Here is a 144,179-nt window from a genome sequence, read left to right on the forward strand (position 1 = left end):
GATTCTAGATAGAATCTGCTTATTGTTTTAAGGAAAATTTCATTTATTTCTATGCTCTCTAATGTTTTTAATAGGAATGATAGGAATGACTGTTGTATTTTATCAAAAGCTTTTTTCAGCATCTATTGAGATAATCATATGATTTCTGTTAGGTTTGCTATTGATAAAGTTAAATATATTAACTGTTTCTTAATATTGAACCAACCCTGCATTTCCAGGATAAATTCCTGCTTGGTCATAATGCATTGTCCTAGTGATTATTTGCTGTAATCACTTTGCTAAGATTTTCTTTAAGATTTTTGCATCCACAGTTATTGGGGAAATTGGTCTATAATTTTCTTTCTCTGTTTTGAGCTTTCCTGGTTTTGGTATCAGTACCATATTGGGATCATAGAAGGAATTTTATTTTAGTCTATCTTTATTAAATGTGAATTTTTTTTTTTTTGCTTTATGATCTGAAAATGATGCCTTTAAGATTTCTGCCTTTCTGTACTTGATTAGTAGGTTTCTTTTAATTTATTTTTTCACTTTTTTTCATACATATGCACATGTATATGTTTAAGTTACAAAATTTCCTTTCACCCTCCCTTCCCAACTCTCTCCCCTCAGTGGCAGTCAGGTTAGCATTGTACATACATATTTTTGATAAACATGATTACAGATTATTCCTTTTCAGTATAAAGAATTAGGATTAATGGAAAGAGATACATAAGAGATAATTTTTATAAAATATTCATCGGATTCTGAAGGGTGGTTGTTATTTTGTTTTGTTTTGCTTTTCTTCCTTGGATTGGGATAACATTGTCCATAGCAGGTCTAAAATGGTTGTCCTAGCTCTCTGAAGTGCTGAGAGTAGCTGCTGTCATCTCACAATGCTGTTGATAATGTGCACATTGTTCTCTTGGTTCTGCTCCCTTAATTCAGCATCAAATCTTGTAAGTCATTCCATGCTTCTCTAGAGTCTAACAATTTATAGTTTTTTTTCAAATAATAATATTCCGTAGTATTCATGTTCCATAACTTGTTTAGCCATTCCCCGATTAATGGGCATACCTTCAATTTCCACTTCTTTGCCACTACAAAAAGAGGTGCTATGAATAACTCCACCAGCAATGCATCAATGTCCCAATCCTCCCACAACCTTTCCAAAAGTGATCATTTTTCCTTTTTTCTCACCTTGGCCATTCTATGAGGGATTATTAGATTTTTAATTCCCTAATATATGGTCAATTTTTGTGTGTCATGTACTTCAGAGTAGGAGGTTCATTACTTTCTATACCCATTCAGTTTTCTCCAGAGGTCTACCATATCTATCTTTTCTAACATTCTATTCTCTTCCTTAAATTCCTTCTTGTTTATTTTACAGTTAGATTTATCTAATTCTGAGAGACAGAGGTTGAGGACCCACACCAGTATAGCTGTGGTGTCTTTGGCTTCTTGTAACTCATGTAGCTTCTCTTCTACAAATGTTGATGGTATCTTACTTGGTGCATATATGCTTAGTATAGAAATTACTTCATTATCTATGTCCTTTTAGGACAATGTAGTTTCCTTCCTTGTCCCTTATAATGAGATCTATTTTTAATTTTGCTTTGGCTTTGATAAGGTTTTCTCATCCTCCCTTCTTTACTTCAGCTAAAGCATAATATATTTTGCTCAATCCTTTGTCCTTTGTTCTATGTGTATTTCTCTGTTTCAAATGCATTTCTTGTAAACAGCACATTGTTAGGATTCTGGTTTTTAATACACTCTGCTATCTGCTTTCAGTTTTATGGGAGAGTTCATTCTGTTCACATTCACAGTTATAATTATTCACTCTTAATTACCCTCCTGCCCATCTCTAATGTATTTGGATCTTTTCTCCTTTCACCTTTTCCATCCTCACCAGTGGCTTGCTTCTGAATACCCCCAATCTCAATCTGCCTCATTTCTATCAGTCCCTGTCGCCTTTCTTTCCTATTTCCCTTTGGTCTCCTTCCTTCCCTCTTTACTGTCACTCCCTCCAATCCTCCCCTTACCTTTCCTCTCCTAATGCCAAGAAAGTAAGATAAATTTCTTAGCCCAAATAAATGTATGAGATTTCCCTCTTTGATTCCAAATCTGAAGAGAATAAGATTCAAACAATTCTCACCCTCTCCAGCCTTTCCCTCCTTGGAATAGTTCCTTTGTACTTCTTCATAATTATTAAGAGGTGGGATTTGAAGTCAGGTTCTCTTAACTCCAGGGTCAGTGCTCTCTAAACTAAATCCACCTCCATTCACCTCCCCTTTTCTCCCAGTTCATTTCAATCTTATTTTTAATGTCTTAATTTTAAAAATCAGCCCATTAAAATCAGCTTAAGTACATACTTTCATTGTTTTCAAGAGTTTTAAGAATCTTCCTCCCATGAAAGGATCTTACCAGTTTAATCTTATTGAATAACAGTTGTTTTGTTTCCCTATTTACTTTTTTATGTATCTCTTGAGTCCCCTGTTTGAAGACCAAGTTTTCTTAGCTCCAATCTTTTCATCAGGGGAAGTTGAAGTGATCTCTTTCATTAAATGTCCATCTTTTCCCTTGAGAGTATATGTGCAGTCTTTCCGGGCAAGTGATTATAGATTCTAAACCATGCTCTTTCACTCTACAGATTATCATATTCCAGGCCCTTTAATCCTTTAATGTTTGTGTTGCTAGGTCCTGTGTAAGCCTGATTGTGATTCCTTGGTATTTTAATTGCTTCTTTCTGACTGTCTCCAGGATTTTCTGCTTCATTGGATAAATTGGGAATTTTATTATAATATTCCTTGATATTTTCATTTTGGGATCCCTTTGAGGAGTTGATGGGTGAATTCTTTCAATGACTAGTTGGACCTCAGAATCTAGAAAATCAAGGTAATTTTTTAATGACTTCTTGAAAATGTTATTCAGGGTTGTTTTTTTCTTATCTTTCATGTCATCCAAAAATTATTTTTTGAAAATTCCTCCTTCATTCTTTTTTTAAAAACATTAATCTTTTTCCAATTTTTAATTCATTTTTCCAACTACATGCAAAGTTAATAATCAATCATTTTTGCCAGGTTTTGATTCGCACATTTTTTCTCCCTGTATCTCTTCCCTCTCCCAACAGAAAGCAATCTAATATAAATTATACATATATATATATATAAAATCATGCTAAACATAGATGCATATTAATCATGTTATCAATGAAGAGTCAAAGCAAAATAGGAAAAAAAGCATTATAAAAGAAAAATACACAAGACAACTTTTAAAACTTGAAGATAGCAATCTTTGATCTACATTTAAACTCCATAGTTCCTTCTCAGGATAAAGATGGCATTTCCCACCACAAGCCTTTGATTATTGTACTGCTGAAATTTACAAGTCCATCATAGTTGATCATCAGCCAGTGTTTCTATCAGTGTGGTTCATTGTTCCTCTGGTTCTGCTTACTTCACTCAGTATTAGTTCAAACACATCTTTCCAGGCTACATTGAAGTCCTGTCTTTCATCATTTCTTATAGGAAAAATATTGTTTCATCACATTCTTATACTTTGTTCAGCCATTCCTCAAGTGATGTGCTTCCCTTCAAGTTCCAGTTTTTTGACATGAAAAGAGCTGCTATAAATGTATTTATCCATGTGGGATTATCCTTTTTTTGTGATCTCTTTGGGATACAGATCTAATAGAGGTTTTGCTGGCTCAAACTATATGGCCAGGTTTATTGCTCTTTGGGTATAATTTTAATTTTTTTAGAATGTTGGAACATGACATTAGTATCCCAGTTTTCCCTCATCCCATCCAACATTGATCATTTTCTTTGTCAACTATATCGGTCAATCTGGTAGACATGAGTTGATACCTCAAGATAGTCCAATAATTCTTCAATTATCTCTCCTGGATCTCTTTTCCAGCTCAGTTGTTTTTCAGTGTTATATATCATATTTATTCTACTTTTTTAAAAATTGTTATTAATGGCTTCTTGATGTCTCATGGAAGCATTAGCTTCAATTTGTCTGAGCATATTTGTCAAGGAATTATTTTCTCCAGTTACCTTTTGTATCTCCTCTCCAACCTTATCCATTTTTTTACATTTTCACAATTGTATTTTACAAGATTTGTCATTGGTTAAGTTTTGTGTTTTCTTTTGAAATTTGTTGAAATTCTCTTGCATTTCTTTTCCTAAATTTTCTATTTTATTTTTTAAATTTATTTTTGTGCTTTTCCAAGGAGTCTCATGAAGCTTGAGATCAATTCATATTCTTCTCTGTATCTTAACGTACAGTACTTTTTCTGCCATACCCTTTTGAGATGCTGTTTTACCCCTTTTATCTCTCAGATAACTTTTTTTATAGACTCTATTTTTCTGACTTTTATTACTTATTTTGAGTTTTGATACTGGGCACTATCACAAGGTTTTCATGTTGGGGGAAAAGTTAGTTCAGAGAACTTCAGTACTGAGAACTCTAGAAGCCTCTCACTGACTTGGGACTCTCTGCTTTGAGAACTCCAAGGGGTTGCTCACTGGGCTATCTGAACTAGATTGCTGACTAGATTGTGCCTTCTCAGTTAGTCCATCTAATCCAGTCATGCTGACTGAATGAAGATCCAGGACAATTGTGTTGGAATTCTCCTACCTATATACTGTGCTATTGACTTGCCAAGCCCAGACACCAGGGACTTTCACTGGAGATCTCTCCTGCAGCTGAAAACTTCCAGTTGCTTTCAGTCCCACTCCATCTTGTGCTCCTTCCCTGAGTACACTCATGCCTTCCTAGAAACTGATCTTGCTGTAAGATGGAAAAACTGCTCTTTTGTGGATTCTATCACTCCAAAATCCATTTAGATACTTGATTAACATTGATTCTGAAGGAAACTCTGGAGAGTTTAAGAAAGTTCTTGGCTTCTGTCCTCTATCTTTTCTCTGCCCCTCCCCATCCTAGCTTTTAAGGAATTATAATCTTAAATTACCTTTTGTATCTTCTTTCCCATTTGAACAATTCTAATTTTAAAGGAGTTGTTTTCTTTAATCAATTTTGGGCTCCTTTTCCAATCTTTTGACTCTTTACCCCAAAAATTCTATTGCATATCTCTCATTTCATTTCTTAATTATTCTTCTATCTCTCTTATTTGATGTTTAAAATCATTTTTGAACTCTTCAAACTTTTTCGTGATTGTGACCAATTCATATTTCCATTTGATTCTTTACATGTAGGTATTTTGTCATTGTCTTTTTCTGAGTTGTCTTTGAATGCACCCTATCACCTTTGTAGTTATCTTTGGTCAGGGCACTTGTTTATTTATTTTGCATTCTAAAAGTTGAGCTCTACTCCTGGTATATAAGGGCAACTATTCCAAGCTTCTGTCACTTGAAGCCTGAGATATGGTTAACAGGATTCTTTGCCAGGGCCTCTGGGGCTTATGTCTTGTCTACTGTATTGGATGGCCAGGGCTAGTCATGACTACTGGGCTCTGGATTCCAATGCTGTGCTGATTCTGGATGCCTCCCAACTTGCCTTCTGTGCCAATGGCCACTGATTCAGACCTCAAGATATGTGATGATCTGTACTGTGTCTAAGAACCTCTTGTTGGCTTGCCAGGACAAGACCCATGCTGGACTGGACTCCCCCATTTATCCAAGAAAGACAGATAGACTTTTCCAGAAGTCCTTCTAAATTATCTTGGGCTAGAAAATTTCATCATTCTGTCTTTTTAATGGATTCTGTCACTCCAAAATTCTTTTAAAGTTTTGATTTAACATTGTTTTTGAGTGATACTGAGCAAAGCTGAGACAACTCCAAGCTTTTCTCTGCCATCTTGGCTTGGACCTTTGTTCTTTACTATTCTTCGTATTTCTCTTGTGTATTCACTATATTGTAAGCAGAATCCTAGATATCTTTGTTTTTAACTCCATTTTTGATTATGAACTCATTGTATATTGTGAATGTCATTAGGCATTATTCACAAAGTGGACAGATGCTTATTAAATATTTATTGATTAAAATTGTAGATAGAAAAATAGACAATAAAGGTCTAATCCACATTGGAGATAGTACTTAACCTGGGAGAAACCTTTGTTCTATAATAATCTTACAGGGGCGGCTAGGTGGTGCAGTGGATAGAGCACCAGCCTTGGAGTCAGGAGTACCTGGGTTCAAATCCAACCTCAGACACTTAATAATTACCTAGCCCTGTGGCCTTGGGCAAGCCACTTAGCCCCATTGCCTTGAAAAATCTCAAAAAAATCTATAATAATTTTACAGTGACAAATGTGATTGAATTCATTCCAGTGATCTTTGATTTGGCATCTAGGATCTAACACTGAAAATTGGTAGGCAGATGAGCTATCAAAGGGAACTATCAAAGGGAAGACTGCCTATTAGCAACACACTCCAAAGACATATTAAAGGTAGGTATTCTATTCAACTTCAAGTCTTCTTCACATATAGTAAGTGCCATTCAAATACTAAAATAAGCAACTCTATATACAAAATATCAAAGTTCTTCTTGCCTACAGAATTCATAAGCATAGTCAATGAATAAAAGTGTAAAACAAAGCAAAACAAAAAAAGGAATGTGTACACATTTGTGTAATTCATCTCCTACATAAACCATCCAATTTACATATATATATATATGTATATATACATACATACATACATATAAATATGCGTGGGTATGCATACACATAATGTTTGTATGCATGCATGTATGTATGTGTATACATGTAAATGCCTGACAATACATAGGTACATTATGACCCCAAATTCTTAAACATTTGACCTTGCTCAATTGTGAAGAACAGTAGATTTTAAAATTAGGTTTAGTAGAAACCAAAATTTTCAAGAATACAGTTTAATTGTATGCTAGGCCAAGGAAAATGTTTGGCAAATTAACATCTAGATGACCTGGTTGAAACTGTCTTCCTTTGCAGAATAGGGGTTTAATTTCAAGCAAATTTAACTGTGTGATTGAGTGGCAATTAAGAATAGTAGAATCTACTAGTCTTGGGTTAAAATAATTTGTAAGGCTTAATTAATTGCAACACAACTGAGAGCCCTGTCAAATTGGCAAGCAAGTTCATTGATCTTATATTTCAGCTGAGCTGAAGTGAGAGACTGACAAAACAATTTGTAGCCTCTGACAGAGAGACAGCTAGAGATAAGTAACGCCTCTGAAGGAAGAGGACAGGATATAGTACAATAAAAGATAAAACTCAGCATGCACTTTCAAAGAAATATTGTATCTACATATCACCAAAGACAAGCCCGCAGAAGTCAATTTATCCTCCTCATGTATAGTGCATAAGATATTTCTTGGTAATACCTTCTACCCTTTGATGTAGACTGTGCATATGATCAATAGGTCAGAATTCATGGGAAACACATGTTATCTCACACATGCATGTGGAATATTTCCACCCAGCATAAGTAGGGACAATTGGTTTGAGCATACTTTGTTCCTTATTCAAATCCTGAATTCCAAACTGTCATTTCATTTCTCAGTGTTATATAATTAGGTTGTTGCCTTCTTTTCTTTATTGCAAGTTCATCAACAAGGCCACAAATGAACTACTAGTTTCCAAATCCAACAAAAACAACTCCAAAAGAATTCCAGTTGTCTTTCTCTTGGATTTCTTTGTTGCATGTAATGCAATGATTCTTCTTCCTCCATCTCAAATCATATTTTCCATATTTCTTTTTCTGCTTTCTTTTTCTTCTCTTTTTAAGATTGGACTACATTTGGGAAATAGGAGCTAAACTGAATATTCCAAATCACTTCATGGTTCCGGGAAAGACATAAAACCTTCTATTTTTCCCTTTGTGTTCAGCCTTGGATTCCCAAAACACCCTAGAGAGAAGGAAAGAAGGTATTGTTGATAAAACAATTAGTACAATGTTTGGCACAAAGTAAGCAATTTAAAATGTTCCTTCTTTCTCAGGTCCTTCAGGAGAGCACATTTCTGAATTTTGCTTTCACAGGTCTTTTTTTTTTATACTTATATCTTCTGTAAGACTTTTTCCCCTTCATTCTTTTGTTACCTATCTGTTCTCTCTCTCAGTTCATTCCATCTGCCTAGGAACTTTCCCCAATGGTGTCCTTGCTTCTTCTATTTTTAGTCTTGTCTTTAATCTCTTTTCTTTAGTGAGGTCTTCCATTTCCCTAGCCATCCTTACCACACCTGTACAAATAACTAAGTCACATATATACATCTATCTGTCTTTTTCTCCCTGTGTATCTATCTCTATGTATCTGTATCAAAAATTTCCCTTGAAATGTAGTTATCCATCCTCAACTGACTGTTGAACTTTTCCTCTTAGATATTACATGGATACCTCAAATTCAATATGATCAAAGCTGAACTCATTATCTTTCCTCCAAAAACAAAGCAAAACAAAATTTTATTTTCCTTATTTTCTTTGATAGTAGCAGAACCCTTGCAAGATATATCTTCAAAGTTCCCTTGTCTCTCACATCGTCATCTAATCCCCTTCTACTATTTAGCATACTGCAAGGCATATAATAGGGGCTCAAAAATATAGCAGTGTATCTAGGTTACACAGTAGAAAGGGTGCCAAGCCTGGGATCAGAAATCCCTAAATTCAAATCTAAAGATGCCATAGGAAAGTTACTTAATCTCATTTTGCCTCAGTTTCCTACTCTGTAAAATGAGGATAGAACCCCTCCCCGGATGAAATGAAATGTTAATTACAAAGCACCTAGCATGTTACTTGGGCATAGTAAACACTGTGTAAATCTTAGCTATTAGTATTTTATTATTTACCAAACTCTGTTGTTTCCTTCACCAAAATTTCTCTCAAATCTGTCCCCTCCATTTTACTCTTGCTCCTACCCCATTAGGTCAGAACTTTAACACTCTCACCAGAGCAATTTTAACAGTTTCCTAAATGGTGTGCTTGCCTACAAATTCTTCTCTTCAATCTATCCTTCACAAAAACCTGCCAGTCCAATCTCCCCAATACACATCTGAACTTGTCATTTCCTGCAGAATAATTTTAAGTTGCTCCTTATTGTCAATAACAATAGCTCTCAAGAATTCTGGTCCATTTACACTCTTAAAATTATTAATACCCCCAAAGATTGCTTATAACTGTTACATCTATGGGAATTTGTCATATTAGAGATTAAAATATTTTTTAAAAAACATAACATAACAGTAAATGCACTAGATAACATGAAAACTATATTTTCATGAAAAATAATTGCTTTCCTGTACAAAAATAGTGATAATAGAGTGTTTTTAAATATATTTTTGCAAACTTCTTTTTTTTGCAAGGCAAATGGGGTTAAGTGGCTTGCCCAAGGCCACACAGCTAGGTAATTATTAAGTGTCTGAGACCGGATTTGAACCCAGGTACTCCTGACTCTAAGGCCGGTGCTTTATCCACTGCGTCACCTAACTGCCCCTACAAACTTCTTTAATGTATGCTTTAAGAAATGACATTTAGGTTCTTATATCTGCTTCTGTATTCAACTTATTGCATTATACTTCCTTAGCCTACCATTTAAGATTTTCTATATGCTATTCCAAATATTCCTATTAATCTTTATTTCAAGCAACTTCCTCTTATTTGCTTTACATATTTAGCCAAACTGGACCATCCCTGATTTTCCCACCTCTTTATCAGGGAGAAATATTCTATATTCTACAGACTGTGACTTCCTTATTGCTTCACATCTTTTCCTGATGAGCTGCTTCTTTCCAGATTCAACATATGACGATCATTTCCTTTGTAAATATTTAAAGTATTTTGTCTGATTTCTCTGGTTTCAAGGAATTCCTTACTGGCTATTAAACACACACACACACACACACACATGTGTGTGTGTGTGTGTGTGTATATGTATATATGTGTATATATATATATATATATATATATATATATATATATATATATATGTGTATATATGTAATTTTCTGCGTAAAATACCCAAATAAGATCTCTTTGGGGAAGGGGGAAATGGCCTTATGAGGGAAGGAGTTGTCTTGAGTCAACTACTGGTGGGACTGGTGTGTGTGTGTGTGTGGGGGGCAAATAAACCTCTCCTTCAAAAATCTAAACAACTTATGTGAATATTATGCATGGATGGGAGCAGGAGCCAGGGGAGAAGAAAAGAGAGGGTAGAGGTGTATTTGTTTCCCTCATATTAGGTGTAAATTTGCCTCCTTACAACTTTTTCCCACTTGTTTCTGGTTAAACTTTCAAAAAAAAAACAAGAATAGATTAATATTTATTTCATACCAATTCTTCACACATTGAAGACAGTTATGATATAGCTACTCCCTTAGCCTTTCCTTCAGCCAGATAATTATTCCCAAATACATCAATCAGTCATCAGATGACATTTTTTACTTTAGTGGTAGCCCTTTTTCAAATGACCCCCAATTTATCAAGGTCTGTTTTAAACTCTGGCATCAAAACTACTGAAGTAGAAAATGTTTCTCCCATTTTAAATATCCTAGGGTAAAATCCCATTTACATTTCTTTTAGTTGCACATTTCTTAGTTTGATTTGTCACACTATGGTATAATTTTATTATTGTTGCTGCTGTTCCCATAGCTTCTAAGTAGAGTTAAAAATAAAATAGAAAAGATAGTAACAAGCAAGTTGGACATTTTTAAAAAATATGAGATGTTAAATGTTAACTGACACTGTAGAAGTTCTTCCAGAATTGTCCTTTGAAGAAAGATGTTTATTCTTGCTCATTGTACAAAAATTCAGGAAATCTATATTCTAGTCCTATATGGGTTCTTGAAGATGTCTTCTGTATTTCCAAATATTTTAATGTGCAAAGGTACATAGGTTCATATAGTTAGAGCAGGAAGGGAATTTAGAGGTCAATTAGTCCAACCCTTTCTTTTTCTTTAGAGACACAGATAGATTAAATTACTTGTGAATGTTTGAAAGGGGAGGGAAAGATGGAAGAAAAGTAAGAGGGAGAGAGGAAGAGATAAATGGAGAAAATGAAGGTGTGAGGGGAGGGGGAGGGTTTTATGTAGTGTCTCCTGTATACAAAAGACTAAGGACGTAAACAGGAAATAGAGTATATATAAATCTAAATTCTTTGATGTGAAATCAAATAGTTTTCCATGGAACCATGCTGCTTCTCCTAAGGGAATTACACCAAAGTGTTTATATTTTCATCTATGGATAATCTTTATTGTGTGAGATAATTAGCTAAAAAATATAAAAAAAAAAGATTTCAAGTACATCATGACAATTTTGGCTTATGAGTTGTAAATTAGTCATTTAAAGCTGCATAGTCAGAATACCAAACAGGGCATGTGGAATATTGTGAAAATTTAACCTGAGAGATAACATAGGTTAGTTCATTAAAAGTCAAAGTAGCAAGGGTACAATTAGAAACCAAATGACTATTCTAAACTCACCTCCATCCATCTCTTTCAGTTTCCCATCCTTATAATATCTGAAGGACAGCTTTACATTGAAGTGGAAGCCAAGATTTTAATTTGGCTTTCCAAAGAGTAATGAACTACTTTTTTCAAAAAATAATTTTCTACTTGGGTATATTTTTCTCCCTATTGAAGGAGGAGACAAAATCAGGGTGGTGGGGAATAGTTTAATGGTGCAGAACTTTCTGAATGTTTTGCAAGCAAATTCTGTTTCAATACAAACTTCCATTCATTTAAATAAATAAGGATTAATGATATCATTAAAATATCTGTCATTTCTCAAAATTGGGATTGTGGCATTTTCTAATTTCTGGCAAACTTTTTCACATTCACATAAGTTTTTTATTGTACAGATAAGTTAATGTTGAAAGGATAAAACTTGGTGAAATATAATGTTTAACTATATCATGGAAATTTTTATGATAGCATGGATATCATATTTTTTAAATTTCATTTTATTAACCATTTTAAACATGTGAACTTGTTGATAAAGGAAATTTAATTAATTTCATTTGAAGATATTTATTAAGCTCTAATTGTTAAGACTTTTTTCTTTTTAAATTTGCCACTCTATCAAATTTTTTCTGAATAACTATCTTTCTGCAACTTTTTAGTTTTGCTCTTGGAAACTAAGCAGTATACTGAATATAGATTCACATAGTCTTGGTTCAAAGCATGACTCTGCAATTGTATGAACTTAGGCAAGTCATTTATTGTCTTTGGAAATGAGTTTCCTCATTGTAAAATTCATTGAACTGAATGAGCTATAAAGCAATGGTTTTACACTGGAATAAGTTTAATACCTGGTTTATATCATAATCCTTTAAATATGTTAATACATTTGGATTGTTCCTCTCTCTTTTCTTTCATCTGTGCCCCTTACTGATTGTTCTTTTCATCAGAGAAAACATCCAAGTCATTTCAACAGTCCTCATATATATTGTTTCAGATCCTTCATCACTTGATGACTTCCTTCTACATGTTTTCCCATTTATTACTTTCTTCTCTGAACTGCAGCACCCAGAACAGAAAACACTAATCAATAGTGATATCTGCACAGATCTCTCTCTCTCTCTCTCTCTCTCTCTCTCTCTCTCTCTCTCTCTCTCTCTCTCTCTCTCTCTCTGTCCGTCTCTGTCTCTAGCTCTCTAGTTCTTTAGTTCTTTGTGTGTGTGTGTCTCTCTCTCCCTTTCTCCCTCCCTCCCAACCTCCCTCCCTTTCTCCCTCCCTCCCTCCCTCTATTTCTCTCAGTAGACCATCTCTTTCTCAATGGTATCTGCAATCATGTGCCCTTTTGTGACTCTGATGTCATATAAAATGATATTAAGTCAAAGTTACAAGATATATCAATGATATTGATTGATACTACTAAAGTATAGCTACTTTTTTCACAAAGCAAACTACACACAAGTCGCATAAATCATACTTCCCTCATCCATAGGAGTATTTCAAATCTGGATTCTACTCTTATGTATACTACATACTATCTGTGTGACCATGAATAAATAATCAATTTGAGGCTTTAATTTTTGTCATCTTTAAAGGGAGATTAATTCTAACACCATACGATGATTTCTAAGGTCTTTTCTAGCTTCTAATATCATGAATTTAAGATCAATTCCCTCTTTGAATACTGTATACTCTAATTGAATATATGAGTCATAGGAGAAACAAGGAAACCCTTTTCAATCATGGACATCCTTATGTGTTTTTATATACATACATATACTACATACCTACATACTTGAAGTGAGAAAAAACTCAAGATTTCTTTAAAACTTCTACCCAGTGAGTTTAATTCTTATTTCTTGACAAATAAGTCTACTCTTGTACCTGATAGTTCTGAAAATATTAAAAGATATCTTTTATTTATTTATTTAACATTCTTGTCATTACGATAAATTTTTGTTTTGGCAATTTAGTCATGTCTAATTCTTTGAGATACCATTTGGTGTTTTCTTGAATATGTGCCTGAGACTGGATTTGAACTCAGGTTCTCCTGACTCCAAATACTGGCACTTTAAACACTATACCACCTAATTATACCAATCTGACTCTGTTGTTGTTTTTAATGTTATTCAATCATATAATGGATTTTAATGGGGACAAATTTAAAAGTACAAATGCAGCTTTAGAAAGATAATTGCCCAAGAATATTATGGAGAATGCAGTTTGCTAGCACTTCATTTTAAAAAACCTAGAATTTCTTATTGATAATAAATATAGCATTATTCCAACAGCATACTACAACTACTTGAAAAGTTAAGAAATCCTAAGCTTACTTTACCAACAATATAATGACTGAGTCATTGCATTCAAGACCTTAATAAAGCTCACCACCAGCAATCTTCTTCAATCTTATAATCAGGTCTCTCTGTGTTTAATTGCTCATTCCTGCTGACATTCATCAATCTTGCTAATATTTCTCCATTTTTTTTCTACTGGCAATTTTTAGGAATTTTGAAAAACTTTGTTGAAATCATGGTATACCATGACTGGAATCCCCATAGTCTAACTTATGTGGGAGAAATTGGTGTTGCCATCATAAAGATGAGAGCTCTTGAAGGTGAATAGCTCACAGTGGCCATGGAGGTCATAAAACTGGGGATTTTATTTTACCAATCTGCAAAGTTCACAGATTAAACATTGTTTTTTTCTTGGAGAGACATTCAGTGTCTTCTAAGCAGTTTGAGGACAGAGACTGCCTGAGGGTAAGGGGGAAAGGAAAAACAGACATAAGAGCTGACTGGCTTAGACACTAGTGAGTTCTGCCACATGGAGTAGCCTAGGCTAGGAGCACGTGGTTCTAACTTAGTGGGAGAAATTGGTCATCCTTCAAAGAAGAGAGGAAAGAAAGAAAAGAAGGTCTAGTCCAGAGACTTTACTTAAATGCATTTTCATAGTGAGTTGGACAAGAGAGGCTCTTGGCAAGTGGTTTTTAAAGTTACTTCAGTTATTCCCATGGTATTCCCAGGTATGCCATGGGTCAGATCTCTAAAGAATGACTCAGATGGTACATATTGCGCATGGATTGTGTTCTACCCTTTAGTCTTTCCTGTCCCACAGAGTATGACCTTTGAGTCTAATATAATTCTTTCCTGTACTTTGCATCTATAAAACCCTAATAGCCTGATTAAAAAAATAATGAGTATACTCTAAAACAGTCCATTTTGGTGAACCTATGTTGGTTTCTAGTTATCACTTATATCTTCTCTATCTGCACAGAAAACATTTGTTTTAAAATTTTATAAATGTTTTGTGAAATGCAGACAAGCATACTAACATGGTCAATTTCTCTTAGAATAAAATAAAACAACAAAACAGGACATAACCTATTTACAGGATTTTTCTGATTATCTTTATAATTTCTCAAACATTCTGGACATTGGATCAAAATTTTAACTTCCTTTAGTTTCCTAGAGCATAATTTTCCTTGACCTTTTTTAACATAGATAATAATACTAAATAAAAAGAGCTGAAATTATGCATTACAAGCTATAAAATTTGGCCTTTACTTCAATACCTGTGTGGTCAGTTCTGTAGTCCAGCAGCATTTGTTATAGGCGATCATATTATTAAACTTTTTCCTATCTCTATCTATCATTCTCTATCTCTGAAAAGAAGTAGAAAGATGGGGAAAGAGAAAAGGATACATGAGGGGGATAAAGAAATGTATATGTATGGGCATATTTGTTTTCTGATCAAACACACACATATATATTTATAATTATTCATGCCTTCATTCAAAAGTTTCAAATTTCAACATTTATATAAATAAAAATGTTATAATAATGTGTATTGGATTCTAATTAGGTTTCTTAAAGTAATTATTATTTAAAAAATGTTTTGAGGTTCAAGAAAGAAAGAGTAAAATATCCATTCATAATTACCTAAATTCCTTACCCTCTCCAGAATAGCTGCAGAATGGCAAGAAATTTAAGAAAAGAATGGACTCAAGTCAGGGCATTTTATTTTTTTAGATGATATTTTATTTTATTTTTACCTTCTTTCATGTAAAAATTAATTTTAAAATTATTTTTTAAATTTTTTAGTTCTAAATTCTCTTCCTTCCTTTCATGTCTTTTCCTCCCCTCCCCTCCTCTTCCCTTACCAAGATGGTAAGCAATTTTATATAGATTTTAATAAATGTCATGCAAAACATTTCCATATTAGTCATGTTAGGAAAGAAAACAGAACAAATAAATTGATGATTAAACAATGAATGAATGAAAGAGTAAATGAAAAAGCAAAAAACAAAAAGTATACTTCAAACTTCATTCATATTCCAGCTATTCCTCTTAAGGTGGACAGCATTGTTCAATATTAATTTTTTAGAATTATTTTGGATCATTTTATTGCTGAAAATATAAAAATAATTCACAGTTTGATAATCATACAGTTTTACTGTTACAATGTACAATGTTATCTTGATTCTTCTCCTTTCATTTCGCATCAGTATTAACAACTCAGCATTTCTTATAACACAGTATTCCATATACCACAACTAGTTCAGTCATTCTCCAATTGATCGAAATCCTCTCAATCTCCTCTTTGCCACCACTCAAAAAAACGCTGCTACATATAATTTTTTTTCCTTTCAAAAATTAGACTTAGGGGGCAACCAGGTGGTACAGTAGATAGAGCACTGACCCTGGAGTCATGAGTACATTAGTTCAAATCCGGCCTGAGACACTTAATAATTACATAGTTGTGTGGCCTTGGGCAAGCCACTTAACCCCATTTGCCTTGCAAAAACCCAAAAATAATTAGACTTAGGAATACAGACTTAGGAGTGGAATAGCTGGGTCCAAGAGCATACACAATTTGGACATAATTCTAAATTGCTTTCCAGAATAGTTGGATTTATAACTCTTGCAATAGAGCATTATTATTCAATTTTCTCACATCCTCTCCAAAATATATCATTTTCCTTTTCTGTCATATTATTCAGTCTGGTAGATGGGAGGTGTTATCTTAGAGTAGTTTTAATTTGCATTTCCTTATTCAGTAGTGATTTAGAGATTTTTTTTAATATGACTATAGATAACTTTGATTTCTTTGAAAATTTCCTTGCTTCTTGACAACCTATCCTTTGGGAGATGATTTGTATTCTTGTAATTTTGACTCAGTTCTCTATATATTTAAGAACTAAACTTTATATGAAATACTTGCTATGAAAACCTCTCCAGTTTCTGCTCTCCTTCTGTTGTTGTTTGCATTAGTTTAATTTATCCAAAACGTTTTTTAGTTTAATATTATCAAAATATCAATTTTACATCTCATAATACTATTTATTTCCTCTCTCTTCTCTTATCCAAAAATCTGACAGGCAAACTATTTTATGCTTCTCTAATTTGCTCATGATACCATACTTTATAATGTAGGTCAAGTACACATTTTGACATTATTTTGGTATATGTTGTGAAATATTGGTCTATACATTGTTTCTGTAAAACAGTTTCCAGTTTTTCCAGCATTTTTTGATGAATAGAGTTCTTATCCAAATGCTTAGGTTTTTCTGTTCATCAAACAGGATATTACTATAGTCATTTATTGTGTATATTTTACATTTCTACCTATTCCACTGAATGAATGTGCATTTTCAAGCAAGCAATTATGAATATATTTTTTATTAATTTCCTGCATCTACTTTAGATGACATCAACCAAACCTGAAAACTTCAGAATTCAGGAATTCTTGAATAAATTTATACTTTGGTAAAGATTACCTAGATAAAATTTAAAACTCAATTTAATGAAATGATCCAGTTGAATTCCTACCAGAATAATAATTCTTACTCAAAAATGTTAATGCCACTCTTCTACTCAAAAATCTTCTGGGATTCCCAATTGTTTCCTATACTTATTTGTGCAACTTGTGAGTTCCTCCAAAATCTTAAAACATAACTACTCCTAGCCAGCATTGGGGTTATTCCCCTTAATCTATACTTCCAATAATATTTCATATCAATGATTTCTAAGTGTTTTTTTATGTCATACAGCATAATACATAGGGGGATGACCTTGGAATTAAGAAGACCTTGATTCAGATTCTGCCTCTTACATATTAACTCTGTGATTCCTGTCAAATCACTTAATCCCAGAGTCAACAGCCATTTCTCTAACACTTGCAGAGAAACTGCTGAAATTTAAATTAATGAAGTCTTTATCAGCAGATCACTTAATTGATGAAATCAAAACTCTCTTAAAAACAAACAAAAAAAACTCAAAACAAAACCCAAATCACTCTATACTATCCTAGAACTTTATTCTGCACCCCTAACTCTAACTTATGTTTTTCAACTTTGTACCACTGAGGGCACTTTTCCTATGTCCTTGAGTGACTTTTCTCTTTCTATCAAGCCCTTATCTATACCTGAAACCATAGTTCAAATTCCAATCTAGTCTTCAAACTGACTTAGTTTCCCTATTGGGGACCTACAGATGTCATATAGCTCTTTCCTTTTTTCTAATTCACTTAACATGTAATGGTGTGCATTACAGCTCTTTAGGATAATACTCTTTCCTTCAATTATCCAATAAGCTTCACTGAGGGCAGTGACTATGCCTTTTTAAAATTACATATATATATATATGTATATATATATGTATATATATATATATATATATACATATATATATATATATGCAAGCATTGAATTGGTTATCATACCCTGCAGATGAACTTAATATCTGTTTTGAGAATGAATAAATTGCATAATTAATTATTATCATTTAACATAGAGAGAAAAATAGTTATTATTGCTTCACCTAGAGAAGAAAAACTTTGTTTCTTTGAGGAAAGAAAAAGAGGTTATTTATTCTTTGCTGATCTACCTCTTTTCAACTCTGCTAATTTAAAAATACTTTCATTTCCCTTTTAGATTTTTACTGTTCTGTGCCTCAACCCACCTTTCACATCATCTGCCTGGAGAGATCTTGAGAAACTATAAAAGACTCCTTGGGCTGAGATGAATATCCCCACCTCTGGGTAGTGGGATGTTATATAATCATGACTATAAATCAGAGAATGTGTTGTTAACATGAAGGAGGGGAAAATATGAAAAGAGGACATGTATGCAAATCTACCCCCCCAGACTCTAGAATATCCCTATGAGATTGAAAAGAAAAATATAAGTTTGAGATTCCTTATAATGCCAGAAAGTGGGAAAGTCACTGGCAAGACTTGAAACTGCAAAGGGGATTCTTATCACTTGTTTTTTTCCTTTCTACTATTCCCAAGTGATTCATAGAGTGACAGACTTGAATGTTTTTCATTCTGCTTTTGATCTGCTTGAGCAAAGTTTTGCTTTCAGAAAGTCTACCCTTTTTCATCCATCTTAGTAGTGGAGTTGCAATTCCCAGACTAAAAGGGAAATCTAAAAAACAAAGCTTCCCTGAGACTGTTCAGGATCTGGCAATGAGCTTAAACTAGAATTCTCTTCTAATTTAGGGGTAATTTCTTATCCAAATTAGGTTTATACTAACAGGATGGAATAAAGCCCATCTGACAAGGAATATCAATTGAAATCAAAATAAGACCTTAATTTGAAGTCTTCTTTTTCTACTAAACTATGTGACTTTATGATGTTTCTTTTGGCCTCAGTTTCTTTATTTAAAAAATAAAATGCTTGAATTAATTAACCTTATAGTATCTTCTAGCTCCTTTCCTTCTAGTTCAGCCCACTCCAACTTTCCAGCAACAGATTCTAAATTTCTGTTCATATTTTTGAGCACTAGGTTTTCCTCCTGCACATCTTGATCCAGGAGTTCAAGGAGAGCCACCCTTTACTCCTTGTTACCAGTTTCATATTCACTGTACTGCCATTACTTGGCAAAATCTTCTACTTTAAAGTTCACTCTATCAAGATACATCACCATCTCCAGATCTTTAAACCACTATTTGTTAACTTCTAGTTCCATCTCTTATATTTTTCAAGAATTCTAGTACCTGATTCAGTATCTCTCTCTTCAGCCCCATCCCAGAAAAAATGCTAAGTGATTTATAAATTTAGATGGAGGACTTCTGAGGTCAAGCCAAGATGGTGGTGTGAAGCTAGCATGCTTCAGAGCTTTTCCCTAGACTACACTCAATGAAGCCTCTACACAGACATTAAAGTTACAGATCCCATTATCAAAAAAAAAAAAAGACAAGATTGAAACAAATGTTCAACTGCAGACATTGTGGAATCTCTTCAGTAAAGGTCAGTCTCTTAGGGGGAAAAGTGGAATAAATTCCAGCTAGGCAGGAAAGTTAGAAAGTCGGCAGTAGGCTTTTAGCCACAGTGCAATCCAGATCCTGACAGCTTGATAACAGCATAGGTCCCAGCAGCTATATAGCAAATCAGAAGGGAGGGTCCCAATCCCAAAGAAAGTCTGAACCCTGTGAACATTGGGCCAAAAGACAAGAGTGGGTTGGGAGCAAAACAGTACATAGGCAGAGCCTGGACATAAAGGAGGAAATAAATGCCTGTAAAGGCAATGCCTGGGTTGCATAGGGAGCATTTTGAACAATGATAAGCTAGGGATCAAACACCAGCCCAAGTATAAAAAGTTTGGATCTATATTCCCTATACCCCAGATGTAGAAATCAAACAATCAAAATTATTAAAAAAAACTAAAAGAGAGTTAACCATAGAAAGCTACTATGCAGAGAAAGATGATAACTGCCACCTCAGAAGAAGAAAGCAATGAAAAATAACTTTTCTGGCAAGTCTCAAAAGAGTCTATGAATTGAACACAAATCCATGATCCTTTGGCTCATCAGGATTGTCTGTCCACTTGAAAAGGAGGTAATGTGTAAAGTGATCATAATTTGATGTGATTCATGAGTCTTGAGAAGTTTATTTCTAATGAGAAAGAAGAGGGGAGGGTACTTAGTGATGATGAGGCAATGCAGATTTTCAATCAAACTATCAAACAACCTTTGATTGATGGTACTTTGATAGAAGTACTATCAGATCAGAAAAATGAAGTATAATTTGATAAAAAAGTAATGTAAGTACAAGACAAGGTTAAACAATAAAAACATAAAAAGATGGAAAAAACTAGTCAGTGGATAAATAACTTTGTCAAGAGGTACAAAGACCTATCACAGTAGAGGAAAAGAAGGAAAGGTGTGAACACTGAATAAATTTTAGTCAATTAATTTGTTCCTGGGAGGGAATGAGATACATTTCCACTTAGGTTTAAAAATCCATTGTAACTCTATAGAGAAGTGTGGGGGAAGAAAAGGTAATGAGGGATTGATGAAAGGGAAGCCAAAGGTATAAGTGAAAATAAACTGAAAGAAAAGTTAAAGGGGACAGGGAGTAAAACTTTGTTGAGGAGGAATAAGAGGAATAGAAAGAGAAAAGTATAAATGGGAAAAGATAGCATAGAGCAAATACTGAATTAGTAATCTTAATTGTTATTGTGAATGGGATGAATTCTTTCATAAAACAGAATGGATTAAAAACCAGTATCCTACAATATGTTCTTTACAAGAAACACATTGAAACAGAGAGATATAAATAGGGTAAAGGTAAAAGGGTGGAGTAAAATATATTATGCGTCAGTTGAAGTAAAAAAAAATAACTCAGGGATAGTAATCTTGATCTTAGACAAAGCAAAAGCAAAATTAAATATGATTAAAAGGGATGAGAAAAAAATTACATCTTCTTAAAAGCACCATGGGAATGAAGTTAACATAGTGATATAGCATCCAAATTCTTAGAGGAGAAGCTGAATAAATTACAAGAAGACCAACAAAGCAAAACTTTAGTAGTTGATTCACTCTCTCAGAACTAGATAAATCTAACCACAAAGTAATCAAGAAGGAAGTTAAGAAGGTAAATAAAATCTTAAAAAACTTAGATATTGATAGACCTCTTGAGAAAACTTAATGGGGATAACAAATAAGATTCTTTGTTTTTTTGCACCTATACCAAAAAATGACCATGTACTATGGCATACAAACCTTACAATCAATGCAGAAGGGCAGAAATAATAAATGCATCCATTTCAGATCATGATGTGATAAAAATTACATGTAACAAAGGAATTTGGAAAGACAAATCAAAAATTAACTGGAAATTAAATTAAGTTTTTAAAGAATGAGTAGATCAAACAACAAATCATAGAAATAATCAATCATTTTATCCAAGAAAATGATAACAATGAGATATCATATCAAAATTTTGTGATGTGCCAAAGCAGTTTTTTAGGGACAATTTTACAACTCTAAGTGCTTATGCGAAGAAAATAGAAAAAGAGAAGAATAATTAATTGAGTATGCAACTAAAAAAGGTAGAAAAATAACAAATTAAAGATCCTCAATTAGATACCAAGTTAGAAATTATGAAAATCAAGGGAAAGATGAATAAAACTAAAATCAAGAGATCCATTGACATAATAAATAAAACCAAGAGTTGATTTTATGACAAAATCAATAAAATAAATTTTTGCTTGATATGATTAAAAAAAGAAAGAAGAAAACCAAATTTCCATATCGGAAATGAAAAGAATGAATGAACCATCAATGAGGAGGAGATTAAAGAAATAATTCAGAGCTATTTTACTGACCAGTATGCCAATAAATATGATAACCTGAGTGAAATAAATGAATATTTACAAAAACACACACTGCTCACATTAACAAAAAAAGAAAGAAAATAACCAAGAAACCCCATTTCTGAATAAGAAATGCTCTATCTGTCAAACCTTTGGAAAGGGGAGAAATTTATGACTAAGTGAGAAATAGAGTATCTTATGAATTGAGTAGATGATTTTGATTGTATTTAATTAAAAAGTTTTTAGGAAAACAGAAAGATGGGAAACAATTTTCACACTTAGGGGTTCTGATAAATGTTTCATTTCTAAACTATATAGAGAATCGCATCAAATGTATTTATTTATTTAGATATTTTAGGATTTTGCAAGGGAAATGGGGTCAAGTGGCTTGCCCAAGGCCACACAGCTAGGTAATTATCAAGTATCTGAGCTTTATCCACTGCACCACCTAGCTGCCCCCTGCATCAAATTTATAAGGTACAAGTCATTCCCCAAATGACAAATAGGCAAAGGATATGAATAGATATTTTTCAAGTGGAGAAACTGAAGTTATATATAATCATATAAAAAAGTTCTAAGTCATTAATGATTAGAGAAATGAAAAAATAACACACACAGCTATGAGGTTCCACCTCATATTTATCAGATTGGTTAAGATAACAAAAAGTCAAAATGATCAATGTTGGAGAGGGTGTGGGATGATTGAGGCATTAATGCATTGTTGGTGAATTAACCCAACCATTCTGGACAGCAATATGGAACTATGCCTGAAGAGCATTACAATTGATCATACCCTTTAACCCAGTAAATACCAATCCTGGTCTATATCCAGAAGAAATCATAAAAATCCTTTTAAAAGGGGGAAATATGAATAGTTATTTAAAATTATTGTTCAAAGTAATCTGATGATTTGCCTTAACTCTGTGTTCATTTGCTCTTGTATCTCCCCAGTTCAGGAACTTGATTGAGTTCTTCAATCTTAAAGTATTATTAAGCATTCAGGTTATGGAGTAAGTAGACAATCAAACTAGCTAGGCTTAGATAAACTAGTTATGGCATGCTGTTGGGAAAATATTTAAATTTGGGGTTTCTAAATTAATGATTGTTAGCATAAGGAATAGAGATGTTTATTAGGGATGAATAAGTTGCCCTGGGTTATATGAAGGAGAAACTAAAGAAACAGAACATTTTAGGTGCCTCTCCTGATTTAAATGTATTCTCTCCTATTATCTTCTTCATGATATCTTTCTCTTCCTTTTGTCACAGCAATAATACTATCTTTGTACTGGAAGTCTTACTTTATCCTCTTAAATATATCCTCTCTCTTTCTCTGAAAAACCTTATAATTCATCACTTTCAATCAGTTTTGGATTAAAGAGATTTGATTTGCATAGTTTTCTAAAGGGCCATATTGTCTGTTCTAATGGAATACAAACTTCTTTGGATAAGAATTCTTGCTTTCATTATTTTTATTTGATTCTTTGTGTCTTTGTTTTTTTCCTTCCTCCTCCTTTCTCCATCCTTCCACCTTCCTCCTACCTCCTTCTTTCTTTATTTCTTTAACACAGGTGAGAGATGAAAATTGAGCAGAACCAGAAGATTTTGCACAGACAAAACCACTGTAACCAAGATCAAAAGAAATATAGTAAATTGGGAAACAATTTTTATAACAAATATTTCTGACAAAGGACTCGTTTCTAAAATATACAGAGAACTGAGTCTATTTAAAAAAAGCCATTTCCCCAATTGACAAATGGTCAAAGCATATGCAAAGGCAATTTGCAGATGAGGAAATCAAAGCTATCCATAGTCATATGAAAAATTGCTCTAAATCACTAATTATTAGAGAAATGCAAATTATAGCATTTCTGAGGTACCACTCCACATCTCTCAGACTGGCCAATATGACCAGAAAGGACAATGATCAATGTTGGAAGGGATGTGGGAAATCTTTGATATTAATACATCATTGGTGGAGTTGTGAACTCATCCAAAATTTCTGGAGAGCTATTTGGAATTATGCCCAAAGGTTAATAAAAATTTGCATACCCAATACCACTACTGGATCTATACCCTAAAGAGATAATGAAAAAGTATAAAAACTTCACTTGTGCAAAAATATTCATAGTACCCCTGTGTATGCTAGCAAAGAATTGGAAATTGAGTGGATATATATATATATATATATATATATATATATATATACATATATATATATGTATACACACACACATATATATATACAGATATAGATATACATATATATACATATATATATATATATATATATATATATATAAATTGGGGAATAGCTGAACAAACTGTGGTACATATTTGTTATGGAGCACTATTGTTCTATTAGAAATCAGGAGGGATGGGAATTCAGGGAAGCCTGGAGGAATTTGCATAAACTGATGCTAAGTGAGATGAACAGAACTAGAAAAACATTGTATACCCTAACAGCAACATGCGAGTGATGATCAAACTTGATGGACTCTCTCATTCCATCAGTGCAACAATCAGGGACAATTTGAGGCTGTCTGCAATGGAAAATACCATCTGTATCCAGAGAAAGAACTGTGGAATCTGAACAAAGATCAAGGACTACTACCTTTAACTTATAAAAAAAAAAATAAACCTGATATCTTATTGTCTGATCTTGCTATCTATTATACTTTATGTTTCTTCCTTAAGCATATGATTTCTCTCTCATCACATTCAGTTTGGATCAACGTGTACCATGGAAATAATGTAAAGTTTAACAGACTGTCTTCTGTGTGTGTGTGTGTGTGGGGGGGGGATTGTAAAATTCAAAATAAATAAATAAATTAAAGAATCCTTCCCCGTCAAAAAAAAATAGTGTGACCTGACCCTGAAGAATGAAAAAATGGAAGGGGGAACTTTTTGTCGGAGAAATGCTTTAGAAAACTTTTAAGTGCTATATAAATATCATAATTATTGTTGCAATTTTTCTGCCTGTTACTTGCAATGTCACCAGAGTGGAAAGGTTCAATGTGGTCAAAGTTCTTACACCTATGTAGTTGAGCCATTCATATTAAACTTAGAAACCAAAAGTATTTAGAGTTGAAGTAATTCGAAATGGTCACATAAATATTATATAAGCCAGAGCTTGATGCCCAACATTTCTGAACCCAAGGTTAGTCTTCTATTCATTACACTCATTTTCCTTATTGTTAAATTTATTTTTTGTTGGAATTTCCTACTTGTTACTGTGTGACTTCATGATAGAAGGAATCATTGGGTTGATACAGAAATGATTCTACTTCAACAAAACTGTAAAATATACATTATGCATGTACAAGTCATGATACTAGAGGTAGGAATATCTAGGGGGAAAAGTGACATCATCTACTATAGAGAAATAATATATAGTGACCAATAAGATGTGCCCATGAAAGGAAGAAATTGAATTATTTTATTTTTGAACAGGAATCTTGGAATTGATAGAATTGTGGATATGAAAGAAAGAGATAAGACATTTTATCTGGGTTCACCTGAGGAGTTAATGGTAAAGTTGGGCCCAGTCTTAAGGTTTCCTTACATCTAAAACAGGTATATTCCTTTCCTGTCATTCCTTTATATTCAAGGAAAAGTATGTAAGATATTTTAAAGTATACCAAAGACTCCCAATTTTTCAGTAGCATTGGTTTTTATTAATTGGCGATATATGTCTGCTGCCAATTATATACATATATATGATACTTAGGTTCCTAAGTTGTAGCTGATTTTTATTAACCCACTTTCATGTCCGATTTCATAAATCTTTGAAAAATCACCCTTTGATGCATTTTCAATTAAATTCATTTAAAATGCTCATTCAAACAAGGCTGCTTTCCTTTGTCCTACTCTCCTTGATCAACTTGACTGATCCAAGAGAGGTAATTAGGTTTCTGAATAATTTGATTGATGTGATGCATATTTTGTAGTAATAAACCATTCATATGCTCTGTATACATTCAGAATATTCTTTTGAATAGTGAATTTTGAAAGTTATTTGTTATTATTTCCTTCGACCTATTTTTTCTTTTCCTTTACTTATCCCTAAAATAAATTGACATTAATAACAGAACTCACAAATATTTCCAATATCTTTGTGTACTAGAGAAAATGCATCCACAGAAGTAGCTGATAAAAAAATTGCTCTCATTTCCTCTTACAATATAGACAATAGGATTTACTTATCTTCTTAATGATACATTTTAAAGTTCATTGTTTCATTTATGTCATTACAATAATTTTAAGATATTAGAATGGGAAACTAGGGAAAAAACAAAACTTAAAAATCATTTAGTCCACTCCCATGATTTTATGAATGAGGAAATTATGACTGAGTAGGAATTATTTTCTCAATGTCACACAAGTAGCAGTTATCAGAGTAAGAATAAAAAAAAGTTACTCTTCCTTTAAATAAGTTTATTCCATTTTTCCATATTGCCTTTTGGTCTGACAGATACTGAGACAATGTGATGTATAAAATGGTAATAAAAAGAGTCTAAATAAAAATTAAACTCTTGTATAATATAGATGAGGAAACTGTGGCCCAAAATGTGAGTTAAGGGGTCCATCCAATCTCTTGGAGATAATATGAAAAACAGATAAAACCTGAATTGGGGTCTCCTGATTCAAAACCCAGTTACTTTTTCATTGTATTATATCATCTTTATAATTTCACATTTTTATCTGTAGAGAAACAAAGACACACACATACACAAATAATTTGAATGTGGACACAGTAAACCAGTAGAGAACTGGACCCATAAATGATGTTTTTTGATTTCCAATTCAGAGATACTTCCCCTACACTAAATCCCTTTCCTTTTGAGATAATTTCCTTCCTTCTTTCCATCCTAAAATATTAAAAAAGACAAAGACTAGATTCATATTTACCCATGCAAATAATGCAATTATTTGATTATGTTTTCAATTAGTTCAGCTAAAATTCTATGTGTGAAGACAGAGTATCTATCTGAAAAAATATATGATTTTATAAATTAACTTTATTGATGTGTATTGGTGGTGACCTAAGTATCCTTTTCATTGACCAGTATAGCATGTGTCTCTTGTAGCATCCTTTAAAATTGCAGGAGCCAATGAGGTATGGATTTCTGGCTGTAGAAGTAAAGATAAATGATAGGTCAAGAAAATGTATAGTATTGCATTCACTTGTTACTTATACAATTTTGAAAATAACAAGGAAAAGTTTCTTTGGATAATGCCCCTATGTGGCAAATGCCAATTAAGTATAGTGAATATTAATCTTCTTTGATTGCATATTAAGAATCAGTGGTCTACATTGAAATAGATTATAACATTGGACATAAAAGGCAATATCATAAGTCAATTAGGAGAACAAGGAATAGTTTACTTATCAGATTGATGGAAAGGGGAGTAGTTAATGACCAAAGAAGATATAATAAATAAATAATAATAAAAATAATAAAAAAACAAACTGGATAATTTTGATTACATTAAGTTAAATAATTTTTTGCCAAACAAAATCTCTGCAACCAAGATTAAAAGGAATATAGTAAATTGGAAAATAATTTTTACAACTAGTGTTTCTGATAAAGGACTAATTTGTAAAATATAGAGAACTGTGTCAAATTAAAAAAAGCAAATTCTCCAATTGATAAATGGTCAAAAGATATGGAAAGGCAATTATCAGATGAAGAAATCAAAGCAGTTTATAGTGATATGAAAAATTGCTCTTACACTATTGATTAGAGAAATGCAAATTAAAAAATCTTCAAGGTATCACATCACACCTATTAGATTGGCCAAAAAGCCTAGAGAGGAAAAAATGCTCAATGTTATAGAGCATGTGGAAAAACTAGGATATTAATGTAACATTGGTGGAATTGCGAGCTGATCCAAACCTTCTGGGGAGCAAGTTGGAATTATTCCCATAGGCCAATAAAATTGTGCATATCCTTTGATCCAGTAATACCACTACTGGGCTTTTACACTGAAGAGATCATGAAAAAAGGTAAAAATCCCACATGTACAAAAATATTCTATCAGTTCTTTTTGTAGTGACTAAGAATTGGAAATTGAGGGGATGTCCTTCACCTGGGGAATGACTGAACAGAATGTGATAAAGATATAGATATAAAGATGCATATATATCAATATACGTATATTATATAAAAATATTTGATGAAACAATATTAGTCTCTAAGAAACCACATGGGATGGGACTTCAGAAGAACCTGGAAAGGAATGCATGAAATGAAGTGGAGTGAAATGAACAAAAACAGAAGAACATTATATACACTAACAAGATGGGTTGGTGATCAACTAAGATAGACTTGTTTCATTTCCGGAGTACAACAATCAAGGATAATTTTAAAATATGTGAAGAAAAATACCATCCATATTCAGAGAAGGAACTGTGGAGTTTAAATGAAGACCAATGCTTATCTTCAATTTTTTAAAAGTTGTCTTATGTAATTTGTCATTTTTCCTGTTTTTTTTCTTCCTATTTAATTTGATTCTTCTCTCATATAATGATCAATATGGTTCTAAAAATTAAAATAGATAATAAAAAGTGTGATGCCTTAGTCAGTCTATTAAAGATAAAACTAGCTTTTTTCCTACTTTGTAACTTTTTCAAAAATTTTTCCTTCAGTATCAAACTTCTAAGAGAGTAACAACTTTTTAAAGAAAGATTTTATTTATTTTGAGTTTTACAAAGTTCCCCTACTCTTGATCCCCTCACCCCCACCCTCCACATAAGGCAGTCTGTTAGTCTTTAGGTGAGCAACAATTTTTTCAAGATCATTCTCAGGATAATTACCAGCAGATTGATTGAACTGTCCAAAGACTGGGGTTCTAACCTCCCACATTAATGAATGTTCATCATACTTAGGCTAAGATGAGAAACTGTCCAGTATATACTTCCCATAGAGATAATGCTTATCTATGTCTAAAGGTATTGAAAGAGTTCCTATATACTGAGGTCAAGCATGAAAAAATGTCTTTTTTATTTAAAAAAAAATTATCAACAAGCTCATGCGCAGATACTCTGTGACCTCTCGTTCTATCCCTTCAAAGCTAATTCATTGTGAAGCAATACTTTCATAAGTGACATTGGAAATAAAGTTTTGTTTCATCCTATGAAAGACCAACTCAACCTCAGATCATGACCTGGAATTAATATCAGTTATCAATGAGCACTCTGCTCAGGAAGTCCAGCTACTAAAGATGACTGTTGTTGAAGATTCACTGTTTTCTGCTTTCCACATACAAAGAAGCTAAGAAGATCTGCATATTGCATAAAAGTCTCAGAGGAATTTGAGAGGCACTTAAATACTAAAATCTCTCTCCATCATCTTGGGGTCTGGCCAGCTGTGCAATAGCCCTTGCTAAAACTGACTTGAATCTGGAAGTTATGTCTGGCTCTGCTTCATTTTTAATGATACAGTGGTAACGTTTATCACATAACCATTTATCTAGAGAGTATTGGCTGTCAAATTTGCTGAGGAATGAGTAGAAGATATTAATCACTTTTCTGGCCTCTGAAATCACCCCCTCAAACTGGGGACAATTAGTATATGGAATAGAAAATTGCAATAAAAAAGGAGAGATAAATCTATACAATTTAAATTAGTAATTTTCCAATTATAATTTAAAATTATTAAGCTTTCTAAAATAACACATTCTTCCTTTAGATTACAATAATTCTATAAGATTCATGACTATGAGCATGTCAGGTTTAACTAATTGACTTATTTAAATGAGAAGTGATTTTTTTAACTTTTGAATATTGTTGCTGGGTTTTAGTTTTCTTTTTTATATTGGGGGGCTGTAATTTATAAATCAAGATATAAATTTTTGTCTTTTAAAGTACTCATTTTTAAATTCTGGTATTTGTCTAATTCTTATAATTTTTTCCTGAATTCCATCTTTTGTTTATTTAGCTTATTAATGATTGTTATTACATGTCACATTGACTAGAGTCAGAAAGACCATGACTTCTGTTTTCCTTCTAATATATACTGGCTATCTTATTACAGGCATGTCTATTTGTTCAAAGATATTATTTTATCAGACCATAAATTACAGACTAATCACTTTCAAAATACAGTGATGAAATCATGGGTCAAGAGCAGAACAGAGTAATAACAAACAATCCAAACAAATTTGAAACCAAATCAACACCTTACTACTAAATATATGAAAAAAGAATTAATCCTCAAATGTAATAAATTACTTGTAATGGATATCTTAACTAGACTATGCAGCATATGGTGGAAACTGATACTGGTATCATAATGAATTTCTTATATTCTAGAAGCCTCTATCAACTCAATAGCCTATGACTACCATCATAAATCCTTCAGACTTATAATTGCAATCATAAAGTATATAGTGATGAAGAAGTACATAATCAGCAAAGAGCAATGTTCTAATGACAAGCAAATGAAAAGATTAAATAAGATGAAAATCATAACCTGTCTAGAATAGTGAAACATTGCATGCAGCCAAAATATTTCGACTTGAAAGCTTTTGGGGAATTGTCTCATATTCCCATAGACTATACCAATATTAGGAACATAGAAAAAGTACTTTGACACTACTGTGACCTTTGGAAAAAGACATACATAATATTTCAAAAGTATGATTTCAAGAAGCAATTGAAATAGTACAGTAGCTCTGTTTCATTTTCTCATCTATACAGTGTGGATAATAATAACACTTAATGTTCATGGGTTGTTGTAAGGATAAGATAAAACAGTATTTGCAAAACACTTTCTAAGCCTTAAAGGATTATATAAATACCAAAATTATTGTTTTTAATTTTATCATTATTATTATAGAGGTAAGGGTATCTTATCTATATAGTCACAATAAGTGACAGGTACACCTTCTTGATCTTATCTGAAGTCATGGTGTATTATCTTTACCTGAGTTAAGTACCAAAAAAAAATCATCAACAATGAATTTCAATCTAATTCAACACATATTTATTATAAAAATAAATTATTGAAAGTTAAAAGTAGTTCACTGCTATTTAATATCTCCATGGACATATAAGTTCAATTTGATTTGCTTTGGATTTTGAAATGTTGTCGTTCTTGAAATTTAATTTTATATCACCATATACTTAAAAAACAGTTCAACAAAACAATTAACACATATACTGACCATATTTTATAATGTTCTAGAAGCTCTCTCCAGTGCAGTAAAAGAAATGAGGTTCATTTTCATAATACTTTTACAAAGTGAAGCTTGGTCATTATATTCAGATAGAATCCTATTTAATTATACTATTTTTCTATGAGTAGCTTTGCCATTGCCTGTTTTTCCCAATTCTTTTTTTGTATCTGTATTTATGTTCTTTGAATTATTTCTTTAAATATATCAACATATTGTTTCCTAGGGAACAACAATATTACATGGCAATCATATACAATGCTATTCACTACCATGACTGTAAGAGCAGAAGCAGCAGCATGTCTCAGACAAAAAATTTTCCAGGGTAGAGAATAATATGAGTGTTTGGGACATCGGTGGAACAATGAATGCCATTCTCCCTGAATCATACTACCCTGTAAGCTAAAAATGTACAGATTCCACAATCTGTACATTTGCAACTTCACAAAAATCACCTGAAGCTTGGATGCAAGTGGATGAGCAAAGCCCAACTGTAACTTAAAGTTCAAAGTATGCAACTCATCTGGGCCAGAACACTCACAAATATGATAAAAATGATGGGAAAATTCAAAATCTAATAAATGAAAATAAATTCCACTGAATAAATCAGCAGGATAGTTCTCCAATAAAGTAGTGTTCCAAAATAATGCAAATGAAACTAAGAGAGAGATGTAGAATACCTGACTAAGTAAAAAGGCAGAAGAAATTAAATTTTATGCTGGTATTAACAATCCAAACTGCTTTTTGATTCCCTGAAGGCCATTAATAGTTCAAAAATCTATGGTAAATCTCGACTACTCAATGCTAATGGCACATTGATTAGTGAAAAAGACATGATACTGAAGAGATAAACTGAATATTTCCAAAGCATTCTCAACACACCATCATCAATCATCAATGATGAAACAATTGCCCATTTATTTCAGATTGAAATCAATTCTTTTCTAGCTGAGATTTTGGCAAGATTTTGACAAAAAGAAGAGATTTTGAAAGTGATTAGTCTCCTCTTGTGTATCAAAATATCATTTTTATTTTAACTGAAATTTACAAGATAGGAAGTTTATATTCATACAAAAGTTTACAGAAATTATCTGGCTCATAGAGTAAGAGAAGGTTATCCCCCTAGGAATTTAAGGATGCCTCTATTGTCCATCTCCTTGGAGTAAAGGGAAATAAGTTGTTCTATGGCAATCTTGAGGTTGTGGGTCTTTTTCTTAGTTATTACTGGGACGAATAGAGTACATCTTAATTAAATAATCCTCACCTGGGATTTGTTTATCTCTCTGAGGGGAACTAAAACTTCTTGATATGGTGTTTATATTAACAACTCCAGGTGAAATGCCAGGAGCATAACAAAGGTCGGGACATGATGTTCACAGGACTAAGAAAGATTTTTGACATGTCATGAGGACTTTGGAAAATTGTAATGAAATTCGGTTGCCTTGTTCATTCACATTGTACATCATTTTTACAATGGCATTCTTACTCAAGTTCCAAATAATGAATCATGCTTTCATGCTTTCCCATTCATCGATAGATTGAAGTAAGACTGTGCTTGCTTTCATTCTCTTTAATATGTTGTTTTCTATGATGTTTTCAGATACCTTCAAAAAGGATGAAAAAAGCACAGGTACTGTAAAGAGTAAATTATATAACTTAAAAAGACTACAAGCTAATACACAAGTGAGTGGAGAGAGGGTGAGCAACTGTTCACAGATGATTGCACACACATGAAGTCTCTGAAACTTGGATTCCAAAAAATTATAGATTTGTTCTCTACCATTTTGGCTAATTTTGGTCTAACAAAACAAAACAAACAAACAAACAAAAACAGAGGTTCTCCACCAACAATCACTGCACCATTCACTCAAACAGAGAAATTTTATATCCTGTGGATAAGTTTCCATGATTTTATAGAAAAATGATGAGGTTGATGCACATATTGCAAGATTTTACTCAATGTGGGAAAATGTGGGAGAGCAGAGGTATTAGACTGTCTATCAAAGTGAAAGTCTACAAAGTGGTAGTGTTGATCTCATCTTTAAATCCCTCTAAAATGAGGACAGTACATAAGTGCCATGCCAAGAAACTGCATTGCTTTAATTTCAACAGAGGAAAATTCAATAGCAGAAGACCACTTGGCATAAGAAAGTTAAGTTACTGAGATCCTCTCTCAAACTGCACTGCCAAACTTAAAAAAATCTATTGTAGAAAGAATGATTCTGATGGTCTAGCCATATTGTTTGAATGTCAAAAGTGCATACTAAAAGACTACTTTATGGAAAACCCCCATAAAGCAAGTGCCATGTGAAGATCAAAATAGGTAATTCAAGGATACTCTCAAGGTCTCTCTGAAGAACCTTGCAATTGATTGTGAGGCATGAGAGGTCCTGGCATGGAATTACCAAACAAAGCATCAAAAATGTACTTTATGAGCAAAGTATAATTATAGTAACTCTAATGAATTGGGAGATACACAAATTTAAAGATATTTACACTCCAATATTCATATGGACTATTTGTTTCTGACCTGTGATAGAACATCAAAGCCCATATTCGTCTGATCAGTCAGAGTTGGACACACTGTACTTTATCCCCAACATAATAAAGTTATTTTGGCTTTCTTTGAGAATGAAGCACAAAAATCAACCCCCCCACACACACAGACACACAGAAGGTTGAGTATATGAATTTAAGTTACCCAAATGGGAATTAGTTGGTGAAGGGGAAGAAGAGAAAGGTTGAGTGATTAAAGAGATGACAGAATAAGGAATACAATGATCAGAAGCAAAATAAATTATTGAAGAAATAGAGGGTTAAAAAGGGAGAAAGAATGATTAACAAAAATTTGGATGAATCAAAATACATAGTTGGTAATCACAATTCTGAAGGTGAATAGAATGAACTCCCCCATAAAAGGAAAGAGATTGTAGAAAAAATTGGAAATCAAAATCCAAAAAAATATGCTGTTTATAAGAAATAGACTTGAAGTAGAAAGAAAAACATACAGTTAAAATAAGGAACTAGTATGATTCAGCTGAGGTTAAAAAAATCAAGCAAGTGATTGTAATATCAAATAAAGCAAAAGTAAAATGTAAGGAATATGGAGGTGTTTGGGTCCCACAAGAATATCAAGGGAGATTATTAGTTTACCTTACAAAAACTGAAGTCTGCACTGTATTGGTGCCTATGAGTAGCTATGTATGTGAGTATAAGATAAAAAATTCAGCCTCAATTGTATCAAAAACTGAGATTAGATCAGGTCTGCCCCACTTAGTTCTGAATTAACCTAGGATCTGTGTCCTCCTTTACTCAAACTCAAGGAGGTAGCTATTCTTGATCATTAGTATAATGAGAGGGGTGGAGAAAACATATGGGGGCAAATGTATCAATTAAGTTGTGATTCCAGCAATGATTGACATGAAGGGGGAGGGACAAAACCTTCTAAATTGCATAGAAGAGCTAGCATTTCTGGATTTCGGTGTCCCTCTCCCCTTAAGAGAGAGGTGTGCCATTTATTAAGATGTCTTAATTTAAAAAAAAATTTAATCACTCTGTCTTAGCATTCATGAAACAGTTATAAAATAAAAGATATCCAATTAAAAGTGATAATTACAGAAATTTAATTTTTCTAACAGAGACCATAGACAATGAAGTAATATCAAAATGTATATATATATATATACATATATATATGTCAAATTACAGAGCATGTGATTCTTAGAGATGCAAAAAATTAATGTAAGTTTGAAGATGTTATGAAATGGGGAAAAATTCCAAAAATTTTTATTATAAAGGACTTATTTCTCAAATATATAGGAAACTGAGTCACATTTATAAAAAATACAAGCTATTCCTCAATTCATAAGTGGTGAAAAGAGATGTAAAAGTAGTTCTTAGAAGTTCCAACTATTTATAGTGAAAGAAATTAATACTATAAATCATCATAGATTAAAGAAATGTAAATTTAACCAACTTATCAGATTAGGAAATATGACAGAAAAGAAAAATGACACATGCTGATAGGGATATGAAAATATTTAACATTTCAAAAAAATAGCAAATGCCTTGCTGTGACTTTGTTAACTAGTATAACTATTCTGGAAAACAATTTGGAACTATGCCCAAGGGACTATTAAACTGAGTATATCCTTCAATCCAGCAGCTTGACTGAGATCTGTATCCCAAGGATATCAAAGAAAAAGTATAAGGTTATGCTTTTACAGAAATATTTACCATAACTTCTCATAGAAGCAAAGATTTGGAAATTGAGGGTATGTCTATCACCTGCAACTGACTTTCCAAGGTTGTTCTAGGATCACACAACTAGTAAATGTTTTAGACTAGGTTTGAACTCAGAACTTCTTAACTTCAAATTAGATACTATCTATTCTGCCATCTGATAATTTTATTCTGATCATTTTTTAAACAAAAGATTTTTATTAAATATTCATTTTAAAAACCAACTAACCAAACAAATGAATAAATAAATCAACAAAAACAAACTAAAAAAGGCTTCTTCCTCTCTGGATAAACTAGATTTTCATAAGAATAATGAACAACAACAACAAAGTGACTTGCAAGGATTGATGTGATCTTAAAAAGGGGGGGGGCAAGAATTTCTGCCCTCAAACTTCAGCCTGACCTGCCTCCCAGCTGTTGTTCCATTTATGGACTTCATTTGAATTTGCCAGTTGGGGATATTTTCCAGCTGTGCTGTACTTCTGGGATACAGAACATTCTCTCAGACAGACAATGGGGTAAGGGCATCGAATAGAGTTACCTCCTTCTGACTTCTGCTGATGTGTTTTTCTGCCTAAATGAGTGACTGGTGCTTTCATTGACTGGAGACCACTCATTGTGCTTTTATCAGAAGCCTTCAGCATTTCCTGTGGAAGTGAAAAATTACAATTAGCACAAGAAAAGTAATCAAAAATCTAGAATTTAAACGGAAGTTTGGAAAGGGTTGGGAAATGAATAGTGAATCACATTTTCAGGTTGATTATATTCAATATTCCAAGGTCATCTCTATCTAAAATAATTCAGCTGGTTGGGTGAATGTTTAAGGCTGATTATATAGTTGACTGGTGCTTCACATTGGATGTAGACTTTGTTGCTTAGGGCTCTCCAAGAACAGAATCCTGGAGATAAAAGTACTTGCTGGATGCATAGGAAATATGACTAAAAGCCTAAGCAAATGAAATGGCATTGACAAAGCTTCCATGCTGTTCCCCTTAGAGTGTCAGATGGACGCAAATGTGACTTGAAGAGCTCCCTGGGTTAAAACAAAAAAAGTTAATTAAGTAAAAATGTGAGTTGGGTGATTGCATGAACCATTTTATTCAATTTCAAAAGAGCAAACTTTTCTCCCATTTCACATCTTCAGGAATCTTAGGAATCACTGCTATTGGTCAGAAAGAGGGGCTTGATGAATAAATGCAGTTTTATAAGTTAAATACAACTGAAACTGTAGCAACTCAATACGTTTGACCTCATATAGTCATCATTAGTTCATTCAACAAATATCTATTAAGCATGTAGGGGTAGGATATGTGTGTTAATAGTTAATTAATTCACCTATTATCATGAGTGAATATGAGAAGGAAAAACAAATGAATAAATAAAAATTAATAAAGAGGGATAGTATGGGAAGAGAACTGGCTGTAAGGTCAAAGGGCTTGGGTTCAACTCCTACTTATGTCATTAACTGATAATGATAGTAAGAATAATAGTTTCATTTATACATGTTTTTAGATTTGTAAAAATCTTTAAAGATATCATCTTATTTTATCCTCACAAAAAACCATGTAAAGTAAATATTATTATTATTATACTTATTTTACAGATATAAAAAAAAAGAGGAAAAATCTTATTTACCTATGGTCACACAGGTGGATCATGTCTGAGACCAGATTGGAACACAAATCTTTGTGATTTTATGTTCAGTGCTCTAGCTACTGCCTCATTTGTCTACTTCTTATTTGCCCTGCATTTTTCCTTAAACAAATTACTTAATCTCCCTGGGTTTCAGTCACCCCCCTCCACATCAGAAAAGTGGAGTTTGGACAAGAAGGCCTCTACTGTTCCTTTCAGGTTTCAATCTCTGATCTGAGGTTCTTATACTTTCTCAGAAGGGTATCAGAAAGCCTATAAACAAAAGACATGCAAAATAAAAACAAAAGCAAAAACAAAAACCAGCTGTTTTTAATGACTGAAACATTCAATAAAGCAATAATAAAAGTAGTCAACCAACAAATTCAATATAGTCCATCAATTTGTGTAAAAATTACTGTAAGTTGTTTAAATTATGTCTGTATGCATGTACACATAAAAACAAATGTGCATATGTGTCTGTGTCAGTGTCTCTCTGTGTGTGTGTGTGTGTGTAATCTGATCCTCAAATTTTTTTAAAAATTGCCATTGCCTGAATCAAAGTGTTGTCCCAGTCTACCTATTCTTTTCTACATCTTGTATTTGTCACTATATGAAATCAATCAATTACAAGCTAAGGCATTGCTTTAATGATTTATCCTAGAAAGATTGATCTTTTGGAGACGCTCTGTGACTCCAATTAGAGCTTGTTCTCTCTCCTAAATGTTGAATACCCTGGAGAACAACAGCATTGACAGTAATATCTTTACAGAATCTTCATTTATGAACAAAATCTTATTTCTTGCTTTTGTTATTCTGAACATTTAAAGTATTGACATGTTAATTACTTTGAAGTACTTATATTACATTACCTGAACATTTTAGCTAGCAAATAACAACCTCACAACATCTTGCAAGTGGAAAAGTTATCTCAAAGCTGATCAAATCCAATTAATACATGAAGAGAAAACCACTGTTCAACAGATTTGAAAAATAGTTAGCTAGAAAGATCTTATAGATAGATCTTCAGTGAACTCAGTTGCTACTAGGCAGTCCTACCCATTTGGGGAAAGTTCTACCATGGAAATTTACCTTATGGCAACTAGCTAAATCTTTTCTACTTCTAGTAAATAAATAGTGTCCGTTTTTTAATTTGTTTTTCAAATGGCATGATTGTCTTCTTCCAGATACACACCGTCTTTCCTAAAGCATGGTATTTAGAACTAACCATAACCAGTTCAACTAGATCAGGGTGTGGAAGAATTATCCTTTTCCTAGTCCTAAATATATTAGGGTTTGGGGAGCAGGAATTGAAATGACTCTTATATTGTTCTTAGGTGAATGAAAAACTGTGCTAGAAAGAGCATAGTAATAAGAGAAACTGAAGTTGAAACCTGGCTATGCCTTTTTGCTATCTACCAGTATAGCATTAATATTTTGAAGCTTTAGTTTCCTTAAAAATAAAATTAAAGGGATGGCTGGTAAAATTTAAAGTCCCTTCAAGCTCTATTTATAAAGAGTTTTTCCATCATGCTTTTACACATGGGTAGAAATGTCATGAGTGACCCAATTGAGTTTGCAGCCCATCATAACCCCTGATATACTTTACAGATAAGTTGCAATATAGGCAATCATATACTTGAAAAGCTTTTCATTTTTAAAGTTGAGTGCAAATATATATATATATATATGTGTGTGTGTGTGTGTGTATGTATATATATGTATATGTATATATGTTTATGTTTATTGTGTTATTACAAAGCATACATGTTTATGTGTATATGTATGTGTGTACATATTTATCTAATTAGTGGATATATATGCGCGTGTGTGTATGAGCTATCCATCTATCAATCTAATTATATTCCTGATCAATATTCATAGAAGAAGTTCTAGATTCTGTTTCTAAAATTAGTAAACAGGAAACTTGGAGGGAAACGAAATGAGAGTCTGAAATAGAGCCTCCAAAAGCTGGAGGTATGAAGCATCAGAGACCTCACTGGGATATGTGAAGGAAGTGAGGAAGTCTTCTTCATCTCCATGACTTCCCCTTTACACTCCTTCATGCTTAACCTTTTGTATCTGATAATATTAAGAAGTATAATAGAGGAGGAGATCTATTACTACAAAGAACATATATTAAAATTTAGTTCAAGACAAATTAGATACTTTGAAACATAACTTCAAGCAATAAAATTTTGAATTTCCCAAAAAGGGAAGCAGTTAGGTGGAGCAGTGAAGCATATATATACATATATATTCATTTATACACAAGTATTTATACATGGACACTGAGAACAGTCAACAAAGGAAATACATTTTATTTAAGAGGGTTGTGGTAGGTGGGAATTTAGCTGAGATTTAAAGGTAGTCAGGAAAGGCAAGAAATAGAGACAAAGATGGAAAGAATTCCAATATTGAGAGACAGCCAGTGCAAATATCTGAAGTTAGGAGCTGAGGAAACTTGCTCGAAGAACAGTCAAGGATCTAAAGTCATATACAAAATGACAACAAAATTTGAATTATGATTATCACTGAAACATTAAGGATTTCTTGGTTATCTTAAAGGAAAATATGATTAATTTGTCATTGATAAGTAAAAAAATCAATCAAGCATTTTATTCTCTAATAATAAAACTCTGAGTTTTGAAAGGTTTCTCTTACTGTTCTTAGGTAAATGGTGAACCATGCTAGAAAGACAATAGGATTTGTAATAAGAGAAACTGAAATTGAAACCTGGCTTTGCCTTTTGCTATCTACCACTATAGCATTAACTTTTTGGAGCCTTAGTTTCCTTAAATATAAAATTAAGGGGTAGGCTGGTAAGCTTTAGAGTCTCTTCCAACTCTATCTATAAAGATTTTTTTCTATCACTTTTTTTCCACAAGCAGTACTTAACTTAAATTATCTCAGGGCAATAACAACCTAGTTCATTTTAAGTACATACAGAAAAGGAGATTTACCTTTGGTAGTCATATCTATGTGTAATAGCATTCTCCACAAAGAAAAAAATGATTCTTTCTTGTTTCTAACCTCTTCCCCCATTTTAGAATTAAAATTATTTTCTTCTATCTGCATTTTCTATGATAATAGAGAGTTGGTTTATGTTTTCTGAATGTGATCAATGTTTATTTTCCTTGCCTCAGTCCATTTTCTTGGCTTTATAGTTCTCTTTAGGACTTCCAACCAAGATGGCAGAGAGAAGACAGGCACTGTGCTAAGGTCTCCTGATCTTGCCTCATATATAATTTGAAACAGACCTCTTAACAGAAATCTGATCAACAAAACCCAGAAAAAGAAACTAGGAGAAGAAGATCTGCATCAAGGTTTGTCTCCAGGTATAGTGGGTGAGCTAGGTACAGAGAGCAGAGAGCCTGCCAGAAGGGGGTGAGAGCAGGAGCCGTGGACCAAGAGCCAACTGGGGCACAGAGGTGTTGGTTGTAGGATAGATGGAGTGTGGACCTGATGATCTGGGGCTTACTGGCAGGGCTGGAGGATGAGTTCCAGTGCAGGAGAGTTGTAGACATTGATCCCTGGGCCCCTCTGGTCTGGAGAACTTCAGACTCCATACTTTCATTTCAGCAGAAGACTCTTCCCAGACTAAACACAATTAATGTCCAGCTCCCCCCTCCCACCTCCAGGCTCAGGCAAGGGCAGCTGAGTTCCCTCAGTGGTGAATAGGGAGAGTATTTACTTGGCCTCAGGGCATAGCCCACATTGTTCAAGGTTAAAAGTATCCAGCAGCTTCACTCACACCCTTCAGGCCAAGGGAAAGGGTCTCAAATCAAGATCACAGACACTCCAGAGAAAACAATCATCACCTCCTACTAGCTGGCCCACTTGGAGTTTCTAAACCCAATGAATAAAGCCTCTAGGGATACCAACACCAAATCTCTGTGAATCAGTTCTTACCCCAACACAAAATCTTAGGAAAATGAAGAAAGACTAGTGGAAGGGGGGGGGGGGTCCATAGAAAAAAATTCATGAAGGAAAAGGCCCTAATTCAGAGAGATCTAGAATCTCTGAGGACCATGTGATTTAATCTCCAGCACAGAAAGACTTACTTGAAGAAATCAGGAAGGCATTTAAAAATTAATTGGAAAAAGTGGGAGAGAAAATTAACACCTTGCAACAAGAAAACAAGTGCTTGGAAAATACAATTGGACAAATGCAAAAAGTAAATAATTCTCTCAAAACCTCAATGGGTCGAATGGAAAACTCTTTCAAAAATAGAATTGACCAATTGGAAAAGGAGTTGCAAAATGTAAATGGAGAAGATTCTTCTCTTAAAAACAAAGAATGGAATCTATGGAAACTAATGACTTTATGAGACAACAAGATTCTGTTCATCAAAACCGAAAGACTGAAAAAATAGAAGAAAATATAGTTCATTTTAAACTAATGTTTTGTAAATAATTTATAATGTTAAAGTCTGATGCTTTGTAAAATGGCAAACAATATCAAAAAATTACTATTTCCACTTGACAATTTTATTATTTTATAAACATTGCTTTTCAGTTTTAAAAAACACAGACAGGAAAAGATTGCTTACCAATGTGATACTTCTATCATATATAAATATTTTTGAGAAACTTCACATGTGACTAATTAGAAAAAAGTCAAAGTAATATCAAGCAAGAAGAAATGATGAGAATATAAGTTAATGCTATAATTCTATAGATTCAATCGTACTTATTCAACCAAATCAAAAAACAAAAGAATTTAAAAAAATAAAAGATAATCAACTGGAATGTGACCATTTTCCCACCAAAATTTGTCAGATACATAGGAGTCATAAAATTTTAAAAAGAGAGAGACTCAAAGGACCAGAAATTTTCTTAGTTATCCAAGAATAAAATTGGTTTAAAATGAAAACTCACTTCTCAAAGTAAATGGAAGAGAATGGTGAAATATTATGTGTCATAAGATCTTAAAAATCAGAGGAAAACAAATAGGCATGAATATAAGACTACCACAATTTTGAGAACCAAATCATTACAAGAACTTTTTTATTTGAAATATTTACTTTGAAATATTTTAATTGTATTTAAATTTGAATTTTTATTTACTTACACATTACTAAAATAATCTTGTAAGAGTAAACATTATTCCACCCTTCCCCCCACAAAAATAAAAAGTAACTCATAAGAAGAGAGAAAAAAATGAAATACAAAAATACAAAAATTTGCTTCAATCTGTGTTCAGATTCCATCAGCTCTGAATCTGGGGTGGATCTCATTTTTTATCATAAATCCATCAGAGAAATTACTTCCATATTTTTCCACAGTTGTTGTTGCTGAATGTAATTCCCTCCATCCAATTCCTCCCCAATCCCATTCATTACATTTTCTCTCTCCTTTCACTCTGTCCCTCTTTGAAAGCCTACTGTGTGACAACTGATTGGTTCAGTGGGCAGAGCACTGGCCCTGGCACCAGGAGGCCCCAAGCCCACATCCTACCACAGATACCTAGCAACCATCCAGAAGCATGGACCCAGACAGGCCTCTCAATCCCACTACCTTACAAAAAGTAGGAAAAAAATTTGTTGTATCAGACTTCCTTCTCCTATGACTTTCCTTCTCCTCTCTTATCTACATCCCTCCTCCCCTCCCCCTGCCCCCTTTATCCATGCCTTTCCTCTCTTTTTTTCCTCTAGATTTCTATGCACTATTAAGTATGTATATTGTTTCTTCTGTGAGTCATTTCCAATGAGAATGAAGACTCCTTCATTCCTCCCTTGCCTTCTCCCCTTCCACTCCTTTGTAAAAACTTTTCCTTGACTCTTTTACATAAAATATCTCAGTCTATTCTCTCTTCTTTCCCTTTCTTTCAGTACATTGCATTTTCACCAATTGACTTTATTTTTACAATATACCTTCAAATTCAGCTCTCTCTTTCCCTTGTTTATATCCTTCCAAATACTCTAATAATTGAAGATCATATGAGTATTATCAGTATCTTCTTTCCATGCAGGAATACACACAGTTCATCATCATTAAATCTCTCATAATTTGCCCTTCTCATCAACCCTCTCTATGCTTGAGTCCTTGTACTTGAAGATCAAACTTTCTGTACAACTCTGACCCTTTCAACAGGATCATTTGAAATTCCCCTGTTTCATTGAAAGTCCTTCTTTTCCTCTGGAAGAGGATGTTCACTTTTACTGGGTAGCTGATTCTCAGTTGCATTCTAAGCTCTTTTGCCTTCCAGAATATCATATTCCAAGCTCTACAAGGCATTAATGTGAATACTGCTAAGTCCTGTGTAATCCTGATTGCAGCTCCATGATACTTAAATTTTTTCTCTTTGGCTGTTTGCAATATTTTCTCTTTCACTTGGGAGTTCTTGAATTTGGCTATAATATTTCTGGCAATTATTTTTTTGTGGTTGGGGGATCTCTTTCAGGAAGAAATTGGTGAATTCTCTCAGTTTCTATTTTGATCTCTGCATCTAGGATATCAGGGCAATTTTCATGTGCCCATTTTCATGTACATTTAAAAATGAAGTCAAGATCTTTTCCTGGTTATGATTTTCAGGTAGCCCAATAATTTTAAAATTGTCTCTCCTGCTTCTGTTCTCTGGGTCAGTTGTTTTTCCACTGAGATATTTCATGTTTTCTTCTACTTTTTATTCTTTGGATATTGTTTTATTGTTTTTTGATTCCTTGAAAAGTCATTAGCTTCCTTTAGCTCCATTCTACATTTGAGCTCCATTCTATGTTTTCTTCTAAAAGCTTTCTTCATCCCTTTTCTGTCTGGCCAATTCTGCTTTTTAAAGTATTATTCTCATCATTAACTTTTTGAACTACTTTTTCCTTTTGACCTAAACTTGTTTTTAACATGCTGTTTTCTTCAGCATTGTTTTTGAATCTCCTTCACCAAGCTGCTGACTTCATTTTCATGTTTTTTCCAGTATTGCTCTCATTTCTCTTTCCATTTTTGCCTCTACCTCCCTTACTTGATTTTCAAAATCTTTTTTGAGGTCTGCCATAGCCTGAGCCCAACTCCTATTTTTCTTTTTTTTTACAACTTTTTTTTAGGTTTTTTCAAGGCAAATGGGGTTAAGTGGTTTGTCCATGACCAAGCAGCTAGGTAATTATTAAGTTTCTGAGAACAGATTTGAACCCAGATACTCCTGACTCCAGGGCCAGTGTTTTATCCACTACACCACCTAGCCGCCCCTATGCCACCTAGCCGCTCCAACTCCTATTTTTCTTGTAGACTTTGGATACAGAAACTTGGACTTTGTCATCTTCTGAGTATGTGTTTTGATACTCCATGGGATGAAAGTAATTGTGTATGGTTGTGTTCCTTTTCCTTTGTGTACTCATTTCCCCAGCCTGTGCCCTGGATTTGGGTTGTTTCTTGAGTTTTGGAGTAATATTTAGACACCCCTACAAGAACTCAGTTCCTTCAAGGTTCTATGGGAGGCTCTGGCTGTTGTCCTGCCTCTGCTCTGCTCTGTGGATGAACACAAATACTCCCATCTTCTCTGGAGTTGTGAGGAGGATCCCTACTCTGCTATGGCATTATGGGGGCCCAGACTGTGACCAGGATCTGAATATGGACAAAGTCCCAAAGTTCTGTTCCAGGGATAGAAGAAAGACCTCGAAGTCTCTCCCAAGCCCTTACCTTCCATGGGCTGAGTGCTCTGGAAGCAGCAGCCAGTAAGGTCCCTGATGGGTGACTCTGTGTGCTTGATTCTGTTTCCTGGGATCTGGGCTGCACTGAGGGCCATAGCCACACTGAAGACAGGCATATTGGCCTGGGCTTCATGCTCACTCTTCTAGAGGTTTCCCCACTGATCTTCCAAGTTCTGCTTGGTACTTCCTGGTTTGGCATGTCAGGTAACTGCTTTTGTTGCCATGAGCTGGGGCTCCTAGGGACCCAGGAGCCCTGCAGGCTGTTCATGGAAGGCTGGAGCTCCTTCACTCAGGAACATGGTTGCTTCCTCCAACCACATGGAACAGACCCTTCCCTGATTTTCCAGGCTACCTGGGGCTGGAGCACTAGCTCATTGAATCTTTCTGTGGGTTCTATCTCTTTAAAATTTAGTTAGAGTCATAATTTTAAGATTTTTGAAATATTTGGGAGAGGAATATATTTGGAGCTCTTAGGAAATAAGCTGCCATCTTGGCTTCACCCCCCCCCATAATGAGTTTCATATAATTTCTTTGAAGGGGAGGGAAGAACTGGGAAAATTGAGCCTTAGTAGAATAAATTAACTATCAAGAATTTCTGAAAAGACCAGAATTATGACTTTAGGTCAAGATGGAGGAGAGAAACCAGGGCTTATATCCGGAGTTTCTCCAGAACCAACATTTATCAAAATCTCTTAACAAATTTTAGAGTGGCAGAATGCACCAAAGATCACAATGAAATATCTTTCATGAAGGTCTCTTACAGGGGGTGCATGGCATTCTGCCCTAGGGCAGAAAACAGAGACCCCAGGGCATGGGGAAAGCAGGCTGAGGAGGAGGACTTACCTGAGGTCCTCAGCTATGGGAGCAGAGGCTTTAGGAGTAGGGGCTTAGCTATGCAGTGATTGTAGATGCCCTGGACCCCCATTTAGCCTGTGTGACTGATCTAGAACATCCATTCTTGACAATGAGCCTCTGGCTCTCATAGAAAGAAAGAGGGTATGTCATCTTTCTGTAGAAAGCCTTGGTCATTCTTATGCAAACAGCTCAAACTTAGCCCCAGATGTTTCCCTCTCCCCAAAATAGGGAATGAGTGGCTGACTTCCCTATTCTGAGAGTCTGTGGTATTTCCAGTCTGATTGGCCTAGCCAAGAGACTGGGCTACATATGGACAACTCCAAGATAGACCCAGGTGTTTGCACTTTGGGGAATGGGTAGCTAATCACCCTAGATCAGTCAGCTGAGAAAGAGAGAGAGAGAGAGAGAGAGAGAGAGAGAGAGAGAGAGAGAGAGAGAGAGAGATAGAGAGAAAGGAAAACCTCAGACTTGCCTTATCAGTCAGTTCAATCAGCAACCCCTAAAAGTTCCAAAGATCAACAGCCCAGAGCAGTTAGTAAGACTCTCAACACCATAGGTCTGCAAGCCAGCCCCACCTCCATCACAAGTAGCTTAGCATAGGCAGCAAAAAATGAAAATGAAGAAATCCAGAGAAAAACAAGAATCCATTGGAAGTTACCTTGGAGATAAGGATAGGCAAAACACAAACTCAGAAAAGGAGAGCAGAAGGGATGATACATGGGAAACTATGGAGTAGACTGAATTGATCTCCAGTCCAGAATGACTTTTTAGAAGAGATCAACTGAGTCAAATGGAAAAATTGGGAAAATGAACGCAAGAAAAAATTGTCATTTGGTGACAAAGAAGTGACAGAGGAAAATAAATCCTTTTTAAAGCATTAGGCAATTGGTAAAAAGAATGACAGCTCTTTTAAAAATAAAATTGACCAAATGGAAATGGAACTGCAAAATCTAAAAGAATATTACTCCCTGAAAAATAAGATAGGAGTAATGGAAGTTAATGATTTCATCAAAAACCAAGAATCTGTTAAACAACATTTTAAAAAAATGAAAAAGAAGAAAATGTAAAATCCTCATGGATAAAGAAACTGACCTGGAAATAGATCCAGGAGATATAATTTAATATTAATTGGACTACTTGGAAATCAGGATCAAAATAAGTGTCCTGACTCCATTCTCCAGGAAATCATTCAGAGAGCTGCCTTGACTTCTTGGAACCAGGAGGCAATATAGTCAAATTATAAATTGTGAAAATGAAAGGAGAATTAAATACAATTGAAAGTAAGTAAACTATTGAAGTAATAAATAAAACTAAAAGTTTCTTTTATGAAAAAGAATAACATAGATAAACCTTTAGTTAATTTGATTTTAAAAAGTACAAAAGAAAACCAAATTACCGATGTGAAAAATGAAAAATGTGAATTTACCACCAATAAAGAGGAAATTAAATTAATAAAGTAGAACTATTTTTCACAAGTTTGCCAACAAATTAGACAAACAAAATTAAATGAATATTTGCAAAAATATAAGCTGCCCAATTGAAAAGGAAAGGAAATGGAAATATTTAGTTCCATCTCAGAAAAAGAAATTGAAGAAGCTATCAATGAATTTTCTAAGCAAAAATCTCCAAGGTCAGGTAGATTCACCAGTGAATTCTACCAAACATTCAAGGAACAATTGGTTCCAATTCTATATCAATTATTTGAAAAAAATAGGTGGAGTTCTACCAAATTCCTTCTATGACATATATATGGTGCTGATACCTAATCCAGTAAGATTCAAAACAGAGAAAGTTATAGACCAATTGCACTAATGAATATGCATGCAAAAAATCTTAAATCAAATATTGGCAAAGTGATTACAGAAAGTTATCACGAATAATACATTATGATCAAGTAGGATATTTATCAGAAATGATCAGTTGATTAAATATTAGGAAAAATATCAGAATAATTGACCATATCACTAACAAACCTAACAGATATCATAGATACTGAAAAAGTTTTTATAAAATACAGTACCCATTCCTATTGAAAACACTAGAGAGCATAGGAGTAAATGGAGTTTTCCTTACAATAATAAGTAGCATCTATCTATATGTAATGGGAATTATCTAAAAGCATTCCCAGTAAGATGAGGGGTAAAGCAAGGATGTTCATTATTACCACTATCATTTAATATTATATTAGAAATATTAGCCTTAGTAATAAGAAAAGAAAATGAAATTGAATTATAATAGGAAAAGAAGAAACAAACCTCCCTTTTATCAGAAGATAGGATGATATACAAAGAGCATCCTAGAAAATCATCTAAAAAAACCACTTGAAATAATTAGCAACATTAGCAAAGTTACAGGATATAAAATAAACTTACAAAATTATCAGCATTTCTATATATTACTAGCAAGACACAGCAGCAAGAGATAGAAAGAGAAATTCGATTCAAGTAATGGTACTCAACAAAACATTTTTGGGAGTCTACCTGGCAAGGCAGATTAAGAAGCTATATGATAACAACTACAAAACACAAATACCCACAATTTACAAAACACAATACACAAATTCACACAAATGCAATCACATCTAAATAACTGGACAAATGTCAATTGATCATGGGTAGACCAAATTAAAATAATAAAAATGGCAATTCTACCTAAAATAATTTATTGATTTTATGTAAAACTTCCAAAAATTACTTTATTGAGCTAGAAAAAAATAGAAACTAAATACATATGAGGGGAAAGAATATCAAGGGAATTAATGAAAAAAATGTGAATGAAGGAGTCCTAGCCATACCAGATATAAAATTATATTGTGAAACATCACCCATGAAAAAAATTTGCTATTGCCTAAGAAATAGTGTGATAGATCAGTGTAATTGACTAGGTGTACCTGAAAGAGTAGTAATTGCCCACATTGCTGTTTGATAAAACTCGAAGATTCCAGTTTCTGGGATAAGAACCCACTGTTTGATCAGAATTTCTGGGAGAACTGTAATTTGGTTGGCAAAAACTAGACATAGACCAATATCTCATAGTCTATACCAAGATAAATTCCTAATGAGTCCAGGATTTAAACATAACAGGTGATAGCATAATTCAGTTAGGAGAATATAGAACAGTTCATCTGTCAGATCTATGGAAAGGGCATTAGTTTATGAGCAAAAAAATGAGATAGTGAACACGTTAAGCAATAAAATGGATACTTTTGATTACATTAAATTGAAAATTTTGTGCACAAAAATGTTCAATGCAACCAAGATTAAAATACATTAAATTGAGAAAAAATTAAAATTAGTTTCTGATAAATGATTTATTTCTAAAATATATAGATAAATGAATGAAATTTATAAGAAAACAGTCATTTTCCCAATTGATAAGTGCTCAAAAGATATGGAAAGGCAATTATCAGATGAAGAAATTAAAGTGATTTATAGTCATGTGAAAAATTGTTCTAAATCTCTATTGATTAGGGAAATGCAAAATAAAGCAACTCTGAGGTACCACCTCCCATCTATCAATGACCAATAGGGCAAAAAGAAGAATGACCAATTCTGGAAGGGATGTGGGAAAACTGGGACACCAATACATTATTGCTGGAGTTGTGAACTGATCCAACCTTTCTGGAGAGCAATTTGGAATTAAGCCCAAAGGGCAATAACTGTGCATACTCTTTGATCTAGCAATACTGCTACTTGATTTGCATCCTGAATAGATCATGAAAAGGGGTAATAAAACAAACACATGTATAAAATATTAATAGTAACTCTTTTTGTGGTGGCAAACAATTGGAAACGGAGGTGAGGCTCATCAGTTTGGGAATGGCTAAACAAAGTGTGTTTACTTGTTCTATAAGAAACCCTCAGGGATGGGATTTCAGAAAAACCTTGAAAGATTTAAATGAATTAATGTTCAGTGAAATGAGCAGAACCATAAAACTATTATGCAAATTAACAGCATTCGGTGGTGATGAGCTATAATGGACTTGTTCATTTCAGAAGAATAATAATCAAAGAATTTTAAAAGAAAATGGTGAAAAATGCCATCCTGATCCAGAAAGAGAGCTGTGAAGTTTAAAAGCAAAACAAAACTTTCTATTTTCAATTTTTAAAAGTTTTCTTATGTATTATTTCATTGTTTTCCTCTCTAATGATTTTGCCTTCCATTTGGATTTGATTGTTCTTTCACAACAAGATTAATCTCAATCTATGTTTAATATAATCTCACATGCATATTAGATCACTTTCTCTCAGGGGAGGGGGAGGGAAGAAAGGGAGGGAGAAAAATGTGAAATTTAAAATCTTGTGAAAGTGATTACTAAAAACTATTGTTGTATATTGTTAGAAAATATAATAAATAAAAAAAGTTTTTTAAAAAAATATCATTTGAGTAGAAAGTTTGAAATAGAAACAACAAAGCACAGCAAAAACCTAGAAACCTAGTTGGGAAATGGAAAAACCTCTGTCTGAGTAACATGAATAAATCTTAGTGGAGGAAAAAAATGCTGATAAAACTGTGCATTGGGGGTGGAGTGAATTCATATTGAGTTTCAGAGTTGAAATATGTTATTGTTACTCTTTCGACATTGTGACTCCATATATCAAAAAAGAAACAATGGTAAGTACTCTAGTAAAAAAATGAAAGAACATGAAAAGAATAGCAATTTAGATATTTCAAATTATCTATATGTTATATGCTATAAAGAAGCTTCTTAGTGACTTTTCTGAGCTCTCTCTTGTAATTTCTATTCATGTTTTTGTATATTTTTTTTTGGTTGGGTCCTTAAAGGATAATTGTTATCTTCAATTATAGAAGTAACCAATGGGTGACTTCCTACTACTCTCCTGGGTGGGTAACTCAGAAAAACACTGCATTGATAGTTTGATCCCATTCTTTTGCTTCGAAAGATAATTCTTCTTGAAACTATTAGTATCCAGGTAAGTGGAGCATGGGTCTTTGCTCCCTGATGAATTCAGCTTCTTCTACTCATTCTAGATATATTTTCTTAATTATTCTAAATATAATTTACTTGTACATATATTTTTTTCTATTAAATTTTGCACTACTTGAGGGCAGGGACTATCATTTGCATCTTTTTTATATCTCCTGCACTTAAAATAGTAACTGTCAATAAATATTTATTTACTTGGTTTCATTTCCTATCATGTGGTCAGCTTGGTTTCTACCCCTAAACACCACACTTTCCTCAGAATAAATTTATTACCAGAAATATCCTCATCAGAGGAATTGTTTCAATGTTGGTACTTAATACCTTTTAGCTACCCTTAGTTGTCTCTGCTCTCTGGAGTGTGGAGAAAAAAAAAAACACTTTTTTCCAAAGTCTCCCCTTAAATAGGTTCAGAATATCCTGCCAAATCCTCATTTCTCATCAGCTGCACTGACTTGTTTTAATTCCATTAATATAATATCCAGTGTAAAGTAGATTCTTCCTTTTCCCTTTTCAATTTTGTTTTGTGTATTCTCTTCCCCCATTAGATTATAAGGTCTTGGAAGAAAAAAATAATATATTTCTTTTTCATATTTGTATCCTCAGTTCTTAGAGCACAGTCTAGTACATAGTAGGAGTTAAATAATTTTAGTAACAATTGTAATGATTCAGTTGCTCCCTTTCAAAATTATATGGTCAATGTACATAAGGTAAGAAAGAAAAAGTTATTTCCTCAGTTCAAAGAGCATCCCTCTAGTTAGCTCCTGATTTACAGTTTTCCCCATTTTAAATTTCTCTCCAACTTCTAAAGTTTACAATTATGACATCATTGATAGATTTCATGACTTATGTTGGAGAGAAAAAGAAAAGAGATAAATTTTCTCTGTTCCATGCAGGGTTCCCATTCTACAACTGCTCCTAAATTTAGGAATTTAAAACTGTTAAAAAGTCAATAAATTAATAAACATGTTTTAAGTGTCCATTATGAATTAGGCACTGTGATAAATTCAGGGAATACAAAAAAAAAAAGAAATACAGTCTCTGAGCTCAATGAGTCAGTAATTTAATGAATACAGGGGAGAACAAACAAAACAAATTTATAAACAAGCTTTATATTGGAAAAATAGAAAATGATTGACAGAGGGTAGAAAGTAGAATCAAGAGTGATTAGGAAAGGCTTCTTTTAAAAGATAAATATTAGAGGTGGCTAGGTGGTACAGTGAATAGAGCATTGGCCCTGGAGTCAGGAGTACCTGAGTTCAAATCTGATCTCAGACACTTAATAATTACCTAGCTGTGTGGCATTGGGCAAGCTACTTAATCCCATTGCCTTGCAAAGACCTAATAAAAAGGATAATATATTATTTGGGGGAAGAGTAGGTAGAAATGAGGAAGAAGAACATTCTTGACATAGGGATTAGCCAGAGAGATTTCTGGGAGCTGAGAAATGTAATATCTTGTGCCCAGAAGAACAATGATGCTAGCATCACTGGATCAAAGAGCATTGAGCAGGGAGTAATGTGTAGGAAGAAAGTATAAGTAGAAAGGGGTGGTGTTATAAAGAACTTGGAGTGCCAAATGAACAATTTTATATCTTTTCCTGCATGTTAATAGGGAGTCACTGGAAAATTATTGAGAGAGGTAACATAGTCAGAGATACACTTTAGGAAAATGTAGCCATAGGTACTGCACCACAGATTTCATTAGTATAAGCAACTCTTGGGTAAGAAGTTATGAGTTATGTGCTTCAGGTCTATCCAAGAAGCCCAGGTCACAATAAAGAGTTCTGACAAATGGCGATCTACTGGAGAAGGAAGACACAAACTACTCCACTACCTTTTTGAATCTCTAAAGTGATGAAATATATTTGAATCCAATGCAAACCATTCAACATCACAGTAATACAAGTCTGTATTCACACCATTGCCGATGAAGAGGTCAAAATCGATCTGTTCTGTGAAAATCTACAACATTCTAGAAATAACATCCCAAAAGATGTCACATTCATCATAGGGGATTGGTAATTCTAATGTAGGAAATCAAAAACTGACTTGAATAGCGGGAAAGGTTGGTCTTGAAGTGCAAAATGAATCAGGGAGGAAACTAATACAGTTTTGTCAAGATAAATCACTGGTCATATCAGAATCTTCTTCAAAACACAGAAAGTGACTGACTCTACACATGGACAACACCAAATGAACAAAATCAAAGCCAGATTGATTATATACTTTGCTATCAAAGATAGGGAAATTTTCTAAAATAAAACAAAAAAGAAATGACTGTGACTGAGATTAAGAGCTTCTTATGGCAAAAATTAGATGGAAATTTAAGTAAGAAGGGGGAACCATAAGTTCTTATAGGCCCAACCTAAATAATATCCTTTATAAATATAAAGTTTAAAGATTATGTCTTTTAGATAGAATTCATGAATATTGTATAGGAGATTGTGACAAAAAATTTCAAAGTAAAATAAGAATAAGTAAATAAAATGATTTTCTGATGAGACTTTACAAATAACTGAAGAGAAAAGACAAAGGAGAAATGGAAATATTTATCCAACATAATGTAGAATTCTAATTAAAAGTGAGGAGAAGAAAAAATTATAAAGTAAACAATACAAAAAAAATGGAATAAAACAATAGAATGTGAAAGACAAAAGATCCCTTTGAGGAAATGAAAGATATTCTGGAGCATTTAATGAAGAAAACTGGCATGATGAAAGACAAAATTGGTAAGGACTCAAAAGAAAAAAGAGAGAGTAGCCAGCATGAATATAAAGAACAGAAGTAAGAACTTATTGTCACTGAGAACTGTGATAGTTTGGTTACTAATCTAGAGTCAAGCATCCTAAAGCATGAAGTTAAATTGATCTTAGGAAGCATTGCTAATAATAGGACTAGAGGAAATTAAGAAATCCAAGCTAACCTATTTAAATCCTAACAAAATGATGTTTTGTGCTCAATATACCAGCAAATATGGAAAACTCATCAGGACCACTGAACTTGAAAAGATCAGTATACATACCAATTCCAATGAAAGGCAATGCCAAAGAATGTTCAGATTAACAAAGAATTGTACTCATATGCCATCAAGGTTATATTTGAGATTCTGTAAGCTAGGCTCTGGCAATAGGTGAACTTAATATTCACAAAAAAGAAGAATGGCTGTTTTAGAGGATCAAGGGGGTGGTTCAATGCTAGGAAACAGAGCATTGAACAAAATACCTTTCTTTTTAAAAAATTATCTGAGTGTATTTTATATATATATATATATATATATGTAAAATGTATATTATATATATTTATTTACATATTGATGAAATATCATTGTTGAAAGAGTAAATATAATGCCCTCTCCCCCACAAAAATATAAAACCTCATGAGAAAGAAAGAAAAAAAATATGCTTTAGCCTGTGTATGGATTTCATCAGCTTTGTCTCTGGAGTGGATCACATTCTTTATCCTAAGTCCATCAGAGAAGTTACTTCCATATTTTTTCACAGTTGCTGTGACTGACTGTAATTTCATCCATCCATTCCTCTCTACCATTTATTATATTTTCTTTCTCCTTCCACTCTTCCCTTCTTCAAAGAGGTGCTGTGGGGCAGCTGAGTGGCCCAGTGAACAGAGCACAGGCTCTGGGGCCAGGAGGCTTCAAGCCTACCCCAAAGTCCCAGCAACCACTCAGATGCATGATCCCAGATTGGCCAACCAATCCCACCACCTTGCAAAAAGTAATGTAATATCTGATTATCTTCTACCATGATCTATCCTCTCCTCTATCACCTACATCCCTCCTCCCCTCCCCCAACCCCTTTCACTCCTATTTCTTCTAGATTTCTATACCCTATAAGTGTGTATGCTGTTTCTCCTCTGAAAAAATTCTGATGAGAATGAAGGCTCACTCATTCCTCCTCAACTTCCCCCCTTCCATAGCATAGCAAAAGTTATTCTTGACCCATTTACATGAAATATCTAAGCCTATTCTATCTCTCCTTTCTCTTCCTCCCAGTACATTTCCCTTTCACCCATTGACTCCATTTTTATAATATATTACACCTTCAAATTCAGCTCTCTCCTGTGCCTTGTCACATAGACTCCTTCTAAGGTTCATATGAGTATTATCAGTATCATCTTCCCATGCAGGAATATACACAATTCCACTTCATTACATCTCTCATAATTTGCCCTTCTCTTCCATTCTCTATGCCTCACCTTATACTTGAAGATCAAACATTCTTTTAAGCTCTGGTCTTTTTAACAGGAATATTTGAAATTCCCCTGTTTCATTGAAAGTTCATCTTTTCCCCTGGAAGAGGATGCTCAGTTTTGCTGGGTAATTGATTCTCAGTTGCATTCCAAGCTCTTTTGCCTTCTGGAATATTATATTCCAAGCCTTATGAGCCCTGAATGTTGATGGTGCTAAGTCCTGTGTAATCCTTATTGTAGTTCCATGATATTTGAATTATTTCCCTCTGGCTGATTGCAATATTTTTTCTTTGACTTGGGAGTTCTGTGGAATATTATTCCTTGGATCTCTTTCAGGAGATCAGAGGATTCTCTCAATTTCTATTTTGCCTTCTGCTTCTAGGATATCAGGGCAAATTTCCTGGAGGAATTATTTAAAAATGAAATCAAGAATTTTCATGATTGTGACTTTCAGGTAGCCCAATAATTTTTAAATTGTTTCTTTTGACCTATTTTCCAGAACAGTTGTTTTTTTAATGAAATATTTCACATTTTCTTCTGGTTTTTCATTCTTTTTGTGTTGAATTATTCTGTCTTTATTCCTTGCAAAGTCATTAGCTTCCTTTAGCTCCATTCTACATTTGAAGAAGTTGTTTTCCTCAGAGAACTTTCTTATCTCCTTTTCCATCTGACCAGTTCTGTTTTTAAGGCATTCTTTTTCCTCATTGACTTTTCTGAATGTTTTATCCATTTGACCCAAACTGGTTTTTAACATGTTTTCTTCAGCATTTTTTGGACCTCCTTGACTAAGATGCTGACTTTGGTTTCATGTTTTTTCCTGCATCTCTCTCATTTGTTTTCCCAATTTTTCCTCTATCTCCCTTACTTGATTTTCAAAATCTTTTTTTGAAATCTGTCATAGCCTTAGTCCAACTTCTTTATTTCTTGGATTCTTTAGATGCAGAAACTTGGACTTTTTCATCTTCTGAGTGTATATTTTAATCCTCCATGGCATGAAAACAATTGTCTCTGTTCATGTTTGTTTTTTTCTGTTTACTCATTTCCCCAGTCTTTGCCCTGGTTTTCGAGTGCTTCCTGAGCTTTTGAGTATTATTAAGACACTCCCAGAAGGACTTCACCCACTGAAAGGTCTTATGGGAGGTTCTGAATTCTCTTCTTCCTGTGCTCTGGTCTGTGGATGAACACAAATATTCACCTTTGCCATGGAGTTGTGAGCTCCCTGCTCTGCTATGGCAGTATGGGGCCAAGATTGTGTCTGAATATGGATAAAGCCCCTGAGTTCTGTACCAGGGTAAGAGGAAAGACCTCAACAGTCTCCCCTAAGCTCTTACCTTCTGTGGGCTGAGCACTCTGGAAGCAGCTGTCAGGCAGCTCCCTGCTGGGTACCTCATTGGGCCTGCTGCTGTTTCCTTGTATCCTGGGCCATGGCCACTCTGAAGAGGGCCATGTTGATCTAGGCTTTGTGCTTGCTCTGGCAGAGGTTTTTCTACTCCTCTTCCAAGTGCTTGGTGCTCCCTGGTTGGCATGGAAAACTGCTTCTGCTGCCAGGAACCCTGGGACTGTTTGTGGAAGGCTGGTGCTCCTTTCTCAGGAGCACTGCCTCCCCCTCCAACCACATGGAACAGAGCCTTCCCATGATTTTCTAGGTTACCTTGGGCTGGAGAATTACCCCCACTGGATCTTTCTGTGGCTTCTGACTCTCACAAATTTAGTTAGAATCATATTTTTAAAGTTTTTGAAATATTTTGGAGAGAGTTCCTAGGAGAGTTTGCTCTCCTGGAGCCATCTTGGCTCTCCACCCATCATTTTGGCTCTCCCCCCAAAAGGTATATCTTTAAATGAATCCTCTAAACAGACCTTAACTCTTCAGAACCCAGAAAAACAGAATGAAACAAGTTCTCAACTCAAGATATCATGAAGGAGATTTTTTAATGGTCTGTCTCACATTAGTTTAAAAAAAATAGCCTGGCATAGACAGGGGAACTGGAATACCAGCCAGATGCTCTTAGTTTCAGAGCTGCTCAGGTCCTGGCTAAGCAAGATAATAGTGTAGCAGGTCAGCAGTAAGAGTCAAAACCCCAGTTCTGATGACAAAATTCAATCCCTAGGAATGATTGTGCAACAGGTAGGACTGTGTTGGGCTACCTTAATTCAGGGAACAAACCACTAGCTTCAGAGATTGCATAGGAAAGGAATAAGCCAGGGAGCAAACCCCTGTGTTGAACACAAAAAGCATGTGCTCCCTTTGCCCCAGGAACAGAGTTCAACTATCAAAATGAACAAAAAAATAGAGAAAGAATGTAATCCTTAGTTACTGTTTACTATTATTAGGGACAATACAAATGCCATCCCAAAAAAGGAAAGCAGTGACAAAATGTGAAGCCTCAAAGGAGTTTTGAATTCATCTTAAGTCCTTTTGGAAGAGCTCAATAAGAACTTTAAAAACCACAGAAAAGAGGAAGAAGAAAAAGGAAGAAAATAAATAAAAGTCATATAGGAAAAATCATAAAAAAATTGACGAAAGAAAAAAATCATTTTAAAAGTAGAATTGGAGAAATGAAAAAAGAAGTCAACTCCTTTAAAAGTGATATTAGCCTATATAGGGTGATGGTCTTCACAGGAGGTGGAGGGGCAGCCCTTAGGGACTCCATTACAAAGGGGGAATGGTGCATCCAATCACAAGACTGGAAGAGTTTTTCTACTCCCATTCCAGGGATACCAAACCCCAAACCAGTTCTCAACCGGTCAAGAGTGACCTAGAGATCTTGACCTAATGCTATTGAATTTGTGCAATTAGGTAATTGAATATTAACCCACACACCCCCTGTGATGATTTGGGTTCTTTAGCATATCATGCCTCATATGACATGGGGGGGCGGGAATCAAATAAGCGGCATGCCATGGAATGGGTGGACCTCTTAGATTGTAACTCAAACTCTGAGAGTCTATGAACATCCAAGAGGGAGGGGAAAGAGTTTCTGAAGATGATAAATTACCTGACTTTGAAGACTAATTCATGCCTCATGCCTAGGAGTGAGGTACCCCTATCTTGTAAGATATATCTTGCAAGGTTTGTGAATAAAATGTACAATTTTCTCTCATTCTAAAAAAAATAGCCAATTGGAAGAGTAATCACAAAAGCTAACTGAAGAAAATAAAACTTAAAACTTTGAATTGGACAAATGGAAACTAATAACTCTACAAGACCCCAAACTTCCATCAAGCAAAACCAAAAGACTTAAAAAAAATAGAAAAAAGAATGTAAGTATATCTTAGGAAAAATGACTGACATGGACAATAAATCCAGGAAAAATAATTTACAAATTATTGGTCTTCCTGAAAGCCATGATCAGAAAAAGAGCCCGGACAACAATATCATGTAGGAAATTAACATAGAAAACTTCTATAGTATCCAAGAACAAGAAGATAAATTAATCTTGATAAAATCCATTTATCATTCCCCCCAAGGAGTTTCTAAAATAAAACCTAGGCTTTCTGATAAAGGTCTCATTTCTTTTTTATAATTTACATTTTTATTTATTTGCCTATTACAAAAAGAGTCTTATTGTAAGAATAAACATAAGCCACTAAAGGTCTCATTTCTAAAATATGTAAAGAATTGCAACAGATTTATAAAGTTACAAGTCATTCCCCACTTGAAAAATGGATACAGGATATGAACAGACAGTTTTCAAATGAAGAAATTCAAGCTATATATAATCATTTGAAAAAAATGTTCCACATCATTACTGATTAGAGAAGTGCAAATTAAAACAACCATGCAGTATCACCTCATACCTATCTGAGTGTTTAAGATGACAAAAAGGAAAACAATCAATGTTGGAGAGGTTGTGGGAAGACTGGGCCATTGGTGGAGTTGTGAACTGCTCCACAAATTCTGGAGCTCAATATGGAACTATACTCAAAGAGCAATAAAACTGATCATACCCTTTGACCCAGTAATTCTAATACTAGGCTTATATTCAAAAGAAATTATAACAAATGGAAAAAGACCCACATTTTCCAAAATATTCAAAGCAGCTCTTTTTGTAGTGGCAAAGAATTGGAAACTGAGGGTATGTCCATCAATTGGGAATGACTGAAAAAGTTATGGTATATGATTGTTAGGTAATGCTATTGTTCTATAAAAAAACAATAAGTCATCAGACTCTTGAGAATCATGGAATGAATTATAGCAAGTGATGTAGAGCAAAAGGAGCAGAATCAAGAGAACACTGTACACATTAACAACATTGTGAGTTGATTAACCTTGATGGATGAAGCTACCCTCAGCAATTCAGAAAGGTAGGGCAATTCTAGGAGACTGGCTATGGACAGTGTTATATCTAGCTGGAGCAAAACAAACCAAAACAAAATAAAATAACTCTTCTGGATTTGAATGAATAAAAAATTCACCTAAGTATTACTTTCCTATCTTGTGGTTTTATTTCTTTTCCCTTAATCATAATTCCTCATACCAAAAAATGACTAACCTGCAAACATTTTAAGTACAAATGTGCATGGAAGGAAATTATGTAGTTTAAATATATACATGTGGAAAATGTGGAAAACCTTTCATAATAGGTAAATGGAAAAATAAAATATTAATTGAAAAAATTAAAATGGAAAAAAGAGAGAAGGCTGATTTTTGAAGAGGCACAGAAAATGAGAACAAATTGCCTACATTCGCTGAATTATGAAGAAAGCAAAGAGATTTCAGATAAAAATCTATTTCTAATTCATTTTCTTACTAAAACATTTGATTGTGTGGATAACAATAAAATGTGACAAATCCTGAAAGATGTGTATTATATCATTTTACATGCCTCCAATGAGACCTATATGCCACTTAAAAATCAAATATGGAACAAATAATGAATTTAAGATTAGAAATGAAGTACAGTGATGTTATATAATGCCAAATTAATTTTTAACTTATTTTGCAGTGTGTAATATGATATCTTTCAAAATTCCAGACTTGATAAATCAAAAACTATCAAGATTTTTAGGAGAAATAAAAAAATTATATTTGAAGATGATACTAATCCAATAATAAAAGAAATGAAAAATTAAGAGGTCTTTTAATGAGGTTAAAATGGGGAGAGTATAAAAGTTCACTTTAAGCTTCATGTAAAAATAACCCAAAAAACTAAGATCTTGGCAACTGACCTCAAAACTTCCTGGCAAATAGAAGAATAAATGGAAGTAGCATCAGATTTTCATATTCTTGAACTCAAAATGTGATTGCAGACATACAATGAAAAGATACTTTCTTCTTAAAAGGAAAAGTATGGTAAATCTGGATAATGTACTAAAAAGTAGAGTCATCACCTTGCCAACAAGGTCCATATAAACAGAGCTATGGTTTTTCCAGTGGCAGTGTATGGGTCTGAGAGTTGGATTATAAAGAAAGCTGAACACTACAAAATTGATACTTTTGAATTGTGCTGCTGGAGAAGACTTTTGAGAGTCCTTTGGACAGTAAAAGAGATCAAATAAATCCATACCTAAAGGTATCAAATACCTATTAACACACTTTTTACTGGAAGGTCAAATACTGAAGTTTGAAAGATTTCAATGGAAAAAAGACATTGATGTTAGGATAGAATAAAGTCAAATGAAAAGTGGATGACTGAGGACAAGATGGATAGATAATAAAGAAACAAGGAACTTGATCTTAGACAGACTTCAGGAAATAGTGGAAGATAGAAGGGCCTGCTATGCTATATAGTTCATGGGGTCACAGAAAGTTGGATATGACTGACTGAATAGCAAAAAAAACGAACATTTTTTTCTACCAATTCATGTTAGTCCTGTTCTGAAAGCTGTAGAATCAGAGTTGTCTAGAGCATTGAGAAATTAAGGAACATGCTCAAGGTCACATAGTATTTGTCAGAAGATGGACTTGAACCCAGCCTTCCTGGCTCCAGGGTCAGCAGTCTATACAACAAATAAGAAGCCCATGAAATTAGGAAAGTGTTGCCATGATTACCATGATTGCAAAACTGCCTCTCCAAAGTCCTCAGAAGCGTTACTAATTGTTTTATCTTTCTCAAACAATCTTATAGTTCCTTTCTTAAATTAAAGAATGGGTATTTGATGATCATTATTAGAGGAGATGTGGGATAAGTGGGACACTAATACATTGTTGGAGGAGCTATGAAATGATTCAGCCTTTCTGAAGAACTATTTGGAACTATGCCCAAAAGGCAATAAAACTTTGCATACCATTTGATTCAGCAATACCATTACAAGGATTGTATTCCAAAGAAATCACAAAAAAGGTGAAAAAAACTCACATGTACAAAAATGTTCATAGCAGCTCTTTTCATAGTGCCAAATAATTGGAATTTTAGGGGATGTCCATCAACTGGAGAATAGCTAAACAAGTTTTGATAATATGTATGTGATGGACCACTATTGTTCTTTAACAAATCATGAGAGATGGGATTTCAGAATAGCCTGGAAAGACTGATGGCTGAGTGAGATGAGCAGAACCAGAAGAACATTATACATATTAACAGTAACATTAGGTGATGTTCAACTATGATGAACTTGTATATTTCATCAGTATAATGGGCAAAGACAATTCTAAAAGACTTGTACTAGAAAATATCATTCATATCCAGAGAAAGAATTGCAGATTTTAAATGTAGGCCAAAACATACTATCATCAATTTTTAAAAACTGTCTTGTATATTGTCACTTTTTCCTCTCTAATATTTTTTGTTTGTATTTGATCCTTCTTTTACAACATGATTAATATGAATACATGTTTATAATATGTAGGCTATATTGGATTGTTTTCTGTTAGGGGATGAGAGGAGGGAGGGAGGGAAGGAGGGAAATCTAAAACTCAAAACTTTGCAAAAGAAATGATTGTTGAAAACTACCATTGAATGTAGTTGACAACGTAAATAAATAAAATATTTAATAATAAAATGGGTATTTGAGTATAATAAGGAGTTCTGCTTAAAACTTCAGTAATACCTTATCATTAAGTTTTGGGTCTTTTGTGATTGTAACAACTACTGAGGAGTAGGAAAATCTCTCTTCTTCATTTAGCTTCAGTTAAAAAGCGTTGTCTCATGTACTACATGATTTTGCTATCTCTAATATTTTACTTTTTCCTCAAGGCTATGATTTTTCTCTCAACACATTCAATTTTCATCAATGTATAGCATGGAAATAATGTAAAGATTATTAGACTGTCTTCTGTTGGGGGGAAGGGGAGGGAAGGGAGGGTGGGGGAAAATGCATAAAATTCAAAACATTACTAAAATGGTAGGTAGAAACTACTATTGTATATATCATTGGAAAAATGGAATATTTATTTAATAAAAAAAATCAAGGGTTCTGGCTTAATCCTAGAAGTTCAGTTTTCACATCTAACACATTTAGTCTTTTGCAGTCTTATTCACAATATCCAGTGCTCTGTTATATCCCAGTATTTCCCACAGTGTATTGATTATCTACAGAAATCGTGTTCTACATTATAAAATTATTAATAATAGTTTTTTAATATGCAGTTGAGATCTATACAAGGCACTCAATCTGATAGTTTTTTTGAGAGTGCTAGAATATTTACAAATTTTGTTTTTGAACAGCATACACTGGATTGTTCTGGATTTGTGTTTCCCTTTTTAATTCTTAAAAAGCGAGACAATGTTTTACTCTATTGATTTTTATATATTCAATAAAAAAAAGAGTTTCATGTATAACATGGACTATAAAAACTGGACTAGTACTGAATCAGGTTGTATTTTCTTTTCTTTTCTTTTGATTTTTTTTATCTACAGAATCTATAACCTGAATACATAATGGGGAGGGAAAAGCTACTCTTGTGAGAAAGGGAGTTGAATATATGACATGATAGATTAGTCCTTCAGCAGCAACTATGAGATCCTGAAAGCTCAATTTTTTCCTTGTCAAATTGTATCCCCTTTATCCTAAGACCACATATATGGAAGTCTCTTGACCCCCATAAACTAAAGATAAAAATATGCACTATAGTTTTGAGGGTATTAATTTACAACTTTATGTCCTCCTCTGATAATAGTCATCCATTCAATTACTTGCCAACTCTCTAATTTCAGTAATGTCATTTTCAACTCATTTTTCCATCAACCATTCTCTGATTGGGCAAATATAACCCATCTATGACAAAGTTTTCTCTCATTTGGTCTTTCTGTGTTAATATGTCCAACTCTATCTTGGTCCTTCCTTTTCCTTTCATTTCTAATATCCATTGTCTTTTCTTTATAAGGTCAAGGAAGGAGTCCTTATAATAATAAGAAGAATAGCTAAGAATTTAGTAATTTGATCTCATTAAGTTAATAAATGCATGCTCCAAATGTGTAAATCACCACCCATTCATACATAAATTGTGAGAGTCATCTATATTTTTCTAACCCATGTATTGGAAGTCCCTTTTGATATTTCATGAATACCAATATAGTATGTGAACTATCCATCTTTTATTCTTTCATTAGACAGGAAATTCTCTATTTTGACTTTGTTCCTGGTTCATTGATCTGTCTATTCCTTGGTCATTTCCTCTCAACCTCAATGATATCCCTTACTTTCTGCCTTTTCCTTTCTCTGGTAATTTCCATTCTTGGCACATTGCAGGCCATAAATTTATAGTTGAGTCACGTGGCTTTATGCCTTGAGCTACTTTTTGCCATGCATAATTAAAGAGATTTCTACTTTCAACACTGACTGGTCCATAAAATTTCTTTTATGAAGTCATCCAGAAACAGATTTAGACAACTTGATTTTCCCCTCTGTGATTCACCATGTGCTTTTCTGGTCATATGCCCTTGACATTTTCAAAGCCAATTCATATACACTTTATTTTATTTATTGGGGTATTTAAGTAGTATCATAGATAGAGCACTGGGAGTGAATCAGGAAGAACTTAACTCTGGCTTCAGTCTTAAAGTTATATGACTTTGGTCAAGTCACTCAAACTCTGGCTCAGATTGCTCTTTTGTAAAATGGGGATAATAATATGTTATAAGGATTAAATGAGATAATAATTACAAAGCACTAAGCAGTATCTGATACATTGTATGTGCTACATATGTTCACTACTACTGCTATAACTAAAATTATGAGTACTACTTTATCTTTGCTAATAGTGTAGTTACTTAACCTATCATCTTTCCATTGACTTTTAGAATATCTGAAATTCTGATTTTCCAATGATTGTGGCATTAATTAGAAATTAGCTAGTTAGCATTTACTTAATATGTTTGAGGAACTGTGCAAAGTGATGGGAATGCAAAAGCAAGCCAAAAGAAAGATAATCTTTAAATCCTACTCTATTAGGAGAGACAAAACATCAAAAAGTAGCTAAAATGAAAAGGAAGGTAACTTCACATTGGCATGTAAAAAAATCTAGAGATTTCTCAATGAAGCTGGGAGCAAAGTAAATTTGACTGAGCAGGGCATTTTTCTTAAATAGATGTTGTCAGGAATTGAACCAAAAAAGAAGGGAAATAAAAGGGATAGAGGTATCTACAGCTGACAGAGACATTATGGCAGTCATGGAAAAGTCCAGACACACAGGTCTTGGTAGTGGAGATGAAAGAAGAATGAAATGGCTAGCTTGTGCACATTAAATGGAAGTTCTGGGTAGAAACTCACTAAAGGGAAGAGAGGGAATCACTGAGATGAATACATCTCTATGGGGAGGGAGGTAGCTGAAGAAAAAAAAAAGAAAAGACAATCCCAGGGAAGTCACCAGTAAAACAAATACATTTTTTTCCTTTTTGTTTATGACTATTTTTAGTTATTCATTTCCTTCTCCCTCATCTCTCCCAAATAGCATTACTCCAAAATTGGAAACAAGGTATGATCTGTCTCTGTATATTTTGTGATATACTTAGAATATCAGAACTATGTAAAAGTTCCTAGCACACTGAAAAAGTTATTATGAATTTAAGAATTGCCCAACATTGTTAGGCATGGAAGGGGTAAAAACTAGATCTTTTGAGTGAATACCCCCATTGGTGAAACCTCTTGAAGAAAGCAGTTGTGGAAATCGAGCATTTTAAAGATTTTCTAAACACAATTAAAATAAATTATTCGAAAGGTTAAGGTTCAAGTTTTTCAGTTATTTGGCCAACCTTGCTAACTAGATTCCTTAAATCAGGATGAAATTTTCAGTTCAGTTCTTGATACATATCATCCAGCAATTTCAGTCATGTCTATTGTTTTGTAACCCTATAAGAATTTTTCTTGGCTATGATACTTGAATGGTTTGTAGTTTCTTTTTCCAAACAATAGAAAAAATTTCTGACTGATTATAGAAAGCTACTATGGTGACAGGGAAATCAAAACAATCTCAGAAGACAATAAACTCAGAACAGTAAGATCAAAAACCTCAAAATAAAAAATATGAATTTGTCTCAGGCAATGGCAAAGCTTGAAAAATATTTTTAAATTCAAGTGAGACAGGTAGAGGAAAAATTGTGAAAAGAAAAGTGAGATAAGCAAGAAGATTTTGAAAAAAGCATTAATAACGTGGTAAATGGAGTCACAAAAAAAGAAAAAAAAAACACCTTAAAAAACAGAATAGGGAAGAGTCAAGGTTACTGTAAAAAGAAATAAATTCATCTGAGCTATCCCCAAAACTCCTCAAACACCTTTAAATAAAGCCCTAAAACAAATTCTAGAGTAACAGCACACACAAAAGGATGGATACATTTTTTTCTCATTGATGTTTTATTTTATTTCTCCAGTTATATGCAGTGGTAACTTTTCAACATCCATCCATTTTCAATATCCATCCACTTGCAAATTTGTGAGTTCCACATTTTTCTACCACCATCCATTCCCTCACCCATTCCCATGGCAGCAAATAATCTGGTCAAAATTTTACATGTACAATTGTGTTTAACATATTTTCATATTAGTCATATTGTGAAAGAGGAATTAAAAATAAGGTGAAAAACCATGGAAAAGAAAGGAAACACAAAAAAGTACATAAACTAAACACATTATGTTTTACTCTGCATATAGTTGATATACCACTGCCCCCGTCCCTGGATGTGAATGGTATTGTCTGTAGTAGATCTCTTAGAACTATCCATGATATTTGAACTGCTAGAAATAGCTGCATACATCATAGGTAATCATTTCAGTGTTATTGTTAATGTGTTCAATGTTCTCTAGGTTCTGCTCACTTCACTCAGCGTCAGTTCCTGAAAGTCTTTCCAAGGTTTTCAACTCATGGTTTCTCATGGAACATTAGCAATTCATAACATTTGTATACTATAAATTATTCAATCCCTCCTCAATTGATGGCAATCCCACACTTTCCAATTCTTTGCCATTATAAAAGAGCTGCCACAAATATTTTTGAACATGTGAGACTTTCCTCATTTCTTTATGATTTTTCTGGGATATGCATATTATAATGGGATTGCTGGATCAAAGGATTTGGACTTAGTACCAGATTGCCCTCCATAATGGTTGAATCAGTTCACAATTGTGTACAAATGTTTCAATTTTCCCACATCCTCTCCAACATTCATCATTTTCCTTTTTTGTCCACTTAGTCAACCTGATAGTTGTTTTAATTTTTATTTTTCTTATCAATAATTATTTGGAGAATTTTTTCAAATAATTTTAAGTAGCTTTAATTTCTTCATCTGAAAACTGCCTCTTTATATGCTTTGATCATTTATCATTTTGGGAATGACTTATAATCTTATAAATTTGTTTAAGTAAGTACTCAGCTTTAGAAATAAAATCTTTATTGTAACACTCGCTGTGAAAATTGTTTTTCAGCTTTCTGGATTCCTTCTAATCTTGGCTTCATTGGTTTAATTAGTGCAAGAACTTTTTAATTTACTGTTGCCAAAATCATCCATTTTGCAATTTATTATGTTCTTTATTTCATTCTTGGTCATTCATCCCCCCCACAAAGTTTTGACTGAGTATTTCTTGTTGCTTTAATAGGTCTATGGCATCACACTTTATTTTTAAATCCAGTATCTATTTTGAAGTTATTTTGATAAAGGATGTGATATCTGGATTTATTCTGCATTTTTGTCATGCAATAGCTTTCCAGATTTCCCAAAAGATTTTGTAGATTAGTGAGTTCTTTTACCAAAAGTTAGTCTTTGAATTTGTCAAACAGTAGATTGCTATAATCATGTACTACTTTTTCTTTTTTTTATCTACTCTACTAGACAGTTTTGATGACTTCCATTTTATAATATAGTGTTAGATCTAGCACAGTTAGGAAACCTTCTTTTGCATTGTTTTTCAGCAATTCAGATGAATCTTGTTACTAATTTTTCTAGCTCTGTAAAGTAATTTTTGATGGTTTCTTTGGAATGGTACTGATTAAGGAATTTAATTTGAGTAGAATTGTTGTTTTTATGACATTAGCTTAACCTAACCATGAAAAATAGATGTATTATTTCAGTTTTCCTGAGAAAAAGGTATTTGTTATTCTGCAGTTAACATTTTTGATAATCCAGAACTCAACTAATAAAGTCAAATACATATGACTTGAATTGAGTCACAAGATGTTTTAGAAAATTATGGTTACCTTCTGCTTTGGATTAACTCAAAAGGGTAGCCAAGCATTATAGGCTAGTAGATTCCATTTTTTTTATCTGTGTTCATATAGTTTCTGAGTTTTTACATAAAAAAGACAAAAAAACCCTTTTACATTGGAAGGGAAGATTCAAGAGGCGGTTGGTAATGTTGGAGTCACACTCTCATTGGAATTGCCATAGATAGTTAATAATATACATACTCAATTGGCTATAGGAATCTATATAGGAAAGCAATAGAGTTAGGGGATAAGATAATGAGGAGAAGGATTATTATAGAGGGCAGATAGGATGTGTTCAGAAGCAAAACACTTTTAAAAAATAAATTGTTTTTTTAACTGCATGCAAATAATTTTTACCAATCATTTTTATTATTATATTTTAATTTTTTTTTTATTTTTTCAAGTCAGTCGGGTTAAGTGACTTGCCCAAGGTCACGCAGCTAGGTAAGTATTAAGAGTCTGAGTTCTTATTTGAACTCAGATCCTGCTGACTCCAGGGCTGGTGCTATATTCACTGCACCACCTAACTGCCCCCTCAATCATTTTTTACAATCTTTGAGTTTTACAATCTTTTCTCTCTCCCTCCATTCCCTCTGTCCCTCCCTGACAGAAATTAATTTTTTATAAGTGCTATATTTATAAACATATTCATCATACATCCATATTGAACATGTTAAAGAATCAGATCCAAATGGAAGAAAGAAAACTTTAGAGAGGGCAAAAGATATGATGCATAAGATAACTTTTAAAAACTGAATAAAGGGGACTTCTGGCCAAGATGGTGGAGAGAAGACAGGCACTGTGATAGGTGCCCTCTCCTCCTCAGAAATAACATGAAAGAAAACCCTTAACAGAAATTCAATCAACAAAACCCAGAACGTTAAGCTAGGAGAAGAACACCTGCCAAGATGGTCTGTCTCAGGGGACCATGGGTAAACCGGGAGACAAGAACAGAGGATCAGCATGAGGACAGCAGCTGGGGGAAGCCAGAGAGTCAGCTTCAGCCATAGAGACTTCGGTGAGTGGTGGATGTGAAATCCAGCTTTAGCTGCAGATTCTTCAAAAGCAAATCTCTGAGAGCCAGCCCCCCCCGCCCAACACAAGATGAACAAAAGGCCAGAGAAAAGGAGAGCCCATGGAGAAATACTTAAAAGAGACAGATTCTAACTCAGAGAGATCTAGCACTACTGAGGAGACTATGAATTGGTCTCCAGCCCAGGAAGAATTCTTTTAAGAAATCAGGAAGGAGTTTAAAAATCAATTAGAAAAAATGGGAAAAAGAAACTCAAGAGAAAATTAATACTTTGCAAGTGAAAATTAAAATCATGCAACAAGAAAACAAATCCTTGGAAAATACAATTGGACAAATACAAAATGAGAATAACCCTCTCAGACCTTCACTGGGCAAATGCAAAAAGGAAATGATTCTCTCAAAACTACATTTGGGAAAATAGAAAAGTCCTTCAAAAATAGAATGGACCAACTGGAAAAGGAAATGCAAAAGATAAATGAAGAAAAATCTTCTTCACTAAAAAATAGAATGGAATTGGCAGAAACTAATGACTTCATGAGAAACAAGATAGTGTTAAGCAAAACCAAAAGATCAAAAAAATAGAAAAAAATGTAAAATACCTCATCAGCAAAACCACTGACCTCAAGAAAAGGTCAAGAGGGGAGAATCTGAGAATTATCGACCTTCTGAAGACATTGAAAAGAAAAAAGTGTGGATTTAGTATTTATGAATAAATATTTATAAGTGAATATACATATATATATATATATATAAATATTTATAAATAAACAGTATTTAGTGATGGAAAATTGCCCTGATATCATGGAACCAGAGGTTAAAATAGTTATTGAAAGAATACATTGATCCCCTCCGAAAAGAAATGCTAAAATGAAAAGACCAAGGAATGTTGTGGTTAAATTCCTGGACAATTGGATAAAAGAAAAAATCCCACAAGCAGTCAGAAAGAAAAAATTTTAAATATCAAGGAGCCCAATTAAGGATTATACAGGACATGGCTGCAGCAACTTTAAAGGATTGAAGGACCTGGAATGAGATATTTCGAATAGCAAGGGAACATGGAATGCAGCCAAGAATCCACTAGCTGACAAAACTGAGCCTTCTCTTCCAGGGAAAAAGATGGACATTTAATGAAATGGGAGACTTCCAAGATTTCATGATGAAAAGGCCAGAGCTACATAAAAAATTTGGACATCAAACAGGAGACTCAAGAAACACATGAAAAGTCAAAAAAAAACCTGCTATACAATGAGATGAAACTGGCTACATACCAACTTGGAGAAAAATTCTCATAACTCTTGAGAATTTAGCTCTATTAGAGAGAACATACATAGCCAGAAGTGATGGACACTCAGAATTTTTCTGTGACTCAGAATGATTTTAAAACAATACCTCCTTAAAAAAGGCAGATGGTAAGGAGAAGGGAGTCTGGAAGGAGACTGAATGGGGTAAATCCCATTACATGAAGAGGTACTAAAGACCTATTTTAATTGAGGGAAAGACGGCAAGAGGTGAGAACCAGGTGAATCTTCATCTCATCAGACTTGGCTTAAAGTTAACTTACACACACATAATCAATTTAAGAAACTTATCTTATCTTTCAAGAATTAAAAGGGAAAAAGGGAAGGGGGTGATAGGGAGGGGGTGAAAGGGGAACTAACAGAAGGAAGGGAAGAAAGGGGAAAAGGGAAAGGGGGAAAACAGGGGGAGGGCAAGCACACTGAAGGTGGCAGTATTCAGAAACAAAACACTGGGGAATATGGGTAAAGGGAAAAAGGGGGAAAAATACAAACAAAAGGAAGATATCATGGAAGGCAATAAAGAGTTAGTAATTATAACTTTGAATGTGAATGGCATGATCTCTCCTTTAAAACATAAGCGATAGCAGAGTGGATTATAAACCAGAAGGCGGGCAGAGCCAAGATGGCGACATGAAGGGATCGAGTCTTAGGAGCAATCTGGTAAAAACTCAAAAACTAAGGACTCTAATTAAACTTTAGAGAGACAGAACCCACAAAGGGACCCAAGTGAGGCAGTTCTCCTACTCAAGGTAACCTGGAAAAGAGCAGAAAGGCTCTGCTCCTTGGAGTCGGAGGGGCGGCCCCCCAGTGGGGTGGCCTGCCAGAGTGAAAGAACTTCAGCCTCCCGGAGGCAGCCCCAGGGCACTGGGAGTCACAGCTCACAGCAGTGGGGGAGTCTCCTGAGCTGCACCCCAGGGAGCACTGGGCACAAAGTGGGGGAACAGCTGGGGACCGCTGCTAGAGTGAGCACTTGGAACCCAGCCCTCAGGGCACACAGGGAGCAGCTTGGTCTTTCCACAGCCTAGACCCAGAAAAAGAAGCAGGCGGAGCTGGTAAGCAGGAGCCCCCAGGGCATGAGCCCATTGAGCTGAGGGAAGGGAGTGAAGAGAGACTGCCAAGCTCTGTCCTCTGCCTCTGGAACAGGACTCTGGGGCTCTGACCACATTCAGATGCTGATCACAATCTAGGCCCCCCCATAGAACAGCAGCACCCTCCCCCACCTCAGCCTCGTGGCAGAGGGGGGTGCTTATGATCATTCACAGACCAGGAGGGAGGACAGAACCTCACACACTAAGACCCTTGTGGGAGTGTCCCAAAAGCTCAGGAAGCACCCAAAAAAACACAGGCTTAGGCTGGGAAAATGAACAAGCAAAGAATCAAGAGGAAGACCATTGAGAAATATTTTGCAAATGAGCCCAAGAAGGATCAAAATACTCAGTCTGAAGATGAGGAAGCACAAGCTCCTGCATCTAAAGACTCCAAGAAAAACAGAAATTGGGCTCAGGCTATGATAGAGCTCAAAAAAGACTTTGAAAATCAAATGAGGGAGTTGGAAGAAAAACTGGGAAAAGAAAGGAGAGAGATGCAGGAAAAAACATGAAAATGAAGTCAGCAGCTTAGTCAAGGAAATCCAAAAAAATGCTGAAGAAAATAGCATGCTAACAAACAGCTTAGGTCAAATGAATAAAACAGTTCAAAAAGTTATTGAGGAGGAGAATGCTTTAAAAAGCAAAATTGGCCAGATGGAAAAAGAGATAAGAAAACTCTCTGAGGAGAACAAATCCTTCAGACAAAGAATAGAATTCAGGGAGATTGATGAATTTACCAGAAATCAGGAATCAATACTTCAAAACCAAAAAAATGAAAAATTAGAAGAAAATGTGAAATATCTCATTGAGAAAACAACTGATATGGAAAAAAGACTTAGGAAAGATAATTTGAAAATTACTGGAACACCTGAAAGTCATGATCAGGAAAAGAGCCTTGACATAATTTTCAAAGAATTACTACAGGAAAATTGCCCTGATATTCTAGAAGCAGAGGGCAAAATAGAAATGGAGAGAATCCACCCATCCCCCCGAGAAAGAGATCCCAAAAAACCAACCCCTAGGAATATTATAGCCAAGTTCCAGAACTCCCAAGTCAAAGAGAAAATATTACAAGCAGCCAGAAGGACACAGTTCAAATATCATGGAGCTGCAGTCAGGATCACACAGGACTTAGCAGCAACTACACTGGAAGCTTGTAGGGCTTGGAATGCAATATACCGGAAGGCAAAAGAGCTTAGAATGCAGCCAAGAATGAACTACCCAGCAAGGCTAAATGTCCTCTTCCAAGGAAAAAGATGGATTTTCAATGAACCAGGGGAATTTCAAAGGTTCCTTTTGGAATGGCCACAGCTGAACAGAAGGTTTGATCTTCAGATACAGGACTCAGGTGAAGCATGGAGATTGGAGGAGAGGGGGGAAACATAAGGGACTTAATGAGGATGAACTGCATGTATAGAAAATTATACTGATAATATTCATATGAACCATCTCAGTTAATAGAGCAGGTAGAGGGAGCTTTTATAGTTGAAGCACAGGAGAAAGCTGAATTCAAAGATAAAATATGGTGTAAAAATGGAGTCAATAGGAAAAAAAGGGAAATGGAATGGGAGAAAGAAAAAGGAGAGGGGGAATAGTCCAAGATATTTCACATAAGGTTTTTTTTTTTATTACAATGAGCTATTGCAATGATATGGAAAGGGGGAGGCAAGGGGGAATGAGGGAACCTTTGCTCTCATCAGAGATGGCTAGGAGAGGAAACAGCAAATATACTCAATGGGGTATAGACATCTAGAGTAAGAAGGAGGGGGGAGCAGGGGGAAGGGGTGGGGATGTGAATAAAGGAGGAGAGGATGGACCATGGGGGGAGAGTGGTCAGATATAACACATTTTCTTTTTTACTTCTTGCAAGGGGCTGGGATTGGATGGCCTGCCCTTGACCATAGGGCGAGGTGGATTCTGGGCCTAAGGGGTGGTATGGGGGCTCAGGGCTTCTTGGACCCAGGACCAGGGATCTGTCTGCTGCGCCACTCAGCGACCCTACAGCCCAGTCAGAGTGAAAGGAGAGAGAAAATATAGTACATGGTAGTGGAGAAATAAGAAAGGAGGGAGTTGTGATCAGCAATGGCAACTTTGGAAAAAATATGGAAGTAACTTTTGTGATGGACTTTTCATAAAGAATGTGATCCACCCACGACAGAGTTGATGGTGTTGGAACAAAGACTGAACACATTTTTTGTTATTATTATTTGGGGGAAGGTGCAGGGCAAGTGGGGCTGGGTGGCCTGCCTGGGGCCACATAGCAGGGTGATCTTTGGGTGTCTGGGGCCAGATTTGGACCCAGGTGCTCCTGGCTCAAGGGCCAATGCTCTGTCTGCCACCCAGCCACCCCTACTATGATTACTATTTTATTTTATTTTGGGTCTTTTTTTTTCTTCTTTTTGGTTTTTGTAGGGCAGTGGGGATCGGGTGGCTTGCATGTCACATGGCTGAGTGATTATTGGGTTTACGAGGCTGAATATGGACTTGGATGCTCATGGCTCCAGGGCTGGTGCTTCGTCCATTGTGCCACCTGGCCAGACCTACAATTATTACTATTATTTTTTTTAATTTTAATTTTTTTTCTCTCCCCTTTACTTTTTCGCCCAAGCAATCTATCTATATTCATGATGGGAGGGGTATTTTCTTTATTTGTAAACAAGTATATTTTATTAATGTAAAAAAATTTGTACACAATGAGAATAAAAATAAATTAAAAAAAGAAAAAAAAGAAAAGCAATTTAAAATATAAAAAAACCCAGAACCCTACAATATGCTGCTTGCAAGAAACTTATTTGAAGCAGAGAGATATATAATAAGTAAAGGTAAAAGGTTGGAGCAAAATATATTTTGCTTCAGCTGAAGTGAAAACATTCAGGGGGTAGCAGTCCTTATCTCAGACAAAGCAGCTACCAAAATAAATAGTGTTAAAAGAGATAAGGAAGGAAACTAAATCCTCCTAAAAGGTACCATAGACAATAAAGTTATTTCAACACTAAATATTTATGCGCCCATGGGGACAGTATCCAAATTCTTAGATGACAATTTGAAAGAGCTACAGAAAGACATAGACAGCAAAATTCTACTAGAGGGATACCTCAATCTCTTGGTCTCAGGTTAAGATAAATCAAATCTTAAAATAAACAAGAAGGAAGTTAAGGAGGTAAATAGATTGTTAGAAAATCTAAATATGACAGACTTATGGAGGAAATTGAATGGGGATGGAAAGGAATATACATTTTTTTTTTTGCAGTATATGGCACTTATACAAAAATTGACCATCTACTGGGACATAAAAACCTAATGATCAATTGGATAAAGGTAGAAATAGTGAATACATCTTTCTCAGATCATAATGCAATAAAAATCATGTGCAATACTGGGACAAGGAGATATAGAAACAGAACTTTTGGAAACTAAATAACCTCATTTTAAAGAATGAGTGCATCAAGGAACAAACTAAAGAGAGAATTATTTCATCCTAGATAAGGACAATAATGATACAACATACCAAAACCTATGGGATACAACCAAGGTGGCTGTCAGGTGATATATATTTAAATACTTACATGAATAAATTAGAGAAAGAAGAAATCAATGAAGTAAATATGTAACTAGAAAATTAGAGAAAGAACAAATTACAAACCCCCAATTAAATGCCAAATTAGAAATTCTAAAAATTATGGGAAAAATTAATAAAATCAAAAGCAAGGAAACTATTGAACTAATATTTAAAACAAAGAGTTGTTTTTAGGGAAAAAAAACAATAAAATTGTTAAACCTCTGTTCAATCAGATTCAAAAAAAAAGAAAGAAGAAAACCAATTTGCTAGTAACATAAATGAAGAAGGTGAACTTTGTACCAATGAGGAAAAAATTTAAGTAATAATTCATAATTATTTTGCCCAACTCTATGCTGATAAATTTGACAATCTAAGTGAAATGGATGAAGATTTACAAAAATATAAGCTGCCCAGGTTAATGAGGAGGAAATTAAAAACCTAAATAATCTTATCTAAGAAAAAGAAATTCAACAAACCTTTATTGAAATCCCTAAGAAGAAATATCCAGTACCAGGTGGATTCACAAGTGAATTCTATCAAACATTTAAGGAAAAATTGGTTCCAATTCTATATAAAATCTTTGGAAAAATAGGTGAAGATGGAACTCTGATTAATTCTTTCCATGACACCAATATGATGCTGATACCTAAACCAGGAAGAGTTAAAACAGAGAAAGAAAATTATAAACCTATCACCCTGATGAATGTAGATACAAAAATATTAAATAAAATTTTAGCAAAATGAGTACAACAAGTTATCACTATGATAATACATTATAATCAAGAAGGATTTTCCCCATGAATGCACAGTTTTTCAATATTAGGAAAACTGTTAGTATAATTTATTACATGAATAGCATACCTATCAGGAATCATATGATCATATGAATAGATGGTGAAAAAGCTTTTGACAAAATACAGCACCCATTCCTAATAAAAACACTAGAAAATGGAGGAATAGTTTGTTCCTTAGAATAAAATAGTTTGTTCCTTAGAATAATAAGCAGTATCTATCTGAAACCATCAACAAGCATTATATACAACAGGGATAGGCGTGAGTTATTCTCAATAAAATCAGGGGTTAAACAAGGATACCCATTATCACCACTATTATTCAATATTGTATTAAAAATGTTGGCCTCAGCAATAAGAGAAGAAAATGAAATTGAAGCAATTAGAATAGGGAATGAGGAAACAAAACTCTCACTCTTTGCTGATGACATGATGGTATACCTAGAGAATCCCCAAAAGCCATCTAAAAAACTTACTAGAAATTATTAACAACTTTAGCAACATTGCTGGATACAAAATAAACCCTCATAAATCCTCAACATTTCTATATATGACTAGCAAGATATAGTAGAATGCGCTAGAAAGAGAAATCCCACTCAAAGTAACCTCAGACAAAATAAAATACCTGAGAGTCTACCTGCCAAAACAGACTCAAAAACTTTTTGAAAACAATTACAAAACTCTTCTCACACCAATAAAATAAGACTTAAATACCTGGGCAAACATCAACTGTTCATGCATAGGTCAAACTAATATAATAAAAATGATAATTCTACCAAAACTAAATTACTTGTTAAGAGCCCTACCAATCAAAATTCAAAAAAATTACTTCAATGAGTTACAAAAGGTTGCAAGCAAATTCATATGGAAAAATAAAAAATCGAGAGTTTCCAGGGATTCAATGAAAAAAGTGCAAAAGAAGGAGGCTTAGCCTTACCATTTCTAAAATTATATTGTAAAGCATCAGTCCTCAAAACTGCCTGTTATTGGCTAAGAAATAAAGTCATGGATAAATGGAATAGACTAGGCTCAATAGTAGGAAATGATTATAGTAATCTGCTGTTTGATAAACCCAAAGAGTCCAGCTATTGGGACAAAAAGTCTTTGATAAAAACTGTTGGGAAAATTGGAAGTTATTATGGAAGAAACATAGATTAGGCCAACATCTCACATCCTATACCAAGATAAGATCCAAATGCATGCAGGATTTACACATAAAAAAACTATTATAAGCAGACTAGAAGATCAAGGACTAGTTTACCTGTCAGATCTATGCAAAGGGAAATAGTTTATGACCAAGGAAGAGATAGTCAACGTCATTCAAAACAAACTAGTTAATTTTGATTACATTAAATTAAAAAGATTTTGTACAGACAAAACCACTGTAACCAAGATCAAAAGAAACCATCAATTTGGAAACAATTTTTGCAGCTAGTATTTCTGACAAAGGCCTCATTTCTAAAATATACAGAGAAATGAGTCAAATTTTCAAAAGAAAAGCCATTCCTCAATTGACAAATTGTCAAAGTATACACAAAGGTAATTTTTCATCTGAGGAAATTAAAGCAATCTATAGTCATAGGAAAAATTGCTCCAAATAATTACTTATTAGAGAAATGCAAATTATAGCATCTCTGAGATACCTCTCACACCTCTCCTAATTGGCTTATATTACCTTTTATGTCTAAATCTTGCACCTAAATCCTGATAATTCTGGAGTTTGACCATAATATTCCTTGTTCTTTTCATTTTTGGATCCCTTTCAGCAGGACATCAATGTATTCTTTCAATGACTCTTTTGCCCTTTGGTTTCATATCATGAGGACAATTATTCCTGACTATATTCTAAAGTGTGGAGTCCAGGCTTTGTTTTTCATCAAGATTTTCAGATAGTTCAATTATTCTTAAATTGTCTCTCTTGGATGTATTCTCCAGGTCAGTTGTTTTACCAATGGGATATTTTACATTTCTTTTTCTTCCTATTTTTTTTTGAAATTTTAGCAGATTCTTGGTGTCTCATGAAGCCATTATTTTCCACAGATTCCAGTATTTTTCTGGGGAGTAATTTTCTGCATTCAGTTTTTGCATCTTCTTTGCCATTTGAAGAGGAACAGACTAGAGAGAGAGAGAGAGAGAGAGAGAGAGAGAGAGAGAGAGAGAGAGAGAGAGAATGAGTAAAGAAAATGCAGTTAGCAATCATAATTGTGAAAAAATTACATTATTTTCTGTCGGAGGAGAGGATGGTAAGGGAGAGAGGGAGAAAAATGTGAAATTCAAAAACCTCACAAGAATAACCACTGAAAACTCTTTGCATGTAGTGAGAAAAATAAATAAAATAGGTTTAATAAAAAGAAAAAATGCAGCAAATTTCTCTGATTTCTCATTTCTCTCATTTCTCAAATATATGAAAAGTTTAGTCAAATTTATAAATATAGATGAGTCATTCCTTACTTTATAAATGGTCAAATACATGAGCAGTCAGTTTTGATAAAGTAACCAAAGCTATCTATAGTCATTTAAAAATATCCCACATGAGTATTGGTTAGAGAAATACAAATTAAAACAACTGTGACCTACCACCTCATAACTATCAGATTGACTAATATGATAGAGAAAGTATATGATAAATGTTGGAGGGGATGTAAGAAAAGTTTGACAATAATATACTGCTGATGAGGTGATATGCTATTTCAACCATCCTGGAGTGGAACTTGGAACAATGATCTAATGGCTTTAAAAACAGGAAGACCCTTTGACTTTTAGCAATATTACTACTAGGTCTGTATGCCAAAAGAGAGAAAATACCAAATAAAAGAAAAGTATATATGTATGGACATATATGGACATATGCATGTATATGTGTATTCATATATGCATTTGTATATTTATACACATGGACATATATGTGCATGTGTATATGGGTAATTACATATGTATTTGTATATATAAATATAATATTCAAGACTATTTAAGGAGCCCTCTTGTGTTGGCAAAGAGTTGGAAATTGACTGGATATGTACTAATTGTACAATGGTTGAACAAATTGTGTTATATGACAGTTCTAAAATATTGTTCTTTCAGTATTGGTGAGCAGGTTATTCCTAGAAAAATTTGGAAAGACTTAGAAAAACTGATGAAAAGTAATATTAGCCAAACCAGTAGAACACCATTCGGTACATTACTGTATGATGACAACTGTGAATAACTTAGCTATTCTCAGCAATACTTTGATGCAAGCCAATTCTGAAGGTTTTTCTAATGAAAGATGTTAACCATTTCGAGTGATAGAACTGATAGTCAGGATGCATATGAAAGCATACTTTTCTTTCTTTTTATTTAGGTTTTTCTTACTATATTTTCTTTCACAACATGACTAGTATGGAAATAATTTTGACTATATGTAAATGATCGATATCAAATTGCCTGTTTTCTCAATGAGGAGAAGAGTGCAGAGAGAGAGAATTTTGAACTCACTTGTTTTTACATTTGTTAACAGTATTTTATTTTTCTCCAATTATATTTTTGTGAAAAATTTTTGCTTTCATTTTTATAAGATTTTAAGTTACATATTTCTCTCTCCCCCTCTCTCCCCTCCTCTGTTATGAGAATGGTAGACAATATGATATATTTTATACATATGCTGTCATGTACAACATATTTCAATATGAGGCTCAGTTGTTGAAAAGCAGACAGATCAAAAAGGTGATGGAGGTACCCATCAATTATAGATATCCCTCTATGTTCTGTTCAAACTCTCTTTTCTTCCTGTCTGTCTTACTTGATGCTTTCATCCATCAGCTTCCATGATTCAATTAGCCAATTAAATAAATTAATTATCTCAGTTTTCCATAATTGTAATCATTTTCTTTCTCCTCAAGTTCTCTACTCTTCCTAAATTTTTCATTACTTTTCTAGGCTAACAACAGATAATATGCACATTTTCTTTTGCATTTTCCATCTCCTCTTTCGTTATACTTTCTTTCCTTTATTCTCATATTCCATATGTATTAAAAACCATCAGAATTAAAGGGGGAAAAAGTCACGAGAAAGAAAAAATATATAAGAGAAGGTTATAAAAAGTGAAAATAATATGCAGCTTTTTCTCTGAATGTTGAAGGCATTATTCTTGGTCACTGAAATGCTGAGAGGAGATAAATTTATAATAATTGATCATCTCACATTGCTGCTCTTTTTATAAACAATGTTCTCCTGTTTTTGCTCACTTCACTCAAAATCAATTCATGCCAGGATTTCCAGACTTTTCTGAAATCCACCTGCTCTTGAATACAAAATAATAGTACCCCATCACATTCATAATTCACAATATGATAAGCCATGATAATTGATGGGCATCTCCTCTTTTATATTTTTTTCTGGATCTGTATCTACTCATATAAAGAGTACACATCCTCATGAAATTGTCCTTATTTCTGTACTATATACATACATTTCATATATGTGTGTATGGGTAGATATATATATATATATATGTATAAATACACACATATATGCATAAATATGCCTCCATACTCCATATATATATATATATCTGTATGTATATCTTTTGTTAATCTCTTTCATTTCCATGGCTTCAACTATCTTCTTCATCTGGATGAATCCCATTTCTGTCTTTACAATTCAGTCTCCTCTTACAATCTCGAAACTTAATAGCTATCATTCCTATGAATTTCTTTTAAAATATTTAAACCATATTCAATGTTTCTTTTATAATCATGTATATATATATATATATATATAATTTGTGCATTTTATAATCGCATATACCCAACTGCCAGAAGGATCTATGATAAAAAAACATCAAAACCCCTACTCTGAAATTCTTATTTATTTTATATGTGTATAATTGAATGTTCTGGCAGATCCAACATTTGAAAAGCTGATGAAATAATCTTTCTTTCAAAACCTGCTCTTACTAATGAAGTGCATTGTCATGCTATCATTCTCATCATTCATATATGAAACCTCTAATTTAAACTGATATTTCCATTTTTCCCTTATTTCCCATATCCTGAGAGTTGACAAGTTCTGTTTATAGAATGAAAGATTTAGAAATGATAAGAAGCCCAAATCTGACCTTTATATTTTACAGATGAGGAAACCAAAATGACCAGTTTTAAGTGATTTGTCCAGGATCACATAGTTATCAGTTTTTACAATTCCAACATAACCTCTCAATACTTTCCAACTCAGCTTTCTACTATAACTAGAACCTTTGTTCTTCCCTAAATGAATTAAAATGACCCCATTGAGGGGCAGCTAGGTGGCATAGTGGATAAAGCACCGGCCTTGGAGTCAGGAGTACTGGGTTCAAATCCAGTCTCAGACACTTAATAATTACCTACCTTGCCTTGGGCAAACCACTTAACCCCTTTTGCCTTGAAAAAAACCTAAAAAACAACACAAACAAACAAAATAAATAAAATGACCCCATTGAAAACAATAATTCACATTTATATAACTCTTTAAGTTTTGTAGAGTGCCTTACAAATAACAATTCTGAGAACCTGGTGAAACAATTATTTCAGCATTTTTTCACCAAGATGAAAAGGTTGAATTATTTTATGCTAATCACAGAGATAGCATGGATCTGAGATAGCATTTGAACTCAAACTCCAGTCTCTCATCAAGGTCACTGTCTTTTGTTGATTAGATTGACAATTGAAAGAAAATTAGACATCCACCCTAATCTCATTAATTTTACAGTTAAAATACTAAAGTTCAGAGAAATATAGACTAGGATCACTGTAATTCTAAGTTAGGACCTGTGATTTTAAATGCAGATTTCTTCATAACTATATTCTTTTTATCTGTATTTAGATTATCTTTTTCTATCTATTTGCCTGCTTTTATCAATCTATAGCTATCCATCTATTTATAATGAAGAGTTTGAATTGAAATTAGACATCCTAAATTGAATCCCAAGATATCTATCTATTGACAAAGCTCATACACATATATCCTTTCTGTACCTTGGAAGCATCAGTGCTCATATGCAATATATTATCTTTATAATATCAAATTATATATTCTTTATAAACGTCTATAGACAAATTATTGAGATGCTATGACATTACCATTGTTCCTAGAATATATCCCATCCATCCATCAGCAGCTCAAATACATAAATCTTTCATTTACCTACCTCAATTAAAAATTATCTTATCCATTTTAAACCTTTGATAGTACTCTGAATCTCTTATCTATTAATTGTCATTTATTTAATACCTATTATGTGTCAGATACCATGTAAAGTACATGGGATACAGAGAAAAATAATAAAATATGCTCTTTCCTCAAGGAGTTCACTTTCTTTTTTTTTAGGTTTTTTTTTTTTTGCAAGGCAAACAGGGTTAAATGGCTTGCCCAAGGCCACACAGCTAGGTAATTATTAAGTGTCTGAGTCCAGATTTGAACCCAGGTCCTCCTGACTCCAGGGCCAGTGCTTTATCCACTACTCCACCTAGCTGCCCCAGGAGTTTACCTTCTAAAGAAGGTGATCCAGCATATACGTTAATTCATAATAACATTGTACAAATACATAATACATTGAAAAAGTCAATGCAGTTTTGAAGTTTAGAATTGCATTTTTATGAAAGCTACCAAATTTATTTTCTTCCAGTCTAAGGTTTTGTTTCCTTATTCTTGGTCTTCATTCTTCATTCACAAAATGACAAATATATGGGCATGTTGAATAGAGGTGTACATGTACGGTTTTTACTGAATTGTTCACTGCTGAGCAAGGGTGTGTAGAAAGGGAGAGTGGTGGAAAAATATGTAACTTATGGATATGTGGGTGAATGAATGATGAAAGACTTTCCCAACATGTAGTTAGAAAAATAAAAACAAAAATATCAAAAAAATCCCAAATCTTTGGAAAATCTTGCATATTTGAAATGAATGCCAAGTGATATTATAAGAACACAGATGTAGAAGTAGAATGGAACTCAACAGTTACATTTTACATGTGAGAAAACTGAGGCCCATGGAAGCAATGAGGAATCATGCAACAAGAATCAGAGGTGGCATGTGATTCTAGATGCTGATTCCACATAATTTAGTAAATGTCTCATGTAAGAGATAACATTTAAGCCGAGTTTTAAAATCTATTAGGGACTCTAAAATGTAAATATGAGGAGTTCCAAGTTATAGGAGACAGCTTATGCAAAGGAACTTCAATGGTAAAAGGAATGGTATGTATGAGGGATAGAAAGCAGATTAGTTCCACAGAAGCATAATGAATTAATTAAAATAAGAGATGTTGGGTCTGGACAAATGAGTTGAAGTTAGTTGTGAAGGGAAATGCTTATCAGGAGAGTTTGTATTTGATTTAGTGGTAATGGGGAGACACTGGATATTAGTGAGGTTTTTTTGGTTTGGTTTGGTTTATATTTTCCTCTGTATATCATTTATTCTAGTAAACTGTATGCTACTTGAGGCCAAGGTCCTAGTTTCATTGTTCTTCCTTTCCTTTCCTTTTTCCTTTTTTGCACTACAAATGTGTTTTATTTTCAGTATATGGAACAAACAAACATATCCGTAAAGGTGTAATAAAAAAGATGAATACATATGAAATTGCAAATTAACAATTTTAAACTTGCTATTCCTTCCAAATATACAAACAAATATTCAAGATTTATTTTATTGTTCTTTATATCTAACTTAGTGTTTCCATGTGTTCAGAGGAGATTCTCAATAAATGTTTGCTTTATTTTTTATTGGAAATGTTCTTATATTTTGACCAAGAGAGTGAAGAGATTCTATTAAGTCATGAGAATGAACCAAGGTAACAAAAAAAATTCAATAACTTTGTCTTTTGGTAAAACATGCTAAATTCCATCTTTGTATTATAAATTTTTCAAAATCCAAATCCCACATATTGAATATGGCTTATAATAATGGATAATTTTATGAGTTTTGGTGAATGACTCTCATTCGCAAGCAGGCTACAGCATTGTATGCTACCTTTCCTGCTCTCTCCTCTATTCATAGGTTCTGGAAACACAAGTCAATGATATTGCCCAGGTTGGATATGAGAAATTAAAATCTGTTGGTAAAGGAATATCCATCTAATCACTGAATTGGGTATCAGTCCAAGAAGGAAAAAAAGGTAAAATGGCAAGAGCTCTTAGGATATTCAACAGAAAGTCTAATTAAAAGAAATGCAAAAAAAAGAGGTATGCCTTGTCAAAAGTAAATTGTGATTTATTAATCAATAGGCGCTATTAGCCAATGACAAGCATGCCCAACAGTACAGGTGTGAATAAAATATAGTTGTCTCTACACTCTACAGAGGTATGGTGGGAAGAAAATGACTCAGGTCATGTGTTACCCACTGAGGAAACTAAAATCAAATCAAATTACTTTGATTCATTATAGCCTGCTGTGTTTATCTAATTTTACCAAATTCCCTAATGTCAATCCAATTGCTTAATATCATGATAATGCCAGTAACAAAATATCTACACAGTTCTAATCACATTTGCAGTTCATTCAAATGTTAGTAATAGCTCATTAGAACCACCTCCTTTGTGCCAAAGTAAGGGGTAAAAATGATATTGCACAAATAACCAAAATTGTCCCCATAATTTCTCATTATAAATAATGACTATTTATAGAAAATTCTTTCAGAAATTCTTCTGTCTTCTCAGTGTCACTCAGGTATTGGAATATAACTTTTCTTCTGAGATGAGCCACCACCTGACCAAACTCCTGCCTCTTGATGCCCCCCCAACACCACCCCATTATTCTTTTAGTTAAGTGTTCCATGGGACTTTAAATGTTTACTTTGAAAACAGTAGCATTCAAAGCAGACCCAAATTGCCTGGATGCCACAACTAGGAATAGGACCCTAGTTCTATTTTGTTGGTTTTCAGAAAAGTGGGACAAATAAGGTATTTAGGTTGTTCTGCTATAGGTGAAACTCTTGGAAGGCACAAAACAAACCGGAGAAAAAGTATTTGACAAGAATGTTTTCATTAATCAAGAATTAAAGTTTGAAGTTTGAAGACAATCAGACCATTGTAATTCTGATTATAAATAATATTATTCCCATGACCTCATGGGCAACTTCTGGAAACCAAAGTCTTTATATTATAGGTCACCAGGGTTGAAGGTGGAGACTTTAGGATGAAAGGTGGTACTGATAATAAGTCCATGGAGAGACCTCTTTAAATATACCAGGTTATGATATACTTAGGTTGCCTAGAATTGATGGTGTTTTGAGGCTCCTTGTTAAAATGGAAGAAAAGAAACCAGTTCAAAGGCCAAGGGACAACTGCAACATCCAGACCATCAACCAATAGTTCTTTTTTTCCATGAAATCAGGCTATGGGATGGAATTGTTCTAAAAATGGTATGTGAGAAGGATGCATTGCATATCATACCCCTAACTGTAATAAATATAATCAGTCATGCAAGTCATATCATCATTAATTTGATTGGTTATGGTCCCCTTTGATATCAAAGAACATCTATTATTCCATTCAATACTAATGATTAAAAATATGAAATCCTAGTAAGAGACCTTTACCTGGTATGATAATGTTCCTTGTACATGTAAATAGAAGCAACTTCAATAATTGTATATATTATGCCATTGTATATATTATACCATTCCAGTAGGAATTTTTCTTCTAAAGAATGCCCCAATAAGATATTGTCAAAACAAACAGCATAAAAACCCTTCATTTGGTCAGTAGAATAAATGTTGCTTTTCAAGTAAGACTTGAGTTCTAATTGCAGCTCATCTGCTTAAATGATTTCAAGATCCTAAGCACTGCATGTCTTTTTTGGTCACAATTTCCTTATTTGTAAAATAATTGTCCTATTATAGATTTCCTTAAAGTTCTACATTTTAGCTAATCCTCCCTTTTCTAACACAGCCCATTTCTCTTTTAGACAAATCTACTTGCTAAGGAATTTTCTTTATGCTCACCTAAAAATATTCCTCTAAATTATGACACTGGCACGATTTCTGACCTTTGGGGTCATATAGAACATTTTAAACATGATAATTAACCAACCAATTAGACAAATTTGTCATGCTGTCCCCAGATATTTTCATTGTTCCTAGATGCTTCAGCAGAGAGTCCTATCACAGAACTTCTTGTTCCCAGACTATCTTGTTCACTATTTTTTTGGCCTAGTTTTGAATGTTAATTCTAATTATACAGGAACTATTAGGAAGAGAAATCATTGTTTGTTTTTTATGTACCAGCTCTTTCAATAATATGTGTATAGTGGGGTGGAGCCAAGATGGCGGTAGGAGTAGAGCCTTTATTATGCACTTTCTCCAAAATATTTCAAAAACCTTAAAATTATGACTCTAACTAAATTTTCAAGAGACAGAACTCACAGAAAGATCCAAAGAGACAATTCTGCAGCCCAAGGTAATCTGGAAAATAATGGGAAGGCTCTATTTTCCATGGCATGAGAGGAGGCAGCAACCAGAGAGAAGGAGCTTCAGTCTCCTGGGAACAGCCCAGAAAGTTTCCTGACCTGCACTCCAAGGAGCACCAAGTACAACTTGGAAGATTAGCAGGAGAACTCTGCCAGAGCAAGGGCAAAGCCCAGACCCTCAGCAAGGCTGTGGCACTCAGCACAGCCCAGATCCCAGGAAATGGAAGCAGGCCTGTGGAGCCACCCAGCAGGAGCCATTCAACAGCTGAGCCCTGTGTGCTCAGCTCACAGAAGGCAAAGGAGTATGGGGAGACTGCTGAGGTCTGTCCTCTGTCCCTGGGACAAGACTCTGGAGATTTAACTGTATTCAGACACTGGTCAAAGTCTGGGTCACCCATCCATCGAGCAGGAACCCCCACCCCATTCCCCCCTAGCCCTGGGGTAGAGGGGTGAGCTAGTGGTCATTCAACAGACCAAGAAAACAGTCAGAGTTTCACACATTGTGGTCCTTGTGGGAGTGTTCTATAACACTCAAAAGCTCAGGAAGCATCCCTAGAACGAGGCATAGGCTGGGGAAATGAGTAAACAGAAAAAAAGGAACCTGACCATAGACAATTACTTGGGTTCCATGGAGGTTCGAAATCTGAAGCAAAATCAAAATCTCAATCTGAAGATGAGAAAGCCCAAGCTTCTGTATCTAAAGACTCCAAGAAATATGGGCTCAGACTATGACAGAGTTCAAAAAAGGATTTTGAAAATCAAGCAAGGGAGGTAGAAGAAAACTTGGGAGAACAAATGAGGAAGATGCAGGAAAATCATGAAAACAAGCTTGGTCAAGGAGATCCCAAAAAATGTTGAAGAAAATAACATGTTAAAAACCAGGTAAGGTCAAACGGATTAAACAGTTCAAAATGTTATTGAAGAGAAGGATGCTTTAAAAAGCAGAATTGAACAGATGGAAAAGGAGAAAAGAAAGCTCTCAGAGGAAAACAAATTCTTCAGATGTAGAATTGAGCTAAAGGAAGCTGATGACTATGCAAGAAATCAAGAAACAATAAATTCAACATCAAAGAATGAAAAGCTAGAAGAAAGTGTGAAATATCTCATTGGAAAAAACAAAGGATCTGGAAAATAGATCTAGAAAAGATAATTTGAAAGTTATTGGGCTACCTGAAAGTCATGATCAGGAAAAGAATCCTCACCTCATTTTCAGAGAATTTTTACAGAAAAATTTCCCTGATATACTAGAAGCAGAGGGGAAAAATAGAAATTGAGAGAATCCACCCATCTCCCCTGGAAAGAGATAAAAAAACAACCCTAAGGAATATTATCGCCAAGTTACAGAACTCCAAAGTCAAAGAGAAAATATTACAAGCAGCCAGAAAGACACAATTCAAATACTGTGGAACTCCAGTCAGGATTACCCAGGTTTTCATAGTATCTACATTAAAGGCTCATAGGGCTTGGAATATAGTATTCCAGAAGGCAAAAGAGCTTGGAATGCACCTAAGAATAAACTACCCAATTAAACAGAACATCCTCTTCCAGGGGAAAAGATGGCATTTCAATGAAATGGGATTTTTCAAATATTCCTGTTGAAACAACCAGAAATGAACAGAAAGTTTGATCTTGAAGTACAGGACTCAGGAGCAGCATAGAGAGTGGAAGAGAAGGGTAAATTATGAGATAATGATGAACTGCATGTATTACTGCATGGAAGATGATACTGACAATATTCATATAAACCTTTTCATTTAATAGAGCATGTAGAAGGAGTTCTTATAGTTGAGGCACAGGAGAGAGCTGAATCTGAAGATGTAATATATGGTATAAATGGAGTTAATTGGTGAAAGAGAAAGGTACTGGGAATAAGAGAAAGGAGAGATAGAATAGGCTAAGATATTCCATATTAAAAAATATTTCATGAATTTTTTGCAATGGTGTGGAAGGGGGTAAGGTGAGGGGGAATGAAGGAGTCTTCATTCTCCTCAGAAATGAGAGGAAACAGCATATACACTCTATAGGGTATAGATATCGAGAAGAAGAAAAATGAGAGAAGGGGGATGTGGGAGAGAAGGGGGGATGTGGGTGATAGAGAGTAGGTAGATCATAGGAGAGGATAGTCAGATATAATATCTTTCCTTTTTTTTACATTTTTCTTTTAGTTTTTTCTTGCAAGGCAAATGGGGTTAAGTGGCTTGCCCAAGGCCACACAACCAGGTAATTATTAAGTGTCTGAGACCAGATTTGAACCCAAGTATGCCTGACTCCTAGGCTGGTGCTTTATCCACTACGCTACCTAGCCGCCCCTTTTTTTTTTTTTACTTTTTTAAGGTGGTGGGATTTGGTGGCCTATCCAGGACCATGGGGGTTGCTGGGTCTCTGGGGTTTGATATAGACTTGAGACCTTTTGGCTTCAGGCTCAGTGCTCTGTCCACTGTGCCACTTGGCTGACCCACAGCCCATTTTTGAAGAGGTACAGGATGAAAGGAAAGAGAAAATATAATAATAAATGGTAGTGGGAGGAATGGATGTAGGGAATTACAATCAGCAACAGCAACTATAGAAAAATATGGAAGTTACTTCTCTGATGGCCTTATGATAAAGAATGTGATCCACTTGAAAGATGGTATTGGAACACTGACTGAAACACATTTTTTTCTCTTTCTTTTATTTTATTTCTCATAAAGTTTTATTATGCTTATTCTTTTTTTAACAATCAGGAAATATTTAATATTTTAATATCTTTCTTCACATGGCTCTTGGGTTATTTATTTTATACTATATACTATATACTTTATACTATTACATACAATACAATATTACAATAATTTTGTTATAAGAATAAATATAAACCCCCCCCCAGGAAGATGAGAAAACTCAAGAATAGTAAGAGAGAGAAATAAGTGTACTGCAGTCTATGTTCACATTCCAATGGCTCTGTCTCTGAGGTGAGTTGTCTTCCTTGTCATAAGTCCACCAGAAAAGTTGCTTTAATAATTTTCTCACAGCTGCTATTACTAGCTGTGTTTCTCTCCACTCTATTCCTCCCAACTCTTTATTTATTCCATTCTCTCTACTTTCATCTTGTCCCAGTCCAAAAATGTGATATATTTGAGTACACTCTCCCATAATCTTCCCTTTTCTTCTATCACCCATTATTCCCCTTATCCCATCCCTTTCTTCTCATTGTTCTCTAGGGTAAGATAGATTCCTATACCCTATTAAAGTGTGTATGTTATTTCCTCTCTGAGGCATTTCTGATAAGAATGAAGGGTTTACTCATTCCCCCTCACCTTCCCCCATTCCACTACATTGAAAAAGTTTTTCTTGACTCTTATGTGAAATGTCTGAGCTCCTTCTTCCTCTCCTTTCTCTTCCTCCCAGTACTTCCCTTTATCATTCAATGACTCGTTCTTTTTACTACATTATACTAATATATTACACTCCTTCCTGTGCCCTGTCTATATATTTATGCTCCTTCTAACAGCTATTATAAATGAGAAAGTTCATATGAGTCAACAGTATCTTCTTCCCATGCAAGAATCCAAACAGTTCAATATCATTAAGTTCCTCATAGTTGGTCCTTCTCATCTACCCCATTTGGTTCACCAGAATCCTGTACTTGAAGATCGAACTTTCTGTTCAGCTCTGGTTGTTTCAATAGGGAAGTTTGAAAGTCCCCTGCTTCATTGGAAGTCCATCTTTTCCCCTGAAAGAGGGTGTTCAGTTTTGCTGAGTAGTCGATTCTTGGTTGTAAACCAAGATATTTTGCCTTCCAGAATATCATATTCCAATCCTTATGATCCCTTAAAGTAGTTGCTGCCAGAGTCTGTGTAATCCTGACCATAGAGTCGTATTAGTTGAATTGTTTGTTTCTGGCAGCTTTTAGTATTTTCTCTTTGACTTGAAAGTTTTGGAATTTGGCTATAATATTCCTTTTGGGATTTCTTTCAGGAGGTGATTGGTGAATTCACTCAATTTCTATTTTACCCTCTGTTTCTAGGATCTCAAGGCAATTTTTCTGTGTTATTTCTTGAAAAATGAAGTCTAGGCTCTTTTCCTGGTCATGACTTTAAGGTAATCCAATAATTTTTAAATTATTTCCTCTGGATCTGTTTTCAAGATCAATTGTTTTTCCAATGAGATATTTCACATTTTCTTCTAGTTTGGGGCTTTGTTGCTCTATCTTACCCTATAGAATGATGAGAAGAAAGGGATGAGATAAGGGGAATAATGGGTGATAGAAGTCATCAGCTTCCTTTAGTTGCAGTCAGCATTTGAAGGAGTTATTTTCTTCGGAGAGCTTTTTTTATCTCCTTTTCCAGCTGTCCAATTCTGCTTTTTAAGGCATTCTCATTTGCTTTGATTTTCTCCATTTGTCCTAAACTGATTTTTAACATTCTTCAGTATTTTTTTTTTGTATTTCTTTCACCAAGCTGCTAATTTGGTTTTCATGATTTTTCTGCATCATTCTCATTTCTCCTCCCAATTTCTCCTCCACCTCCCTTAATTGCTTTTCAAAGTCTTTTTTTGAGCTCATCCATAGTCTGAGCCCATTTTCTATTTCTCTTGGAGATTTTGTATACAGAAGCTTGGATTTTTGTCATCATTTGAGTATGTATTTTGATTTTCCATTGGACCAGTAATTTTCTATGGTCAGATTTATCTTTTTCTGTTTTTTTGCTCATTTCCTTAGCCCAAGACTAATTTGTAGCACTTCCAAGGCTTTGGGAGTTATTTTGTGATAACCCAGTGGGATCTTTATTCCTCCAAGGTCTTTATGCTCTCTTGCTTGTGCTTTGATATGTAGATGGCCACAGGTACTCCTCTCTGCCCTGAAGATGTGAGCAGGATCCCTGCTATTTTATTATGAAAGGCCAAACTGCAATCTGGATTTGAGTGTGGACAAACATCAGAGTACTGCCTCAGGGAGAGTAGAGAGATTTCTGCAGTCTCCCCCAATCCCCTTACTGTCTGTGATCTGTGCTATGGTGTTGCAGGCTGGTTCCCCCTATTCCCACTGCAGGTTCTCACCTCAGCACTGCCCTATGGCTGGTGCTCTTCCTTCCACATTCTTTCTGGTACAGCAGAGTTCTCTCACTGCCCCTTGAAGCTGTTCCCAGTGATCCCTGGACTGGGCTGGGCTAGGCTGGCCTGTGCTGCGCTGGCCTGTGCTGCGCTGTGGCCAGGGCTTTTTTCCAGTGAAATACACCTTTCCCAAGGAACTTGTAAGTTATCTTGTAATGTGTAAATGTATCATTAAGTTTCTCTGTGGGTTCTTCCCCCTCTAAATTTTGGTTAGAATCATAATTTGATGACTTTTAGAGTTTTGGGGGGAAGGAGTTTCTGGGAGATGCTGCCTTTATGCTACCACCTTGGCTCTGTCCCCCCTGTTTACTCTTAAACAAAAATATTTTAGTAATGAGAAAATACATTAAAGAAAAAAAATGTTAAAAATAATGTGTCTAAATAGCAGTAAAAGTCCCTTAACCCACATTTTCAATGTACCTAAAGAAATAGTTATATAGATGAGTGGAGTTCAAGTCCTGAATCAAATATTTATCTAGTGATTTCATTCTTATCACTTTAATGATGTATTTAAATTTTCTTATCTCTAAAATCTGGATGATATTATTTGTACTTAGAGGTAGCCTAGTGATGCAATTAATAGAGATCTAATCCTGAATTTGGGAAGACCTGAGTTCAAATCAAATCTCAGTAATTAAGAGCTATGTGACTCTATAAAATTTACTTAATTTATACTTGTAAAATAGAGATAATAACAGTACTTATAATAATTTTGGTAACGATTAAATGAAGTAGCATTTATAAAATGCTGCTATATAAATGTATATATATATAGATAGATAAAAGATAGATAAATAGATATCATCAATATTAGTATTATTATATTACTATCTATCCTTACAGTACTGTTATTGAAGAATTTTATAAAACTGGAAGCAATAATAATTGTGAACTATTATTAATATTTGCTGCTTAAAGATATAATATGTTATGAGAGAGAAAATGTGAAAAATAAATGACAGATTTATCCTGGGATCAGGGAAATTTCTTTTCAAATCTCATATTTTAACAATATTAGCTGTGAGAGCCTGGACAAATAACTTAACATGATTGTGTCCCGAAATATCACTATGATGCTATCAATTAGAGCTAATTAACTGAGTTAAATAGCAGACAGTTTTCCCATTGAGAATTCCTAACTGTGATTGGCAATTGATGATGATGATGATGATGAATATGGTAGTTGATATTTAAATAATGTTTCAAGGTCTGTATAAGACAAGCTGTATGACATTAAATTAAGGTTGATTAAGATTTTTATTATTTTATTTCATCCTCAGAGTAATGCTGTTTATTATAACCATTTTACAGTTGAGCAAACTGAGGAATAAGAAAGTAAAGTGATTTAGCCAGGATCACCCAACCAGTAAATTCTTGGCAAAATCTAGACTCAGACTCTGTTGACTCTAATTTCAGTATACTATACACTGAATTCACCTCATAGCATGTTACTGAACACACACACACACACACACACACACACAGAGACAGAGAGGCAGAAATAGAGACAGAGACAGAGAGAGACAGACAGAAAGAGGGAGAGACAGAGAGACAAAGACCCAGAGTCAGAGAGACAGAAATAAAAAAAAAATGAGAGACATCCTAAGCTTATTAATCTACCAAAAGATTGAAGAAAAGAAAAAAAAATAAAATGAATCACTTAGACTTTATCAAACTGCCAGTTTTGAAATGTAGACATTCTCATTGTCCTCATTTCTCTTCCTTACTTTCTCCTGTCTTTCCATTTTAATGTTTGCAAAGGCTTTTGTTTAGGGAATAGTACCTTTTCTTTAAGGCAATTAGAAAGGCCAAGATAATTACTTCATTTGGCATGGATAGAGAATTATTGATTTGACCACTCTATAATTTTGGTCTGTGCACCATTTAAAAAATGAGACTTTGCTCAGCCCCTCCACACAGTCAATGAATGTAAATGATCTCCAGTGCTTAAGCAGCTCTCATCTTATGGAAGGAGTTTGTTTACCTAGAGGATTTTCTATGGATCATGAAAGTTGTACTCTTTATTTGAATAGGGAATGGAAACGGAAATTCTCTGTCACAAAATCAGTATCTAAATCATTTAACATAGGAAATCCTAGAATTTTTTTTCTATTTACCTCAATTGAAATGAGGTGGAAGAACATAAATTGTTCAGGCATAATAACCTAAACATTTTAAAGGAAAATTCCCTAACTATATATATATATATATATATATATATATATATATATATATATATGTATATATGTATATACATATACATATATATATGTATATATGATCTATACTGAATATCACCCCAACTCTAACATTTATTCTTCAAAAGTTATAGTGGAAAAGAAAAAAAATTGATGAATTTATATTTAAATTTGTAAAAGCACACAGTTCCAATTCTTAACTATGGATTTAAACTACTTCATATTTCTTAATCACCTATTATAACTACTAATTATAATTACTAATCTAAACTCAGTTATGGGGATATATATATATAAGAGAGAGAGAGAGAGTTGTATAGATAGTTATATTTTGGAAATTCAAAAACAAAAAAAAATGGCCTTTGCTTTCAAGAACTGTGCATTCTCCTGAGGAGAAGAGGATATAAGGTATCCTCTAAATTACAAGGCATATTGAAAGGCATATATAGTGATTTAAAGAAGGATGACTTCTTAATAAATGTGTGCAGGAAACTTCCAGCCAAGATGGCAGAGAGAAGAGAGGTACTGTGTTAAATGCTCCTGGTTCCCCTCAAAAAAAAACAAAAAACATGAAAGAAACCTCTTAACATAAATTTGATCAAAAAAATCCACAAGAGAAGCTAGGAGAACACCTACCAACAATGTCTGTCTCAGAGGAACATGGGTGAACGGAGAGTGGAGAGCAGAGGGCTAGTGCAAGGATAGCACTGGAAGGGAAGACAGAGGCCTGGCCTTAGCCACAGAGGATTTGGTGAGTTGTAAGTACCAGGACCAACTTTAGCTACAGAATCTTTAGAAAGGGGGAGAAGAGTAACAAGAGGGTGAGTTCCAGCACAGAAAGATTCAGAGCACAACTGAAAAATGACCAGTTGGGCAAGGGTTGTGAGCTCCATGCTTTCAGCAGAGCCCTCTTCCCAGAACAAAGGGTAAATACCCTCTATCCCTCAGTCTCAGGTATGGGCAATAGAGTTCTCCTGAAAGGGAGATTAACACCCTTCCTAGAACCCAGTCTATTGTACAAGATCAACCTAGACCCTGCTGCTGAGGGTCTGAAACACTCCAGAGAAAGCAACCAGTGCCTCCAACAGGTTGAATCTTGGAATTACTAAGCCACAAGAACAAATTCTCTAGGGATTTCAAATACAAAAACTCTGAGAGTCACCCACCCCAAACCCATTCACACCCACACAAGATCCTAGGAAGATGAAAGGGGGGTCCTATGAAGAAATACTTAGAAGAAATAGATTCTAATTCAAAAAGAAAATATGAATTGGTCACCAGCCCAGAAAGACTTCCTTGAAGAAATCAGGAAGGAGTTTAAAAATCAATTGGAAAAATTGGGAAAAGAAACTCAAGAGGAAATTAACATGTAAGAGAAAATTAACATCTCTCAACAAAAAACAAATCTTTGAAAAATACAATTGGACAAATACAAAATGATAATAATACTTTCAAATGTTCAATTGGGCAAATACAAAAAGAAAATAATTCTCTCAAAACTATATTTGAAAAAAAGGGAAAACTCCTTCCAGATTAGAATTGACCAACTAGAAAAGGAATTGCAAAAGGTACATGAAGAAAATTCTTCTCTAAAAGAAGAATTGAATTAGTGGAAATTAATGACTTTATGAGACAATAAGTTTCTGTTAAACAAAAGCAAAAGATCAAAAAAAATAGAAGAAACTGTAAAATACCTTGTCAGCAAAACCACTTACCTCAAGAATAGAATCAGAAGGATCAACCTGAGGAATTATAGGCTGTCCTAAAAAACATTGAAAAGAAAAAAAGCCTAGACTTAATACTACAAGATTTAGTGATGGAAAATTGTCCTGATATCATGGAACCAGAGGGCAAAAATAGTTATTGAAAGAATACATCAATACCCTCTGGAAAGAGATCCTAAAATGAAAACAACAAGGAATGTGGTGTCCAAATTACATATCTTTTGAATAAAAGAGAAAATCCTGCAAGCAGCCAGAATGAAACAATTTGGTATTCAAGGAGCCACAGTTAGGATTATGCAGGACCTGGCTGCATCAGCATTAAGGGATCAAAGGGCCTGGAATCAGATATTCCAAAGAGCAAGGAAGCTTGGAATGTAGCCAAATATCATAAATAAAATCTTAGAAAACAGATTACAACAAGTTATCACTAGGATATTACATTTTGATCAAGTAGGATTTATCCCAGGAATGCAGGCTGGTTCAATATAAGGAAAACTGTAAGTATAATTAATTATATCAATAACAAACCTATCATAAGTCATATGATTTTATCAATAGATGCTGAAAATATCTTTTGACAAAAAACAGTACCCAGTCCTACTAAAAGTACAAGAAAGTGTAGGAATAGATGGATTGTTCCTTAGAATAATAAGCAATATTTTTCTGAAAGCACCAATAAGCCTTATATGCAACCTGGATAGGCTAGACTCATTCCCAAAAAGATCAGGGGTGAAACAAAGATGACCATTATCACCACTATTCCTCAATATAGTATTAGAAATGTTATCCTCAGCAATAAGAGAAGAAAAAGAAATTTAAGGAATTAGAATTGGGAAAGAAGAGACAAAACTCTCACTATTTGCAGATGACATGATGGTATACCTAGAGAAACCCAAAAAATCATCTAAAAAACTACTAGAAATAATTAGCAACTTTAGCAAAGTCACAAGATATAAAATAATCCCTCATAAATCCTCAACATTTCTATATATGTCTAGCAAGATAAACCAGAAAGATCTAGAAAGAGAAATCCCATTCAAAGTAACCTCAGACAATATAAAATACCTGGGAGTCTCCCTACCAAGGTAGACTCAAGAACAATCACAAAACACTTCTCAGACAAATAAAATCAGATTTAAATAACTAGACAAACATCAACTGCTCATGGATAGGTCAAGCTAATAAAATAAAAATGACAATTCTACCAAAATTAAACTACTTGTTTAGTGCCCTACCATGAAAATTCCAAAAAATTATTTTAATGACTCAGAAAAAATTGTAAGTAAATTCATATGGAGAAATAAAAACTCAAGAATGTCCAGGGATTCAATGAAAAAAATGTGCAAAGGAAGGAGGCTTAGCATTACCAAAACTAAAATTATATTATAAAGTATCAGTCATCAAAACAGTCTGGTATTGGTTAAGAAACAGAGTGGTGGACCAGTGGAACAGACTAGGTGCAATAGCAGGAAATGATTACAGTAATATGCTGTTTGATAAATCCAAAGAATCCAGCTATTGTGATAAAAACCCTCTCTTTGGTAAAAATTTTCTGGAAAATTGGAAGTTAGTATGTAAGAAACTTTGATTAGACCAACACTTTAAACCCTATGTCAAGAAAAGATGAAAATGGATATAGGATTTAGACATAATCAATATTATAAGCAAACTAGAAGATAAAGGAATAGTATAACTATCAGATTTAAGGAAAGGGAAGCAGTTTGTGACAAAGGAATAAATGGAGAACATCATTAAATAGAAACTAGATAATTTTGATTCCAATAAATTAAAAGGCGTTAGCATATACAAAACCAGTGTAACCAAGATCAAAAGAAATGTAGTATATTGGGACACAATTTTTACAACTAGTATCTCTGTCAAAGTACTCATTCCTAAAATATACAGAGAATTGAGTCAAATTTTCATTAAAAAAAACAAGTTATTCCCCAATTAGCAAATGGTCAAAGGATATGCAAAAGACGTTTATAGATGAGGAAATCAAAGCAATTCATAGAAATATGAAAAATTGCTCTAAATCACTAATAATTAGAATAATGCAAATTAGAGCATATCTGTGGTACCACCTCACACCTCTCAGACTGACCAATATGATCAGAAAGGACAACGATCAATGTTGGAAGGGATGTAGGAAATCTGGGATGCTAATGTATTGTTGTTGGAGCTGTGAATTCATCCAAACTTTTTGGAAAGTAATCTGGAATTATGCCCAATGGGCCAAAAATGTTCATATTCTTTGATCCAGCAATACCACCTCTGGGTCTTTACCCCCCCAAAGAATTTATGATAAATGGTAAAACATCACTTGTATAAAAATTATTATTATTATTATTATTATTTTAATTTTTCCTCTTTAATTTATTGCTCATGAGGGTCTATATTTTGGGGGGTGAGGGGGGATTATGTTTACTCTTAAACAAGAATATTTTAATAATGCATAAAAAATAATTTGTAAAAAAATAAAATAAATATAAATTTAAAAATATTCATAGCAACCCTGTTTGTGGTGGAAAATAATTGGAAATTAAGTGAATGTCCTTCAGTTGGGGAATGGTTGGATAAACTGTGTTATATATATGTCAATGAACACTACTGTTGTATTAGAAACCAGGAGGGATGGGAATTCAAGGAAGCCTGGAATTATTTGCATGAACTGATGCTAAGTGACATGAGCAGAACCAGATAAAACATTGCACACTATAACAGCAACATTGGGGTGATGATAAACCTTGATGGACTTGCTCATTCCATTAGTGCAACAATCAGGGACAATTTGGGAGAATCTGTGATGGAGAATACCATCTATATCCAGACAAAGAATTATGGAGTTTGAACAAAGACCAAAGACTATTACCTTCAATTGCGAAAAAATCTATTATCTTATTATGTAATTCTGCTAGGTGGTGAAGTGGATAGAGCACTGGCCCTGGTGTCAGGAGTCGCTGAGTTCAAATCTCGTCTCAGACACTTAATAATTACCTAGCTTTGTGGCCTTGGGCAAGCCACTTAACCCCATTTACCTTGCAAAAACCTAAAAAAATATGATTTCTCTCTTATCACATACAACTTAGATCAATGAATGCCATGGAAACAATGTAAAGACTAATAGACTGCCTTCTGTGGGCGGTCATGGGAGAGAAGCAAAAATAGAGGAAAATTTGTAAAACTGAAAATAAATCAAATTTTTCTAAAAAAATAAAATAAATATATGTTGAGCTTCTATTCATGTAAGGTCTCACATGGGAGATCTCACATGATTTTCATTGCAAAGGAAACTTGGAATTCAAGCAGGCACAAGTATGAAGAAAGTCTATTCCAGATGTGAAAGATCATTTACTGGAAAGACATAGAGAGATGAGGAAGAATAACTTCAATATGAAATGACCACCAGGCATTTTTGATAAAGGAAGATAAAAATTTCACAATTAGGTTTTCTTTAACCTAAAATAAAACTTTTGATTATCTTCATTTAACAGGAGCCAAGTGATACATTTCTTATTTTCTATCACCCTTCAAGGGGGACTAAAATATAGAACTTTAAGGAAATCTAATTTATAACTCATATTCTACAAATAAGGAATTAGTGACCAAAATTTCATGGGAAAAATAGGCCAAAGTTCCTATTGCATTTGATGCCCATTTGGCACCCATCAGTAGTCACTATACTTCCAGTCTGGGCAGGACAGGGAGAGCATTTTTTAATACAGAACTTGAAGGAATGTGTATGTATTACGAGAAGACTATCGTTGGACTGGAGTTTCTTAGCTTGCAATAAGAAGCTAGATCCTAGAATTGGCAACTAAATTGTTTAGTATAAATAGTGTTCCATTTAGAGTGAAGACCAGAGTTCTATTCTAATCTCACATCTACTTCATTCTTAGCCAAAGGTTTTAATGCCTCTGCCTCTCATTTTTTTTCCATTTATAAATGATGGAAAATGAACTAGATGTCTCTGAGATTCCTTTATACACACACACACACACACACACACACACACACACACACACACACGTACTTACAAAAGAATTTTATTAATAGGTTTTTATTTCACTTTCACTTGTCAGCATAATATATATTAATCTACCAGCAACCCATCCCTTATAATCATGAGAAAGAAAAAAAAATAAGGAAAAGGTTCATTAAAAGTTAACAAAACATAATTTGAACCTGACATTGTTCTACATGCCTACTTGCCCTATAAATATAGAAGGAATATATTTTATTATTTAGTGGGGGGTAGGGAGGGAATTTGCTTATTATTATCAAAGAGCATTGTTTCCCTTTATTTTATTTAATTGTCATTGCTATAACCACTTTTGGTAATATTTTTCTTGTTTTAATTTCATTTTGCTGCACTTTTTATACTTTCCCTTTCTTTAATGTATTTTTCATGTTCATAATATCTTTATGTTATAGTATCATTGCATGTATATATGGATTTCAAGTTTAGTCACCCCCTTTTAATTCAATATACTTTGCTCCCAGTTTCTCCCTAGCCAGAAAAGTTCTACTATAAATATTTTAATGGGTACTGGACCTTTAAATCTTTGATCTTTCTGTCTGTGTAGACAGTAGGACTTCTGGGTTAAAGGCAGTGGACAATTTTATAACTTCCTCAGCATAACTCCAAATTTGATTTCCAAAATAACTGGACAGTTCAACAATGTAGTCATGTAAATGTACATATATATGTATATATATATATATATATATATATATATATGTTTTACATACATATTCACAAGTATTCATATTCATATTTATGGAATAATTCATTTATATTAATATACACATCTATACCTATTAATATGTCTATATACATATGAAACAATCTTGAATGCTCATCTTTGACTAATATCTTATCTTCAGGAAATATTAACTATTGAGGAATGATGTTTTTCTACTTTCAAAAGTCTCAAGAGAGATCAATCAAAATAAATCATAGCATCACATATCAAATGAGTGAAGGGATCTTAGAAACAGACTAATTTAATTATCATCAATTAAAAATGGAAAAATGAGGGCCAGAGACATTAAAATTTTTACCAAAATCACACAAATAAAAGCAGTAGAGGTGGGATTAAAACTCTGCTCTTGACTCTGGATATAGTATTATTTCCATAATACACCTTCATTACCAATTCCAGGATCTTGCTTCACAGTGAAGTTAAGAACTTTTTATTTAAGTCCAACCATAGTCTTCTTAAACTATATAGACATTCCTACCCATGGAGTTCGTTGATTTTAAATGCTCTCCCTCTCTTTCTCAGACTGGAAATGTAGTGGATACTCACATGTCCTTATTCTTAATTAGAATGGAAATGTTGAAATATTTCATTTCCAACTTGGATTGGTTTGCATTTTCTTTGATAACAGAATGACACTCTCTGGGTGGCTGACTCCCTATATCGATTCCAGTCTTTTTGTAAGTACCTAATTGTCCCAGACAACTGAAGCTCAGAATTCCCAATCTCAATGGATCCAAAGGTTTCAGCCTTCCAGGGAAAAGGATGACAGTTAATTGTCATCAATAGAGGAATGTTGAGACCTATATAAAAGGGACATACAAATCAATACCCTCTGCATTTAAAGAAAATCATGTAAAATCAATATTTCCAGCAGTTTTTTGCCCTTTTCACATTTAGGCTAAATAACTTCATTTCCAAGACTAATCATCTTAAAGTCATGATAAAAGGGACATTAAAACTGTTCACTTAATACAATTATGTTTAAAAATAAGGAATCAATGGAATTTAAGTGACTTACTAAAGGTCACAAGCATGGAGAACCAAGGAAGGAAAGAATCAAGATTTCCAAAGTCCCAGTTTTTGTTCCTTCTATATTAACATGATGCTTTTAAAAATATAGAATTTTCAAGGTGGAAAGATCTCAGAAATTATCTTTTCCATTTCATATCTGGTTGTTAGAGCCTTGCAGAACATAACCAATGAGGAAGTCACTTTTTTTAATTTGAAGACCTTTCTTAAATTTACTTTTGCTTGGAACAAATTATCAGGAAGTTTTTCCTTAGATACAGTGAAAACAAATGCTTCTCTGCAGCTTCTACAAGTAGTATGCCAGTTCCACCCCCACTCCCACCTCCCCCTGCTCAGAACAATCAGAACATGGTTAATCACTTTTGAACATGAAGGGCTTTCAGATACTCAAGGATAGATAGTATGATGTTTCCCCTTTCCTTTAAGTTTTTTCTCCAGGCTAACACTAGTTCTCTGAACTGATCTCTGTAAGGCAAGCTCTAAGTATGGTCTTTTATCACTCTGATTGACATCATGTGCTCCCTAATTTGCCATTTTTTTCTTTTTAAATATTTTATCCAAAACTGAAAACCCTGTTAGGAAAAAAAAATATGTATTCAAAATTGGAGATTAACACCCTAAACCTGGGCATTATGATTCTATTATGAAACAATATTATAATTACTCATAGTTTTCATGTTACAATGTTGACTATAATTGAACTTTCTTAATTCCTAGATTTTTATTCCAAAGTAATTTGGATATTTAACTACATTTTGATCATTTCAATCAAATTCCTTTATGTGATTAATTTTGGAATGATCTTATTCAATTTGCCTTCTATCTGATTTTTAATTACCATTATTTCTAAATGCAATATGCTGCACTAAAAATGATTTTGTTTCCACTGAAAAAATAATTGGAAAATTTCTGTGTCCTTTAAAAGCTACTACTTGTAATCACCCATATAAGTAAATGATTAAAACTATTCTGTTTTGAGAATAATATTTTAATAGTGTTCAACTAAGAGGATCTTTAAACACCCCAGTGGGGTCAGACTTATTGAGGATTTATCTACTCTGACAGTCTCATTATCCATATGTCTTATTGGTTGATATTATCATCTTGGTCATCACTAATTCATATATAGAAAACATTTCTAGACAGAAGGTAAGTTAGAATGAACTGTAGATGACACAATATCATCCTTATATTACAATGTAAAGGATAATGGTCACAGAGGGAAAAAATGAAGCTGTTATCTGAATGTAAATGGTCAAATATTTTACTATGGAGATATAAAGACACTTTAGCATATAGATTAACTGTCCCTGGAGCCCAATACTGACAGACAATCATTTGACCTAGTTTGGCCTCAGGAGCTGGACCCTAGAATGGTCTTTTATTTACTATGGAAGGAACAGTTCCTAACACCCTCTTTTCCCACCTATTAAACTAAATTTTACTATCAAAAGAATTGAGACTATCTTTAAAATTATATTGATTCAAGGAACAAAAGACTCATTCTATTGATATCTGACTCATATATGTACTAGCTCTGCATTTAAAGGACAAGTCAACTAAACACTCTTTTTCTCAGGTGTCTCAATTATAATGTGTACTATATATGTACAATACATGTATTACATAAGTATTAAATATTTATAAATGCTTAGTTAAGAGCCATAGTAAAAAGCAGAGTCTTAATACATTTCCTTCATCACTCCCAACACCATTCTTTACTTTCCTTCTATTTCTTTTTTTCTCCCTCCCTTTTTTCTTCCTTCTTTCTTTCCTCCTTCCATTTGAAAACTTTTCTCATTGCTCCTAAAGTTCAAAGCCCTTGATATTTTTTTCCATATTGTAAAAGGGAATCTAAAGAGTGCTTTCATTCTACCAGGAAGACCTGTATTTGAGTCATGAATCTGATATGTATAAGTTGTATGAGTAAATGGTAACAATCAACTGATTGTAAAGAAATGGAAATTAAAGCATTTCTGAGGTTCTACTCACACCTCTCATATTGACCAATATGATCAGAAAGGACATTGATCAATGTTAGAGGGGATGTGGGAAATCTGGGATACTAATGTATTGTTCTGGGAGCTGTGAACTGATCCAACTTTCTGGAAAGTAATTTGGAATTATGCCCAAAGGGCAATAAAAATGTGCATACCTATTATTGATCCAGCAATACCTCTAACTAGGTCAATACCCTGAAGAGATCATGAAAATGGATATAAAACCGCACTTGTACAAAAATATTCATAGAAATTCTGTTTGTAGTGGCAAAGCAGTGGAAATCAAGGGGATGTTCATCAACTGGGGAATGGCTGAACAAATTGGGATTGTGATGGAACACTATGATTCTATAAGAAATCACGAGGGATGGGATTTCAGATGAACTGATGCTGACTGAGATGAGTGGAACCAAAAGAACATTATATCTTTGACAACAACATGGGATCAATCTTGATGGACTTGCTCACTCCATCAATGCAATGAGCAGGGGAAATTTTAGGGAATCTGAGATAGAGAATAACATCCGTGTCCAGGGAAGGAACTGTGGAATTTAAAGGAAGGCCAAAGGTTATTATCTTCAGTTTTTAAAGTGCTGTCTTATATATTACATAATTGGGCTATCTCTAATATTTTCTTTCTTCCTTATGGATATATTTTTCTCTCAACACATTTAATTTTGATCTATGCTTATCATAGAAACAATTGTGTAAAGTCTATATCAGATTACTTTTTGTTGGTGGGAGGGAGAAGGAGGGGGAAATTGTAAAATTCAAAACCTTGTAATGATTGGCAAAAACTACTATTGCATATAATTGGAAAACAAAATATTTATATTATTTAAAAAGAAAAGAACAGAACTCAGAGAGATTCTCAAAAGAGGCTTCCTTTCAGGTTGACATTGAATCCTTAATGACTGTTCCCTTATCTGTTGTTGTGAGGATTGAATGAGACAATATAAAGAACTCCATAAAAATTAAAGAGTTATACAAGTACTATCTGTTAATGAATTAATTAATTATTGATTATTTATACTGATGCATTTTATTTTTCTTAGCAGAACACTGTTCATATAACCTATTGTGCACCTTATTAAGAGCAATAATGACAAATACATTCAATCAAAATAAGTGAACATATATCGGCCTAATTTTTTAACACATATAGGACTCATACTTGCATATATTTTGAAGGTGAATTTCTTTTAATTTTCAAGAGTAAAGCCTATGCTTCACTCCTTTACTTTATAATCGCTCTTCTTTAAGTCTTTTTCCCAAGTTTTGCAAACCAAGGCTTAAATATAGTAAGCTAAAATGAACTGAATATTGTATCTTCAGTTGTTCACCTAATAATTATGTGACCATTGTCAGTAGCTGAACTTCACTAGACTTTAGTTTCTATATTTATAAGATAGAGGGACCATTAACTAGTTGATTTCTAAACTATTTTGCAACTCTAAAATTTTATGAATTAATGAAAATATTAAGTCACTTATTAAGCATTTTTATGTCAAGCATTTTATTAAATATTCAAGATAAAATGCAAAAGTGAAAACAATATATGACTTTATTAGGATGAATGCTAGTTTAAAAACATCTTGCTCTTAAAGATTTCAGAGAAAGCTAACTAATGAATTCTCTATTTATGTTATCACTTGAAAATTAGAAATACAAAGCTCTGTCATGATATGAAATATACATATTTAATTCCTTGTTAAAGTACTTTGACCAGCATATAAGTAATTTAGAAAAGGTTAGGACCAAAAGTTATATAATCTGCTTAGATAATGATTGTCAGGAAGAAAATTATTTCCCTGAAGATGGCTTGATTATTTGATAAGAAATACAGAATTCAGTGAAATTTATCGCAGAATGAAAACTGTCTAATTCTAGAAGGAACAGGTGCATCAGTTGATTAAAAAATACAATTTGCTTTGAAATACAAATGTCAGTCCTATTTTTCCTCTTCATTATCATATGGATATAAAAAAATACACTACCATCAATTGATAATAATATCATCCTTCAAGATTTGCTATCTAACATTTCATTCCAAAGTAACACATTACTGTTATTAATACTAAATTAAAAGATGATGGATTTCATTACATTTTAATACTTACTAGCCACTAGAGGAAAGATCACAATAATGCTTATTTTGAAGGTCTCTTTTTCCCCCTCCCTGAAACCTGGAAGTTGTGGGGGGGTTTTCAAATAGGCAATTAAGCTACATACAACTAAGGTATGATATTAGAAGGGATATTTTCTTTTAGAAATAGTTTTTCTTTCATTTTCTACGATCACTAAAAATACATTTCAGATTCGATTTTCCAGTACTTCCTTCTTGGTAATAATGCTGAGAGAGATAAAAACCTCCCAGTATATAAACATTCCATTTACAAAGAGGAAAGAAATAAATCCATTGAGCAGACTCCGAATTGGTGTCAGTTTCTGAGAAAACAATCAAATCTTGATGTGCCTTTTATATACCCTAGTTCCTCCTTTTATTACTGAGGTTGTATAGCTATATCAAACTCATCAATAACAAAGCATTGACTTTAATAGTGCCCTGACCTCTCATTAGTGAAGCTGTGGCACATTCTAAAACTGACTGCATGTGGGATTTTTCTTTTAATGTCATTCTTTAACAATAAGGATTGCTAATGGATGTCTGTCATAGCTTCTTGAAGACAGGTGCTATTAAATGCAAAAGGACAGCTTTTAAAGGAATCCTCAGGAAACTTTTCTTATTGTAAAGAAAATATTACAGAAGTAATGTACTCACAAGGACATCATTGCCTTCCTATGAGAACTTTAAAGTTTATTTTAAATAGAAATCTAATAGTTCTATTGATGACCAATAAATTAAAAGACTTTCTCTCCCCTTAGTTCAACCCCACTAAAATTCTTTTCCTATGCTTCATCAAGTTGTGATGGTGACCTTGGGGTCTTGAACTTCTTTTTTCATCTGACAAGTTCTTATAGGTTCTACCAAATTTAAAAGGCTCTGAGTGTAGGTCCCGTGTTAAATAGCATGTCTTTCATGTCAAGACTTATTAAATGTAGAGTCTCAAAACCAGCACATCAAAGAATTATTGCTACTTAATTTTTTGTTTAAATTCAGTTTCTAATCCAATTGCTTCATTTTTTCAGTGAGGAAACTTAGGCCCTCAAAGAAGTTACTTGATCAAGATCACACAGTTAGAAATTGTAAGAAGTTGGTTTTGAATTCAGGACACCTGAACACAAATCCAATGTCCTTTCCACCCTAGCATTTATTTAAGAAATGACTGTAACCTGCATCATATATACAATAGACAGGATATTCACACTGATGATTATAAATCTTTCGAAGTTTTTAAGTTCACTATAAAACTGGATAGCATATACATATGTTTATATCTAGAAACATTTAAAAATCAATTTCCCCAAGAGGTCTTGTCTAGTGTTCCATCCTATATTTATTAATATTTATTTAATCATTGCATGCACATCCTGTGAAACATGACTACAGTATATTCTGAAACTATTGTTCCTAGTTTCCTAGTCTGTTTAGTATACTACAGCTTCTCTGGGCATTCTACTAGTAACATATTTATATTTATATTAATGATATTTATCCTGAATATTAAAATATCCTAATGGATTGAATTTCATTTTCATTAGTAAAAAAAAAATAGATTAAAGCCAGGGAAAATGCACCCCGCTCTTTTCTTCCTCGTGAAATTAAATGATTGATCTCTGTGCTGTGTGCATGCTATAGTTTTCAGTTTAGATAGTCAAAATGAGAGGGATTTGTGAAAGAAGATTTTTGTTATTATTTTTTAATTCCTTGACAACTGAGCATATTATTAAATAATTTTTTTTAAATCCCATATCTTTTATTTTTGGGTTTTTGCAAGGCAAATGGGGTTAAGTGGCTTGCCCAAGGCCACACAGCTAGGTAATTATTAAGTGTATGAGACTGGATTTGAACCCAGGTAATCCTGACTCCAGGGCTGGTGCTTTATCCACTGTGCCACCTAGCCGCCCCAAAAATCCCATATCTTATACTGAAATCTGTTTTAAGCTGAGTGAGATTTTGCATTTCTCAGCCATATTTCTTTGAAGTGTTCTCCGAGGCTTGAACATGGTCTATTATACTCAGGGAATTAACTATGAAAATATAAGTCCTATTAGCATTTATAAGAATTACTTGGGTAAGTCACTTGCAATTTTCTTTTCCTTAGGTGAGAAAAAATGATAAAGCCCTAAAAAAGATACTAGGCCTTTTCTTAATAATTGCAGGAAGAGATCTGCTGTAGATAAGGAAAGTTTTATTACAACTATCATGCTTTCACTCATTTAGTAGTTTGGAATCAACTTTCAATCATTTCTTAGATGTAGGAAAGTAATGACTATGACAAAAGGTTTTAGTTATGGTTTTGACTTTCTTATAACTATGTATTTTTCATTTGTACTTGATGACAAAATGGTCCATTTGATTCTTCATAGATTGATTTCATGCATAGTATCAGAGTGGATCTATTACCATACTACTGCCATGAGATGGTAATTTCCTTTATATTTTTTACAATATTTTTGTCAATTATTTTTGGATGGTTTTTCTCAGAGGACTACAAGACTACAAGTCAATTCACATATTTGTTATAAGATTTTGATAGTAACCGCCAGTAACATGTTTGAGGACCATCTATGTGGCATAGTGTCTAGAGGACTGAGTTCAAATGTGACTTCAGATACTTGATACTTATCTTGGGCTGTGTGACCTTGGGCAAGTCTCTTAACTTCATTTCCTCAAGCAAACAAAAAAATAAATATGATTTCTTAAAATTCACTGTATAAATTTGAACCAAAAATTCAATTAAGCTGGTAGTGGGAAATTATTTTAACATGATGCCATCAATTATAATGTGTCCAACAAAACAACTTTATTGGGTATGAGATTTTTACCAAATATCTTCAAGCAATGGAGTATCTTTTATATTCAAAGTTCTTCTTCAATACTCAGGTACTTATGGAAAACTGATAAATATTACATAGAGGACTTGATTCATAGGGTCATACGTTTAGAGCTATAAGGGTCCCTGAAAGTCACATCCTACTTCACTCTTAATTTTGCAGATGCATAAACTAAGGTCCAACAAAGGTTAATTGGTTATTTGGTCACATGAGAAGTAATGGGAAAATTCAGGATTTGAATTGAGGTACTTTGAATCCAAATCTAGCACTGTTTCCACTGGAGTCCCATAGAGATTCTAAGCTGATTCCATATTTCCATATTTGAGATTTTTTTTAGGGAGGAGAGATCGTGTGTGTGTGTGTGTGTGTGTGTGTGTGTGTGTGTGTGTGTGTGTGTGTGTAATAGAGAGAGAGAGAGAGAGAGAGAGAGAGAGAGAGAGCAGAGAAGAAAAGAAAGGAAAGGAAAGCTAAGTTAAAATGTTTGTCAATACATTTACTATGTGATTATGAACAAATAAATTAAGTTTTTTTGAGCAAGCTTCCACATCTGGAAAAATGGGAAAACTAATATTTGTACTAGCTATTTCTCAGGGCTTCTGTGAGAGCTATATTTTCTAAAATGCAAATATTTTATCACTTTAATTGCAAGCTATTTTTATAGCAAATTATAGATCAAGTATCCATAAAGATAGTTAAATTCATGGTGACGATGGATAATATCTATTTTTACGAAAGAGTGCTCAGTTCATTATAGTCATTTATTATTCAATTTTATCTTTTGCTATCATCCTTTTTCCTTTAACAGTATGACCAGGCATATCCTGACACTGATCCATTTCCCTAGAATTTTCATCCAGTATTCTGAACCATTGTCAAGAAAGCAATTGTCCCCCTTTTAGTATTTGCTGATCTAGGAGTACTGAAATTGGAATCAAGAATAATTGGGTTCGGGGCAGATAGGTCCAGTGGATGGAGCACTGGCCCTGGAGTCAGGAGGACCTGAGTTCAAAGCTGACCTCAGACACTTAAAAATTGCCTAGTTGTGTGAACTTGGACAAGTCACTTAACTCCCTTGCCTTTCATAACCCCCACCAAAAAAAAGAATAGCTGGGTTCAAATCTTATAAGCTTATTAGTTATGTGATCATATAAAAGTAACTTAACATCCATAGGTCTCAGTTTTCTCATATGTAAAATTAAAATGGCAGAAACACCTCTTTCTTGGAGCTATTATGGATCTAAAATAACTATATATAAAGATATTCGCAAAACTTCCATTTGGTAAGAAATGTAAAGTTGAGAGACATCTCAGGTGTCATTTTTTCCAACACTCTTAGTTTACAAATTAGGATATTTAGACCAAGGGTGATTGTCTTGCTCAATGTTTCATCACTAATAGTAGGAGAATTAGCATTCAAATTCCAGTTCCAACTTTAAAGTGCTACAGAAATGTGAACTGGCATGATTTTGATGAGTGTGTCTCTTTAATAAAATAAGTCTTAGAGTATTAAAGAGTTAAAACATTAAAAATCAATGCAAAATAAAATGTTCATAGTTATACCATATAAAATCTTAACTTTAACACTCCTCAAAGTCTAAGATCAGATTTTATTTCACTGAATTCTAAACATAAGAAGTTACTGTTGGAGAGAGCAGATTGCTGGAACTATGATTGATGGCCATATATAAGATAGTAATGTTGGAACAAGTAGATTCTGGAATTTGGTTTTATTGGGATATTATACTCAAAATACCTAAAGGCACTTTTTCAAAGTAACAAGTTAAATATCAGCCCTAATGTAGTGCTTGTGTGGAATAATGAAGCAATCACTTTTGATATTAAAAGGTATTAGTAGAAAATATAAGAAAAAGTGATCTCTCATGGACCTGGAGTGCCATATATCTATAACAGGTTTCCTTATTGTTTCTTATAATTTTTTTCCCTTAAATTCCACAAACAATTAAATTACAAGCAAAAGTTGACAATGAAGTAGAATTGTAATAGCTAATTCTATAGCTAGAAGTAAAATATATTGTCAAAGTTTAAGTTGGCATGAGACTTTGATATCAATGTATTCCAAATGGCTGTGTAGCTAAGCATGATTGTGCATAGAAAGAGAGAGGAAGGAGAGGAGAAGAGGGAGAGTGAGGGAAAATATTAGGAAAAAACATAACAATTACCAGACTGGTATAAAGTATTCAGAAATTTAGAATGCCTCATGGTATAGTAGAAAACTCACTAGAGGTAGAATTGGATAACATAAGTTAACTTTTAGTTAGAGAACTACCTGTTTCAATTTGAACAAATTATTTTATTTTTTCTGTTTCCAATTTATCAATAAAATTACAAAGTTGAACATGATTTTATAGGTTCTTTCCTTTTCTAAAAGTTATTAACTTGAGACTGCATCAACACCTTCATTTTTATCTTTTTTTTTTTTCAATAAGAGTACATATAACCTAATATCTCTCTTGTCTTGAAGTCACTTATTTAGAATCCTCCCTTATCTGGAACTTTACTAAGAATCAGAAAGTAAGTAAAATATGCCTTCTATCATCTAAAATATAAAGTGCACTCAGTAATATTCATGCACTTGACTCACAGAGGTTCTTTGGGTCCTCATTCAAATATAATTTCTTTCTAATGTTAATATAGTTTTACACATGGTTTATTATTTATTTTCCCATCAAAGAGCAAACCAATAGCTAATCAAAAGGCAGAATATACAAGGCCCTTGTTGGTATAATGATATGTAAAGGAAAATTAAAAGCGTAAAGTTATTGCAAATGTGAGGTTAAAAAAAGAACAAAAACTATACCAAAAATGAACAAAAATACAAAATTTGATAATGTGTGACCATTTCATAGATGGTAATAATGTTCAATAGCTTCAACAAATTTTAGAGGGATAGTTTTAATGCTTTATAATATAACTGTTGATGAGAAACAATTGCAAATCCAAGTTATTAAGATGTCATAGTCAGTATACTTTAGTTAAAAAAGATGCAAGTTTATAATAAATTTGAGAGTTATTTGTTTCAGTCAAAAATAGCAAAAATATGAGATACTTCAATAGAAAAGACCTTTCTCAACCAAATCTGTATAAATGCAGTACAAAATATTGAATATTCTCTAGATCTTAATCATTGATATCCAGACATCTCAAAATGTCAAAAACAGCTAGGTAACTCAGTAGATAGAACCATGTGTCTGGTATCAGGAAGACCTGAGTTTAATTTTGTCCTCAGACACTTACTATATGACACTGGGCAAGTCATTTAATGTCTGGCTCGAATGGCTGGAATGGCACACCACTCCAGTATCTTTGCCAAGAAAACCCCATGAAAAATTGAAAATTAGTATAGAAGAAACTTAGATTAGATGAACACCTCACACCCTTTACTGAGATAAGATCCAAATGGATACAAGATTTAGACATAAAAAAAAACCAATACTATAAGCAAATTAGAAGATCAAGGACTAGTTTACCTGTCAGATCTATGGAAAGGGGAGCAGTTTATGACTAAGGAAGAGATGGAGAACATCACTAAAAACAAACTAGATGATTTCGATTATGTTAAATTAAAAAGCTTTTGCACAGATAAAAGCACTGTAACCGAGATCAAAAGAAATGTAGTAAGCTGGGAAACAATCTTTACAACTAATGTTTCAGACACAGGACTCATTTCTAAAATATACAGAGAACTGAGTCATATTTAAACGAAAAAGTCATTCCCCTGTGGACAAATGGTCAAAGGATATGCAAAAGTCAATTTACAGATGAGGAGATCAAAGCAATCCATAGGCTTATGAAAAATTGCTTAAATCATTACTTATTAGAGAAATGCAAATTAAAGATTCTCTGAGGTACCACCTCACACCTCTAAGACTGGCTAATATGACCAGAAAGGATGATGACCATTGTTGAAAGGGTTGTGGGAAATCTGGGACACTATTACACAGTTGGTGGAGATGTGAACTCATCCAATCTTTCTGGAGAGAAATTTGGAACTACGCCCAAAGGGCAACAAAAATGAGCATACCCTTTGTTCTGGCAATAATACCACTACTGGGTCTATACCTTGAAGAGATTATGAGAAAGAGTAAAAACATCACTTGTACAAAATTATTCATAGCAGCCCTGTTTGTGGTAGCAAAGAATTTCAAATCAAGTAAATGTCCTTCATTTGGGGAATGGCTTAGCAAACTGTGGTATATGTATGTCATGGCACGCTATTGTTCTATTAGAAACCAGGATGGATGGGAATTCAGGGAAGCCTGGAGGGATTTGCATGAACTGATACTGAGCAAGATGAACAGAACTAGAAAAACACTATACACCCTAATAGCAACATGGGGGTGGTGATCAACCTTGATGGACTTGCTCATACCATCAGGGCAACAATTAGGGACAATTTTGAACTGTCTGCAATGGAGAATACCATATGTATCCAAATAAGGAACCATGGAGTTTGAACCAAGTTCAAGGTCTTGAATTTGGGAAAAAACCTGATATCTTATTGTCTGATCTTGTTATCTCTAATACTTTATGTTTCTTCCTTAAGGATATGATTTCTCTCTCATCACAATTTGGAAACAATGTAAAGACTGACAAATTGCTTTCTGTGGGGGGTGGGGTGGGTGGAGGGAAGTAAGATTGGGAAAAAAATTGTAAACTTCAAAATAAATAAAATCTTTAATTAAAAAAAAAGAAAACCCCATGAAAAGTATGGTCTGGAGAATCATAAAGAGTAAGACATGACTTAAAGACTGAATAACAGCATCTTTTTCTCTATCCTATAAAATAAAGCATGTAGAATTTGTTTTTAGCAAATGGTAATAGACTGACTAAAATAAAAAAGTGCTACCTTTAGGGGCAGAGGATAAATCACCAAGCTTGAAGTCAAGAAAACATGAGTTCAAATTTGGCCTCAAACACTTACCAGATATTTAACCTCAATTAAGTCACTTAACATTGTTTACCTCACTGTCCTCATCTGGAAAATCACCTGGAGAAGGAAATGGCAGTACATTTAAGCATCTTTGGCCAAGAAAATTTCAACTGTAATCACAAAGAGTCAGATATGACTGAAATGAGTAAAAAGCAACCAAGATCTCAATACTTCAATATGTCTGATCTTAACAATGTGGGTATTTCCCCCCATGGTACTCATACACATACATCTTTACTTTCCCATTACTTCTAACCAATTTCCTCATCTTCAAAGAAATACTGGGAATTCCCAAATGATACTTGTAAGGAGATTCTTTATTCCTTCTGGATCCTTTTTTTATTACATGGATACAAAAGGAGAAAAAAGAAGCTTCAAAGCTTATTACTTAGTCTATTCTATTTTGAGCCTTTCTCCTTCTCTGCTCACATTTCTTTTTGATTCTATTCTTTACATATCTTCTCTTGTGAAGTCTTTCACTTCCCTCAAGCATATAACATAGAAATAACCATGGTTTATCGAAGGCTAGACTAGTGGATCATGAAGTTTGGAATGTTTTTGAAAAGAATTTGCAGCTGTCCTAGAAGCACAGTTACTCTACCTCCTGAGTTCTAGGCTACGTAAGTTCAGAGCACTTCATTACCAGTACGTAAACTACCTGATGATAAACATTTTAGCCAGGGTACTCTATGAAAGACAGAAAAATACAAAGTGATGCCAGGTAATGTTTGGTTTCTTTCTACATCTTCAATAACATTGGTAGAGTGGTAGAAAGAATGTAGAAGGATCTATTGTATAGCATTTAGAATGTCTATGGGGGTAACTAAGTGGTGGAGTGGATATAGAACTGGCCTTGGCTGTCAGGAGGACCTGAGTTCAAATATTACCTCAGGCACTTAATAATTACCTAGTTTTGTGACCTTGGGCAAGTCATTTAACTACATTACCTTGCAAAAAAAAAGACATAAAAAGAATATCCAACAACTTTAATCTGGCTGTTAGAGTTCTGACATTTGAATTCTAAGACCAAAAAGAATTTTCCAAATGAAAGGGAAGATTCTAAATGTGTTGGGGGAGGAGAAGATATTGGGACTTTATTAATATAAAAAGATAACAAAGATGCAATTTATTTCAAATGTGTAGCTACATACACATCTATGTACTTTTATATTCATATGCACATGCATTTGGGATATTACCAATAAGCGTGTCAGGAGAGAACAAGCAGAGATTTCCAAGTGATATTATATAGTAAACCAGATCCTCATCATTATATCACTCATTTAAATATGGAGAAAATGCAAAATGTTATGAGGTCATTTTGAACATATATGTTCACACACAAGTGTATATGTGTACACATCAAAATGCATGTGTATGGGTAGGTGTACACATATTATTTATTAGTACATATATATGCATATGCACATGTATGTGTGCATGCATGTATTCAATTTGATAGAGCAAAACATTTAAAGATTATCTTCATATAATGTATTTCCCACCCAGGCAAAATTATTTGATAATCTTTGAAACATTTAATAAGAGAGAAGCCCCTATGTGATGAATCTTAATTGATATAAGATTAATAAAAATTAGTGAGATAAGGGTAATGACTATGACTTGACAGAGATGTTATAGAATACAAGTTGATGAATGATTCCCAATCATGATAAAGTCCTCTAGAAAATCTTAGTCATGAAATACATTATGCTGATATCATAAAGCTCTACAGAACCTTCTGGAATCAGAATGTTTTAGATTGATGATTGACAAAGAATTAGCCTAATGCCTGGAGAATATTGATAACCCTGATTAAAATTCTATTTAAGTTAGTAAAACAACAAAACAAAAGCATTCAAACAAACAAAACCTTCAGATCTTCTTTTTCAAAAGTTAAATTTCAAAAGAAAGAAAACTTCCTAAGATTGTTTGCTAAAAGGAGAATGTGCTTTCTTCAAAGTTAGTGTTCCTTATCACTGGAAATATTCAATCAATATTTGGTTGAATAGTCCTTGTTGCTGTTCAGTTGTGTGTTAATCTTTGTGATCTCATTTGAGGTGTTTTTGCTTGTTTGTTTTTAGCAAAGACGATAGTTCACCTTATACATAAGGAATTGAGGTAAACTTGGTTAAGGGATTTACCTAGGGTGACCCAGATAGTAAGTGTCTGAGGTTGGACCTACAGTGTCAGTGCTTTATCTCCTTAACCACCTAGCTATACCAATCAGTTTGCTAGGAATACTGCAAAGGGGATTTCTGTTAACAGATTCCTTGCACTTGGTGCTCTTCCAGTCTTGAGTTTCTGTGATCTAATTATTGTTCATGTTCGTTAGCAGGAAATCATAAAGTTTTCTACAAAGTGAACTGGAGAATGTATCTTTGCCTACGTGGAAATTGTATATGTCTGCTCTCTTCCTGTTTGTTTCAGTGATTTTTTTTGGAGACCATGGGGTTTCTACTAAGTATGAAGAGTGGTAAGATGACCATTAAAGGCTTCTTTCTTTGTTTCATTCATGTGGGGGAGTAATGAAATTGAGTCACCTAGGGGAAATCCAGATTCATAACAACCCTTTTGCCCTGGAGTAGAACAGACTGTTATAATAGTTTAGGAAAGTGTGGAGGAGGAACTATAGATTTCTTACAATATAAAGAAGAATTGAGATCACTCACCAAAAGGTTAGACAGATGTTGACAAAATTATTAACTTTGAAAAATGTATTTTTAATATTGGATAAAAAATCTCCCTTTTCTCCCTGTTTTCACTACTCGTTCACATTCATTTCCTTAGGATTAGCAGTTTCTTGAATCAGTTCTTCAGGTAAGAACGAAAGTGAGTCATCAAAGCAAGGATATAGACTTAATGTGTTGTTATCTGACATTAGTATTTGAATTAAAAAAAATAGGTCAAGGCTAAGAATATTTAAAAGTGTATGAATCAATCAAAGATGAGAAGAGAGAGAGAGAGAGAGAGAGAGAGAGAGAGAGATTTGCGACAGAATATTCCCTGAATTTCTCATACACAAAAGATGGAACAGTCTGCCCCACTGAATAGCAGGGTTTCCTATTACTGCTGATCTGAAAGAAGAGCTCTTCAAGTCAAGGTTTAAGTGTTTTTTGACCTAACCCCCTGTCCAAGCATCTGGGGACCTTTAGATCTAACTGAGATTCAGAATGTAATTTGCAGGAGTCAACTTATTGTCTCCACAGCAACTTCCCAGTGAAGGCAGCTCTCCTGAACTTGGTAAGGAAGATTTTTTTTTTCATAATGCAACATAGAACATGCTACCTATCAACTACGCATCTGTGCAGTGGCCATTGAGGTCAGCCCGAAAGGACACAAAATGTTCTGGGTCAGGATTATTGCCTGTAACTTGAAGAATGACTTTATCAAACCATGAAGAGCCATCTGTATAAGTAATGAGAGAGTTTGGAAACATCAGTATGTCTATATAATAAAGGCAGTTAAGATTAGAAAGGAAACCTATTATATGATAATACTAATAACACAATCCAACAATACCAACAGCAAAAACAACTGCACAGAGCCCAGGTTTATATCTTTTGACTCAGGTAGTATCTGATGTTCTTTCTAACACAAACATTCTATGTGGAACATCTGCCTTCTTCCTCACCCTTGTTATCCAAGGACATGAAGGGAAATTCTCTAGGGCAGGAAAAAAAGCATAAAAATTATAAAACACTTTGTAAATAACAGCCTCCATAACATTACCAAGAAAGCTTTTTGTATGAGGCACTGAAGCCTGACAGGAACATCTTTGAAACTATTAAAGACATTTTTGAATCATTGCAGTCTGCAACATGGCTGGCAGAAATCTTCATGATGTCATTCATTTATGGTGCTATGCAATGCCTAGTTAGTTAAATGCCAAAATAAGAATTATTATAATAATGAACATTTGACAAAAGGAGTACAGCTATTATGTATTCTATGAAAAGAAATTAAACTTTCATTCTCTAGAGTTTGTCCATCTATCTAGCCATCATCTAATATTGTTTAAAAACCAATAAAGGAGGTTGGGCAGCTAGGTGGTGTAGTGGATAAAGCACCTGCCCTGGAGTCAGGAGTACATGGGTTCAAATCCAGTCTCAGACACTTAATAATTATCTAGCTGTGTGTCCTTGAGCAAGCCACTTAACCCCATTTGCTTTGTAAAAACCTAAAAAAAAAACCAATAAAAGATGAGTTGCTCATGTACTAAGAATGATAGACAGTAAGTGTACAGACAACCTGCATTCTCTGTTGGTATTGTCTCAGTGCTGGTAAGAAGTAAGAAAGGTCAATATTCTGCATAGCATCATAAGGTTTAAATAGTATTTGAAGTTACTAGAAAGAATATCCAAATTGATGGTATCAAATAACCATTTGATTCTGAGTCCTATATCTAAAAATATTACCCCTTTCAGCCCCCCCCACAATTGACTACAGTTATACTTTATGACTGTAGATATTAAAGGTAAATGTTAGAAAGTATTAAAATGACAATTGTCTCATTAAAATTAGGACTAAAGTTGGGAAAACTTTTTTTTTACATTTCAGGATAGGGAAGCCATACTGGCTTTAAGTGTAAGATTTTTGGGGATATAGGTAAGGTCTCATTTTTCTTTATGCCTTATTGTGACAGAGACATAGCTTTACACATATTAGTTTTCCAAAAAAAAACTTTGTTGATATTTGAAGATCCCAATACAAATGTTCTACTGGATCCTATTTGATATTTGATTACTTGCACCATCACCAAAGGGAACCCTAATCTAACACGAGCTGCAATAACAATTCATTATTATCTCATATAGTATTTGTTTATTTTAACCTTTAGTCTTTTTTTTTAGCTGCTTGATCCCATGAAAATCATGTCTCATCTTAGAACTCATTTCCTTATTTATAACATGATGGTAATAAACCTATTTCATTCAATGAGGCAACATGAAGAAAATACTTTATAAACTTTAAAGGAGCAGAGTTATTTAGGAAGCAAAAAGTTAAGTACTTGAAAACAGTTATGATTTCACTAATTCGCATATACATGGTTTTAATATATCAGACCAAACATTCTCTTTTCCCTGAGACAGTTTTTACATTCTACCTCTGTGCCCTTCAATAGTTAGTGAAATGTGCTGATTCTTTCTTGGGAAGTAACAGAATTTTCCCTACTTGCTAGTTTCTGTTTAATCTTTGTAAGATTCCATTACACATAAGAAGCTGGTTTCTTAATCCTCTGATCCATTATTCATCTTTTTTTTTTTAGTGGCAGGAGCTAGTTGGGAGCAAACCACACTCATCTACCACCACTCTACCCTACCTCTTTCCTATTCAAATAAGAAAAGGTACTAGTTGTCCAATATAGTAATACCAAGATAGAAAGAGTTAAATAAAATCAGAAAGTAGGCATTATTTACCATATCATGAACAAGAGAAATGTGTAGTGAGGGAGAAAGAGAAAACGTCAGGTGTCATGTGAACAGGAGAGACATTAAGCCACACTAGAAGCAACCAAGATGATGGCTACTATTTTTGCTTGCTGATAGCAAGGTGTTGTCTGCTATAAGTAGATCATGGGACAAGAACAAGATCACAGAAGAGATCTGAAGAGAGCAGGAATAAAATAATAATTTGTAAATATTACCTTCAACATGAAAATGGACATCTTTTCCTCTTCATTTTGAACTTTTTCCTTGGGAGAACTGAAATGCAATGAAAAACAATGAAATAAGATGTCTCTTCTTTAAACCTCCCATGACTAGGAATTGGCGGTGGATTGGGAATTTTCCCTAGCTTGCTTAGAAAGATGGGATGATTTCCAGGACATGCCTAGGCTGCTTGCTCCACCAAATAGTTTCAAAAAAAGTTTCTTTTTCAATCCAAAGTGTGGGTTGACTATATGAATATAAAAATAAAGTCTTGATCTTATTAAGAGAATTTATTTAGCAATATGAAATGGGGCTAATCAACATTCCACAACTTTTGTACCTCCATTCTATTTTTTATTCCTCTAGATCAATATTTAAATGAAGTCAAATGCCCAAAGAAACATAGAAGTTCAGGGCAATGGGAAGATAAAGTGGGTTAACACTATGGAATAGTTAAATTCTTTATGCTTGGTAGTGAGGGTGGGAAGTGAAGTTTTTCCAGCAGTAGAGATGTGTACTATAATCACTCAACTGAGGGTACTTATTTGATACTTTAAAGGAGAAGGAAAGAAGTATTAATTAATTAATGCTAAGTGCTTCACAAATCTGATTTAATTTCATCCTCACATGAAGATTATTATCTACTATTATTATCCCCACTTTACAGTTGAGGAAATTGAGGTAGAGGTCAAATGACTTGTTCAGTATTCTCTGGGCTTCCTTATTTAACCAGATGCAGGTTCTATTTATCTACACAAACTAGCTATAGTTATTGCTAGTAGACAAAGCACATTACACCTCCTTTTTTGACCTATTACTAAATGGTTAAAGTGGTTAGTTATTGCTCTTATGTTTGCCCAAAGTCAAATATAAACTAGCTTTAGGCTGTGTATTGGAACTATAATAATTCATATTTCACCTGATAACCAATTAAAATATGCACTGAATTTCTATTATATACATATTAGTTCTTTGTTTTAATAGTATTTTAATTGCATGCAAAGATAATTTTAAATATCCATTTCTGTGAGATTTTGAGGTCCAAATTTTTCCTTCTCCCTCACTTTGCATTCCCCTCCTCATGACAGCAAGCCATCTGATATAGGTCATATAATACATATTGATTTTTATTTGTTTGGGATGTTTATCTAATTTTTCCCTTGACATGATTTAAAGAGTTTTGTTTTTGTTCTGTGAAGGGAGTAAAGTGGGGTAGAGGAAAGTCCATAGCACTGTTGCTCAACAAAACTTTTATGTCATGATAGGAAAGAATCTGAGAAGACAATGAGAGGTTTCTAAAGTTTTTGTTTTAATAAGTAAATTTCTATTCAGACCTTGCATCTTGAAATACACATTTCCCATCTGGAAGTGTCCTTTAGTTAGCCAAAGTAATATTGTAGACAGATGGTCTGTATTTAGGATGGCACTTTATACAGTACATCCTAGGGAAATTAAGGCTAAACAGTTTTATTGGTCTTATCAACCAGATTCCCAGAAGAGTCAGGTCCTAATAGACTGTATGTCCACAAAAACTGACCTTTGAATTTTTTAAGTGTACTTTAGGAAACTCATTTACTTAAATACCACAAGTCTCTATGATGGCATCAGCAAGGGGACTCTACCTGCCATCAGAGATTGTCACTCCAATGTCATCTATTATTGCTGTAGTTGAAAAAGGTATTAACCAGAGGTCAATTTTGTAATCAGTGTTCTCAAACTTAGGTTTCTTTGGCATTAACTATATTCCATTGTCATAATATTTTAGAGTCCACTCTCCTCTATAGCATGATAAGACAATAGAGTACCAGAGGGAGATTGAATTGGAGAACATATCAAAACATCAATTAACCACAATTTATCAAGAACCTACTATTGGGCTAGTAAATAGTATATAAATGAGTATAAACAAAATTATTTTCCCTAAAAGCTTACACTCTAAAGGCAGAATGGCATCAACTTTTTTGACATCTTTAATTATTCCAAATATGTTGCTTTATTGATCATATTTTGTTTTCTTTCTGCTATAGTTCTAATTTTAATAATGCTTTAAAGTTTGAAATTCATTTTATTCAGAACAACTCTGGAGCATACATAGTACAAATAAGATTGCCTTATTGTTTATGATAATAAAATCACAACCTCTTCAAAGTCACATTTCTAAGAAGATTCATTGGCAGAATTTGAAATAGCAGTATGATAGGATAGAAAGGGTAGCAGATTAGACTCAAAAAGACCTAGGTTCAAATCCTAACTCTGTTACTAACCCTTTGTACAATTTTGTGAAGATCAGTTAATAGCTCTCAATTTCTCAATTTTTGAAAAGAGGGAGCTATACTTGGGAGTCTAAGAGATGCCTTTTATCTCTCAAAACATAAGTAGCATAGTGCATAGAGTTCCAGATTTCGTAGAAGATCCTAGTTCCAATCCTAAATTAGATATTTCCTAGTTGTATGACTGGGCAATTATTTAACTTCTCAATTTTATTATCTGTAAAATGGGAATAATATTATGAGCATAGAATGAAATAAGATATGCAAAGTATTTTGTCTTAAAACGTAACATAAATTCTAGCTATTAGTATTTTATTACTCATCCTTTACTCCTGTGATTCCAAATCTGTTCGTCTTTCCTCTGCTTATAAAGGCCCTCAGAAAATGTTCCTTATGCCCAAGATATATTACTTTATAAAATATCTAATAAAAATCCTTCATTTTTGTTTCATTGTGATAGTGACCCTGAGTGTCTGAAGGCTATGCAGAGGAAAATTTGCTTCAAACTGCAAACTATAGAGCTAGAAAATACAGAGCTAGAAAAACAGTATTCATCATCAAAGAATGAATCTAGATGAATTTGGAATCACTTGTTTTCAGATTTGTTCAGAATGTTGAGATTTTGGACACCATTTCTCATGAAGACAGTCTAATCTGATCAGGAACTGCAATCTGGTCTAGTGGATAGAGTATATGCATTGAGAAAACCCAGCTCTCTAGAAATAATATGATTCATTGAAGTGATAACAATTTAATTATACTTCTTTATCATTTTTAATATGAATTTTTGCTTTCTAAGTATAAAGGTGTTCTTCATACTTTTTAAAAATTAACTCAGTAAATTCCTAGCCATTTTATTAAAATATTTCAAGTTCTAAATTCCAAAAAGAATTCTAATCTGCTCACAGGAATCATATTGTACCTAAAAAGATGCCAAATTTGCTGTTGCAAACAAAACACTGTCAATTGTGTAATTGGGGACTGAGAAATGCATAATTGGGTTGAATCATCAGGATAATGATCAGGGGATCAGGTTACATTTTGGAATTTTAAAACTGCTTATTATCAAATGTCTAATTCCAAATGCTATGTCATGAAATAGTTGGAGGAACTAGACTGACAAATATCTGACAAATAGCATGGAAGTCACTTTATCAAGGATAGAGAGCTGATTCTTCAAAAAAATGGATGTTTACTGAGCACTGTATGTAAACTAATAACCTTGCCTGAATAAATGCAAGAAAAAAAAACCAAAGCCAATAAAACTACCTCAAGCTGAATAAAATTGATCTATAATTCTGATTTGAATAGACTATAAGAAAGATTTCTATTTTATGCTTTATCATTCCTGTGCAATTTAAATCAGATTACTTTAACAAAAAAATAAGCAAAATAAGTTTCCTTTCTATCATATTAATAAATATTATATATATATATGCATATATATATCTTCATTTATAAATAAAACATGTTTATATGTTATATATTACTTATATGGGTACTTAAGATAAAAATATTTTTCTTATTTGTTTAAAAGAATCTAGTTGGTTTGTATTATCTCTTTCTGCCATTCTCTAGATAATTTGCTAAGGTATGGATTCAAATCTTGCCTGACATATTTCCTGAGACTGTGATTAACTACTTAACCTCTAAGCTTCAGTTATTCATTTATAGAATGAGAGAATTGGATTAGAAGGCTCATAAAGGATTTTCCAAATTCAAATCTGTTTAATCCTATTTTACTTTGGTGTATATCACTTGAATTTTCAGTGACTCCCTAAGAATAAATAACTGATCTTGAAGGGAAGAGGGAATTCTTTTATTGAAAGTTCTTGAAACCAATGAAATCACAGGTCTAGACAAAAATTTAATGGTGCTTTCTTTGATTTTTCACCATCAGCTGGATTCCTTTCCTCTTTATAGAAAGGTTATGTTTATAGCATATTTAAGTTTTTATTACCCTGTTTTCTTTTTCTTCCTACATAAATTATCTTATATGGCCTCTTGCCAGAAACATCTATTTTCCCTCAAATGGGACCCCTGGATTACTATCGGTACTGGTCCATGTGTTTGTCATAAAATATCATTTAGTACTCTTTTTTTTGTTGATATTTGCCTTATCATGTGGGATAGAATCAGAAAATATTAAACAGAAAAGCTTTGAAAATCACAGTGGAACAGATTGGAAACCATTTAAATACAGTGAGAATGAACTAATTATAAACACAGTTATGTAGGGCAGCTACAGGTGCCAGCTAAGATCCTTAAAAGATATTTTTCTTGAATCTATCTTTGGCCAATAACATTAGCTCACTTTTTCCCTTCCATTTTAGCTTATGCTAATTAATAGCTAATGATAGCACAGCAAAATATGTATGTTTAGCATATCCAGGGATACAAACTTAAGTGGATGGTCTTACCAACTATTTATTATTTAGTCATTTTGGATTCTTAATGAATCTATTAGGTGTTTTCTCGGCAAAGATACAAGAGTGGTTTGCTAGAAAATACCTCCAGCCGAAGTTAGGTTTTGAGATGAGTCTTGACGGAAACTGTTATTTAAAAGTATCCAAAAAAATTAACAATCAAGAATGACACACACAAAAAAAAAAATTAGAAGGAAGAGAGAAGAGGGGGAGAAGAGAGGGAAGAAAGAAAGTAGAAAGAAAGGGAGAGGAGAGGAAAAGGTAAAGAATAGAAAAAGAAGGAAGGGATGGAGGAAAGAAGGAAGTGGAAAGAAAGATTGAAAGGACAGGACTCCATCTTGGAGCAATTTAGACCTATTTACAAAAATGGCACACATTGTTTTTTTCTTGTTATGGGCCATATGTACCAGATTTTTCTTGGAGGATTCATGTTTACACAATTCTACCAAAAGTAATAATATAGAATATTTAGATGCATCCTAACTATCCAATTGATCTTTATGTTGAAGAACCACAAATCAATGCATTCTGTTATTCCACTAAAATTGAATCCAGCTTTCAACCCTTTGTTGCCACATGTTATAGCCTATATTTGAATAATATAAACAGTTGTTAATGAGAGAATTATGATCAAAAGTAGTATGCATTATGACTTGGCAATATCAAACAATCTAAGTATATATGTATAAAACTTGTTTCCACTAACCAAAGTCAGGTTAGTCCAAATAATCATTTTATAACAAATATGTCATAGAAATAGAAATTAAAGAAATAAGCCTAAATTTGGATTTAACCTTAAACTAGGTTTAAGAAGAACTAACACAAAAAACTCAGAACATGAACCATTTAGAATAAAGCTAACTAAGAGTGGTTATGTGGAATCTGCAGGGATTATTTTCTGATGGAGGCTTGGATCATGACATAATGTTTATTGTAAACTCTGCTTCTTGGAAACTTCTTTAAGACTTAACACCTTATCTTACCTAGCATTATGTTTGGTCCAATCTGGAAGAGGACCAATGGTAACATGAAAGTGAGGTCTTGACTTTCAGGTGAATGGGATTTGGGATTACCATTAATTATTTAGCTCCTGAGACTAAATTTACTTATATATAAAATAAAGATTATAATATGGAATCTCCAAATTTCAGAATTGGAAGAAATAATAGCAGACATCTACTCCAAAAGACCTTCATACATTCCAAATGGTCAATCAGTTGTCGCTAGATTTCTTCCAATGAGAGGGTCATGCTCCTTCCCAAAGTAGTGCATGTGACTTTTGGATAGTTTAATAGATGTAAACTATTTTCTCACATAAAGTTTAGTTTTCCTTTTTGTACCTTTCTTTGTGTTTCTCTCCTTGTTTTAATAGAACAAACTTTCCATTGGATAGCCCTTCCAATACTCGAGGATAGATTTTGTAACATTATGGGTTTTCTTGTCTGAAGATTAAGTACCACCTATCCCCCAATTCTTTTAAGTCATGCTCATATATCATGAATTAGGACACTTTCATCACCTTGGTTGTCCTTGTCAGGATCCTTTCTAGTTTATCAATACACTGTGTTAAATATGGGCCCTGTAATATTCTGGATATGCTTCATCATATCAGGCAGGTAATAGAATACTTCCCTATTCTGGAAGTTTATGGGTTTTTTAATAGAATCCTAGATGCATTGATTTTTTTCTTCAGGGTGACTACTATATACTGTTGACCCACATAGAGTATGAGTTATTTGAAAATTCATGGGCCTTAACAAACAAGCTTCTAGACCATTTTATATTTACATTCTAGCCCAAATTATTTTTTTTAACTAAGTACTGAAATTCACATTTATCATAATTACATTTCATCACACTGAATTTAACCCATGGAACTAGATAATTATAGGAAGACTCTATCATCTCCTATGTTAGCAATCTCTCTTAGCTGTTTTTCTTTTTTCAAATTTGTCACGCACACTATTTATGATAATATGCAAGTTATCAATTAAAAAAACAAGAATTCTAATCCAAATACAGATTCCTGGGTCACTACAATGTAGGCATCCTTCTTAACAGACCTTGAGTTGATGTGAGGATTGTCATAAGATTGTTAAAAAATTTTCATGAGATAAAGGGAAAAACAAACAAAATACTTAATAATTACCTATTATGTATCAGGCATCATGCATTTTATAAATATTATATCAAAACAACCAGTTAGGTGTATATCTGAAGTAGTCTTTGAGCCATGTTCTTTCTGACTTCAGGTCCACATCTCTAGTCATTTTTCATATAGTTACCTCTGAAGTAATACCAATAACTTTATCAAAGTATGCATTATGTATGATTTATAAATTATCATTATAATCATTAAAATTTTGTAATTCATTCATAGGATGGAAGACCAATGCATGATGGTAGAAAACATATATATATATATATATATATATATATATATATATATATATATTATTTTGTCTATATCTATATCTATAAATAGATAGATAGATGGAGAGCAGACTGTCATTACCCAAAGGATTTCCTGTAAGAAACAACAACTCCAAATAATTCTATGTGAAGAAAAGGAATCTTCCCACTGAGTAACCTTAATAGAATTTGAAAGAACATATGAATCAACAGTATTTGTTCAATTAGTTATGTTTTCTGAATTTCCAATAACTTGCACAAGATTAAAACATTCTCTTTTACTTCTGACTCAGCAGGTATCTTCACTATATTCTTTGATTATTAAATAAGGACTACATGTTATATATGCTTGATAAATTTTCATTCAAATTCTCCAACTTTTATCTTCAAGTCTTTTCCCTTGAATCTATATAACACTGAAGTGTCTAGGAAGTTCAATGATTTAACCTTTATTCATCAATCCAACATATGTTATATATCATTAAAAAGCTCAAAAAATTCTATTTCCTTCTTGCAACTTTCTCAAATGTATGCAATAGTATTATTTTAATACACCCAGTAGTAATTATAGTCAGTTATAGCAGTAGTCATGGAAGTAAGCATTTTAGTAGTTGTAGTTAGAGTCATTGTTAACATAGCAGTAGTAGTTACCATGACCATAGTTGTAATAATGGTCATAGTATTACATTTCAGCAACTATCATAATTGTAATTTGTATGGTAGTTGTCATCATAGTTATCATCATAATAGTCATAGTTGCAGTAATTTAGTGGCAGCTAGATGGTACAGTGGGTAGAGCATAGTTCCTGAACTCAGGAACACCTGAGTTCAAATCCAGACAGACACCTTTTAGCTATGTGATTTTGGGCACGTCACTTTATCTTAATTACCTTTCATCCAGGGTCAACTTCAGTCATTCTGATTCAAACTTGGGAACTGAACCCAGATGACTTCCGAGGAGAAAGTGAAGCTGGTGACTTAGCACAGCACCTTCACACTCAAATCCAAGTCGCTTGCTTTTCATGGTATCACCTCCCTGATGTTATGGTCTTGTTTAAGAATGAAGGGCAAATATCACCACCACCACCACCACCACCACCACCACCACCACCACCACCACCACCACCACCATCATCATCATCATCATCATCATCATCAGTTGTATTCATAGTTGTATGTGTAAACATTACCAGAGGCATGAGGATGGCATAAGGAAACAACCCTGGGTTAGGAATGAGAGAATCTACTCTTTGGTTCAAATTCTAGCATTTTTGATTAACATTTTTATACTTTGAACATCTACTTAACCTCACTATGATACTACTTTACCACATATGAAAGAAGTTGAAGGAAATTAGGTTACATTTTGTTCTAAATCTAAATATCATTTTATTAAGCCATACAGCAGTTTTGTGATTCTTACAAAAATTACAAATTGAGTTTCCATCCATTAGTTGTTATTATCATATATGCATATATACACAGATATATACATCTATATACATATGCCTATTTATGCACTAATATAAATATATATTTACACACTAATATAGATCTATTATATTTCATATTTGTTCATTCAAACATTCTAAAAGTATTTATGATACCACTCTAATACCTCTTTACAATGAGAATATGACATTGGATTCTGAAAAGCTATGCCAGCAAAACACTAGTTCTAGAAGGCTGTGTCATGTTAGAAGGCCTTTAGGTAAGGCCTTAGGAACAGAAAGAGACTTTTTTCTGGAAAACAACTTAGCTAAAGAGAGTCACGTCAACCATAAACATCTATTAATTTTTTATGGCTATGATCTTGATTAATTGGATAATGAGCATTTTTTGTTTTGGATTTGAAAAGGAATAACTGGAAAAATGACAAAAAAATTCAAAATTAGGAGTCAGTAAAAATTAAGAGACATTATCTAAAGTGTAAGTATTTTGAAAGGAGCAAAGTAAAGTGAAAGAAAGGATTTTGTCTTAGGAAATATCAAGAAGTAGGGTTTGTAAGGGAGGATAAAAAATTTTGTCAAGGGCAAGACATAGGGTGAGATAGAAGAATAAAATAATTTCTAAATTATGTACAGTGAAAATGAAAGACTTATAGGTGATGATGATTTTTCATAAATATGTCTAATAAAATTATGAGAATTATTAGATTAACTTTGAAGGGACGTCATTTGAATAGACATGAACACAGAAAGTGAAGAACCCTTATATAAGACTAAGAGATAAGATTAGATACAAAAAGTGTGAACCAGATACTGACATTGATATAAGAAGAGGGAGCATAACCTGAGGAGATGGGAAGTAGTTAAATAAGATATAGGATGGTTTATCTAGATGAGAAACTCAAAGGAGTAGTTTAATAAAAGGCAAAAGGCTAATCACACTGTTCTAAAAAAAATTCCAAACTAGATTTAAATCTGTCCTTTCCCTCATTAATATTTTCACATTTATTCTATTTTATTTCTTTTACTTTATGGAATAAAACAAGCTTTTCCATAACACAGTATAATAAAGAAATATGATTTTATATGAAACTGAAAATCTATTTTGTACTATTTACTATTCCCTTTAAATAGTTATCATGTAAAATTCTTTTTTCTTCTTGTTTGCCTTTTCTCTTCCTTCCTTTCCCCACCTCCAAAACATGGTTATCATTAGTCACAAGTGTATATATATATATATATATATATATATATATATATATATATATATATATATATATATACATATATATATATGTAAAATTTTTCTATTCATATTGTTTTGGATCAGTTCTTTTTATGTAAGGGGGGATGTTATTTAATTATTAGCCTCAAGTTACTTCCCTATTCACAATTCTAAAACAGAATTATATAGAGTTTATATTGACCCCCCCATCCCATGAAATAATACATAAATCTTTTTTTTTAGGTTTTTTCAAGGCAAATGGGGTTAAGTGGCTTGCCCAAGGCCACACAGTTGGATAATTTTTAAATGTCTGAGACTGGATTTGAATCCAGGTTCTCCTGACTCCAAGGCCGGTGCATTATGCACTATGCCACCTAGCCGCCTCAATACTACATAAATCTTACCTTCAGTTCCATCACAAATAATGAATGCATCATATATCTTAGCAGAGAGCAATCAAAAACAAGGGATTTATACAGATTAGAACACACTTTGCAATATATGTAGTAAATGAGCTCTCTCACTGGCTGTAGGATATCTCTGATTAATCAAAAGTCCTAGCTGACATTCCTCATCCCACTCAAGGTAAAAATCCACAGTCTCAAAGAAGTCAAGATAAAAATCAAGTTTGGTGATGTGACAACTCCCCTAAATGTCTACCATTTCACTTAGTGTCTAGGTTTTATTTCCCCAACCCCTCCCCCCCCCGTATCATCTCTCATACAGAGCTATGCTTGCCCTTTATTGTAGCAGGGAGCAAAATGATCTCTTCCTCCCAAATCTAATACCAACTCCATTCTTCACACACTGAGTCATCATCCTCTTCATCAGTAAGGAAGTTCTTGGATCTGCTAGGTGAGGCAATGGATAGAGCAGCAGCCCTGGAGTCAGGAGTACCTGAGTTTAAATCAGGCCTCAGATGCTTAAGAATTACCTAGCTATGTGGCCTTGGGCAAGCCACTTAACCCCATTTGCCTTGCAAAAACCTTAAAAAAAAAAGGAAGTTCTTATGCAAATGATTGAAACTTGATCCCAGGACTTTCTACCTGCTGTCTAATACCCCATTAGCCACAAAAAAAAAAAAAAAAATACATGGTGGCTTGCTAACTTCAAACTTTCAGATCTGCTATCCCAACTATTGATTACAATATTTGTCATATATCACTTAAAATATTAAGATTCAGGGGGTGGCTAGGTGGCAAAGTGGATAGAGCACCAGCCCTGGAGTCAGCAGTACCTGAGTTCAAATCCAGCCTCAGACACTTAACAATTACCTAGCTGTGTGGCCTTGGGCAAGCCACTTAACCACATTGCCTTGAAAAAAAACTAAAAAAAAAAATTAAGATTCAGATCTATTGCCATATCACCAACTCAATATTTTATTTTTACTCATTTATTTCCTTGATAGCACCTTTTATTCCATTTTCTCTTCAAAGGTTGCCCATTTGTCATATATGTTACAAAGTATTCATACCCTCAGCTTTCCACACCACAAACAAAATATTGGTGTTTTATTTCCTATTTATGGGGAAATATATGGGATCATTAAGGGAATTTTGAAATTTCTTAAAAGAATCTCATCATCCTTCTCCATTCTACTTTATTCTGAGTTCAATTACTTTTCTTTTTGTACTATCTGTTCCAGATTTGTAATACTGATGGATAAGGTCTTTAAGATGTCCATTAAACACATGTCATAATGTAGTCAACAGAAATACTCTATCCACTTAATTTTTACTTTTTGGATGGTCAGGATGAATTGTTTCTTTTTTCCACAAGTCATTACATTTTCCCATGAAGCATGGGAACTAATAACATAATTTGTTGCTTTTTAGTCAAGGAAGAGTAGATTGTTGTATTTTTGCTATGATTCAAAGTATAGAGAAAAGCTCTTTTGATCCCCCCAATTCTCCATTTACAATTATATTATTTTGATTTATTCCTTTTGATTAATCAGCACTCAATTCCTTAGACCTTTTAAAATGGGAATATTTCTGGCATGGGTAACATCAATGTGAATGATTTTATAAGACTTTTTTTCTAACAGTAGAAAGATTGATTGAGGAACTGTTAGTCATGGTGAATGGAGGAGGAGGAAGGGAGTTAAGATGTACTACAGACAGAATTTCCATAGTTCATGATTTTGCCTATAGCAATCCCAGCTTTTTTGGTTAATGATCTCAGTTGTTCTTTATGTCCTCAGAAATCTATTTTTACTCCTCCTCACATATCCATACTACTATAACTGCTTACATTATGCTCTAGGGCAGAAGTGCTATTATGAATCTGGAGGTTTCCTCTTGATTCTGATAATTTCAACATCCTTGAGGGAAATAAACATGTAAGGCTTGTTGTTCTTCCATAGGAGACTGCTCAGGTACACACATGGTCCCCTAAAAGGATTGCAAGAAACAGGAATAGAGGAAACAAGTGGAGTGCAACTCTCATGCAGGTAGTGAACAGGTTTCTATTCGATCTTGTGGAGTGATACCTCCTAGTTTTATGACCACCTGCTCTACAACCCACATATCATATCACAGAATCTCAAACTAGTAAAGCAGATAGTGTGTACTGTCCTTGAATGGAAAGAGAATCTACAAAACCAATGAGTAATTGTTCAAGCTCTGTTTGGAGACTTCCAATACCAAAGGTCTCATTTCCTCCTGAGATAGATCATTTTTCCTTCAACTCAATAACTACTTCTCTGAAGATTCTATCCAAGGTGACTCTGGAGCCAAGCAAAACAAATCTCTCACTGATTAAAAAAATAGCTCATGAAATTCTTGAAGACTTGCATTATGTCACATCAATCTTCTCTCCTCCAGTTTGGACATCATTATTTCCTTCAAATGGTCTTAATCTAAGATCATATGATCTTGAAGTCTTTTGTTTTGGTTTTGCTTTGTTTTGTTCTTTTATCCTAGTTGCTAATTTCTCAAAATTCTTTAACGTACTAATGTTTTTAAAATGGTGAATATAAAAGTGACCACACCCAACTAATGTGACATGAAATGTCATATTGTAATTTTATAATTCTTGGTTGTTATTTCTCTAAAATGCAGTCTAAGGTCATATTGGTGGGTTTTTTTTTTTTTTGGAATTACTATTATCCTGTTAACTAATATCAAACAGTCATTTCATTAAAACTTTGTCATATGAAATACTATTTTCACTATTTTGCTGTTACTTATACTTGTGAAATTCATTTGTGAATTTACATGTAAAACATGTCTAACTGAATTAAATTTTATTTTATTAAATTTGGGATCAATATTTTAATCAGTATAGATCTTTTTGAAGACTAATTCCACCATCCATCCTTAAAGATCTCCTTCTCAGGTTTGGGTAATGTGCATCTTTGATTTAAAAAACAAAATAAACAAAAGCAACTAAAAATCCTTTATTTTTTTTCAAAACTATTAAACAAAGATTAAATTTTATATGAGGAAGCACATCTTTGGAATATTTCACCAGGAAACTTCCTTCAATTCATTATCAAAATATTAATGATTCCTCTTTGCATCTACTTTAAAAAAAATCTAACTAGTTGGGATATCAATTCACTCACAAGTCTATGTCTCTCTCTTTCTCTTTATGTTTATCTCTCTGTCTCTATCTTTGTCTTTGTCCCTGTCTACCTGCTTTTCTCTCTCTCTCTCTCTCTCTCTCTCTCTCTCTCTCTCTCTCTCTCCTTCTCTCTCTCAGTGATTCTCATTCACAGTTTCCTAAACTATAATGGAAATAATGATAGTTTCTTCCTTACAAAGTTATTGTGAGGATCAAATGAGCCAGCATTGAGACAGTGCTTTTGTAACATAAAAGTACAATGGAAATATTAGTTATTGATATTGTTATTGTTATTATTGCAATCAAATATTTTACTTAAACCTCTGAAAATTATATTTGTATAATTACCATGGGCAGCTACATAATATAGTACATGTAGTGCTAGACATGGAGATAAGAAGACTCATTTTCCTGAATTCAAATCTGACCTCCGACACAATATTTGGGTGACCTTGGGAAATTCACTAAACCCTTTTTGCCTGTTTCCTCAACTGCAAAATGATCTAGAGAAGGAAATGATAAACTATTCCAGCATATTTGCCATGAGAAATTTATATAGGATCACAAAGCTGGACATGATTGAAAAGATTGAACAACAACAAGCATTACCCGAACCAATTAGTACCTTGCTTTAAAAAGAAATCAAGTAAATCTAAGATGACATAGTCTTTTATTAATATGTATTGACTAATATATTTTATCTATTTCTGTAAATATTTTCAAATTATATGTTAAAAATAACATTCTTTTTAATTCTGAGTGACAAATTTCCTCTTGTCTCTTCCCCATCTTTAGATAGAAGGTAAAAAACTTGATATCAATTGTGAATTTTTGAACTCATGAAAAAATCTATTACCATATTAACCTTGTCTAAAAAGAAAATACAGATTAAAAAATAGAATTAGAAATAAAGAAATTTTTAAAAGACTTTTTTCAATCTGAGCTCAGATTCCACAAATTCTCTCTCTGGAGGTAGACAGCATTTTATCATAGGACCTTTAGTATTGTTGTGGATTATCATATTGATCAGAGCAGCTAAGTCATCCATAGTTGATAATCTTTATATTGTAGCTGTTACTGTGGAGGATATTCTCCTGGTTCTGGTCATATCACTTTCATTATTTCATCTAAGTATTCCCATGTTTGTTTGTTTTCTGAAACCATCCTGCTCATCATTTCTTATAGCACAATATACATCATGATCATATGTCAAAACTTATACATCCATTCCCCAACTAATGGGTATCCTCTTGATTTCAAATCTTCTTTGCTACCACAAAAAGAGGTGCTACAAATATTTCTCTGTCTCTATCTGTCTGTCTGTCTGTCTGTCTGTCTGTCTGTCTCTGGCCAGTTCACAATTCGCCTAATTCACATTAGTGACAGAAGATCAGTTCTTGAAAAAGATATGTTTACTCTTTGTGAAAATTTCTTGCTTTTACTTATTAGCTAAGAATCTCTTAAATGATTCCTCCAGTAATTAAAATTAACCTCAATGACCAATAGTATTCAAAACTTCCTAATTTGGAAAATCAAAATGTTATTTGACATTTTCTGGTACTATTGTATCTATCTCTTATTCACCACAATCTTTCAAAAATAAATGAAAGTATATGAGAAACAAAATCTAACAGTTTTTTCAATAACCAAAATTTTTTGTTGAATCAGCTTTAAGGATGGTAAAAACTGTTGATAAATGGATCAAATTCCTTCATTTTAAATATAAGAACACTAAAAAACAGAAAGGTTAAATATCTTGCCCTATGTCACACAGCTAATAAGAGTTTAAAACTCTTCATGGCCTCATCTCCAATACCTAGTTTACCATGTCCTATTGCCTTATTTTCACTCACCCTTTCTAGACCCTTACCCTAATATATATAATATATATTCCTAATATATATTCCTATCTTCTTTGCCTTAGTTATTCCTGTTCCGATTAGCTGGAATGGAAATTGTTGATAATTATTTGACATAATTCTAAATTTCAGATCTCTACAGTATTTTTCATCATTATTTTTTTTTGCTATATTATTGGAGTAAGACATTAGGTTATCATCATGTCAGTGCCATCTTCCCTACTTTTTTCCCCCATCTTATTTTTTTCCTATGTCCTTCAGCAGCATACATTATCCCACTTCTCATATTTTAACTTATTCTTATCCCCTGAACATTTAATAAAAACAAACCAGATATTCATTATGCTAAAGCACAAAAATATTCATTCATCTCTTTTCAGTTCCTCAAATGTTCATTCAAAATTTGTACTGCCTTTCACAGCAAAATTCCTAGTTCCTCCCCTTGTTTCTGCTTTTTCCCTTCACTTCTCACATGACAAAATCTTACAGTTTGATTTCTGTCTACACCACTTAAATTATAATCACCCTTCCCAGTGTCACCAAAAGAAAAAAATATGCTAGCCTTGATTTTCCTGTTAAGTATGACACTCTCTTCCATGTATTTTCATGACACTGCTGCCTTGTAAATCTCTCCCTGACAGTCTGGAAAAAAAATCTTTTTTCAGTATCTTCTGCAAGAACAGCATCTATGCTCACTTCTTTGTAGGTATACTCCAAAGCTCTGACTTGGACCCTCTTTCCTTCCCTCTCTACATTTCTAAATGACTAAAATTATTAATTCTCTTGTACTCTATCATCTTTTCTTTGCAGATGACCCAGCAAACCAATTCTCATCTTTTCCCTTAACTCTTCTACTTTCAGTTTCTTACCACCATCAACTGTATTCCCACAGACACTTAAACCTCAATATGTAAAAAATTAAATAACATTTTTTTCATGATCCCTTCTTTACCAAGTTCTTAGTATTTTATTTGGTATGCCAATTATTATTTGACTTCTTTGTGTTCTAGATAGCTCTCTAAAATTCTAAATTTTGGAAAAAGTTCTGATCCGTATGAGTGGGAGAGCATTTGATAATGGAAAGTTCTTTCTCATTACCCCCTAGATGTCCTATATTTTTTATGAACATCTTGAATACCCACAAAGAAAGAAAAACAGCTTGAGGACAGAGCTCTCCTAGTTTTTGCATTTATATTTCCAGTTTCTTAATATTCCACTTGAAACAAAGTAGATTCTTTTCAAAAATTGACATAAAGCAGTGATTGCTATTGCTGCTATTAATTTTATTTCCTTATATAACACCTTCATACAAAATTACTAATATGTGAGAAGTCTATACTGAATTTTGATATTCACAGCTCCCAGACAGGGCTTACACTGAGGCTATCCATCTATTGCTTCTCATTCTCAGCATATGAATGTCTACATTGTATATTATTTTCCTGTATTAAATTGTATACCCAAAGAGAGCATATCTTAACTCACTCTTTCCCTGTACCAAGAATATTTCTTTGGTCATGTTATGCACCTTGGAGTGAATAAAACATTATTCAATTTCATATTGACAGACATATTAAAAGTTCTCTCAAAAAGCGATAAGTGAATGGAGAAGTTGGAGGAAAATTTGTTTGCTTTATACTGATGATAATGCACATTATATCTTTTAGCATTTCATATTCTAGTCACCCAAAATAATGGCTGAATTTAATTGTTTTATTTCTATATCAACAATTGATTGCATTTATTTGGTTTAAAAATAAGAAATGAATTTGCATGCCTATAAGTAAAAAGTCTTATGAATATTGTGGGGACAAAAACCTAATGATTTCTATTCACAAGTAATAATTAATGAAAATAAGGGGAAGAAATGGAGTAAATTTCTAGGAAAAAAGCCAAAAGAATATAAGTTTCAATATTAAACATCTCTAAACAATTCTTTACTATATCTCAATAATTAAATGGAGAGAGAATGATAAAAAGAATGCTTGATCTAAAATCAAAGAAGTATAGCTTATTCTATGACCTTGGATGATAAAGCATATTTATAGTGTTTAATTTCTTCACCTGCAAAAGAACTTTTAAAATCTATTTCAATTCCAAAAATATATTATGATGAGTTTTATCTACAAATGGATAGATCCTGATAATTGGGAATAATTAGTTTTAGTGAGGTGGTTGAAAGCATTCAAATTCTTACTATTCAAATTAATGCTTTCATAAAATATTGCAATTATTTTCAGTCCAGTGGAAATATGTATTGTGAATTGAAATAATGCAATGACTTCAAAGTATTCATTAATTATACTAATTGGGAATTGGTTGTATTTGAGCTTCTCTTGTACCCAAGTCATAATGAAACTGTGACATTTAGGAGACATTGACTTTTTAAGGTTTACCTGGACCTCAACGAGGTCAATTTTCCATATTTTGTCTGCCCCATAACTAATGTTGGTATTTCATTAATGCAAAATTCTTATATACCATCTGCTCTATCATAAATATTTTCAGAGTTCATTCAAATCAGTTAAAATCTCTGGATTCCATTTCTCAGGTTTTACAGACTCATATAATTAGCTATAAAATTATTTTTTGAAAACTCTTTAAATGCTGAAGTTTAAGTACATTGTATTTTTATTTTACTAATAAGCTTCTCATTATATTAAAATGTATTCCCACAGTGAGATATTTCATGAAATTATATTTTAAAAAGGTAATAAAAAATAACATTTAGAAAATCATAAACTTAATTTTATCCCTTTGAAAATACTATTTATAGAGATGCAACTATAGTTACCTCAAAATAAGAAATAATAACTTTGTGAGAACTAATTAAATATTTTTCAAAAGTATGTTTTTATTCCTGATTAATCTAAAGTTTACTTTTCTACTTATAATAGAAAGTTCCAGTTTCTAGATTTACTAAATCAAACTGTAATTTAAAAACCTTAGAAAGGTGTCTGAGATCATCCTATTAATTTTATTTTCTGTGATGGATGATGTGTTCAATGAGACTTTATGTGGCGATTTTGCATTGTACTCCCTTTATGAGCTATGATTAGTCATACTATTTCATACTGGGTTTTTTTTTAGAGCTGAGGGGAAAGAAACTTTGCCCCAGAAATCAAAGATTTGAAAAACTAAACTACTTTTGTTTTGTATAAGTTTTATATTCCTAAGGGCCTAGTTGTATCCTGATCACAATTTAATTCATAACAATTCTGTAAGTATTTATTAAGAATCACCATATTCTTACTTTTTGTTTTCAGACAATTTTCACTTTACTTGAATATTGGGTGTGTGTTATGTGTATGTGTTTGTGTGTGTGTGTGTGTGTGTTTGTGTGTATGTGTGTGTGTTTGTCTTTGAGTATTTATATGTGTGTTTGCCTTTGTGTGAGTATATGTATGTGTGTAGATAAAAGAGAAAAAAGAATATCAAGTTAAACTGGACAAGGTATCTGCCTTCAATGAACTTCCAATCTAATAAGAAGTAGAAGACAAACATTTCTGTAGCAAAAGTAAAAGATAAAATTTGAGTGTTATGAGGAAATTGAAATTAGGAAAAAAATCTGAGCGAAATTGCAAAGGCTTCTCTCAGAAGACAATATATGACCTTGATTTTGTAACATATAGTATTAAAATATGCATTTCTTCAAAAGAAAGAAATGCAAATATAAGCTTTGCAAGCAAGTTAAGAGAGTATTTTCTTGTTGCACAATAATTTCAGTTTGCATGAACAAAGCATAGATGACCTGTAAGGGCTATGTGGGAAAGAAACATTAGATATATTCAACTAACTCTGAGTCATTTCACAATTATGTGAAGAATATGAAAAAGGTATGGATGTGAAATGTAGTGATAAATCCTTAAGGTTGAGGACAGGTCATAGCCTTTCAGTTTTAGGAATTTGAACTATATTTTGTTCTCCATATGAATCACAAAATTTTCCAAAAGGTAAATGACATGATCAAAAATGGAAACTAATATGACTTTAATGGATAGACTGGACAAAAGACAGAAATAGGATGGAGGTGGATAGAGTTCTCTCTGTCTAAAGCAAAAGAAATAATAAAGTTTTAGTTTCACTTATAATTCTGAACACAATTCTAACAAAAAAAATTCAATGCTGAAAGTAAAGAGCTCTACCTTAAAAGTCAGGATGGTGGAGGAGAAGAAAAGGTTATTGGATCTCAAAGCAACATAGAGAAGAAAATAATTCAAAGTCTCAGAATATCAGTTAAGATCCCAAATTTGAAATTTCTGCAAGGTAGAATTACATCAAGATGAACGGAAACAGAGAAGAAGCAAAAAAAAAAAGGTGAATGAGAAATTTTCAAGAATGAAATTCTAAAAATGTAAGAAAAAAGGCTCCAAGCAAGGAAGAAAGTATGTCCTGTCTTAGGTCAATGATATGGATGTATTGGGAACTAAGTTGTCCTTTGAAATTAAAAGTAAAAAATTTCAAAAAAGAAGTGAGGAAAAATAATAGAGGAAAAAAAAAACCCAAAAGCAAAAGTGAGGCAAGGTCCCATTAAATATAGGTATCATGAGATTAAAGCTTAAAATAATCTCGGAATGTTTATAAATGTTAATGAGACTTTATCAATAGCATCAATTTATTGATAATATTAATGAATAATTTATTTCTCCCAATTTTAGGCATTTGTTCCTCCTAGAATAGAACTGGACTGTGACTTAAAAGTTTTTTCCCCCCTTTTTGACAAGAAGATGAAAGAAAAATATTTTTTTTTCCTAATACATGGTCATGTGGAACCAGTAGATAAGTCAGAAGTATCCTTTTCCTAGTACAATGTATGGCATATAGTAGGTGCTTAATAAATCTTTTATAGATAGATTAATAGAGATGAGAGAAACATTGAGTACTGCATAAGGAAAATCAAAGATAGCATGATAGCTTAAATAAATATTAGACTACAGATATCTAAAGAAAGTTTAATTCAGTACCAAATTACAAGACTTTATGTCCAGAAAAAAAGCTTTCTTTGCCTTTTTTGTATCTTCAAGAATTATGAAAGTGTCTAGCACATACTAATTACTTAACAAATGACTATAGATTTATTGACTTTAATCTATTTAATCCAGTTACAAAAAATCTGGTCTTTGTGGGAATATTAGAAGAAATCAATTTCAGAATTGCTCTAAGGCAGTAGGTGAAGACAAGAATATCAATGCTATATATGATGCTCTTTATATGTTCTATTACTATCTCTCATGCTGAAAAGTCTGTTTCTAAATAACTTCTCTCTTTAGGATTATCTGAAGGAATTATGCTATAAAGAGCTGGACTTAAAGCAACTGTTTGTTGGTAAGTGTTTAATAATCAGTTTTATCAAGGGAAAGTAGTATTAACATTTTCTCCATCATTTTACCAAATATCTAAATCAACAAAAAATAAAGAACTGACTTCTTGTGTTTTTCTTAATTAATCTTAAGTGTAAAAGTTTATACTAAAAATTTAACAATCAGAACCAGTTCAAACTGACTCTAATTTGTCCATGGTTTGAAGTGTGGAACACCTTTGCTCAAATCATAATATTGACATTTAGTAGTTGTGGGACCTTTATGTAACCGAGAATGATTCTCTAGGACTCATACGTTAAGTTCAAGACTATTTAAAATCCACTTTTGTAGAGGAATTTCTTACATCGAAAGTTCAAGTTACTGAGGAAACAATTGATAATTTGAATATATGTATTAAGACCTTCACTGCATTAGAAGATGGGTATAAATCATTCAATTTTATACTGTCCTCTTAAATGCTATTATGAAATGTATGAAATGTGATGGGTTGTCTCTAATTTTATGGTAACTATGTTCATGGGACAAGAAAAATAGCATTATTCCCTTAGTCTAAATTTTTATTTTTAAAATGGTGATTCCTGTGTTTCAAATTCTTACATTGGGGGTGGCTAGGTGGTACAGTGGATAGAGCACCAGCCCTGGAGTCAGCACTGCCTGAGTTCAAATCTGGCCTCAGACACTTATTATTACCTAGCTGCATGGTCTTGGGCAAGCCACTTTAATAACCCCATTGCCTTGCAAAAAATAAAAAAAATCTTACATTGGCAATATACTCATTTTAATTGATGACTTCATGATCATTCTCCGTATGCAAGGTCTATGATACCTCCAAGTTTTTTTTAATCTTCTATGATTTTTGCCTATGTTTCCCATCACCTCTTTAAATAGGGTTCATTGGAGGTTTTTCTCATATTCATTTAATACTTACAGTAGCAGATTTCAGTTTAGTATTCAGACCATGGATCTCTGATTTTATCAACACAACTAACTTTTTCAGACATAAATAATGGATATCTTTAAAATCTCTTCTTATATCTAAGTCATCATTACTAAGTAAGTAAATATATGCTTATGCTCACCTTTTATTATGCTTATTATAGATTATTGTTGCTCATTTGTTTCAGTTGTGTCTGACTTTCTAAACTAGGATGTTGACTGGATTGAATTGAATCTGAGAAACTAAGGTACTCATATTGCAAAGGTTCAGTCTTTAAAACACTGATTTTTCTTGCTGGTACTAATTTAGTTTGAACTCAATGAATGTCACAATTTTAGAGAAATTAAAATTTCTGGAAATTCAAACAGCATATATATGACATATGAAGACTATGATATATAAGAAGATTGGAAATTTTTGGTTTTTAATTTTAGGAAATGACTATCAATTCAAAATGACAGGAAGTACACATCTGATTTTTATGTAAATCAGTTAAAGATAAATATAAGATTTTTTCTTAATTTTAATTAGTATAAAAAAATATCCATCCTGAGTATTAGGGAGTGTGGGAAAGAATATACAATTTATTGTCAGATTCCATCAAGTCTTGAATCTGACAACTATAAATATGACCTTAGATAAAGGTCCAAGGTTTCTCTGGAGTTAGTTACCTAAAACAAGATAACTAAACAACCACTGAGGTTCCTTTAAGCTCTAACTCTAGGAAAAATGAAGTCACTCCACCCACCTTGTTTACAACTTTTCTTAGATTTAGAGCTAAGATTTACAGAGTTGCCTGAAGGCAAAGAGAAGTGAATCACAAAGTAAATGGTAGAGAAAGATCTGAAATAAAGTTAGGATTTTCCATAATCCCAGGCTACTTAATTTGATCACTTGACTTTTAAATGTATAACAAATGTATTTAAATGTATAACAATATATATACTTTCTTTTTCATTGAAGATTGATTCAATAATTTAAAGCACATTTTGTTATACAAATAATGAATTTAAAAGTAGAAATGAATTCTAATAATAAGATCATTGATGACTCTTTAAACTTTTATACTTCTTGAATAATTATAAATAGCGAATTAAAAACAATGAGAAAATGCAGCAAATGATTGAATTTTAATAACTTGCAATCACAATTACCAGAGAAATTCCCTTTTATTTTTCAGTGACTTTGCAATTATACACATGTACATAAAAGGGAATGCATTTAGAGGATTATAGAATTTTATGATTTGATACTAGAGTGGACTTAAATATTAGTCAAATGGATGATGGTATCAAGATTTATTGATGATGTTCTCACACTTCTGCTTTTCCAGTACCATGAAATATGGGACCATTATAAACCACTCAAACATTTTAGCATAAAATATATGGACAATATCATAATTTCAGAGAGTTCTGATAAACACTGAACCAATTAAAAGTTGAAATCAACTTTTAATCAATTTGAGAATATTTCTTAAATAAGCTTAAGCTACAAAGCAATGTCTAATCACATAACTAAGTATTTTAAATCCTATATAATTATTTTTCTTTAGGTTCATAAATTGCAAATTAAATGATCTTAAAAATGTTATAATATGACTTTAAATTTCCAATTCCTCCTTATTATTTAAATTATGCTCCCACCATTATTAGGATTTTAACTTATGATGGGAAACCAAAGACCCCCTAGATAATATATGCTCAAATACAATTCTAACATAATTGGAAATTAAGAGATTATATAAGAAGGCTATATAGGCAGAAAATACAGTTCATGTTCATGAAAATAGAAATACTTTTTTGCGTGGAAATTTTCCCTGCATAAAATCAAGAAAAAGAGAAGAATTTAATTTAATAATAAGAGTAGATGGCTGACTTATAAAGTTGAGGGCATGAGACTTAGTTGTGTGTCTTTTCTGAATTTGCAATTACTTCTAAATATTAAAGCATACAAATTTTGCTGGGCAACAAAAAGTCATAGTGGCAAAAGTAACTTTTGATTTTGTTTCAGACAATTCAAGGAGACCCTTAAGTATAAGCAAAAAATTATATAGGGTTATAATCCCTAGCACTAAATAATAGATTTCTGGGCATCTTCTATTCTGGGTAGGAAGCAGACTGTTAATTGTTGATGTGTATTGGTAAAATGGCATTTTCCCTTCTGAGAGTGAGGGATTCTATTATCTCCACTAATTGATTTCCTCAGAGGCTCTAGAATCAGGGATCCTGGCGGCACTGTTAAATCCAGTAGCAATTTTATTTTAGGCTTTTAGAAATGAGATGATATTGAGACTAGGGTATAAATGCATGGAAAATGTGGATATACACCACTTGAGACAAAGGGGAGGCTTAAAAGGCTAGAGTTTCATGACAATGAAAAACAAATAACCTAGCTTTTGAGTCAAGCAGCCTTTGAGAGGAAAGCATAAGTGTCTGCTTTTATCCATATTATTCTCTGCCTTCCTGTGCTGTCATATAAGTTTGAGAAGCATCTTAGTACAGTGGCAAGTGGATTGGACATAAACTTTGCCTCTCCCCCAGCACCTAGCACAAAGCAAGTGTTTAATATTGTTGAAATTTGTCTTCATTGAATTTAGTTTGTATTTGTCCTAGTAAATATTGTACTAGGAATCATAGTGGACATACTTAGAGTAGTAATTCTTACTTATTCTAATAAAGAGTATGTTCATTTTACATAGAACTTTGTGCCAATTACTGGGAGAGATAAAGTTCCAATTTTCTTGCTCATATAAGGGATGGACTTCAAAATATCCAGCTGTAAAATCAGGATAATCAAAAAATATTCTTACCTGGCAAGTGTGTCATGACACTCAAATGTAATGAAGCAAATAAAGTGTTTTATAACCTATAAAGTGTTATATAAATTCCAGGTACCATTGTTAATGAGAGGCATCTTGACAACAAACCTAGGTTCCATTCCTTTCTTTGACACATAATGCTATGGAAAAATCACTTCTCAGTGTTCTAGGCAACTCTCTATGATTATCTGTTACATATAGACTGGTTCTGAAATCTCCAAATGGTAATAAAAATCACTGGTTCAGTACCAACCCTCTCCTTCCAAGTTAATGAAAAGATGGATTGATTAATAGAATTTCAAATCCACTGCTTTCTATTTATGTGACCATAAGCAAATGGGTATTAGGAAACTTGATGTCTATATTATCTCTAATTCTATTATATTAATAGGGTTATAAAGAGAAAGAATATTCAAGGGAGTGTGACTTCAATGTCAATTAATAAAACCTCTGGCACTTTCTATGTGACCATGGGAAAATTATGTGATCTTTTTGGATCCAGAAGTTTCTACACCTTTTGTTGTTGATGTTTTGTCTAAATTTCCATGACCCCAAGGAACACATTTTCCATGGCAAAAAAAATGTGGTGGTTTGCCATTTTTTTCTATAGGAGATGTTGGTAAACAAAAGTTAAGTACTTGCCCACAGTCCAAAAGCTAGCAAATGTCTAAGGGCAGATTTGAACTGAGGTCTTCCTTTCTCCAGATTCCCCATTCTATCTACTGAGTCATTTAATTGTCTCCTTCCTCATCTGCACTCAAATTAAATGAGTGTTTGAGTAAATGTTCTCTTATGTCCTCTAACTCCAGATATAAGATTCTGCAAATTCCAATATATATGTAAAAGATAAGAATGAAAAGTCCTAAGGTCAAGAGACCCTGTCAAATATCAGAATGCCCATATTTGGAGACCTATATGTTTTCATTTTTAATATAGAGCATTTATTTTATTTCATTTTTCCAATTACATGCAAAGGTAGTTTTCAAGATTCATCCAATTTCAAGTTTATGAATTTCAAATTTTTCTACCACCTTTTTTTCCTTTTTCCATGGTGATGAATAATCTGATAAAAGTTACATATGTTCAGTAGTGTTTAATATATTTTCATATAGTGGAAAGTGGAATTAAAACTAAGAGGGAAAACAACATGAGTATGAAAAGAAAAAGCATAAAAGAAGTTATAAAAAGTGAACTGGCATGCTTTTCTCTGAATTCAGTCTCCAAAGTCTGGATGGATTGATTTGGATGGCATTCTTTATATCAAATCTCTCAGGAGAGTCTTTGATCTCTGAACTGCTGAGAGGAACTGCAACCAGCATAGCTCATAATCTCACAATATTGTTGATAAGGTGTATGATGTTTTCATAGTTCTGCTCTCTTCACTCAGCATCAGTTCATGTAAGTTTTTCCATGCATTTCTAGAATCTGGTTACTCATGATTTCTTATAGTACAATAGTACTCCATTAGCATTCATGTACCATAACTTGTTCAACCATTCCCCAATTGATGGGCATCCCTTTAATTTACAATTCTTTATCACTACAAAAAGAGCTGCTATAAATATTGTTAAATATGTAGGACTTTCCCTCTTTTTTTGAGATCTCTTTGGGATATAGACATAATGGTAGCATTGCTGCATTGTTGTAGAATGCTATTTAACTGTAGACACTATTTAACACTGACCCAAAGATGCAGTATCCATCAAAAGAAATAACACTGACATGAAAAAAAAAGTGTTGCATTGCTAAATAGCAATTTTATTGTCTTTTGGACAGAGTTCCAAATAGATCCCTTATTTTAAAAGAATAATTCAATTTCAAAACCTTTTAAATTCTGATAAAAAATATGGAAGACAAAGGAATCAGATTAACTCTAAGTAGATTAAAGAGGTTATTAAAAAAAATTAATAGGATTTAAAAGGGTCTTCTCTCCCACAGATACCTGTGTATGCCGGGCATGTGGATGGACAATAATGACTATCATTAAAGATAGTAGTACTAGAGGTCTTAGTAATAGCAACAGTAATAATTAGCAGTTGTCTATAGCTTTAAAGTGTGCAAAGTGGGGCCACTAGGTGGTGCAGTGGATAGAGC

General features: G+C 33.4%; 1 long non-coding RNA gene across 1 annotated transcript; it reads right to left on the bottom strand.

Moving 5' to 3' along the window:
• Positions 1-6,693: 6,693 nt before the first annotated feature.
• LOC141494855 (uncharacterized) lies at positions 6,694-117,890 on the bottom strand. The gene is made up of 3 exons (XR_012470566.1): positions 117,796-117,890; positions 35,928-36,033; positions 6,694-7,831 (listed from the first exon to the last, which is right to left on the bottom strand). It is a non-coding gene; the product is annotated as an uncharacterized LOC141494855 (long non-coding RNA).
• Positions 117,891-144,179: the final 26,289 nt, after the last annotated feature.

The sequence above is a fragment of the Macrotis lagotis genome, chromosome 8, assembly GCF_037893015.1.
Source record: "Macrotis lagotis isolate mMagLag1 chromosome 8, bilby.v1.9.chrom.fasta, whole genome shotgun sequence".
In the NCBI taxonomy this organism is placed as follows: domain Eukaryota; kingdom Metazoa; phylum Chordata; class Mammalia; order Peramelemorphia; family Peramelidae; genus Macrotis; species Macrotis lagotis.